Genomic DNA, 134,058 nt, shown 5'->3' with positions numbered 1-134,058 from the left:
ACTATCCTATAAAAACAAAAACGGTAAACAAGCTAATCAATATCTATGTGATAAGATCCACAGGTTAAAGTTGGAGAGAGTGTGCAGTGAAAATAAGAATGAAGAGAATGAGCTGAAACTCAGTGTGTGTTGAGTGTTGTGTTGTGTTGAAGCAGCATGTAGTCAGTGGTTTGGGGGCAACAACGATGCATTTTTGGAACAAGATGTTTTACTTAAGTTAACATACACTATATTTAAAGTTATAATCTCGAAGATTTTCATTTAGATAAATGTCAATGTTAAGTCACTATCTATAACCGAATGAGGTAACACAATGGTGATTGAGCCTATGGCCCACTGATTTGCAGTATACGGACTGGGTGTTGATGTCAGCTTTCGCGGAAAAAATCACAAGCGGCGTCCAGTTAGTGACACGTTTTCCATCACCCAGCAGTGGTTGGTCTGCCAGAGAGGGTAGGCGGAGCTTACGCAATGTAAACTGGCTGTTTTTCCGCTCTCTGCAAGTGTTGCGAGTAAACAGTAATCTACTATGGCTGAACAAACAAAGAAAAGATCGATGACTACAGATACAACAAATTCGACGCTCAGATGAAGACAAACAGTCTAAAAAGGAAAGCGACCGTCAGTGAGTAATGTCAAGAGTTACAACCGGAGCCAACACTGTTTAGATATCTGGGAAGTGTGCTCCCGCAATTACCGATTATCGCCATAGGTGCCGCCAAAGAGAACAAAACTGAGATCTTCGAGATTACAACTTTAAGCTAAATTGCTTTCAACCTGTGTGTGCATGCATACAGTATCCAATCAGAGAACAGATATCTACAGCACAGTGTTTCACTAAAACAACCTCAAAATGACTTCTTTTAACAGCTTCAGCACTTATGGTGAGTCTTACTACTATGTCAAAATATACACCAGGACTTAATGACTCAAGAGTTATTTGTCTTTATAAGAGGACAAACTACTTTATCTATCAGGTGACTTCATTTCACAAGTGGAACTCATCAAGATGATATGTATAAGAGATACTGTACTAATATACACACACAATTTGCTCCTTTATATTTACCAAAAGCTAAATAAATAGAAGTTAAAATAAACAAATACTTCTACCTTTTAAAATGACAATTAAACTAAAAAATGTTTCCGCAGAAACTAACACAAAACTACGCATCATAAAAAAAACTTCTGGCTAACTGAATTAAATTTAATGCAAAGAATATAACGTCATAATACTAAAAAATCAAGGTCAGTTTTACTCAGAAACACGTGCTAGGTGTCCTGGCCTGACTTCAACAACCATATTTCCTTTGGTTACCTTCTGAATACCAAGTAAGACATAAACATTTACGCCACTGTGCCTATTATTTTCCATATTTAGGGATCTGTGTGCTGCATACATGCTCATGTAAACTGTGACACAATAATATGTGATTTAACTTCTGGTGCAGGTTCCCCTAATTCCAACAATGATCAAATAAAGATTAAAACAAAATTCATTCACATTAAACTGTGGATTCTCAATCAATGACATTTCATTTAGCAGTGAGAATGACATGCTGTGAACGGGCCGCTCCTGCTTGCCTACGATGTTCCCTGTAACGTGAGAAACATCCAAACTGCTGTGCATTGACTGGGGCAGCCTGCCATTACACACTCAGGACTTGTATTGACTAAGAGCAGGCGCTGTTTGCCTTCGTACCTTCCATTGCGCATATCATGTTGCCTCATGTTCTTTATGAAGTGGATCTTCTTGAAGCTCTTTGGTCGGGGTGAACCTGATAGAGTTCGGCATCTGAAACGTAGAACAAACAGCAAACATCAGTACCTCAAAACAACAAAGAAACTGTCTCAGTGGGATACATTACACTATGTGGAATGTCACAGCTTTTAGAAACAGAATACTGCAGCATATGATGCGGTTGTGAACAGCATTTCTACCTTCGTAGGGGAGCATTTTCCTCAATGTCCTCTAATGTTTCAAGTGAAGAGCGCTGAGAGATGAGTCTCCGTCTGAGGAGAAGAAGTTTGAAGTTATAAAGAGACATCATCGCAACAAACACAGGACCAACTGCCTGTCTGCAAAACAGCTTTTAATGAGAGGTAACTCTGGCAAAATGATAACAATAAACCTTTTTGTTGCCCAAAACATGGCGCTGCAAAGCAATTTGATTTAAAGGCACAATGCTAAACGCTAATGCTCCAAAATGGAATAGGTGGACACATCCTGATCTGTTGGGCGCTGGTTTGGCTTAGCGGTTAAATAACCTTATACAGAAGCTACAGTCCTCAATGCGGCGGGTTCAACTCCTACCCTTGGCCTTTTGCCACGTGTCATCCCCCCACTCTCTCTTCCCCTGTTTCTGGCTCTATCCACTGTCCTCTCTTCAAATAAAGGCATTAAACGCCAAATAATAACCTTTTTTCCTCACAAAAGGTATCAGCGTTCAATCAGCATAAGGAATTTCAACCATGTGATACTCATGCTTCAGTATGATAACAAAACAACACCTTTTTTGTACCCTTAGTTTGTGAATAAAAGCATCTTTAACCCATTTTTGAAATGTAAAACTCTATATGTTCAAAAAGTTATTTTACTCAAAGAAAATATATTCCAAAATTAGGAAGGTCTCTTGATTTAGAAAAGAATCTGAGCCAGAGAATAGGACCATCAATTCATCGACGACTTTGACTCTACAGACACATTTATGTCAGATCTCAAAAAGTCTAACAGCTCAATCCCCAGCCCTTGAATAATGATTACTGCGGCCACTGAAGGCTGTGGAACAAAAGGTCAAACAATGGTTTAAATTATCACTTGCCTCTGTACGTTTGTTCTGCAGTTAATTTACAAAAACAAGTCTTATCCGGTCGAGTTACGATCTTCCATCAACACCACTGTTGGCCCGTGTGGTCAATCATCACTCCTCGACCTTGTGTAAATCACAGAGACTTTTCCAGAATCCGAGCTGCTAAGAGGATAACGATCTGGCTCGGCGAGCTCTTTGTGTAACACATTCTGTCACAGATGGCCTTTATTTCACACTTTAGCTGCACGACTCAACAAGCTAAGTCTGCTGGACCACTTTTATATGATCGCCTGCCAGTTTAGGAAACAAACCCACATGTGTTAGCTAAGTGTGCCTTAGCTGTTCCAAAATTAGGTTGTAATTGCATGTTTAGCACCACAATAACAACATAATCCATCTTATTAGTCAGCTTTATAAAGTAGCTGGATTTAGAGTAGTGGAAATGAACACAATGGAGGTCAAACAGCAAAAAAAAAGTAGACAAATTCTCTTGAATGGTCGATCTGTCGTCAAGTATGTAATAAATCTGCAGCAGCCATACTTCTTGGCAATAAGGGTCTGTTCACACCGTATATCATCTTGGACTAATTATTTTCCCAATTTTAAAATGTGTTTCAAAGTCATAGACGCTGCAGCATCACGACAAGCTGCTGACAGTTGACCTGACGCAGTCCCTCCTCACTGAGTGTTTGAACCAAAGGGGGAGGCAGAGGAGCGCCTGGTTGATAAACGACAGAGCATGAGGACAGATTAACAAAAGATGACTCTGTCCTTGAGGATCTCCCGGGACTTAAACTAACAAACGCTGAGTGAACACTGTATAACAGCGGAGACGGGGTGAGATAAGTGTTTACACGAGCAGCCAGACGGTTGAAGAAGTCGAGGGCCATTACGCTGGCCGGCCTCCTGCACTGTATATTATGAGCCTAATGATCATGAAGTGGAGGGAAGAACGTAAAACTCCTATAAAAAGACACGAAGAGTCATTTTTAAGTCACAATTATTTAAACAAAAAGCAGCTGATGTCATCAGTGGCTCTGCTAGTGGGAGCAGAAAGGATCATAATGAAGGGATGCGACCTCTGCCTGAAGGTCAGACGAGTGGGATCATGTGATTTATGGTCTCACATCATCCTTCTGCTGCTGTGACAACCCTGAAAGATGGATTGGCGGGATAAAGATCGGAGACTACAGGCCGTCTGAAAGGATGACTTGTAGTTCTCTTCTGTCTGATGGCGTACCACTTCATTCGTTCAGCTACATTATGTTAGGTTAAGCTTTTAAAACAATTTAGGAGATACGAAAATAAAGTCCAAAGTGTGATGCTTCAAATGATGAATTAAGAGTTGAAATGGGACACGGTCTTGAAAAAGTAAAAATATCCTCCTCTTAGTCTTTGATCCAAACTCGACTAAAATGAAGAGTTTTTATCTTAAGGCCTCACTTAAAGCAGCACTAATTAATATTTCTGCTTGAACAATGGATTAACCGCTAAAGAAGCTGCACTTAGTAACGAAGCCACACAGAATTATCCAGCACTTCTCCTTTGGTGTAAGCAGCACTTTAGATTCTTCCAGCTTTTTTTTCTCTTTGCTTTTACAGCCCACAACTTTATGGCCTCCCTGCATGCAGATTACAGCTGTTTTAAAGGCCAGAACAGACCCACTGTGGGCTATCAACCTCACCCTAAGCAGCAGAAACAAAGTTAGCATCTAGTTAGCAAACTCAAAAAGAGAATTTAGCACCTATAGAGCTGTATACTTTTATAAAATGAGGTTGTGGAGAACAAAATGGAGCCAAGAGAAGTGTGAAAGTTTGTGGCCAAAGACTGCACTCCCAAATGGACCTGTAGTGTTTTTCTCTCTCCTGGACGTGTAAACATGTTGGCTAACTGTTTGCTAACACTTTAGCCAGCCTATAGTAAGCGTGTGTTTTGTGTACAGCTTGTTGAGCTAGCCCCCAGCTGCCGAAAGAGTAACTTCTAATGCAGGTTTTTATGAATAGATTTTGCATTCTTCACGTCTTTCTTAATATATGACTCTTATGCTAATACTTGGGGGGGCTTTTATGCCTTTACAGAGATAGTGAGTAGCGTCGGCAACAGGGGAAGAGAGAGCGGGGGAGACACGTGGCAAAGGGCCGAGGGCGGGAGCCGAACCCGGGGCCGCCCCACCAGGGACGGCAGCCCCCGTTCATGGGTCGTGTGACTCAACCGCTGGGCCAAACCAGCGCCCCCAGAAGAGTTACTTTTTGCTGTAATAACTCCAATTGTCCCTCCTAACATAAAGCAATCTATTATTAGCGTGAATAGAAAAGGAATTAAGTCTATATTTCTTGTTTTGCCTAAAAATGCATGGTAAACTTAACCAAAGCAAATTTGAGCCAAAAATATATTATATTATGAAACTTTAATTCTGCAGAGATTGTCACACAGTGTTCCCCCAATCTGCGTCAAATGATAAATCATCTTTTATTGTAGCAAATTGTTTTCTTCCTGTATCAAATGAATTGTTACTGTTTATCAAAAATCCTTCACCAGTTGGCCAAAGGGCATGTTTCCAATTCATGAGCACATAAAAGAGCAGTGAGGACTTTGATCCTGGCTCTGTGGATGAACAGCAGCGGCAGGACGTGTTTTTAATGCAAAAGATGTTTTCCAGGCCGGTTCAGATCCTGGAAACAATAACACAAGCCAGGCCACTCATTCACCTCGGACACAACTTGAACAACTGGCGTAAGAACAGTCAGTTTTTACCCAGTTTGACATTAACGAGAAGCTTCAAAGAAGCCTCCGTATAAATCAGCTGAAAGGAGCAACAACAAGCACCCCTTAGTATCTCCGAAACAATTCCTGCTATTGTTGCCTCGAGTGATTTTGTTTAAATATGCGTCATAAAAAGCAACCCATGTTGCATTAAACCATCTCTCCTGCAAACACAAAACCATCCTCTTGCAATAAAAAATTTTGAGAATAAGCTATTGATAATCCTTCCCAGAGGTGCAATGCAATGGAGCTATAAAACTCAAGTGGACTGTTTAGATGTGGAGATTAAACCGTTTCACACGTACGCCCTGTTGGCAGCGTGCCACAGGACAAAGTCTTCCATTTTGCCTGAGTGTCGCTGACTGGAAATAAATGTAATGTCCCGGCCTTATGCACACAAATACAGGCCCGAAAAACAGAAATGTGATTATTCAGATTTTTTTAAAAAAAAACAGTCTAGCAGCATCTTGAAACATGCCGGGAGTACAAATGGGATGTTTCCGCAGATTTGAAAACTAAATGTGCAAAAGGGAAGTCACAGAAATAGAAATAAAATAGTCCTTTGTGTGCAACTGCAATACTACACACACTGTAAGTGGCAGTGTTAGCTCTTCAGGGTGCGAAACAGAACAAATCACAATGTGGAACTTTAACTCCAGGGTCCAACTTGTAATTGCATGAAGTGAAAACATACGCTTGTATTTTTCTTGAAGCGGGATTTTCAAGTCTTATGGGCTTTTCGGAGGGCTTGTTGACAGCTCCGACATTGAACGACTCTGTAGGGGAAAATGAGCCCTTCTTATATAATCCTGTGATTATGCCAACCATGACCTCAGCGAACAACAATCAACCTCCTAACCAGAAGTATGTGACCCAATCGCACAAAACTCCACAGGACCATTATGATGGCTTGTGCTGCTTGTTTTCCAGCCGCAGCCTCTGCTGCCTCGAGCTAAAAAAAAACATGAATAAAGAACATGATTTTGCACTCACTAAAGGTGACGCAAATGTTACTAAAAGAGGATGTGAGGAGATTTAACCTTCCAATATTTTAGGGGGAAACAGCATGAAATGAAAATAGCTCTGCACCTTAGGCAGACAAGGCCTGGTGGTAATAGGTTTGCTATATTTAAAGCGCAGCTCTTGGCATGCTGATTCATGATGGATGAAGTCTGAGGAGAGGAAGGAGAGCTGAATAAGAAATCATCCATCACTTTCATACATTAGATTTAGATGAGGAGATGGTCTAAAGCAGTTTTGGCTTCAGAGAGTCTCTTTTGGCGGCACATCAGAGGCTCTGCGACTTCCTGAATGGGAGCAGGACTGAGGGCCAAAAGTCTGAGGGGAGAGTGTGTCTCTGATGCCCCTGGGAGAGGAAGTGGAGGACAGAAAATACAGAGCCCAGAGCCAGGCTGCTTCTCAGAAAGCCTGGGCATCCTGCCTCTCCCAGCCAGGGACCTCTGGACACGTTTCCACCAGCTGCCCTCAGAAAACAAACCCGGCACTGTGCGGAGCGCTCGTCTGTCTGCGCGCCGGTGGAATATGGCCACGCTCCATCAACAGGTTGCTTACATCGCTGCATTAGAATTCATTTTGCATGGACGTCCTCCAAGCACATTCCCAAAGCAGGGTACAGTCAGGGTTTAACAACTTTATGCTGCATAAACTGACTAAGCAGCAGAATGGCTGAGTAGGAATGAGATGGCAGACATGAAACACTGTGGCAGGGATGGGTATTGAACCTCAAGCGCTTATACCTTTCCCAAACTGAGTTGGCAATGGAGCCTTTAAATGTCAAGTCCCTACCCTTCATTACTACCTATGATACCTGTTTGAGCGCAAATTAAAACAGTTTAAGAGCAAAGTTCCTTCTTGACCTTGAGGACACCAGTCTGCAGAGCCTTCTTACCTAGAGGTCCATTTAGTATTTGTTCTGGAGCTTTCAAGCACATCACTTAATCTTCCTCTGCTAACAGGTTAGCACGGCTGTCATGTAGGTTGTTTCACTTTTTAAGCACTTCTTCTAGTTCATGGATGCTTAAAAGTTGAAGCTCCAGAAGCAAATACTGGACCTTGCGGAGACACTGCTCTGGAAACTGCTGATTCCAAGGTCAATAACAAACTTACAAGCTAACAGAAGGCTATTTAAGTCAGAGTAAAGATTGATATTTACACATCTATAATTTTATTACAACTGGAAAAACACCATCTGTTGGGGGAGATCAAGTGATATGATCGATGACTCCAGAACGGCTACTAAATTGACATCATGCTGAGATTGTTTCTTTCGCTGGCTCTACTTGTCGAGCTCCAGTAAACTATAAGTTCTCTCTCTGAAAGCACACAGGGAATGTTTAATCATATTTATCGTGTATTGAGGGTTACATAACTTTAAAGCTCTTCTTTTACTTTCAAAAAAGTACAAATTAAGACTTTCGGAAGCTGTTAGTTTGGCAGTGAGCTCAGGAAGGGGAGGCTAAATGCTCACTGAGTGTTTCACTATGAAGAAGAGCTTCCTGAGGAGTCTGGCAGAGGCACCAGAGGGAGGAGAGGATTCTGGAACGAGAGGAGCTCTGAATGGAGAGCAGAGCGGGGAGGATCTGACAGCAGGTTCTGACAGCGAGAGGACCATGAGACGACTGTTACTGACAGCTTTCCTGCTGCGAGGTCAGACCCTCTGAACTGCCTACAACGTGGAGACGCAGTGGAAAAAAATAAAAGGCATCCACACGGAGCAGAGAGCCACTGTTGTATATGTGTATGAACAGGCGTGTAGAGTTACAGGATGTTTACATAGCAGGAGGCAGCAGGTGTGTGGCAGGTTTTGGAATGACATTCACTAAAAATAATTTGAGGTCTAGTAAATTTGACAAAGAGCGTGAGAGAATGTGTGCAAAGAAAAAACTAATGAGGTGTGCTGCTGGGTTCTCTCTCTGGGGGAACTAGGTTACAGCTCCACAGCTGCTGGCTCTGTGATCAGACTGATCTATCTGTCCCTGTGAGTCATGAGGCTACAAGCACCTGCACAGTCAAATATACAAACAGCTGAACTTTATCCTCCCGCTGTGTATTGTTGCGTCCGGGTGGAATTTGTTGCTAAGAACCGAAAGTACTTTTTCAAACAGCTGACTGTAAAAACCTGCAAAAACACTGTTAGTAGAGTTCATTCATTCAGGTCCCTGGTGTATGAGGTTGTGAGGAAACAGAAACATGAAAGCTTAACCCCATTACAGTTGCTCCTTTTTTTTGACACCTTAATAAAGTCATAACTGATTTGCCAAACTATCTACACAAAATGCAGAAGAGGGTCTGTCAGTGGACTTAGTGGAAGCTAATAATGGATTTGCAACAAGGCTTTTGAAAACAAATGAAAACTTGACAGTTGCTTGCAGGACTGATTTTACCAACATGCACAGGGACTGGCTGTTTCTGCATGCTTACAGTAGTAGACTTGTTAGTTGTCGTGGTTGAGCTTCTGTTTGCTTGCTATGATAACATCACTGTACAGTTTAACGACCTGACTGTGCACATCTTGCAAACAAGCGTGTACATCCAACACCCTCGTTACCCCAATCACTCTGTACTTCATGTTCCCAAACACCAGACAGTTCATCAAAATCATTGTTCACACCGTTACCTTGACCTCTGCAGCTCTATGGCAGAGTTGGCTATCTGTCCGCCCTCCAGGCTGTAGTTCTGGGAGGTTTGCCTGGAGTAGGGGGCAGGTAGGATTCCCTGAGTGTACGTCTGCAGCCTCCCTCTCGTCGAGGCTGGGACCGCGGAGAAAGGCGAGCTGAACGTCGAGGGCAGGAAAGCGTCTCCCTCCGCGTCTGTACCCGCCGGGGCAGCTGCGGGACCCGTTCCAAAACTGGCCCGACTGCTGGCGAGGAGAGCCTGGTTTGCAAAGGCGAGCGCCTGGGCGGCCGTGGTCGCAGCCGCCGCGGCCGCAGCAGCAGCAGCGGCTCCGGCAGCGCCAGCAGCCCCGTACGCAGTGCGCTCCGGAGAAACCAGGCTCTGTCTAGTCCTAGCCTCGAGCGAGTTCTCCTCCTCGGTTTGATTGTCTGCATCGTCTTGCACGGGTCGTCCATCCAGAGAAATGTTGCTGAGAAAAGACAACGCCGCCTGCCTCCTCCTCGGGTCTATGCGTTTCCGCGTATGCTCGATACTGGAGTGCTTGATCTGTAGCGTGGCTGTGGATGTGTTGCTGCTCGTGGCAGCCGCCATGGTCCACTTCCAGTGATCCGAGTCCCCGCAGCAGCGATCTTACCTTTGTGACATGAATACTGTGTGAATCGTGCTTGTGTTGGTGAATGGTAGTGGCCTGTCTTTTAAGTACATGCGTTTAACTGGGTGAAAACAGGGAGGTCACGTGTGTGCAGTATTGTGGCAGCACAGGGAAAATTTGGACCAATGGGCTGTGAGGAATACATGTGTGTTTTTTTCACCTTTTCCTGCCTGCTGAAGCCTACACTCAATTCTCTGACAGGGTCTGCCAAAATCACACAAAGTAGCCTCTAATCTCTGAAACAGTATAATCTTTACAACATCAGCCTGTGATGTTTTTATCCTTTTCCATTCATTTTCATAACTCACGCCTACAAGGAATGTTTAACTGTAAGAGCAGCTTTTCTGCATTACAAATTTCACATAAGCATGTCGAAAGAGCCGCTTGCTGCTTCCTCAATCCACACAAGGCGCAGTTGTATGCACAATGATCAATGGGCGCTGACAGACAGAATGGGGCCCTGTTTCTGTTTGTTTTGAGAAAATAGATCATTTTCTGAATCGTGCAAGTCAGCATCTCTGCAGCAATTGCGCCATCTGTCTGTTTGACATGCACCGCGTGTGCTGTTTTTGGCCATCATCCCATTAAATATGCCATCTAGTGGTTTTTGCGTGACAGATGCAGTAGCCTGTGCAGGGGCGTCACTGGTTAGTTTTTGATGGAGAGCTCAGGAGAGGCAAGGCTGGGGGATAATCAGGTATTCGCCATTTTTAATAAGGATGTATTGCTGTATTAGCTTGTCTATTTTCCTCAAATTTAAGATAAAACAGCCAATGCTGCTCATACTCCGAATCGATTACAGCTTTGTTTGAGAAGTTCTAACTGTAAGTAATAAAGGAAAGAGGATAAAAAGCATACAGTGTTTGTCACGTTTCAGGTGTTGAAATAAATTTAAGCCCCCACAGAAACCCATCCATTATCTATACTGCTTGTCCTGTTCAGGGTCACCAGTCAATCACAGGGCTGACACATTGAAACAAACAACCATTCACCCCCAGATTCACACCTACAGGCAATTTAGAACGTGCAAGTCCACACAGCAAGACCTCCTATGTCCGAACCGGGCATCGCACCAGGAGCCTTCTAGCTGTGAGGTGACTGCGCCACCGTGCAGCATCCTACAGTTATACTAAAAATATGGAAAAAGTAAAGGTAATACACATAATATAATATATAAAGAATATATAATTGTAAAATATATAAAGGTAATATAAAACAGAGAAATATGGAATAATTGATCTGCCTCATATTTGTACCATATACATAAAAACTAGTTTTATCACATTTTAAGTTTATGTAATGAGGTTCGAGAAATGTGAGTGACGATGACCCATGACCTTTGTTGTTGGTGGTCAGGGAAAGTCTGGTGGGAGCAATAAGTCCACTTGGCTTGGAATAAAATCCACTGACAGCAAGTTATTAACAGCAGACTGTCCAAAGAGGAAAAAAGAAATTGAAAGTATGAGGATGTGGTCCAATAGAAGGCAAAAAAACAACGAAACATTCAGGAAAGGAAAAGAATCAATGGGGAAAACAGGTCTGGATAGAAACATGAGGAGTACTGTTTTTGTAAGGACAAGTAAGGTCTTAGCTTTTTTTGGCAGTGGTGATTCTGTGCTGCTGATGCCGAAAGGAAGTCTGAGAGAAACAAAATTACTGTTGATGCTGCTAGAGGTTTTTGTTTATTGTGGGGATATCCACCGGAGAGGAGGTGCAGGGGCTGCTGAGAGAGGCCTTCGGGCCCTCTTGGAGTCTAGATTGAGTATGCTATACTCATTAGAGGAATATTTATTTATTTCTTTTTTTACTTTTTGTTTTCTTTTTTTTCCATTTTCATACAAAGTGGTCAGGAGTATTTAGTCTGGTTCAGTCCAGTAGGGGGCGCTAATCCAAGACTTCCCGGGCGCCTGTAAAACCAACGAAGAAGAACTCCAACTCCATTTTTCTAACTGTAAACAATGGCAACGCGCGAAAAAGGAAGTCTTGACCTCAAGTGCTTTGTCGCTAATCACTGTCCAAACCGGAATACCCTAAAGTTGTCCGTCGCTCGCAGACTGAGGAGGACGGTAAAGAAGGGGAGCTATCTAACCGAGCTGCATTAATGCCGTAAGTTACGTTACGAGCTGAAAGCTAGCTACGTCTGTCATGTGCGGTGTGTTTGGCTAATGTTATTTGGCTAGCTAGTAGGAGTTGTGCAGCTCAATCCAGCTCACAGCTGAAATATAGCATGAGTCAACAGATGCTTTAAGTGGTGATTATGATTTGGTGTTTTTTGTTGAGTGTTGTTTACTTTTTAATGTATTTATTCTCTGCAATAAGTAATTCATTATTACGGCTGTGGCTCAGTCGGTCATCTTTCAATCGGAAGGTCGGAGGTTCGATCCCCAGCTCCTTCAGGCTACATGTCGAAGTGTCCTTGGGCAAGACAGTGAACCTCAAATTGCTCCTGGTGGCATAGCAAACGGGTATGAATGTGACAACTGATTGACAGTTGGGCACGTTTAGGTAGCAGCCTCTGCCATCAGTGTATGAATGTGTGTGTGAATGGGTGAATGTGATATGTGGTGTAAAAAGCAGCTTTGAATGGTCGCAAAGACTAGAAAAGCGCTATATAAGTACAGTCCATTTACTTGTGCTTGTGTTACACATTAAGTATTGTGCATTTAATTTCTATAGCCTATCCGGTATCATTGAATGTCGTTTTTTCTGTAGTTATATTATTTGCAATTGGTTGGATTTGTCACAATACCTGAGTCTGATACAAGTACTCTATTCTATTATGTATAGTTCAGATTTTACTAACCAATGTAATTGTTTAATTTACCAATTAAAAATGAGCATACCAATACCGAGCGTAGTTGAGACATATATAGTAAGCCTAAAACATGATCATCAATCACTCAAAACCACATTTTATATATTGTGAAAAGAAATTCAACTCACATACAGGGGCATTTGTTCCTAAATAAATGTTGCAAGTGTCCTACGGAAATGAGAGAGATTTACATACAGAGGCAACTCTCCAAGCCACTACATCAGTCCTGTCTTTATCTACAGATTAGGTGTCACAAAAATAGACCTTGCATGTTAATTGAATCTTAAAGGAAATATAACAGTGCTTTGTTGACTTTCAACTACACCGCACTTCTTTACCACTAGAGGGCTCTGTTGGACCTCAAATATCTCCAATGCTGCATGTTTCCTGCATTCTGCAGTACACAAAAAAAAGCTCACTGTAACTGATGTAAATAAATCCCCTGGGAGTATATCAATCATGATATCAGTCTTAAGCGTATTCACACCCTGAAACGTCTGGTAGTGTTATTTATTTCTGAGATACTGTAATTGATACAGGTTGGAGGCGCTGATGAGATATGATTTAGAATATTTAATGGTTTCAATCGCTCAACCTCTCCAAGGTTATGGCAATGACATATACAGACAAGGCACGACATAGTTGTCTTCTATATATTCATATATATTCTGCCCTTTTATAACTTTTTGCACAGGGACATTTTCTCCATCATTCACAACTACAATGCTAAAGCCTATATGTACAATGTATCGACATTTAGCTTTTAGCTTAGGATAACAGCACCGTGCTGTGCAGATCTGGGCTCTGATGCCTTTCTGTATACAGCCTGGGCAACAATAAAGTGTAGGAACTGTAGGTTCTCTGGCCCCAGTTAATCTGAGCAACCCATCAGTCCCTGCAGCGCCGCAGCAGAGACTCCTGCCCTCGGTGAGAAACGCTGAGCTTCCTGTGTTTGTGTGAAGTTTCCTACTCATGAAGTACTTCAGCACCTCATTGTGAGGCTACATGCACATGACTCTGCTATTACTTCACAATGATTAAAGACAAGCAGGCCAACATGCATCATAAATTTTCCCTCACTGTCACATGACTGAAGTCTCTTAGTGGATTACCATTGCACAGTAGTGCAATGATCATGAGCGTAATAGTGAAAGTAGAGGTTTGAAAGAAAAATGGGATTAAGGTTAGAGGAGGGAAAGTCGAAGGAAGTAGACAAAAGTCATCGACAACAATAGGGTAATAAAATTTAGTCATCTGAGTATTTATTGTTTTATTAACATCATGGAATTAACCTGTTAATGGGGAGAAACTCCCTGTCAGTGACGTACAACTAGTGCGTCTGATAATCCGACCGACGCCTGGGAAAAGTTTCACCCATTTGTTCTTTATACCAATAACATTTTGAGCCGTTGCAGGGTAAAGCAATTAAAATGCCTGCCAAGCTATTTCAGGGGTGCTAATGTCACTGCTTGCCGTAGTTGGTCCTGCTGGGACACTCTCTTTACATGCTGTCACACACACACACACACACACACACACACACACACAGAAATACAGGGGTGAGAAAAGCGTGACAGCATCATCCGAAGAGTGCTTTAGCTCCTACTGCAACCAAACAAGAAATCTTTACCGTAACAAAACATTAGAAAGTTGTTCCTAATTAATTCACCAATAACAGTTGACCCACTCTAAATTTGGGGGAAACAAAGTGTCTGAATTCCCCCCATATTCCCTCAGTAAAGAATCAAATTTATCAACATTAGCAGCCGCGGTCAGATAAGGTGTGTGTTGATGAAGGATTAAGATAAGAGTGACTGCGTGAGGCCAGCCATGAGCTCTCGCACAGGGGCCGCTCGTCCTAATGGGACCGGGGTCTTATCAGAGGAATCAAAAGTGCTCCCTGAAGTTCACCTCAGTTTAATCACAGGCTTTTGGATGGCTCTTTTATAGCCTGTATGTGCATTCCTTGTAATACGTATGGTGACAAATAGATGAGGAAATGTGTATTTTTTTTCTTTCCAGGGAATTTTGATGAGTCAACAGTTCGAGTCTAATTATGAGGAAATAATCTGTACTGATCTTTCGATATAGACTTATTAGTCAAAAGTAACTTGAGAAGATTTCTACCACTCGAATGTCTGCTGAATAAATATATAATTAGAGACATCAGCAGGTTAGCCTAGCTTAGCACAATGACTGGAAACAGGGCAAAACAGACAAAATCCACTTCCAGCAACAAAAGTGTGTAAGTGTAAAAGCAACAGGTTTTTTGTGGAGTCTCATCGTCCAATCCCAAACTCGAATTGCACTGTCGATTAAACTATGTCTTTGATAGTTTAATAGTCTGTGTGTCGAAAGTGCCTGAATGTTAGTGCTCTGTGGTCAAGAGGGCAGAGCTGGTTGTGGTCGGGGCCCACGGTTAGAGGTGGAGGAGGGGTAGGCAGGGGTCTGCGGTTGTAGCCTGGGATGGATGACTCTGTTATAGGTCATGGAGTAAGAGCCCACCCGCGTGCCACAGCCCCCCAACATCAAACATGCCGTATTATGTTGATCTATGGAGATGGCCAGGTCCATCAAAGGATTTATCTCTTCACAAGATTAAAGGGGGCCGAGGCGTCTGCCAAACAAAGGCTAACTCAGAGGGTCAGCGCAGGTCCTGAACTGAGAGATTTACACTGAGACAACCTTCAGATGGTAGCAACAACGCAGAAAAATACATCTCAGCCTCTGTTACGTCTACCTGTAGTAAGTTCCGTTAGCCGTATAGCTGATACTGATATCATGATTCCCTGCCATGATTGATAAAGTAATAATTATGATTTTATTGTATGTAAATATTCAGAAGTATCATCTGACGCCATAAACACATTAGCACATACTTTCTGTCAGACCGTTAGGCAGGCTGGGTTAAAGTTATTCAAAACCTCCTTTATATTTCTGACATGTTCCTGGCATCTTTCAGGATTCCACAGTAATGACGAAATCACTTTTTGGGAACATTAGGTCAGTTATTTTTTCATGTTTCCCTTTTAAATAGCGAGATGGGTTCTATAGTTAATCTTGTATGTGAAAATCTGGACTGCTTTTGCACAGATTCATGTCACATCCAGTGACTTGTTCCTGTTGCTTTGACCTTTGCACTCCTTCCTATTAGTCACTTTGTAATGTTTTCAGTCAAGGAATGTAGGCCTGTTTCACTGCTGCAGTTATTGTAGGATGCTTTGGAAAATTTAACAGCCCAAACAAACATTAATGATCAGAATTGTATGTGGATTACAATGTGGATATTTATTATTATTAATGTGTCTCATTTGACTGTAAATAATCCTCCTTGTTTTTCTTTTGTTGTTGCCATGTGCACAAATGCAGACTTGGGGAAAAAAAAGGCCATAACGTTTCTTTTCCAAGAATTTCCTACTTTTGTTTTTCTTTTGGACGAGCGTGTTCCTTTTAAGAATATTAGCCTGTGTTTTTGGTAACATACTTTGCTGTTTTTGTTCTGTCTCGCAAAGAAAACACTCATTTATATTCATTTGGAATTGAGTGGGTGAGAGACATGAAGTGGACTGGTGGCGAGATACGATCGAGAGCTGTGACTGGGGAGACGTGGTCTCTCACACGTTTACTCGGAGGCTTTAAACGCCTTAAATCGCGGTACAACATTTGCAGGACCTTCACATACCTTGCAGTTCATTTCACATGGGAATATTTGTCTCACTTACAAAAATCTGTACCTCAGAGTGTCGGGTGATGGTAATGGAGGAGTGAGATGAAGGGAAGCAAAGACTTTTATTTGAATTCTAGTGCTCTTCTGAAGCAGTCGATCCATAAAAAGCAGAAGAGAAATATGACCTGAAATTTTTACACCTCATCATTAATAAAGCTACTACGCTGTTTTGATTGGCAGCCTGCTAGCCATTGTTTAGTTATAGATAACAGTGAGCATGATTAATGCAGCTGAGCTTTTTACTACGTGCATTATTGTAGAATTAAACATTAGAAAGCGGAATCAATTCCTGCAGGTGCTTTGAATGTGTTCATGCAACAAGCAAATATCAGTCTTTATTCTTTAAGTGTGTGTGTGTGGGTGTGTGTGTGTGTGTGTGTGCGCCTGTCTGTCTGTTGACCTATCTGAGTATGCACATTAGCACAGTGTTGCTACGTGCTGCACCACCAAGCCTCGTCCATAGTAGGAGGAGAGTACAGGGCAGGGTCAACACTGTGTGAGCCAGAAGAGACGCTGTGCCTGGCACCGCCACACACACTCTCACAAACACACACACACAAACACACACACCGTAGACAGGCAACCTTGGGAATCACAGCCAAAGCAGAACAGAATGTGCATTAAGGAGGCCGTCTGAACTCCCCTACTCTCCTGATTTCTCTCCCTGCACCCTCCATCCTGAATACATGGTGAAACTAAAAGAAAGCACTTAATCCACATCGCTTCCTTATTTATTTTACTTCCTATTTGCTTCACAGATTCATAGACTATCTGCCCAAGTGGCCCGAGTAGCACCGACTCTGTTTTACTGTGATGTTTGTTTCTTAACGTTTAAAGGTTGAAGAGCAGTGTGCTATAATCAAGCCCTCGCCCTGCTGCGCCCTTCCTCCTTCAGTCACTGTCAAATAGTTTAAGCGTTGGAGGTCACATGGCTAAACTTTGCCTTGTAAACACCCGTCGCATGGTTTTATCTTTGTGTTAAATGTCCTGCGCTAACAGTGCACCCAATGAGTAGCAGATGAGGGGAGTTGTGTGAGTTAGGTTTATAGGTGCGCATGTGTCAGGGTCGGCTGTGCTGTCATGTAGGACTTGGAAGATCTACTGCAGGTTGTGGGACTTCAGAATTTGTATGGGGGGAATTTCACCATTTTTAACAGCGCAAATGTGAAACGTTTTACCCTCAAAAGAAACTGACGCACCAACCATGGAAGAATCAAAGCTAAAAAGAGATCTGTTTTTCCGCTCTACACATGATTTGAAGGGTTAAAAAACACACAAACACAATTTTGGAGGAACATGATCATGCAGGTTTAAAGGACCAGTGTGTTGGATTTATTGGCCTCTGGCGGTGAGGTTGCAGATTGCAACCTACTGATAACTACTCCCATCACCCTCCCCTTCCAACGAGGAGGAAAACCTAAAGAACGAGAAACTTTAGTAAAGTGCAAATGGCCGTCTCTAGAGTCAGTGTTTGGTTTGTTCAGTTAATGTAGAAAAATGGCATTGCAACATGTTACAATCCATTGAAAGAACCGGCTTATTTTAACGTAATGGAAACACACCAACTATTATTTTGGGGGGATAATACACTTACCTATGAAGATTATATTGAATTTTTTCCACATGATTACCAAATGTTACAATACCTATGCCTACTTTCTTTTGTTGTGAAGCAATTAAAAATGTTAATAAAAGATTAGCCAGACTTTTTTACTGCAGAAAACAGTCATAGTAATATTATTTTGCAAATGGATTGGACATGACGTCCATCACAGTTCACACACTAACTTACTGCTCAACCTCTTGTAGATGTTAAAAAGTTATTTTGCACAGTAGTCAACAGTGCATGTCCCTCCGGCTGTCGTCTATCGCTTTGTAGTCTGATAATCTCCTGTCAATAATAAAGTTGTTCCACTGAGCGCCCCCTACAGGTTTGCAGCACATTGCATTGTGATGACTGGATTTGCAGCGTTTTTCTGTAACACGTTTTTTCTGGGGTTGTGTGTTTCTTAGTTTTGCATTATTTATGTTTTTGATGCAGGTTTGCTAATAATGCATTTCCTTCGGCTTTTTGTAGCACGTATTTATTATATTTTTTATTTGCAGCGCGCTTCAGTCATTGCATTTGTTATTGACTTTTGCATCATTTCTGAATTTGCAGCCTGTTTTTCCATTTGCTCTCGTCAGCCACTGTACTTGTTACATGTCAGACAACTCTTTCACAATATCTGTATCTATCTTGTCAACTATCCAAAAAAGCCAAACTTCCAAAATAATGAATAAATAACTGTGAAACCATGTGTCACTGACTGAAACTCCTGTCTCTACTGCAAGCTCACCACCTCGTCCCAACAGCTCGGGATTGTCCGCCACTTCCTCCTGTTATGGATCCCTGCTGCTGTTGATGAGAAAGGGTTGAGGGAGAGAAGAGAAAACACAAGCGGCAGATTTCAGGCATTCTACAACGCATTAGGTCATGAGAATTGGAACTCGTGCTGTGTAAATGATGAAATGGCTCACCAAAGGGACCGTGATCGAGGTCCACACTATTGGTCACCAAGAGGTCATCTCCAGCCGCGAGAGGAGAAGGAATGATAAATACGCTCGGCTCCGCTCAATTATTAAATTTCTGCGTTCTTGTTTTTTTTTCTTGCTCAACAGTAAATGAAGTTGTGCGTGAGGCCCGTTTGGGTTCGAACATGAGCTTTGTCTTCGTGTGGGAATTCGTATGTGACAGACGCGCAGAGAGCAACGAGGGCCAGAGAACAGAGAGGTCGCAGCCAGACATCAGAGCTATTTTTGTTTGTAGAAATTCAGAAGTGGTCCTGTTACCCTGGAGGCAGCTCGTGTTTTCCATATAGCTCAGCGACTTGGCAGGCCTCTTCAGGGGCAGTTTCACATTGAGCCCCCTCCCGTCCCTCCCTGCCTCTAGCTTCTCTCTCCCTCCTGCATCTCCCCCACCCTTCTCCCTTCCTCCCTCTATCCTCCCACCATCCTCCTCTCACCCCCAGCAGGAAAACGCTCGTGGCCCGCAATGGAGACAGCCTGACTGCGCAGGCGGCCCGGCAGATGCACTGGAGATAAGTTTGTGTGCGTAAGCTGGGCCGCGACCCTTGGCGGCAGGACATTGACCAGATCCTGTCAGTGAGAGGGCAAGAGCCGGCCTAGCACCTCTCCTGCTCATTTGCTTCTATCCCGCCCCCCCCCTCCCCATCCTACTGTCTCCCCGCCTGGCTTCCCCAGCAGCCTAGCGAGGGCCAGAGGGGAGGACAGGCCCCCTGGAGCCAAGACTTTCCTCTGGGATCCCAGACTCCAGCCCTTTTCTCCCCGACACCTCCTGTATGCACAGCAGAGGTGCCACAAACACACTTCCACACACAGTCAAAACTCCACCAAGCACACAATAGGTCCCCAAGATAACTTCCCCTGTCCCACGGAGAGATAATGGATAGTGGTGTGTGGCAGACTCTGCGACAGAGACGCCGAACTACTTATGAAAACACCATCCTTCATGCTACATCAGCACTTTTGGTTTCTTTTGTCTGTAAAATGTTTGGGAGGAAACACCTAGGCTGGAAATGTGAATGATTTGTCATGTTAAAGCGTAGCTGCTGGCACCAAGTGGTTACTATAGGAAAAGACTGAAAATCCTGTTGTATACAATCCCTGCTGGAGGAAAAACCCTGACTGGACAAAAAACTTAAACAGAGGGTCAGTGAAGCTTACAGGAGAGATGTGTTTGACTAAAAGACATTAGATCATAAAGCATAATACGACCAGGCTGATAATGTGCCCCAAAGATTGTTTCTATATACCGTACAGTGCATTGCCTCCCACATCCCAGAATGCCAAGCAGTACCTCTGACTTCCTGACTCCCTCTAAGTGCCTGGTCCTAAAGGACCAAGGGCAGAGATGAAAGAACTGGCACAACTTGAAATGTCATGGGGAAGTATCGACAATTTTGCTGCTTTGAAGTACAGATAATTGAGCTTTCACTAGTTTTTATCTCCTCCTGAGACTAAATTTAAACCAGTGAGCCAGACCAGCGTCATTCAGATCGTGCCCACAAACCAGCGGCCAGATCTCCGTAAATACAAATGTTGTATAGTACACTTCAGAGGCCTGTCCTGCATGTTTCAGCCTGATACAAATCACTTTAACTTCTGAGACAACTAATCATGTTACAAAGGATCCTACTAACAACCAATTTTATTGTACCTTTTTTATTTTAAAAAAGTCTGCTAGCACACAAAGTTGCTTGATTTGTCTTCATACAACTTCCATAGTTGCTAAGAAGCTGTTCAGTATAGACTTCCTAAAGCAATATATGCTACAGCTGCACTTCCATGCAATGATAAATCAACCTTAAAAAAAGAATGCACTTGATGTTCACAATGATGGTTTATACAACATCACTAAGCGTCATGGGACTGCCAATTTACTTTCATATCATAGACCTAAAGAATTAATTTTAAAACATATAAAATGCTCTGCTTGAAATAATAAATTGTGTCGCATATTTTTTCTGCACAATACATTTAATTAACTTGTAAAAGTCATCCTAAGGCATCTCCTCCTTCTCCTTCATTAAAAAATCCTGAATCTGCATAGTCCCCGCCCACTATGCAAATTTCCAACCGCCCCCTCCGTCTCTCTGATTTTTTTCTGCCAAATGAAGGCTCAACGTTTCTCCTTTCATACATTTACAGCCGAAACTAAACACGTCTCTCCCATTGTTTATTAGCTAGCTCGAAATTTAGTAATTTGTCATAGTAATGTTACCTAACATCAGTAGGCAGTAGTGAGTTTGCAAAAATTATGATGACAGTTACAGCTGGCTCGCGCATCGCCAAAGTGGTTGCCATAGGTTGCACATAATGATATGCATAGCATCACCCCGTCCGTTAAAGGGATTGGCTCCTTAGGTTTGTGACGTCTCAAACCTGCCAATATGAAAACGTGTTGTTCAGCCTGTCCTTGGTACACTGCAGTTTAAAAGCAGACAGGCCCAGCCATGGAGATGACTGCTTATGTCGTCCCTGATATGTCTTGTAGCCCATGAAAAACACCACATGGAGACGTTTACCAGGTTAAACACTGGATTTTCACTGGAGGAGGTCTTTCAGGAATGTACACTACTACTACTACTACTGCAAGGATTACGCCATGCATTAGATTATAATAAGTGTAAAGAATGCATCATTTGTAGCTAGGAGCAGACACTTGAATGTCGCATAGCATTTAGCTCAAAGCATCAATGTTCATCCCATGTACAGCCTCCCAGAGTCTCTGACATAGCTGTATGGAGTCTATGGCTTGTGTCATTAACAATTCATCAAATCACATGAGATATCTCTACCAGGGGTTAGTCCAAAGCTGTTGCTCCGTATCCACTTGATGTGTAAGGCAACTGTTTACTTCAGCAGATCGACTTTGTAAGTATGCAAGTTAGGTATGCAACTTTGAGATTCAATGGTAATGCAGGAGTACAAGAAAATGTACACCGTTTTTGTTTCCCATTTCAATCACTTACAATTTGCAGAGTCATTCATTTGTCCCGTCTGTTAAGGTGCTAGTGACTCAAAACAAAGTATCCCTGAGGTAACATAAATCCATACCTCCGTCTGCCCTGAATCATAAACTACCGCTACTCTTCATTTCTCACCATGTGAGCGACTCCTACGCAGAGCAATAAGGAGCTGAACCCAGCTACTCATAGCTGTGAGGTTAAACCTAGTTTGTCATCAGATTCCAGTGGGAGGGATGGATGAAGATGTTGTGCAAAGAGCAAACAGGCCGGTTCACAGGCAGGATCTGACTCCTACTGACACCTCTTCTAGGAAATCACATCAGCAATTCCCTTTGAAACCAGAGGTTTCATGTCTTTCGGCACTCTTACTCCTCTTGTAGCTAAGTTTTCCAGGGAAAAATTCTCATCAAAGCATCATCTCTCTCCACAAGAACCACATGTTCTTTGCTCTTTTTGATCAGTGGTAATATACAACAAATGAAGGACTATTGAGGGTGGACTCTACCTACACCCACAACACCCAAAATTATGTGTATTCTAATGACTCAGGCATGAGTGAAAAAAGAAATCAAGTTTTTCAAGGTTGATGTAATATGCATGTCATGTCAAAATCCAACAATGGTGTGGCCCAGACACGAGGGGTGGGTACAAAAAAGTTAAGTAATGTTGAGCCAAAGTTGCCTGTTTTATCCCATAAAGTTTGTCATCGTGAACACAGCCAGCATGATCTGGGATGTCTGATTACATTATCTTTTGGTCTTCACTTAACTTGTTTCACAATCTTTATGAAGTATTCCATGACATGAACAAGTAAGCAATTTCATTTAATCACACCTGTGGGTATCTTCTAACTTGGAGGGGAAGACAGCACTGTTCACCTGTGGGTGTCTTCTAACTTGGAGGGGAAAGACGGCACTGTTCACCTGTGGGTGTCTTCTAACTTGGAGGGGAAAGACGGCACTGTTCACCCGTGGTTGTCTTCTAACTTGGAGGGGGAAGACGGCACTGTTCACCCGTGGTTGTCTTCTAACTTGGAGGGGGAAGACGGCACTGTTCACCCGTGGTTGTCTTCTAACTTGGAGGGGAAAGACGGCACTGTTCACCCGTGGGTGTCTTCTAAATTGGAGGGGGAAGACGGCACTGTTCACCCGTGGGTGTCTTCTAACTTGGAGGGGGAAGACGGCACTGTTCACCCGTGGGTGTCTTCTAACTTGGAGGGGGAAGACGGCACTGTTCACCCGTGGGTGTCTTCTAACTTGGAGGGGGAAGACGGCACTGTTCACCCGTGGGTGTCTTCTAACTTGGAGGGGGAAGACAGCACTGTTCACCCGTGGGTGTCTTCTAAATTGGAGGGGGAAGACGGCACTGTTCACCCGTGGGTGTCTTCTAACTTGGAGGGGGAAGACGGCACTGTTCACCCGTGGGTGTCTTCTAACTTGGAGGGGGAAGACGGCACTGTTCACCAGTGGGTGTCTTCTAACTTGGTGGGGGAAGACGGCACTGTTCACCAGTGGGTGTCTTCTAACTTGGTGGGGGAAGACGGCACTGATCACAACTGAGTGTTGTTGCTGTCAGTTGGAACAGTTAAGTCAGTCCTTGGTACCATTTTTCGGGTAACTTCCCTAAATCTTGCTAGTTGTTAAAGACACTGTCATGTTTCTTCACTGTCCGGTGCAAAGTGACCTAATGCCTAAAATGTCTGCCTCCAGGCGTAGGATTGTCTAATCTAGTAGGACAAAAATGATGTGTTGGCTGATCTAAGAGTTAAAAATCTCCAAACAGTCAAAGGGGATTTCTGAGGCAGAAAAATGACACCAAACATGGCGTGCAGCAGCTTAAGTAAATTTTTTACATGACGCAAGTGAGTCATTCCTTTAACAAACACCACCATCACACACACTGCATGTCAACGACAAAGAGTTATTAGGTCAGAGAGGCACAATAAGAGTAGCACATGCACAAGCTAAAAAATATCCACGACTGTCGATCAGGTCTAAAAGAACAATGTGATGATGTGTCCAGCCACACTCCCTGCTCTGCTGCCCTGTGAACTTCCTGTTGCATTGCACCACATGTAAAAGGCAGTGATCCAGAGTAAATATTGTCATGACATGATTCACCCGCAAATTTTTAAGGACACTGGCGATGTTATGACTGAAAAGAATGGCTCTATCATCAGCCTGCTATTTGAGTTTATTTTCCATTTAATGTTAGGTCCTCAAACTTCAGATTATGCTTCATGTAGTCTTGTTCTGGAGAACGAAGGTTATTTTATTGTACGTAAAGAAAGAGTTCGTCTGAGTATTTCCACAGACCTTTGCATACCTTTCGGAGGGAAGTGTGGGAGTGTCATGAAATATGAAGCATTGGTATAGATTTAAAGGAAAATACCATCTAACTATCCTACATCAAAGCTAAGCATTTCTTAAACCATGTGGTTGTGTTTGAGATTTTGTATTGTCACAACTCAGGAAATGTAGGATTGAACCCAAATGCAGACAGCAACATCAGAACAAGAGCAAACTGAGAAAGGAATAAAGGAAGTGGACTGGTCTAAGCCGGGAGGTGAGAAGAAGGTGAGGAAATAGGAGGGGAATGTCAGGTAGTGGAAGAGCTGATTGCATACCAGGATCTGGAATGACAGAGGTAAGTCTGAGGGCCTCTTGTGGAAAGATACAGAATATGCTTTTCTTCGGATTTTGATGTTTTCAGAAGCTTTGACGTCGTAATGTCGGAACAACACAGGCAGCAATAAGAAGTTTTATTCTCTTGTTTGGTGCTAATCTCGGTCACTTATGTGGTAGCAACTTACAGTTACAATCCAACCATATCAGTAACTACAAACGAGCAAACGATTTATATGCAACACTTGAATTAATAACATATTTTTGAACCCTCATGTTTCAGAGTTATATGACGTCAAGTTTGTCAATTCAACAAGTCGTGTACCAAAAATTACTCCGACTTTCCGAGTTGTTTTTCTACTTGATGGGAACTTTCATGTGAAATTTCCCAGATGAAAACAAATTTTTTTCTGAATATTCCAACACCACATGTGAATGCAGGGATAGTGCTGAGAGGGCCTGGAGAAATCGTCACTGAAGAGAGGTTAAGAGAAGCAGAGAGTCAGTTGTCCATCACATTGAACATTGTATATTGTCAAACAATATAAAGCATATTCATTGGACCTCAACTTGCTTCAACATAGTTTACTTATGAATAATTTTGAAAGAAGAACTTACTTATGATGAAATGTTTTTGAAACGAGAATCAAGAAGAGCACTGATTGGCTTTAATCATCCTTATTCAGTCCCTTGAGCATCTATGGTCTGTGTTGTAGATCTCATCCCACTGACATTTTATCTGCTGCACTCTTTAGTTTGGTTTGTTTTCTGCTCTCACAAAAAATAATGTTTGTTTTTGTGAGAAACTGTTACGACGTAACTTATGTACTTCACTTTCAATTAGCATGTCAAAGACCATGTTCTTGAGGGAGTGTCTTGTTACAATTAACATTAAAATGGCACCATTCTTCAGCACGGCGCTCAGCGGTCCAGGGAATATGTTTTCTGTTCTTAGAAGCTTGTCTGTCAGCATGAGCAAATTCTTGCAACAAAGGAAAAGATTGAGTGAATATAATGAAAATGTTGGGTTTCTTCCCAGATTAGAAGATCAATTATGCTTAAGTTGTTTTTTCCTCAAATGCTTTTAGACTGAGTGAGTAACATTAGGATGACGGATGTGGCATATTTGTAGTGTTATGGCTGTGCTATGCTTAGTTTCAGTAGAATCAATCTTTAATTATTCATGTAAAAAGTAACCATAAACTTCTAATGTGCTCAGAACTGTTCTCAAAATATAAAACCAAAAAGATGTACAAATTAAATAATGTGTCTGTTGTGCATTTGTTGCACCCTGATTGGACAGTTTAGCTTCCTCTGATTTAATGTCAGTGGATAACGTGGAGGCGAGCTGATTGGCTGGGTAGCTGAGGTGTAAAGAAAAGGTCAAAATCCATGCTTTTAACTCGTGGCTCGTAGCTTTCAACTTCAGGTTCACACATGCACATTGGACATTTGTGTGTCTGTAACACAATATTTTTGCTTTTTGTTTTCACATGCACACAAAACATGAAAGACAAGTGCGGTGTGAACATTATTTTGCGAGCTCCAAATCTTTTTGACCGTTATTTCACTACATAGAAATCACAAAGTTTCTGACAATCTAATTGGTGATACTCGGGCAGAATTTAAGTTCAGGGAAGAGGAAATTATTCTTATGTTATTGAAGTTATTTCTAATAATACTTATTTCTAATAGCTAACGTTACCTAACAATAACAGTTTGCTAACTGCATTCCTCACTTTTTAAAGTATCATCTTGTGTTTCCTTTGAAGACAGGCAGCCAAACGAAACGCACAATTACCTTGAATAAATTGAACATGAATTGCATTTGAGCATAGTCGGACACTTCCAGAATAATGTAAGTGCACAACTCAACAAGATATAAAACATACCGTAGGTCTCGTTATCTTTAGAAGTTTTTATGTGGAAATGTGTTTTTTGCCCAGATAACCAATATTAAAATGAAGCAATGACTGCTAACCATGACAGTTAGTAATATAAAAAGTAGGCCTCTTCCGAGCCTAAAATATGCTTTATCTTGCCACTTATTTAACATCAAACTAGGAAATTCCAGGTCAAAAGTGAAAACAAGCAAAGAATAGACAGTCCTGGCAGTCACCTGCCTTTCATTCAAACTAGTCTACATCAAGAAAGTCGACTGACACCAACATCCGCTGACTAAACGTGGAGTAGGTAAAATATTGTTCTCTGCTGTTTACTTCACACACTGGCTGCCCTTTAATCTCTAATCCCTCTGTGAGCCCTCAGACAACACCGGCCAACGGGCCCATTGTATGGAATTCCACGTCGCTCTCTGAAGGTGTGTGATTAACCCCTACTGTACATTAGAGCAAACATGACATCAAAGGCCGCCACAGAGGGTGTCTGCAGGTGACAGGTCGGCGGGAGGTGAAGGGTCGGTCGCGGGCTGGTGGAGTCTGAGCAGGGACGGAGAAAACAATCAAAGCAGAAAAGCTGGTTGGCTGAATGGAAGAGTGGGGTGAGAGGTTTTACTATTCAATCCTCACTCCTTCAACTTTACTGAGTTTTAACTGTTGCCTTTTTAAACCAAATAGTCCCAATGTGCCTGATGAAAAATGACCCAACAAACCCTGCTGCTGCTCATGGTGTGATAAGGTGGACAAGACGTATTCATCAAGGATTGGCTGAGTAATCTGTGGGTCTAAAACAGGCAGTTATGTTAAGACGCTGTAACTTTTATGTCTCTCTAATACAGTATAACATATACACTTTATATGTAAAGTATATCCTGTATCAATACAAATTGCCTGTGGTGTTGAAAACACAAGAATGCACAGGCTTACATGACATATAACGTGTTTTTGTTCCAATAGCTCATTTCTTTTAGTCTTTTACCATAGACGGTATTAATAATGGACGTAGCCACTTTGACGTCATCCATAGGTTTGCCTGTAGTTTGTCATTCTGGCCATCAAATTGTTGCTTGTTTTTGAAGCCAGATTTGACCACATTTGGACGAGCATTGAATTCATAAACAACCTGTTGGAACAATAATCCTCACAGCCATTCTATACATATTCTAATGAGAAAAACTAGCAGCCTAGATTTCTCCAGTGAGGTGAAACCCAGCAGACAGCTAGCGCTTAGCTGTGACTCGAAGCAACTGCATCCCTAATTATTCATATCTTTAAAGGGATAGTTTGGATTTTTTGACACCAAGTTGTATGAAATACTTACTAGTAGTGTAGTGGATGCAAAGCTATTAGCGTACCCGTGGTCAGAGTTCTGACCGGTTCCAAACGTAGAATAAGTAGTTCCGGTGAGATGCTAGGGTCACGACCCAGACGTTTTACCCTACAAAAACAACACGCAGGCAATGGTGATCCATTTTCAGCACAAAATCATCGCCCTAGGATTTCATGTACTGCGCCGTTCTTTTGGCACTATTTTCTCTCTTGACAAATCCAGTACCACTACGCCTGCGGGAGGCTGGTTTCTCAGGTGATGTGATCCATCAGCTGTTTCCAAGAGAACACGCTAAAATTGGTAACTAGTGAGACAATGTTTACTGTCACAGAGGAAAATACATTTATGATTTTCCTGGCTGTAGTAATAAAAATATTCCACCGCATGAATTTCATCATTTTCCTGACACGGATCGTGCCCTCAGAGGCCTCGTTGGATCCTTTGTTAAAGGTAAATCTTCCTCATCACTTTCATAGTCCGACATGTTTACTTCAGCAATGACGGGAATCAGTCAGAATCAACGTGAAACGGCTACTAGGTCAGCTTACTTGAGAAACTGGCCTGCCGCAGGCGTAGTGATACTCGTTCAAGAGAGAAAATAGTCCCAAAAGAACAGCGCAGTACATGAAATCCTGGGGCGAGGATTTTGCATTGAAAATGGATCACCATTGCCTACGTGTTGTTTTTGTAGGGTAAAACTTCTTGGTCATGACCCTGGCATGTCACCGGAACTACTTATTCTATGTTTGGAACCAGTCAGAACTCTGACCACGGGACTCGGTGAGTACGCTACTAATAGCTTTGCATCCACCACATTACTAGCGAGCATTTCATACAACTTGGTGTCAAAAAACATGAACTATCCCTTTAAGCCTTAATATAATTCAAATGAGTGAGTTATACAAATGTTAACCCTCTATACAGTTGTCATGAATAATAATTAGCTATAGAGTCCTAAACCATTTTTTAATCCAGGATAAATTCTGCTTGGGCATTGGGTATTTTAATATATAATATATATAATGCTTTATTGTATTGCTTAGAGTATAAAGGACAGTCGAGCCTTGTTTCACCTTGGGACTGTTGGATCCATCCAACTTTAGCTTTTTAACTTTGGAGTTTTTGTTGAGTGCAATTTTAAAATAAGTGAAGGAAATTATGGCTCAAACTTTAGACAAAACATAAAACCCCAGTCGACATAAGAATGAATTATCTATGACTTTCTGAAATGGCAACAATGGCTGATTTGGCTTTGGGTGCTGTCTGTTAGTTTTTTGTCAGTGCAGTGTTAAAGTGCTGTCTGTGCTCCATGAAAACCCTGATATGTGGTTTAAAACCCCAGAAAAGCTAGAAAGCAGACCTTAAATTGAGGGGGTTTTTTGCCAAAATTTTTTGAATCCTTTCACAGATATGTTTTATTTATTGCATCATAAACTACAACTTATAACTCAAAAACTATAAAAATAAAGTTCATATTTTTAGCACATACATATGCATGTATTTGTACTATTCGTATATTCATTGTAGGGTGATCTATTAGCAGTAGTTGGCATCCATGTGAAGACAAGTTGTGATGTCACACACTATAAACAGAGTCATCACAAACACGCTCACACATCTTCCCACCAACAGAGAATTTAACAAGACCACACAAACTGTATTTACACCTTTCACTGCTTTACATAAACACTGCTGCTATTAATTGAGCTCACCCTGTTTGTATGTTACTCTGTCACTACTGTGAGTTTAGGAGAACAAAGATATTTCAGACCCCTCCTCCTCCTCCTCCTCCTCCTCCTCTCCTCCTCCTCCTCTCCTCCTGCACTAATTGAGTGATTCAGAACAGGGCTCAGACACGCCGCCCCTGCGACTCTATCTGCCTGGGATATTATCGGAGTGGCTGTCAGACGAGGGTCCAGAGCGGCTTGAGAGGAATGCAGCCTACAACTGTGGGCCAGCAACAGACCCTCTACTGCAACTGCAGACCTTCAGCCCCCACCGGCCCCCCCCAGCCCCCTTTTTTCCCCCAAACCACCTCAGGCCAATCAGTCAAGAGGACCCCAGGGCCCGTTTTTAAAAACAATCACTCTCTTTAAGTAGTCAAGAGGTGCCAGGGCTAATTATAAACAAACTATTGATGTTCTAGCAAAGGATTGTGCTGGACTGTGCCAGTGTGGTAAATGTTTGTGTGTGTGTGTGCGTGTGTGTGTACGGGTCACAAGAAGGTTCTGCTTGACAGAGCATTCAATTGGCCATTTAACAGACCTCACCCGAAGTGAACGCTCCATGAAGACGGCTACGGACTCCTAATGATAAGTGCGTCTCTGAAACAGATCGCAACTGTTCGGAAGAAATTCATTTTCCGAGTCCTGATTTTGGGACAATTTTGTGTTCAGTAAACAAAAAGTATTTTTTTGTATTATCTATTTATATTCACCAAGTCATTGAGAAAATAAATACATATTTCATATAAACCTTTTCAAAAGCCAGTTACAACTATCCCAAACGATGTAAATATTCCAAATATCAGTACAAATTTAGAGCTTAAACTATAAAATATAAAAAAAATTATTTAACGTGTTGACACAGGTTTTACAGACCTGGGAAGACCCACTTATAAATGCCGATTGTCTCTTTTCCCATTGCCAGTAAAGTATACTCCTGTCGGTCTCTTTTCTGCTGCATCGCCGTCTAACATCACAAACGCGCCTGAGACAAGGTTAGTAAACAGTGAAGATGTTGCAGTGGTTAGGTCTTTATTGTATCTATTACTCATTCAGTCTGTTTATCAAACTCTGCACCGACAAATTTGGAATGATGTTTGAGCGCTGCTCGGACGGAGACGGGCAGAATTTTTAGCTGAGGTGACGAGGACTCGCAGAAGTAACCGACGGAGCATAGCATCGCACCGGAAAGGGGGCGGAGATTAATGAGTCAACACAGGATGTGTGTTTCGATAAATGCCGATCGTAGCCGAGCCAATAATTACCCGGGTCTACTGCAAAGTCATTTGACCCGGGTCTGAATCCCAATTGTGACATTTCCCACTAAGCAAAAAAGCCGGGTGTTAGCAGGTTTTTTTTAAACCAGTGGGAAAGGGGCTTTAAAGCATGCCAGCTCCTTCAGCTGACACAATGATGCTTTAATCTAAATGCTAATGCTAGCACTGCAACATGCTCAAACATATGATAGATGGATGGATGGATGTTCTTTATTAATCCCAGAGGGGAAATTGCATTACACATGTTAGCATGTATCATGTGTACCATGTTCATCATCTTAGTTGAAGTACCAATCGCAGCTTCACTCTTTGGAGGCTGCTATGGCAACAAGCAGTGATAAGTTTTTTGTGTCTTCTTCAAATCTACTCATCTTGAAGTTTCATTGTCCGTAGTCTTTTTCCATTTGTTCAGCCACAGCGAACATTACCTTGCAACTCAGCAGAGACAGCAGAAAACTGTACACCACTTCTACCTATTTTCTCTGGCGGGACAATTTTTGCTGATTGTTGGATGCAGATTTTTTCCCTGGGAGTGTTGACACCCACTACGTTATACGGAAGAGTACAGCAACAGCTCAATTAGCATTGTGTTAACTCCTTTGGTCTGAGCACCGACTTACTAGACATTTATTCAACTGACAATCCTCAAGATTTTCCATGGCAGGAGTAATGCATTTGCTTATTAGAAACAAGCTCTAAGCACAGCTGAGGACTGAATTGGACGGATTAGACAAATAGAAATTTTAGACATGTTGCTGATGCTAGATAATGAGCTAAGGGATCGCTAAAGTTCTCTCAAAGGGGAACTAGAATGTCTACTATGGTAATCTTTCTAATAATGTGTAGACATGCAGAATTCATCCTCTTGGCGCCATGAATGTCTGAGCAAACTTTCAAGGCAATCCATCCAGTAGTTGTTCAGATATTTGCGTGTGTAACAGAGCGGTGTACAGACAAACCAGCGGACAGAGAGACAGACAGAGCCATGCCTCTAATGAGGCTAAAACAATGTAAAACCAGAAGATCAGCCGCAGGTCATTAACTTTATAGTGACACGCCGTGAATCTGGTTTCCCCGCTGAGTCCTGCTCACTTTAAATAATGTATTTAGGTCTAAATCATGCGATAAGGGTGCGAGCCGCTGGTCTGTGCTGTGTGACGGAGACAGAGTGACAGACGCTCCGCAGAGCCAAAGAGTTCCATCCTCCTCCGGTTAAAACAACAGCCTTTTCCTTTGAGCTATCTCACTATGACACATGGTCTGATCCAAGAGAGCTATATTTATTTTGGTTTGGACTACATTTCTTTCCTTCAAATAATGAATTAAGAAAACACAGGCCTGGCGTGGGGATGTGGAGATGTGTGGGAGAGAGCTGCACGCACTGTCTCACTGCAAACCGGAAAGGAATGGAGTTGGGTGCAAGGTATCAGAGGAAAGAAGGATCCCTCTCGTCCTTTCATCCTTTCATTTCTTGACCTAACGGCCTTTCTCTCTGCTGAAGTCATGTTCTCAGTCCTCCAGCCTAGAGAGCCGGCCAACACTTGGAAAAAGTGGGAGACGGAGAGTCGTGGAGTTTGAGGGAGTACGGGGATGTCTTAAGAGCGATCTAAAACACTTAACGGCAGAGAGAAAACAGCAACCGTGTGTCTTTTTACTAGCATATAAATTTGCATGGGCTTTTTTGTGCAGGATATCCGCGAGGGTTGGTAACAGGTCAGCCAAATAGATTTGGGAACGGCTCCCTCCCCTGCACAGCCACTACAGAACACCTTCTGCAGAAGGGTTAAATAAATGTTAGTGATGTGATAACCAGCCTGTTTATTGAGGGGCCTCCTGCAGGACAGCTCGTGAGCCTGCTTGGATTTCCTCAATGATGATGTCATGCCGCCAGTCCACCAAATCAGGCGTCCCTTTCTTTCCGTCTGTTCTGAGACATTACTTAAGAGAGAACTGTGCTGAACAAAAAACAATGTATAAGAGCATGCATGGAAGGGACACAATGTAAGGATTTAACTTGTAGGGCATTGCATCATTGCATTACTTTATATTAAGCTGTTGCAACTGAGGCCTGTGAGGTGTCCAGCTTTACAGAAATGCATTGTGACAGTCGATGTAGAGAAAGTGTAATTCAACACTCGACTAACTCTGAATTCAAGGCGAGGATCTCCTTAATCTTGCCAAATAAGTCACAAGTCAGCCGGCCTGTTTCCTCTGCGTTTAAATTAACAAATTACAAGTGTGTTTTCTTTTCCTTCAGACTCTGCAGAATGACAGGAATTCAGCCACTTGAGAACAATATGAAGCCAACAAGTTTTGGCTGTGATATAATTTTTTCCATGTCAACACTTGCACTACAAATGTCACCTCAGAGGTCCCCGAAGTTGGAAGATGCAGTTATTAAGAAACAAACAAAATTTCAACGCTTGACGCTTGATTCAAAAAGCTAGGCTAGTTTTTGATTTGGGGTTCAATCAATTCAAGTGAAGTGTGCCTAGGTCATGTGCCAGGTCATGTTTCATAGCAAACAAACAAGCACTATGCATGCAGTGGTACGTAGTAGAACATGTGTGTCAATGGCCCCTTTTTACACTGCCATTTCAAGGCGGGTCTTCTATGTAGAACGCACAGAAGTGGAACGGTGGGGTGAAGTAGTTCGGCCTCTGAGCCGGCATCGGAGGTAGTAACAGAGGCGAAACTGCGTCTCTTTAAACTGCAGAGACAGCAGGGTGGAAGAGTGCACTGTGTGCTTATTTGAAGCACATGCTGTGTGTGTGTTACACCTCACAAACGTTTTGCTTCCACAACACCGCCGGCTTAGCTGCGGCGGAGCTTCGTTGCGGTGCTGAGGCGGAACCGCAGTGTAAAAAGGGCTACTGTGTTGAACTTGGAGTGTTGCCTTTATTGCCACAGACACTTGTTACTTGTTGAAGTAAGGTAACATTTATTGGTAATGTTATGTCGTTTATTTGAACTGCTGAAGTTGAACGCTCATCATGCATCATTTTATACGAGTGAATCTTCAAGGTTTAAATCTTTTGTTGTACAGGCGAGAGAGACCTGATGAAGTAAGACGTTTGGATTGCAAATACTTGATGAGTCGTGAAGTGCAGGAGGAGGCCGCATTTGATACATTTTACATGATATTACTAGACAAGAAATGCATCTCAAGGGTTGTGTAAAGTGTCTTGATATGATGTCAGAGAAACAATTTTCTACTTTAGGTCCCAAAATAACGCAGATAACAGCTACATTAGGACAATTGTGTCAACTCCCATTTTGGTGTTGCATTTAACAGATTGTCCACCCTGTCAGTGGTTTTGTTTTCATTATGGGGGCGGCTGTGGCTCAGTCGGTTGTCTCTCAATCAGAAGGTTGGGGTTTCCATCCCTGACTGCTACAGGGATGATGATGCATCCTTGGGCAAGACACTGAACTCAACCCCAAACGACTCCCAAACGTGCACAGATCCTGACTGGAGATTGGCACAGCAGCATTTGCAATCAGTGTGTGAATGTGTGTGTGAAAGGGTGAATGTGACTTGTAGTGTAAAGTGCTGGGAGTGGTCAGAGTACAAGAAAAGCCCTATATAAGTACAGTCTATTTATTTTTGTTTATGTTTGTACTGGTTATTGAGAACATGCAGTGCACCCTTATTTTGCCCATACCTCAGTTTAGAAGCATAACTGAAAAGGTGTCTAAGAGAAGGGTTTATCTATCTGCATTGCTCTTTAGAGAAAAACACTCAAATTTCACTCCCCAGTTTGCTCTTTTCTAAAATTAGGCCAAACTCCAGGTTTTTCTAAAGAAAAACTCAACGTAAATTCCTCCTTTACGATGCCCTGCTTCTGCATCCTCATACGTCTTCACTTTCTCCTCCTTTTTCCTGTTTCCCAGTGAAAAACGGAGAGGGCGATGCCTGGAGGTGAGTTCCAGTTCAAAGTTGAAAAGGGCACCTCTGAAAAACTCTGGCAGGTGTTCAACAACTTTGCTGCATTTATGATAACAGTCGGGTTGACTTGGTGCTCTTGAACACTGGCTGTGGATTTAGTGTAACTGAAAAAAAAAGGGAGCGAGAGATATGAAGTGTGTCTGCTGTCAAGGTCAGTTTGTAAGTTTGTGTTCAGACTCTTTTACTCGGCCTACGAGACAAAAGCAAAAGCATACTGTGAAAAAACAGCACAATGTGTTCTCACAGACTGTTGAATTGTGCAGTGTAAGTGAAAGCTTGACCTCATAACTGCTTAGTGTTAATACTGCAGGAATTCACTGGAATTTTGTTTTCATAAATGAGGACAGGAAAGGGTAACAGTGGAGGCATAAATCAGGGATTTTTTTCCTCTCCCCTCAGAATAAGTGACCGTATGAGTGTAATAATAAACATCTCAGGCAGAGATTGATGTTGGATGGGCCTGACTGAGGGCACGTAGTAGCTAACCCGTGTGCAGGCTGTGCCCACCTCAGGCACCAACTCTCCTCACAATTCCCACATTATTCGGGGGCGAAGCAGGAAGAAATGACAGACATAATTTCCCTGCGATCAAACATTGTTGATCCGTACATTAACACGACCGATGCAATCTGCGCTGGGCGCAGAATAATTGAACGTGCTGAAATTGGGGACTATTTTGAGGTATTTCCTCTCTTTAGAGCAGCGGGGCAGATTGGCTTAATTAAGGAGGGAAAAACAGGAAGTTTTAAAGTCACATCTATAATTAATTGGTTGCCTCAGCCAAAGGGTCTGCCTGGTCAGGGGGGCATGAGGAAGCAGCTCTGTTGTTGCACTCAGTCACTGGGTTTACATAAAACTAAATACAGTCTGTGCTACGGTCTAAGCTTTTAAAAGGAAAACTACAGTTTATTACAACTCAGGTTTCAGTTTTGAAGCTTCGACCAACGGTTCTTTGAGTTAAACGTTACGTGAAAAGTGCTGACATCTTGGAATGCAGCAACATCGTTCCAGTCGGTCCAAAGGGGAAACAAACATGAGATCTTACAGGGTGTAAACAATCCCAGTTTTGCAAGAGCTACCACTGTTTTTGTTTTTACCTCCGACAAACGGAGCATCTGTAATGTCTGCGCACAGAAAAGCAGTGAGTGCACACAAGTTAAAATATGACAAATCAAAGTTGAATAAGGAAGTGAGGGTGTAACCTCTGTGGGGATTTTTAATGGGCTGCTTGAGCCTATAAGGGGAGTGTCTGACAGAAGTAAACAAAGCAAAGCTACTTTTCTTTAGCGTCATGGACTTGTCTACTTGTAGCGTAAGAAGTTGGCATTGCACTGCATACCCCTTATGAGTATTCAACACATGTAACTGTTTGTAAATCAGGTTTGTGAATGTGTTGGTCTGTTGCAAGCAAAATAATTCCATCAACCTACGACTGAAAACGGTACACAATAAAGAAGCAACATATTAAACAACATTGTCAAACCCACGACTTGCGCCACACTATATTAATGGTTCCATGGTTTCAGAGTAGCTTAGCAGTAATGCTAGCATGGCTACATGGCATTAGCTATGTGGTATGTAGCAATTCCAGAAACGTCTCCAGTAAGCTAATTTACAGTTTGTTTTGTCTTCTCATCCAAATACAAGTTTGAAGTTTGTTTACAACCTGAACCATCGTCTGACCTCTTGTGCGTCTGATGTTGCCCTTGTTTTTAGCAATGCTGCGGTGTTTGGAGATATTAACAACTGACATGTTTGAGGCTCAAAGTTGTGAAAGTTTTTCTTAGAAATGTATTCACTAAAAGAGGAATAAAAACCGTCTCTTGGAGAGGTGGTGCTTTCGTAATAAAAACTGTGTCTGGTGAGATTTTAATGAGCTGCTCTGTCTTCCCTTTGGGAGCCTGCCATGCGTCAGCTTGTTATTTATTTTAGATGCTCATTTGGTTATCAGGAGTTTTCTTAAGAGGTCTCAGCAGAGAGACACCCAATCAGCAGGCAGCAGAGGAGCCTCGCTGGGCTCTTCTGTCAGGCCGCTGCATCCTGCAATTTATCCCCCGTCTTCTCTGTGTGGCTGCGCTGCTATCTTGAGCTCTACATGTAAATTTATTACATTTCAAGACCTCAGTGAGCCAAGTGGTGTTTACACAAGCATACCTCTTTCCGAAGTCCAAAAGTCTGAGATGCTGCGTTGCATTCTGGGTAAGGAGAGGCTGGTAAGATCCCACCAAAATGTCATAGCCCTTAGTTGACCCAAATGACTATAGCTATGACTCCACGCTGGTTCTCTGGAAGCTCGGAGACTTTGAGCTGAACTACTGATACCAGTCAGGAAGGTTTCCTCCTGCCTCTGCATCCAAGTCAAACACAGACACACAAACAAACATACAACATGGAGCGTGGAAATCACCCATTTCTGACTCACTTCATTGTTTGCTCTGTCTAACACCAGACCTGAGCAATCGAGAAAGATTTATTCCTCCTTTTTTCACAAACTTTCACATTAATCTTGAAACTGTAACTGAACCCGGTTTGTCTCTTTGTCCTTTCAAAATCATGACTTCTGATCATACATCACCATGAGAGAATTTGTTCCCCCCGGTGAGACAATGATTAGCATATTGCTTGTTGACATATGTTTAATTGATTAAAAGAGGCCTGCTGTGATTTCACTGTGTTTTTGTTTGAAAGGGCCAGGGTTCTGACAGAAATACTCCGGGAAGTATTGCATTTGGCGGCAGGCTGTGGTTCCCATACACGAGAGCGCTGAACTTAATTCAAAACGCCTTGGACACGAGGCTGACTGTTGGGCTAGTAGGAGAGGAGAGATAGCTGTAACCTCGCACTGAACTCAGAAGAATCTCTGCGTACTCCTCGGATTGCAGCAGCAGAAAATACTTACACCAGTTGCATGATTTAGTGGGCGACTTTCAAAGCGCAGACCCCGTTAAGCAGAGGGCTTGGTAATGAAATAACGTTTCCATTAGAGAGGAACAGTTACCGGACGAAACTGGCATTGCCATGTGTAGTAATCAGGATGGATTTGGTAGTCAAATTGTGCCGGGCCCCCTCACATACTTTACATACTTACATTTTGTTGCTGCCAATACACACAACATGAAAAGACAAGTTCCTACTGGTCTGCGTTTGTCCATATGACTGTGTTATTATTTTTAGGTATCATTTTGTGCCACAAACTTCCCATAACATATCATTTTATGACCCACATTGTGCTCGAGTTTTATTATGGTTATAATGGTAATAAGAAAAACATTTTTATGACAGTAACATGAATCAGTTTTTGCAACTCCCTATCAACAGCTGATAAGCACAGCAGCAACACAGCATACCTTAGCAACTAGAGCTGCTATAAGGTTTTGTTCAGACTTTCATGGTCCCCAGAGGATGAACTTTACTTACTTTGGTGATCCCTGACGTTTCCTCTAAAGCCATCAAGCGGCAGTTACTTGTTGATTCTCGTTAAAGTGATAATCTCTAAGACGCGTTTTCCTGCCAGTGAGGGTGGGCGGAGCTAAGCGGCTGCTTTTCCGGTCTCTGCGAGTGTTGCGAGTAAACGGTAATCTACTATGGCTGAACAAACAAAGAAAAGATCGATGACTACAGATACAACTTCAAAAATAAGTGAAAAGAAAAAGAAACAAACTCGACGCTCAGATGAAGGCAAACAGTCTAAAAGGGAAAGCGACCGTCAGCGAGGAAAATCAAGAGTCACAACCGGAGCCAACCGTGGACGTCACACATGCGTTTTACCATTTATCACCGTGTGCCGCCAAAGAGAACGAAACTGAGATCTTCGAGATTACAACTTTAGATGACGACCAACCCAATAGTTGTTGAGATATTTAATGTTGTAGCTACACTCGTGTTCTCCAGAGGACAAATAAATAAATGATAAATAAATAAATAAATGAGGATAAATGGTAAACAGAAATTGTAAAGCTGTACTTTAGTGCTGTTAGAAAATGATAGCATGCCAAAACGCTAAATGCTTTGGAAAAGTTGTACACAAAATTGATTGTCCTCTAAAGGTAGAATATGTCCAACCTCTCTACTTATCCTTTATTTTTTTAATTAATTGTTGTAAATTGTTATCATCAAAAAGAAATGTGTTGACCTAATGAATAATGTCGACAACTCTCCTTAGATGTGACCTTGTGTTTGTGTGCGCCTAAGTGCAAGTTTGGCACAGCGCTCGCTGCAGAGAGTTCCCAGCAGTCCGCACCTTTGGGAGGAACAACAGATTGAACAAACACAACACTTGACCAGCTTTTTCACAGGCCGGCCAGACATGTAATCCAACATCTTTTTATTTGTCTTGAATGCATATCCAAGTAGGTCTGTATTTACTGTGCTTGCGCCGCCAGAGACGACAATATTCTTGTTATAAATATTCTTCCCATTAATCATGAATATTTCTCTCTTCGTTCGTAGATTAGACCACCACTCTAACAGACATGATTGTAGAATGTTTGTCACGGCGAGGCTCAGTTTTTGGTGCCGCAGTTTCAGATGAAAAGATTCCAATAAGTGGGAGTTAACGTTTGTTAAGGGGTCTATCGGGATCATTGGGGGAGGAAAAATTGGCAGTTGACAAACTTACATTAAGTATCCATAGTTATGGACGGTTTATTTTATGCAAATCTTCAAAGAATCCCTTATTTGAATAATAAACCGCCATCTCAAAACATTTTTCATTTTGACAGATGACTAACTGAGCGTTAAAAATCTATAATCTTTTGGCAGTAATGCAGTTCATGACAGCACACGTCACACCACCGTTAATATCCCTCCACTGGCTCCCAGTCGCCGCTCGCATCAAATTCAAAACCCTGTTGCTTGTTTACAAAACAGCAACACAAACCGCTCCTGCAAACCGGAACGCCCTCATCCAGGTCTACACTCCCTCCCGCCCACTACGCTCTGCCAATGAAAGGCGCCTGGTACTCCCATCACAACAGGGCCCTGAGTCGTTAGCTGGACTCTTCTCCTCAGTTGTCCCCCGGTGGTGGAATGAGCTACCAAACTCCATTCGAGTCCCTTTCACCTTTAAGAAGAAGCTAAAGACCCAGCTCTTTATGAACACCTCTGACCTTAATGATACTCATGATGATGATTAGGATGTTCATGATGATGATGACTATATTGACCTTGTTGATGATGATGATGATTAAATAAAAACACCCTATACACTGCCTGTCAGCACCTGTGTCGCACTTGAAGCTGTTTGTTGGCACTTACTGACTTTGTTCCCTCCTGTCTCGATCGTTGCTTGTGTTGTATTAAATCTCAGATGTCCATTACGTCGCTTTGGACAAAAGCGTCTGCTAAATAAAATTGTAACATGACAGCTTTTCAGCTTGATTTGTTATTTCCAGATAAGTGGCGCAGCTTGTGTTTCACTTGAAGGTTAAACGGTTGTGAAGGAACTTTCCCTTTTTTATCACAACAATGCTCTTTTTCCTTTTCTCTTTTCCTCCACTTTCAGTCTTCCATTTGCCCTATTCCTGATAACTTCCTGCATTCCTTACAACACACACACACACACACACACGCACGCGGACGTGTACACTTTACAGTCATGCCAAAGACATCCTTCCACCCTTTTGATTTTTACTCTTCACCAGAAGTGTCACTCATTCCAACACCCAGCCTTCCCTGAACACACTCCCACTGCTTCTGTAATAAATAACACTGACTAAACATAGTGATATGATGTCATCCCTGCTCTGCGTGACACTGTCATCTAGTTTTTAACAACAGCGTCCTTCATCATTACTTATTTTTGCCTCCAACTGGACCTTCCGTGCAACAAACTTCCTGTGAATGATGTCAGAGGGGTGGAGATGATTCTTTCCTATAGAGGTTGTGTTTGCTCAGTAGACAAAGCTTTAAATGAACAGTTTAGCTTTCTATGACTATTACAAGCTGGATAGAAAACAGAATAATAAATCGTTTAAAAACCAAACTCTCTTTCCAGTATAGATCTTTTGATTGAGCTCTAGAAAGTCTCCACAAACAGGACAGCTATCGTGTTTTTAAGTGTTTTTTTTCTCCCAGAATGTGCCCCCGTGTCTGTCGAGGAAACTCCAAAAGGGCTGAGTCAGAGATCCCATCTCTTCCGGAGGCAGGGCCAGCGATACTCTCCTTTGAAAGGCAACATGGAAAGATCAACGGGCATCTCCTGAGGGAGCTGCTGGGCCTTACTGTGCTGCTGCTGCCCCATGGCCAAACAGCCCTGAGGCCTGGAGTCTGCTGCTGCCGCTGCTGCTGCCGCTGCTGGGTTAGCCTGCACTGTTTACTTTGGGAGGACTTTCAACCCTGTGCAGCTATCAAGATCTCTGCTGTCTCCCTCTTTGTCCGTCTACAACAGCCATATTCCCCTTTTTTCCCTCTACCCAACTGTTGACCATTCATTATGCGCATTATCCCCATGCGCCTGAAAACTGCAATTCATTATCAACGATATCTTTCCTTCACTTTACAGATAATAACTGTGAGCTAGCCGTTAGCATCACTTTCCCTGAATGTGCTCCTCGGGGTGACCCTCAGCTCTTTTCGAACATCTATCCACATGAGAGAGCACGCAGGGAGGATCTCTGCGCCGTTGTGTTTATATGTCCTCCCTCGCAGCTCCATGGATACCAGTCAGACAGTGCCAAGGTAGGACCACCTCATAAATTCACAAACCCATAAATATTTGCTCGTGTTTTGAGTTCAACACTAGTTTGCATTTACATATCTAAAGGTGGGTTTGTAATTTATCTACATTGGGGCTCAAGGACTTAATCCCCGGTGGTCTCGGTGTACAAATTGCACTTTATATAACACGCAGCAGCAAGTGAACAAATGCTAAACAACCTGATTCCAGTTATACCCACACTGAAAAATACACCTTTCTAATGGCCACTGTTCGGCTGAAGCAAAGGGCAGCGGCAGTTTGTTTTTTCTTAGCAACACAAAGAAAAATAAGTCTTCTGGATGTGGCTTTTGTGCCGTGCGGCGCATTCCTCCACACTCAATAAACTCGGCTAAATCAATATGTCAAAGAGCAGACAGATAACGCTAAGCCCAGACATAAATCTTAACCATCTCTAAAATCTTTTCATGTGCTATTACTCACAGGCCATATTCGCTTAAGTACAGTAAACATTGTGACAGGTACTTTGAGCTGCTGGTTCAAGAGGACAGAGGAAAGTGGATCGGGCTTTGAGCCTTCAGGGGGCCGGTAGAAAAAGAAAAACTCTTAAGTAAAAAAGCTGTCAGGAAGAATAAAGGCTCGCTTTAATGAAACATAAGCAGAATGTTGAAGTAAGCCATCCAGAGAAATCTGGAGATCTGCAAGAAGACTGTTCAGTTTAGCTCAGATATCCAAATTATTCTTTCCCATGTAAACCCTTTCATTGCATTAGCAGGTTTTTATTTATTGTCTTCATGTGTTTCCCTCCCGATCATGAACACATCTGAGAAAATGAAGCCTTTTTTTCCAGGGAGAAACGAGGAGTTACAGCACGGCCGTGATTGCTTAACACAAAAGTATGCCTGAGTAATATTCAATTTAAGGGCATGGTTCCTCATGCGGCTTCAGAGCGCTGATTCTTTCTCGTAATATACAGAGTAATGAATTGATTTGCATCACCAGAGGAATTTATTGGACTGAGAATTTCTCATTAAAAACAAAACCAAACAATGCAAAATAAAAAAAAGATGCTAAAATAAACACGATGAGAACAAAATAAATAAGTCCAGTAGAATGAAAGATTTGCCTGTTTTAGATGGAGCACGTTGAGAAACAAAAAAAACTTACGGAAAATAAGAAGGAAAAATCCTCTTTACGCCAAGCTTCAATGTAACTCATCACATTTAATTTAGCTTTAAAACACCGCCATGATTGTTTTACTGCCTCCCACTACATCATCGCTAGAGGAAACAAACCTTAAAATGTTGACATTACATGTCACCCCTGCAGCTGTGAATTAAAAATGAAACCAACATGAGTTTTAATAAAAAAATATTGCATTGATATCTCAACTGTTTGCTTTTATTTTCCTTTTCAGTCATCACACCTCATCATGTAAATCTGTCCTGCCATTACACGTCTCTTAACCCTCCCGGGGATGAGTCAAAGTCATGTCTTTCTTCAGAGCTGAGCTCACTCACCGTGTTAGTCTAATTCTGGCTAAAAAACAAATAATGCAACAGTTTTAGTGTTTTGAAAGGTATGCAGTTTATAGTGAGTCAGGTAGTGCAGCACACTTGTAACGTAAGGTCGGTGGACTCGCTGCTATTCTGGGTGTGCTTTGTTCAAACAAGTTCAAACTGCTTTACGTGGGAGAGAGTTAATGTCGCTGTAGCTTTAAGAAGAGTACCATAATGCTTCAAGAATCAAACGTGTCTGATGTAGTTTTTGATTATGTCTTCAGTAAAAAAATTAAACAAAACCACTAGATGTCTTAGTCTTTTATACCCTGTTTAAACCAAGCTAGTTTCAGTCAAATACAGTAAGAGCTCTCAGTGGAAAACGTGCACATTCAACACTACTGTACTACAAAGATAAACTTATAAAGCAAAACAATTGAAAAGAAGACATCAGAATGGTTTAACTTCTACTCTATATTGATATCTTTATTAACAATCATAGCCATGTTCTCAACAATGGAAGATTTATAAATATTTTTTTTTCTTTTGATTCATAAAAGTTGTCTCGGCACTTGTGGCGTGATTCCAGTTGTGAAGAAAAGATCTAAATGTCCTTAAAGAACACGGCGCTTTGGGAAGCCGCGGGTATCCAAACATCAGCTTTTTCTTCAGAGAGGAAATCCGTTATTTACAAGATGGCTTTATTTATAAGATTTGGTTCTGTGCCATAGATGGGAGAGATACCGAGTGCATGGCAGGTCCAGAAACCATCCGAAGCAGGGCCACCTGATTGATCGTCTTCCCTTTTGTTTTTTTTATGGCAACAACAATCCCCACACCAGCCTGGAGTCCAATCCAAGCTATTCCTCGCTCGGGTCAAGCTCAATCTTCTTCTCCCCACTGTGTCCAAGCTCTTGAATCAGCTGCGAGGAAGGACACAAACATCGCCCTCCTGAATACTTCCACTCTACATAGCTTCCACGCAGAGGGGGCCACTGTTCGCAGTCCTCCCAGAGATTGAGATGTTCAGGCTAAGGCCATGGGGCACCAGGGTTCCCCCCTCACTGAAGCTACATCTGATCCCTGGGACAGAGCCACGCTGGTGTACAGGCCGTCCTGTCCCGCGTACTTCACCGCTGAGCTGGAGCCTGTTCCCTCTCCTGAGCTGGACAGCACAGACGAACTGACCTAAAACATCAGAAGGATCTATTATTAGTCTGATTGTGATTTAAAAGTAGACATTTCTTGTATTAAATAAACACTTTTCTCTATTTAAAGTGGGATTTATATGTGGTTTCTGGACTAAGATACCACTTGTACATCACCACATTCTGAGCAATGTAAAGCTCTGACAGTAATTTAATGGTGACACATTTGTTAGCAGCAGTCATCACCACAGAGCATCAGTCAGCGTGCATGTGATGAGTTTACTGGAACACCTGCTAAAGCAAACGCTGGAATGCTTTCACTGTTCAACCCAGAGGATTCATAAGGGCAGAGTTTGACATAAAACTCAGTCCAAGGATGGTATTTTGAAATTATTGATACCAATAATTGTAGTGCCACATTCTAGTTTACTTGATGCTCTGATGTAAATAAGACATTTTGATTTAATTTCAAAGTCTTACCCCTGACACCTGTCCAGATGGAGAGCTTGTTTTCGAGCAGTCTTCAGAATTAGATGAAGATGTGGATGTGGGAGTCATAGAGACAGAGTTGTTATTTCCTAAAAGCAAAGAAAAACAAATGTTTAGATTCTATTATAAGCAGCATTTTGATGCTAATAAAAACCTGGCTTATGTGCAGTAATTATCAGCGACTCACCAGAGGATCCCTTTGTTTTATTTAAAGTCTTCGGTTTCCTTTTCCTCGTCTGGATTCCCTCTTTCTTCATGGCGAGCGGCCGAGGTACCTGCACGTTTCAGATCATTTTTGTTGACAAATTAATATTTTGATCTTTGAGGCACTAATTAATAAAAGCACGAATTAAATTCGAAAGAAACGTGGAATAAAATCTTGACTTACCCCGTGTAATTTTGTGTAGAGCCCACACGCGTTACACACCGGCTCTCCCTCCGCGTTCCTGCGCCACAAAGTGGTCGTGCTGGTTTGACAGTTGGCGCAGGACAGGCCGATTCTCCTGGATGTCGACTGGGGACAAAAACGTAACATTTAATTCAACTAATACTCAAGTGGGGGAATTAAAAAAAAAGCATAATATTAAGGCGTCTTAAAAGACTTAAAGTCTATGTCTGCCACTTCAAGTAAGGGGGGGGGGGAGCTCACTAAAGTAAAAGCACACTCTACTAATTGAATTAGAGTTCGGCCATTCACACCCTTTTTCCTAACAATAATATGGGTCCTATTATGATCTCCATTTAACTGCCATTTACGCACGGCATTTTACAGGATGTCTGTGCTTGACATCAGATTTCCTTGTTAAAAACGGTGCGTAATGCGCGTAATGGCACCAGGAAAAGATTTGGCCTCATTGTGACATATTGAGCTTAAATTACCAAACAGAGGCTCCGAGCAGGCTGACAGATTAAGTGCCTGATTAATTTACAGAGCAAACATCTCCATGTGTGGGTATTTGAATCCAATTAAATCAGTGTCTTCAAGATCGTTTAAACCGAATTATGGGAAATTTACTTGTAGAACTAATCTTCCAATTTTGCGTTAACATAATGATGTCTTATAATTTAATATGATTGGTTAGCGTGTTAAATGATGGCACTGTTCTCAATATAAAAGCTACAACCCTCAAATAAAATGACAAAAGAATATGTTGTGTAATTTTCACAAAGCTTTCTGCCTATTTTACGTGATCACTCACAGATATAATAAGACCCGAATTATTAAAAACAGAGCTTATTAGAATAAAAGCTTGATGGATCTAATAAAAGTCTCTCTCTTGCACCATGAGTATCGCCGTCGATAACCTCCAGCCATTGTCTGAGATAATTAGGCAGGAAATTGAGCGGTGAAGTGCTCCCCTGGCTGCTTACCGTCCGTTTCTGTGGTTTAATTAATGGCCGGCTCAGCCCATTCATTTTGCTGTAAAGGCCGCAGGCGTTGCAGAGAAAGTGGCCCGTGCCGTCGCGCCTCCACAGCGGCGTGGAGATGGAGCCGCAGTTTACGCACTCTCTGCTCTCCCCCATGTCGTCCAGAATATCTGAAACTAAAACAAAGAGGACTTAAATCAGCATTACGCGCTGATTTTCATCTACAAACCCTTCACATAAAGGACTCATTTTCACAGATGTGTCAGGTGAAGAAAAATAAATCAGATCCACAGATTTCATTTGTTCAAATTATGGTGCAATTTAGAGGATACATGTTGAAATGACTTAAATTTAAATACTTATGAACCTTGCACACTTTTAATATAGTTACTTTTTAAATGTATCTCAATTCTTACGGCTGTATAGTTTTAAATCAGTTGTTGGCATGCGCACACAAATAGGCCTAAAGTAAAAACACGCTAATGACACCAAATTCAGCCCAATTTTAGATTTTAAACTAAATTTGGGTTGGTATTATTTTCTTTTTTTACTTTGATTTAACTTCCCAAGATGGATCATGTTCTGTTACAGAGACGCACTAGACCCTTCAGTAGGCTTTAATAAGGAAATTTATATGGAATTTAATCGTGACACCTCCACCTAATTTAAACTATCCCATCACTTTTCCTTCTCTGCTTTACATTCTTTTTCTTACCTCCGTTAGGCCCTCGGATCAGGGGCGCGCCTCTGCTCTGCAAGGTGTGCAGCATCGTGTTGTCGAAAGGTGCCCCGTTCCAGGGCGAGGGCAGTTGGGAGAGCTGCGGTGCGACGTAAGGAGAGTACGGGCTCGGGTAGGTTCCGCTGAGGGACCGAGAGAGGCCGTACTGGTCCCTGCTGCTCACATTCAGGGTGTTACTGTAGCCGGTGTCCCGGGGCGTCCCGTTGTTCATGGGCGGGCTCGGAGGGTAGTGGAACCGGCTGGAGGCGTGCGGACTCCCGGTGCTGTACGAGGGGCTCTCCGGGGTGGACTGTGACCACACAGAGTGGCTGGAGACAGCGTGGCTGGGCTGCGCGGAGCCGCCGGCCTGCAGGTAGGAGAGGCTGGGTATCATGGATCCCATGCGGGAGCTGGGCACGTACACGGGGGAGTTTGGGTTGGAGTGCATATAACCACCAGAGGAGGAATCGTATCCAGTCTGGCTCTGGGCCGCAGCGATGGCCAGTGTTTGGTACATGTCGCTCGGGTCCACCAGCAGGCTCCCCTTGTGCCCTGCGCCGGTGAGGACTAGTTTGCTGCCTTGGTCTAAATCCGTAAAGAGCGGGATGTCCTCGGCAGCGCTCAGGCTGTTGTTGTGGTGTCCGAAGTGAACGTAGGAGTGTAGAGATCTGCCGTCCGAGCGGCGGTGTCCCAGCGCATCAAGATCGCTCGGAGGAGTCCTCAGCTCGTCCGAGGCGTGGCCGTCCCTCCTGCTGTCACCCGTCAGGTAGGTCTGCTCAGCCGGCGAGCCTGGGCTGCTGGAAACTTCTCGCTTGACCATGGACCAGCTGTTTTCGCCCAGGTCCATCCAGGAGCACTTTCCATACACCGTAGGGGTTAATAAAAGATTGTCAGGGAGTAGTCAGCCCTGTAACAAATCGAGTTTTGAACCGTTAGGAGAGCAGGAAGAAGACACATTTTACGCAAGGTTTTACGCATGAGTTCCCGTAAACATCTGGGTAGAAACACTTTCTGGAGAAACGCAGATCCACCTTGGTTTCATCTTTAAAAGAGCAGTCTACATTTCCACAATAAAAGCCCCACAAACTTTGACTCTAACTTCTAAATCCTCTGCACGTTCACGGACCCTCATCTATAACTGCTTTAAAACACTACCAGTCCACAGTGGCTGCCATACTCCCATCAAGCGCTCTTAAAAGGCACTGGGTCCGTCCATGTCAAATCTCTGTCCTCCCACACACACAAGTAAACACACACACATAAGAGATAGGAAACAAAACGCAATATGTCTTCACAGCAAAAGAGATAACCGTTTGATAAGACCCCAAAACAGATAAGAGCGGAGAGGAAGGCTGGAGCGATAAAACAAAACCCCGAAATGATAAGTTCGGTCCTGTTCCAGATGTTTCAAGCAGCTGGATGAGGTTGAAGAGGCTAAAAACGGTTAAAATAGCAGACGAAAGACCATTTCTACAACATACCTGCTAGTTGTGTGCCATAGGTCGCACGCAAAGTTCCTAATAGTGGCTCGCGCTGCTTCTCCTGGCTGTACTGGGAAACGTTAGTGCGCTCTGACGACGTTTATGAGAGGAGGCGCCTCTGGGTGCTGCGGCTGCAGGAGACGGACCAATCATGAGGAGTGTGAGCCGCTGGAAGCACGATGGGGGTGCCAGCCTGAGGACTCCTCCAATCAATCACAGAAAGAGAGAGAGAGACTTGATCATGTCTGCAGGTTCTAATAATTTGCAAATGCAATCATGTCTCAGAGTTTTGAACAATAGTTTGTTTTGGACAGACAGACACGGAGCTCCACCTCCTTCCTTGTAATACCTGCTCAATAATAAAGTAACGTTTGACACTGAAAAAAAAATGTATTTGATTATCTAACTGTATTTTTTATGTTGTTGTTTTGCTCTTAAAGTAGTTTAGAATAATCTTCTGCTGCTGTTTACCATTCCTACATTTACTTTACTTGAGAGCTTACTTTTTATTTTACTTTGTCCTTCTAATTCACGACATTTCAGGGGCAAATATTGTAGTTTTTGCTGCAGTTTTTTTCTTGATGATGGTTGCTCATAAATGATACCAAATTAATTTCTGTTGGAACAAATGATAGCTCCAGGCGAAACAAATAAAACAACAAAAAGCTACTTCCACATTAATGGAATATTAACAAATTATCTATAATATTATATATAACCATATAACAATCAATGCATAATGAGTTGATACGATAATTACATTTATCGGATAATACTGCCCCACTTTTATTTTGAAATACACAACCTATAATATAATATTACCACATAAAAATCAAAGGCCCAGTTTGTGTGCATAATACTTTTACTATCGATATGATAATTACATTTATCAGATAATAATGCCCTACTTTTATTTTGAAATTTAGAGCCCGGTTTTTTTTTGTAATGTATTACGTTCACTTTGTTAATCTACTACATTAATCAAAAAGATCTGAATACGTCCTCCACCACTGGCTCAATTTCAGACATACAGTATATTAAATTATTTTGATTGATTACTGCAGACTAAACAATTCATAATTAACACCCACTTTAAAGTGCAATAATGATCTCAGAGTAGAGCCGTTTGATAATGTTAATCTAATAATATATATTTTCTCAATGGGAATTGTCAAACAAAAATAAATGTAGGAGTATTAATGTTATATTCTTTATGTCTGCTCCTATTTCAAAGTAAAAGTCTTGACTCAAGCTAGTGTCTTCCTCTTTGTTTATTCTCCATACTCACCGCGGTGATCAATAAATCTCCTCCTAATTAGTTTATTTAAGTGAGACGCTTTCATTCAGGAATAAATGGTTCAGCTTTGTACGAGCACAAACTCTCAGCACGTCTCTGCTGTCGCCGTGAACAGCTTCGCTTTGAACCCGATGATTCGTTCAGCCTCAATATACAAAGAGAGTGAGTGAAGTGATCAAAAGTCGCGAGGTGCCAATTGAATCATTCACTCATTTACAGCGCGTCTCCTCGTGCGTGGACAGAGCTAACAAACAGTTCATCACACTCTGCAGCGTTCAGCTGCTGTTTGTGTCTGTTTACTTTTGTCTGTATGGAGAATGTTCAGCACTAAACACACTGTAACATTTACTACAAGTACTATCACTACTTCTACTACTACAAGGCTAATTCTGCTACTACTAGCCTACTACTGCAAGCTACTAGAACGCAGAGTGAAATAGAGACTGGAAGGAGTGCTCCAACATTTATTATTGATATCAGTACAACTTACATCGTTACTACTGTTACTACTACTGCCACTGCCACTGTAGTAGGAGTATGCTGCAGCAACAAGGCCTAGTACCACAGTCTGCACTGTCACTCAAAGATTAACCTTTTTACCAGTAGCCTAATATTGCCAATATATTGCTAATATATATTGTAACTGTTACTACTACCACCATTACCATTACTTCAACGCAGACTGAACATTTCTGGGCTTGTTGACCCTAATTAAATAAAATGCACTATAGGCTATTAGGCCTACTACAAGACTATAATAACCTGTAGGCCTAATGGAAGCAGCAGAATTAGACTCACACCTTACTAATATATTAATAATATATTATGTTCCAAAATTTGTCCTTGTTTTACAACCACTACTTTTTCTACTAAAGCTGCTACTAGCTACATCTGCTCACATCATAATTAGGCTATTAGCCTACTTTTTATACCATTAAATGTATTACTACTGCTTCTTTTTTCACTAATGGTACTACCACTTGCCTACTATTAAAGTATTTCTGCTATCATTATTATTACTTTAATCGAGCTACTATTAAAACTGCTACTTAATAGGCGACCGCTGCTGCCATGCAGCTAACAAAATATTATTATGCTATTAGCAATTAGCCTACTTTTTAATTCCTGTTTTTTGGCATATGTGGAACTATGTCCATACACTTTATAGAGGGAATAAAAATAAAGATATTTCCGAGATAATTCTACCAGAGCTCATAGACTAAAGTTAGGCCGAGTGCTTTTATCATCCCTGCTGCAGCTAAAACGTAACATGGCTACAGTACAGTAAGCTAATTCAAAGTGTTGTAATTCTGCTGTTCTTAATGCGTGTGTTGCCTCTGTGTGTGTGTGTTTGTGTGCTGGTGGTTGAAACATTAGAAGACCCTGTAATTGAGCTTCAATTACTCTACATTATATTACAATTACAACACATATGAGTTAAGATTCGCAGACAAATATTTTTAAGCATTCAAACGCATGTTTGGCTAGCCTGTTGGTGTCATTGCTCCCGCTCGCGCTCAGAAACACGCTCATACGTGTCTGAACATCTGACATCTGTAACCGTTGAGGTTTTGGAGATGTGACTTTATCAGAGGGAGTAACCAAACTATTCCGCTACTGTCTCCCATCCCACCGTCTCTCTGAGCAGTTGTCAGGGAGGTGCGAGAACACAAAATCCTGTTGTTTTTTCTTCTCTTTTCTTTTCTCCCCCCCTCTCTTTCTTCCTCGCGGGCTGCGGAGCCTGGAGGTTGATGAATGAGGTGTTTTCGCAGTGATGTCAAAGTGTGCAGCTCTGACACGCGGAGCCTGAGAGGAGAAGTGGCAGGACGCCGCCCTGTCTCCACAGTTATCCACACACGGTCAAACACTGCGGGTCTGCGTGGACGTCAGCCACGGCGAACAGACACAGGCCTGTAATCTGATTATCTTTACCATACATTACGCTGGAAAACGCCGTTTTAAATATGTATAGGTTATAATTATAGGCTAACAGGGCTACAGTTACTGCTGCCAATATTATTAATAATAGAAATATTCCGACGAAATATTCGATCACATTACACGATCGATTAATAAAGGAAATTTAACTCTACAGTAAATAAGAGCTTTAAAGCAATACAAAAGTAATAGAATTAAAAGTCTAATAAAACGAATGTATGCTATTTATAACAGCCTAACAACAACAACAACAACAACAATAATGATAATAGATAATATAATTGCTGTTGTGATTAATAACAATAACAACGACAACAACAATAATGATAATTCAATTACAATAAACAATAAACCAATATAAATATCAATAATAATAATAATAATAATAATAATAATAATAATAATAATAGGCTAATAATTATATTTAATTTAAATTTCAAATCCTCTTTTTCTTGTTTTATGTTGTTGTTGTTGTTGTTGTTGTTGTTGTTGTTGTTGTTGTGTTTTTACCCAGAGCACCATGGCCTCAGTAGTTTTATCAGAACAGTGTTTGTTTCTTTCAGGAGGTGCTCGCTAATAGCCGACCCTCTCCAGGTGTCAGAGCCTTATGTACCGACCTGATAATGATTATCTCCAACACTCCAGCACTTGTTATAACCTGCTGCTGATTAGCCAATACTGCTGCGATATGCACGATGTAATGCAGATAACAGGGAGCAGGAATAACGCTGAGTTGAGAGATTTTCACTGAAAAACAAGGATCGTTATCATAATATTGCTCAGTCTGAATTATTGTCAATGATGGTGAGTCTGACGTGGTAATTACTAATTTCAAAAACAGGCCTGGAAAAAAGAAACAATGCAGTTTGATTTACTTTGTTCCAGGTTGGTAAAAGACATTGTTGACATGAGCACGCCCTGTGTAACAAGAACAAGTCTCTGATGTCTCGATTATGATCAATGAGAAACGACTGTTGAAGTGAATCATGCAGGAAATAAACGCAATTCATCATTTTTATCACCACTCAGCTGTGTTGGCGGATTCTCTTTCATCCTTGTATTAAAGACGATGCGGGGTTGAATGTAGAGCCATACAAACTGTAATAGGCTCTTAACTAATTAATCAATTAGGCCTAATGTTGTGGAAATATTTTTAATTTGAAAGGGGATCATTTGAATAGTAAGCTACGTGTAATTTCGGATATTCTATCAAAAATAAAATTCCCTTTCCGGCCGATTAATCGCTGCACGAAATTGATCACGTGTTCTGTCAGCTGATAATTCAACACCTCTAATTATCATGATTTTTTAATTGCATAAATATTTTCATACAGGCTGCTTCAAATTGTATTTAAAAGATATAAACACATCAGATCATAACTGATGTTTTATGCTGATATTTTAACCAAAAATATGGAGGCCTGTTTTTTTATTTTATAAACTTAAATTTAGGTTTATTAGGTGCGTTAAAAAAAACATTGATTCCCTAAAATATTATAAACTAATAGTATTTTTTGCTATATAGTTGGCATCATATTCAGTATTAAATAAAAACATTTTGAGATTTTAGTGGCTGACTCAAGATTCTGTATATTCAAGTGATTATGTATTTTTTTAATCTAAATTTTGCAATAAAATATCCCCTCATAAATAAATATATGAACAGATCATCCATCTACATTGGTGGACACAAAGAAACATGGGGATTGGGTTGTAAATATAATGTTCCTCTTAAACAAAACATTTTTTAAAACTCAAAAGTCTTTTAAAATAAATATATGATGATCAATCATTAATTATTATTTTATATAAATCATATCCAACATAACATCTAGAGCCATAAGCAGCCCCATCTTAAAAAGCAGCAGATTTCAACTGCACATTTGATGGTTTGTTTGTTCAGCTCAAATAAAACTGTTTAACCCTTATTCTGAAACTGATGAAAAGAAAAGCCTCACACACAGCCTCACACACAGCCTCACATACATCCCTCATACAGGATGAATTCAGTCTCAGTCACTTTCTGAAGGAACTGTCTGAATAATGTCAAATCAGCCTCAGCACCTGTGAAGCTGCTGCAGCCTTTAAAACACGCTGCACACATATTTGCTCTTATTTTATGAAGACACAGTTAAGTTTTATACCTGCACAGGTCTGCCTTCTACTGAACGGCAGCTCGCCCCGGGGGCCGCTGGTGCAAGGGCTGCTGGGAGGCCGTGAGCGTCAGCCTCTGCTGTTTGAAGAGGTAGATGATTAAACGGGCTGTGACAGGTGTAAAAGCAACCTTTGTCATTTTGGACGCGTACCGTCCTTGCTTCCTCGGCTCACCCACAACGGAACGCCCTGCTCACCTGCCTGCTTGTACTCAGCGTGTGTGTGTGTGTGTGTAAATCTGAATTTTGTGGCAGGAATTGGAGGCTGCTAACATCACGATCACTTCCTCTATCATGGGATAAATGAAAAATAAATCCCTGCTGATTTGAGAGGTGTAAGCTTGTTGTCAGTGTTGGATTTAAAAAAATACGAGTAAATTATAAGGACAAAAAGGCTGACAAAGATGATACACGCTCCCAGGGAACATATCTGTGACATGAAAAAAGATGGAGGCACATTTTTCTGTTGACATGTGTAATTATTTGTGGCTCCATAAACACGTCTTTATCACTTCCACAATGTCACATCAGCCTGACACATGCAGGCTCCAGGGTTCATTTGACCTATTGTCTTAACTGTGGCACCAATCATACATAAACTGTGGCCTGTTTTGCTGTATTATGAACTTCTCTTATCATTCATGCTGCTCTTCCCTTGAGAAGAAGCCTTGATTATCTGCGGGAATCCTCCGTCAAAGATAAAAATAAAAAGGTCACGTATTTTTCTTACAAACTACATTGAAATAAAGAACAGCACATTGCTCTGTAATATGAGGGATCGAGTGGATTAGTAGAACAAAGTCTTGCTGCATGTAATTATAATATTAATTTGCACATTTATCAGGTTGTGCTTAAACATAATGGATGTGGGATTAAGTAGATGTGAGAGGAAGGATCTCCTGCTGCATTGAGTTGTAGTTAATTAGTTTGGACTCTATGATCAGCAGCAAGCTGTCTGAAAAGACCAAAGTCTACTTTCTGTTCGATGGAAAGATAACAGGATGCTCCACTAATGCTTTTATGTTTGAGTACAGAAAATGTAATGCTATCAAAACTTAGTCATTTGAACTTCCATGAAAGTCCCGTTCTGACTAACATTCCTTTTTCTTAGGTACTTGACTCATAGCAGGAATCTCCCAGTGTGTTGGGGTCTTTGTCCAACGTTAAAAGAAAGACCCAGCAGTCAGATAAGCACATCCTTAAATTACCTATAAAACTGTGTTTAAAAGGCCATCAAAACAAGATGAGGCGGAGGTGTACAATTCAACACTCTTTTCCGCTGATTGCATTTACAATGTGTCACTACATTGGAAATTTGTTTTAAAAGAAGGAAAGTGACTAAAGGAACAATACTGCAGGTGTCGGCTGTGTAGAAAGTGAAAGAAAGATACACAAAACAAATGGGTTTGAGTCAGGCAGGATGTACACTTCACTTTCCTTTGTGTTTGAGCGTCAGTAGCCCCTTTTACACTGCCACTTTAAAGCTGGGTTATTACACCTCTGTTGAGCCTCGTCGTCTATGTAAAACGCACAGAGGCAGAATGGTGGGGCGTCGGAGGTGGTAACAGAGGCGTCACGGCGTCAATGAAAACGGCGGAACAGTGCCATGTGCGTGTATGTAAAGCACGTGCTGTTTGTGCACACCTTGCACACGTTTTTCTTCCACATCGCCAGAACGCTGTGTGAAAGCACTCACTGGGGCGACTTTACATTGGCGTTGCTTGGTCCGATGTAAAATGGCAAAGGGGGCGTAATGGCGGAGCTTCGTTACAGCGCTGTGGCGGGATTGCAATGTAAAAAGGGCTTTGAGTCATGAAGGAAACTTTCATACTTATTTTTTTACAAACAGCAGCTGAGCAGCAGTACTTCCAAATCTCTGGGTCGAGACCCCTCCGATGGGTCACAAGACAAATCAGAGGGGGTCACAAGATAATTAAAGAGTTTGACATTTTGCGCTCTTTCACTTTCATACCAGGAGTTAGATCAATACCGATCCAATTTTTTATGATCTAGTATATGAATCTGAAATGTATACGTAATAGCTTAGCACAAATATTGGAGTCAGGTGCTATTGCTAGCACGTAAAATGCTTACTGCTGTGCTTTGATGAGGTCATTTTTGTTACCTTTGGAGTAAACAAGGCAGCTGCTTCCTTCTGTTTCTGGTTTTTATGCTAAGCTAATCTAAGATGCTAGCTGTAGTTTCATATTTTGCTCTTTAACCCTTAGCAGGAAAGCATATTACATATATTACAAAGTTTTTTGACGTTTGTTTCTTTTAAATGGTTATTGTTTTAGTTCTTTTTGCCTATTGAACATTTTTCATATCCGATAAATTGAAAAGGGAAATTCAGCCTTCAATTTGACAACTTGAAGACGCTCTAATGATTTGAGATCAAAGCGTAATCGAGCGAGATAGTCGAGTTGCATCTACTCAAAGACGCCTGACCGCTCGTCTTTGTGTCTCTGGAAAACCCGGCCTCATCTCTTGTGTAGATTCAGAGGCTGTGTTATTGTTTCCACGCCAACGTCTCCATCCTGTGGAGCCAGCCCCTCTCTATGTGTTTTGTCTCAGGAGAGAAGGTCAGTCCTCGGGTACACTCTGTGACTTTCCCTGAATCAGCTGTTTGGAGCCCCAGCCTGAGAGAAAACAGCCTTGGGCAAATGTGACATCACTGATAGCAAAACGGAGACGATTCGGAGGTGAGTGGGTGGTGGTGCCGGAGGGGGGGGTACGGAGGTTTTGATACTTGGGCCTGGCATTGTATGGAGTATGGACGGAGCAGCTGGCAGACCTTGCAGGCCACTCATGCTTTCAAGGTCTCAGAGTCTCAGCTGCTTGTTAGAGAGATATGAGAGGAGTGTGTGGTGCCACTGAGACAATCACCAATTGTTTAAATCGAAAATGTGGAAGCAATAAAGGCGGCACGATGTGCAGGACAAGATAATACAGAAATCATTTTGGGGTGAGCTTAAAGAGCAAAAGCGAGCCCGAATGTGTACAATGCATTGAACTATACCTGAAATTAAGCCTTGTGCTGTGATTAACCACGACTTTACTATTTGCCCTGAGTAGACATGGCATCCTGTGACTTATAAGCATCCTGTGACTTATAAGCATCCAATTTGTCTGTTTGTTTTTGAAAGGGTTTTATACACGGGCTGGACCAAAGGCCTCTGGACATTATAACCAATCAGAGCAACAAAAAGTTTGACGTCGCGGCAGATGCTACGCTAGGTAGCTAGTTCCAATGACTTCTAGATCAAAATAATGCACAGAAATATGTCTATAATAAAAACAGTGGATAATAGTGGCAGATAATAGCAGCCTTAGCAGCCATCTTGGTTCTTTACAAAAATGATTCAATGGCATCTAAACCCGCCCCTTATTAGACGAATGATTGTGATTGGTCCGACCTGAATCTGGTCGGAATGAAATCTGTGAATGAGAGGAAGAGGGATGAGATGCATCTGTCGGATACAGGAGCTAGAAGATTTTGTCAGTTTGGTCCCCAGGATATAAATGTAATAACATAAATCTGATATGATGTGGTTAATTTTTAGAGACCACCTTCTTGGTAGAAAACTCAAAACTGTTCACAGTGGTGACAGCAGAAATCTCCGGGACAGAAACATTATCATCTAACCAGGGCTAATAACACCGAAACGGGGTAGAGGTAGAAGATAAGTTATGATAAGTTTGTCTTTTTATGTGAGTCAACAGCCTTCTAAATCAGTGGTTCTCAACCTGGGGGTCGCAACCCCACAGATAATTTCAGGGGGTCGTTAGATGGTTGTGTGTAAAAAATAAAATAACATATTTTATGGTGTGTGTGTTTGAGAGAGTCAAAGTTTTTGTGCCACAGTATCGGAGCTTAAACAAGCAGCTACAGCCAGTTCTGCTAGCTATCACATGGAACGACTAAAAGTGAAAGCAGTTCTTAAACTGAGGCCTGTAAGACCGTTAGGCTACATGCTCTGTTTATACATGATAATGGGACCAGTTACCGCATTAATATGAGAATGTATTTCCATCTATTATTGTTCTTTTAGGCCTAAAGCAGACATGTTGACTGCTGAAGTGTCGTTATTTCAATAAATCTGAAAACACTAATTAAGGCCAAAATTGAATTATTTGTTGTTGTGTCTGTGGGCAAAGCTGTGGGCAAAGCTGTGGGCATCTCGTGTGAGTTTGGTAGCTTTTTATGTGCTATACTACAGTAATTTTAATATTATGTTATATCATATCAGTATATTACAGTAATACATTCTCGGGCCGAATGACGGGGCTGGGGAGTTGGTGGGGGCGCGAACACCAACGTGATTATTCTAGGGGGTCGTGACTCGAGAAGGTTAAGGACCTCTGCTCTAAATGCATGCGGAAATGCTGAACAATGTTTCAAAGCAACTCTCTCTCCATGTAGGAAGCGTCCACGTTTGGCCTTGGCCTTCTGTAAGTACAGTTAAACTTTCTCTGCAGGGCAAAAATGTGTTCAAATGTGTCTATAGCTTTTCACTCTGAGGAACAAATAAGCCCTCTGAGATCTGATAAGATTTGAACTTCACTGAAAGGGGTCTGGAGCTCCATCATACATGGCCGACTCTGCCTGACACTTAGTCCTTCCATGACCGTACAACCTCGCCTCACCTCCGCCTCTCACACTTCAGACAAACACACACTAACCCAGCTCCCCTTCCGTACACATTAAACACACTCTCAGGCGAATTTGAAGGTTTCTGTCGCAGTCTCGTTCACTTGAGTCGGATGCCAACAATGAAACGGTGAGAGGTAGTTTCCATGGCTTTTGTTTGAGTGAAAAATATATGCATTCTCTATGCGCCAATGATGATTTTATCAGATCCTCGTCAAACACACCAATCGTGGCCTTCCTTTGTGCACTCTCTGACGGTGTGTACTGTACCGTTCGGAGCAGTGGCACGCTGTGTTTGCCCATGGTGTGAGTGTAATAATTCAGACTGGTTTGTGTCCACGTTGGCAGGAAACAATGTGTCACAGCCCACTCTACTTCACGCTAACAGATTGGTTTTTAATGCAGAACGTCCTTGTGTGAATACGACAGCAAATTTAAACACGAGCAGGGCAGTATCTAACAAACACATCCAGTCTCAGCTCTGACCGCCCACTGCTGGGTCTCCTATTTACAAAAAAAAAAAGGCCATATCAGGGTGATCTGCGGCACGTACTGCTAAATCCTTCATTGTGACTTGCACTGTAGGCCTCAACAAAAGAGGCCAAGAAAGACACGGCTGCTCTGAAAGACCATTGGCTCAGCTCTGGTTTCCGTTCAGAGTCAAAGTCACGTCCACATTGGAAGTTATTTCACAAGAATGCCGTTATCATAAGTAAAGCTGTATAACCATAATACAAATATATAGCCGAACACTCGCTGGAATTTTTTGGGCTGTTTAAAAAAAATCTGATTTGATTTGACTCCAAAACAGGACGAAAATAAATCGTCCTCTGAACTTCAAAAGAAGTCCTCGGCTTTGACCTCGGCCTCCTGACACAAAGACAAACCCTGGTCGGCGTGTCAGGTTTGTTTTGCTAGACGACGGTCAGCAGCTTATGTGCTTAAGCCCCGTGTTTACAGATCTGCTAGAAAGAAACAGTATAGCCTCAAGATGCTGCATCGAGACGGGCAGACATGGCTGAGGTCTGGGCTGGCTGAGATTATCCATGGCACATGATAAAACAGCACGATAACAGTGGTGAATCAAGGAGAGGATGGAGCGGTTGTATCTTCAGTGTGACTGTGAATTAAAAAACAATGGTCGACTTCCATTTGCTACAAGATATAGGAAACCCTTCTGTCAGAGATCTTTGTCTTTTAGATTCCTGCCTCCACAACATGACAGTGGAGGTAAATGTGGCGGCCATATTGGTTAAAAATGTGACATTTAACAGCAACATCTCTCTCGACAATAATAAGTCTTGATTTTGATGACACATTAGGAGAACATTTGGGGGGAAACCAAGCGTACAGCAACAAGAGACGGTCAATATCACATTCATGCCCAAGTATGGCGTTCGAGCTTGTGAGTTTAGCTTAGCACTAGGACTGAAAACAGCTCGTCTGGTTTACTCAGAGGTTAAAATCAAGCAGATAAATATCACAATCGCCAACAAAAACAACCATTATTTTTGTTTTTCATTCACTTTATTTAATTTCCTAATTCTTTCTCTGTCTCTTTTCCTCTTAACTGATCGAAATAATATCTTCACTCCCAGACTTCTCTTAAGATTCAGGACAACTTCTCAGGAACTTTTTTAGAGTTAGAAGAGAAGACCGAGTTAGCTTAAGAGCTCCACGAGGAGGTGATTAGCCTAGCTTAGTAAAAAGCTCCCTCCACAGTCCATAAACGTGTCTACAAACGCCTATAATCTTACTAATTAGCACGTTTTATCTTGTCTGATTACTCAGCGGTTTGGAGGGGTTATGGGAAATTGACCTTACAGCCTTTAACTTAGCGATAAACACATTCTCATTCGTACATTTCTGTTTTTGTAAAGGTTAAACAAAAAAGATACATCATTTGAAAGCGTTAGATATAATGATATGCATTATTAACGTTTTTTTTGGTTCTTGTGTTTTACATATCCATAGATTTGTTTAAACAACAGTGAATTAAAGCGAAATATGGATTCCCAACTATATGGCAGTTTATTAGCAGTTCATAACCAGTGACCAAGTCAATATTTTTTCCTTTTTATTAGTGAGATAATGTGACAAAAAAGACAACGCACAAACATACAAACAATAACAGTCACAGAAATAAGATAAGATAAGAAAAGATAGAACTTTATTAATGCCGAAGGAAATTATAGTGCCAGATAGCTCCAAAAAAATACAGCACAAAATTAGAGAAATACAAAAAACAACTCAAATATAAGTTAAAAATATCAAATATAAAGTGTTACAATAGATATTTACAGAAGCAGACAGGAAGTAATGGTGGCAGCTAAATTGACAGTTAAAGAATGTAATTGTACACAATAATTAAGAAAAGATTATATTGCTCCTGATACTGCAGCGATACTAATAAATAAGAGGACATATTGCACATGATTATGAATATAAATGTCATGAACACAAGTATAAAAGTGTCTCTTAAACTCTTAAATGCGTGGATCGTTTAAAAGTTTTAAAATCGACACATAACAAAATTATATTGCTGTATTTGACAACAGAATCACTGGTTGCTAACGAGATCCTTTATCTTGAGGCGTTGAGTTGGAAGCATTACAGTGTAACGTAGCACAAGCAGAGTTCTTATCGCAAAGTGTGCTCACTCTGCGGTACAACACCTTGACATTTCCTCACAGCACCATGTTTTTCTGTACATGTGCTGTATGAGTCATTAATCAATGTCCTCTACACCTTAGACTTTTGCCCCAGAGTAAAGTACCCGGAGCGCTACATGCCAAACACGACTCCTCTCAACTTTGTACAAGACACCTTTACGTCTTGACGTTTTATGGCAGAGAGGATAAAGGTCAGCGCGAAGGTCGCTGAAAAGATCCAGCGAGGGGAGAGGCCTGAATTGCGTGAACGAGCCTGCGTGGGAGAGAAGGAGGAAGCCGAGAGGGATGAATAGAGGGAGGGAGAGGAAGAAGAAGGAGAAAGAATTACGACTAGGAGGGAGGCTGCTTTCCGACACCACGCATGGTGAAGGCCTGTGTGTAAAAAGCCACGCCGTAGGAGCGTGCACGAACACAAATACACACCTTGCAGGATTCCTACCTGTGACTCAGGTCAGTGGGAGTCTCAAGAGCGAGAGGCGCTAATCAGTAACAGTGTTATATGGCTGTGTTAATAGTTAACGTGGCCCCTAGACGCTGTGCCCCTGGCCCAAGCACCTGTAGCCCCTTTTACAGGCATCATCCACAGAAAGAGCAAATAGTCTGAATGCTTGTTGGGCACATCGGCTTTACATGAAGCAGCTCATCTGACGGGCCTGCAGGTGTTAGGAGAAGAAAAGGAGAAAAGGAAGATCTTCTGCTGACAGAATAGGGTCAATTATTGGAGATCAGACTTTGTTATTAGCTCCATAAAGCCATGGCACGCTATGCACACCTGTACTGCCCAGTGTCTCTCCCTTCTTGCTGTTTTCTCTTCCAGCCTTCCTTCCAGGGTCATAGCAACAGGAGTGAGTGCTTTCTGTCTGCCCGACTCCCCCACATGGCCTTCTGACTTCACAACCACAAATTAATATAAGACAAACACCTTTGTCAAAATGCTCTAAAACAGCTTCTTCTTCCCATGGTCTCTCTCTCTGCACAAAGACATACATACATAAAAGCATTGGACTGGTATGAAGAAACGTCACGTAAACAGATGCCTCCCCTGGTTTTTGATAAATAGAGGCAGCATAAAATAAAGCTCAGGTCAGGTTAACCTCATTGTGACCTATGCGTTCTTTCTCCTGTACTGACCTCTCTCACCAGCTGGCCTGTTAGCCCATCCCTGCTGCCAGGCCAGCCTCACACACCCTAACAGTGTGCATACATTTACCTGCACATGGGTGCATCCAAAAAGCATTCGAGGCTCCGCTTATCTTCCTGCAATTGGTTTCAGATACATGTTCATTGAGTATTTCATGTTTAGGCAGAATTGATCACGTCCAAAGTCCAAGAGCTTGATGCGAACGTAATGGCAGTGACATTAAGAGCGCACTAAGGCAATGTTAATGCTTCAGGCGGATGGAGGTGTGTGTGTGCACAGTGCAAACAGACCCTTGTACCGAGGAGGCTAAGCTGGAGCACTCTGCAGTGTAAAAAAATCTGGGCTAATGTCTGTTTCTCTCACTAAATAGTTTTTTGATAAGGGAATATCTGCAGATAAGTGTTGTCACTATCCTATCTGAAAACCGGAAGCCAGTTTCGATAAATCTGCCCCGTAATCTAATTGGAGTCATGGGCAGTAGCTGCCACGGAGGGGGAGCTGTGTGCGGCACTGGCTCAGTCTTATTAAAGGAGAAGTTAAAGGACAATTAAAAACACTAACAGATATAGATATAACGTGTTTACATGAAACATATGACTGTTGCTGCTCACTCAGGATTGCTTTGGGTTTGTTGACATGGTAAAGTAATACTGATAGCCTTTGTGTGTTACCCAGAGACAGTGTATCTCTGTTACGGCTGCAGAGCCAACAAGTGAAACAAAATAGGAAACGTGTGTCACTTTCTGTGTCTCTGATAAAGCACACATTTTGGGACCTCAACATTTTTTTGGGCCTTTTGTGCCTTTATTTAGAGAGAGAGGACGGTGGATAGTGAAAACGGGAGGAGAGAGTGGGGATGACACGTGGCAAATCGAGGACTGTAGTCTCTGTATAAGGGACGCATGCTTTAATGGCTTAGCTAAACCAGCGCCTTGGGTCCTCAGATCTATCTAGAATCTAACATAGATTTCAATTAGAAAATTCTTTATGATAACCATCAACACAGATCATTTTTTAAATATAAAATAACTAAAATATTTAGGTTATGGTTTCTTTTTTTACAGTTGAGTAGAAGGCCACAAAAATACGTTTTTACAAAAGGCGTGGTTTGACAGGAAATAACGTCTGTACACTTTAAACGCTGAAATAAACACAGATACGAGATTTGGACGGTGAGGACTTTCACTTATCTAAATATTGAAAGTAAATCTCATGGGACATTTTATTTCTTTTTTTTTTCACTTGCCTTTTCAGTGCACCAAACATTCAAACCTCAGGGCCAGTATGGAACACTGTGTAATCCAAAGACTGGTAAGGTCTCTGAAACCCCAATGTTGTAAAAAAACAACACACACAAATTGATTCCATTATTTTTAATTGCTCTGAAAATGGACGCTGTAAAATTTTATGAGACCACATTTGCTTTCCTGATGCTGTTTGTGTATTAATACGCTGGTGAAAATAGTCCACAAAAAAGTGATTTATGTCGTCATTAGGAGATAATGAGTTTTGGGTTGAGGGCCGTACACAGACGGGTTACAGGGACGTCGGAAAGTACTGAAAGTCGGACCCGAGCATTGTTGGTTTTGGTCTTTTTAAGGAATTTGTTATTCCTCAGTCGTTTATACCAACTTGTCAAATGATTTCATAAGTCACCTTCAAGTAGATAACATTTAAAGGTGGCTAAAGGTGGTTAACACTGCACCTCAACCAGTGGGATGACGGCTGCCTCGGCTTGAATTTTGCTGATCCAGCAAACATTTAGACTTCTCCATATTTTATACACCAATGTGAGGTTAAAACCAAGGTTTGGCAGTTTTTGAAATCACTCCCTCGTTGCTGTGTTTTACAAATAAAAGTCCAGCAGGAGAGTGTTACATTTATGTTTTCAGGAAATCAAATCTGGATGAAAAACAATGTTTTCTCAAATGTTGTCAAATTTATATTTGACCTTTGTAGTTATAATTGACAGAAGTTTTCTTATATGGACCAACAAGGATGAATTGTTGGAGGTGCTTGATTCGGAGTCTGTGGCTGCTTTGTCATTTGTAAATCAATTTAAAACGTCTACAAATGCACAAATCCTTCTCTCAGCACAGAGGCCCTTCATCATTCTTCTTCCTCACTGTTCTCCAGATCTTTTTCTGTGACAACAATCTGACTCTCTGGGCTGGAGGCGAGCAGGGCCTCCTCCCCCCGCTGACCCGGGCTCCCAGGGGTTGGTGTTAAGTAAACTTTGTCAGCCACGCAACGATCTCCAGCAGAGAACTGTCTCTCTGCTCATCAGGAGACCTTCTCCATGACCCCCACCTCTCCGCCTTGGCATTCCTTTTCCACCCCACCCCACCTCCCCGACCCACCTCGTCCTCATGTCTCCTGCCCTCCCCCGTTAGCCCCGCCATCCGTCCGTCGCCTCGGGTCCTGCTCTCTGTCCCAGCAGCCCGTGCGGCCGGCTGGTGTCTCCTCCGCTGGAGACAGCCTATCAGGGGCCTCACGTCATCTGTCTCCAGGACCTGACTGACGGGTCGACCTCAGAGATTACCGGCTACTATCAGAGAAGGGGGGGGTTGTCTGTCCTCCCTAAGTGGATGCTCCTTTCTCTCACCATAACACTGGTTGGGAACTGGAACCTACTTCAGGCCTCTGAAACTCTAATGTGGCATTTTATCTGTCTGGGAGCAGCTCTGTTGATTCGCTACAAGGTCTGCTGGGACGGAGTAGCAGACAGTGACAGATATCAACTATCTTAGTCAGAGTGGACTCTGGAAGAGAGAAACCTCAAGCTTGTTGGTCTTTGCTGTAAACATTTAGCCTGTACCATCCAGGGTTTGTAAAAACAGCACAGAAAATTGGCCGCCTGCTATCACACTCCAGATGCTGCATTCCCAGGCTGTATGCTGAGACCTTCAACCCTAATTTTAGCCGGGCGTTTTTGTGCGAAAGTTTTCTGATGCAGGTTGAAAATATTTCATGACTCTATTTTATTGAGACACAAAGCAAAAACAACAAATCATTAGATTTAGAATATACTTTTATTTTTTTTTAAAGTTTTGATAGACTTCTTTTGTTTCTTACCAAAATGAGTAGATTTAGATCACTCTCATGTTTGTACGCTAAATATGAACCTACAGCTAGCCTAGCATAAAAACTGGAAGCCAGCTAGCTTGACTCCAAAAGAAACAAAACTTGCCTGCCTATAAAATCTGCCTATTTCTAGTTTTAATCTCTCCTTATGCTAATCACAAAGCTACAGCTATCTTAGCAAAAAAAGACTGGAAAGCTAGCTAGCTTGACTTGTCCATGGAAACAAAACATATCTGCCTATACATTTAAATGCATATATTGTTTTTACTCGCTCCTTTTGCTAATTACAAAGCTACAGCTATCTTACCAAAACTATTGGAAGCTAATAGCTTAACTTCCCAAGAGTTACAAAATCAGCCTACAAAAATCTGTCCCTTCACTAATTACAAAGCTACAGCTAGCTTAACAAAAAGATTGGAAGCTAGCTAGACTGACTGTCTCAAGGTAACCACATTTGCCAACCTATGTAATTTGTTCTGCCAATATCTTGTTTTAAATCTGTACAAAAGCAATAATTCAGAAGGACAAATTGGTGTATTGCTTTGTGTCAGGATATTTCTTTGGCACCATGAATTATCCAGCATGCTTTACACTAATCTATGATAAGCTAACCAGCTTCTTTCATGAAGTGAAGAATATTTCCTAAAATGTCCTAACAAGCATTTAATTTTCTCAGATTATGCACATCTGGTACACAATCCAGCCTTACTCCTGCCAATATGAGAAGATTCAGTTCAGTCTCATGTCTGTTCGGTAATTACAAACCTACAGCTAGCCCAGCATCAAGACTGTAAGCTAGCTAGTCTGACAAAACTAACTAGGACTAAATCTGCTTGTAATTTAATCTGCCTACATCTTGTTTTTAATCTGTCAAAACGCAAACATTTAATTGGACAACTTGCTGTGTTACTATATTTTGAATTAGGCCTGCTCTTTGGTACTATACAGTGTCCAATCTATATGCTAAAGTAAGCTTAGCGAAGCCACGACAACTGGCTACATGCTGTAGCTTCATGTTAACTGCTCATATATGAGAATAGCATTGAAAGCAAGTAAATAAGCATATTTCTTGTAACATTTTTCTTTTTTCAGTTTAATGGTACAACCTCCATGTTGAATTTTGTTTCTTGCTAATTATAGGAGCACTAGTGTAAAACCTAGCCTTGCTCTTTCAGCACTGACTGTCAAAAGCTTTTAAAAAAGGCCTTTCTCTCTGCCAGGTGGTGTGAAGCTGCCTCACTCTCAGGCCCTCGTCATTGCTCTCTGTCTAGAACATGGAGCCCTGGGATATTTGTGTACCGTGTATTGATTTGGAGGTACAACCCTTGGCTGTAAAACAAAGATAAAGAAGTTAGGCATTAACTATTTTTTCCAGGGGTCACTCTGAGCCTGTTTCACATAGCTGGAGCCCACCTGGAAAAAAAAAAACACCAAAATGCCTGGCTGTGTGATGGACTCTGGAGTATTGATTTTCCTCTCTGAACAAAAAAAGGCCTTTGCAGTCAGTATTTCCCTCTGAGCTCAGATAGGGCTGCTGCATTCCTGTCTACTCCCTCCAAGGTTACACTGCCTGCTCGGCGGAGGCGAGCACCTGTCAGATGTACGCTTGTTTTGTTACACAACGTGTCTTTGTAGCATTTGCTGCCTCCACAGAACCCCCTTTTTTCCAGTAATGAAAAGAACTAGCAGGAAACAATGATGGTAGCTCAGGGGAATCAGTAAACTCTGGCTTGGGGAGTTTCCTTGTTGTCTCTATCTAAGTTCACAGGGATTACAAACGGTTGAACTCTCTGCTCGGCTTAAATACTGATCCCAGAGCCAAGCTTGTTTGGAAATCGTCACCTGGCACCACGCAGGAGGACAGTGTCTTCAACACCACCATGTTTGCTTAGTTAAGAGTTAAATGTGATGAGGTTTGCACTTGTTGATTAAGTATGTCTACCCCATTGTTCTACATAGTTTTAGAGGTGAGAAATTCATCACATCTAAAGAGAGGCCTTGTTTTCTTGGGGTTAATTATTTGAAGAATGTACTTGTTACTCTGTTATAACAGGGTAACAGTGGTAGTTAGAAGTGTGTTATAAAAGAAATAAATGCAATGTATGTAAATGTTTAAAATGTTCTTTCTGTTTTGGTTTATCCGTCCTATCTCGAGATGTTTATTCATTTCTCGCCATTTTTACGTGACTGGAAATTACTGCTCTGTTTGTTTTAGTAATCTACCCTATAAAATTAATAGGTTGCAGCATTTTCTAACCTCCGTCAAGGAACGTTTTCAATCTCAGCATCAAAAGCACTTGACAGTTTACAGCCCAGGCAAAGGTTGCAGCTCCACAGTTTTATAGAATTATTAAGTAAGCAATTATGATAACCCACTGTTTTAAAGATAATAGGATGATAAGGTTCTGCCAAACTCACACTGTAGTTTGCCCTCACGCTGCTCTTCCTGAGGAGAAAATCAATACCTCTTTGCTCTAAGGCCGCTTTGTCTCCTCGTCATGAAGAGTGTTTAAATGCATTAAAAGCTCTGCATGATATAAAAAAATATATATATAATCGTAATTTTAAAAATACACCTTGTTTGTTTCTGCACATTGTAATGACCCCGCTTGGCTAGTGGCATTTTTTATCAAAGCTCATAAACCTTGAATGACTATATATTGATAAAGACTGTTTAAAGTGTCATTGGAACGATAACATTTGCACTGTAAATGCGGCACTCAGGCTCCAGCTTCAATCGTGCAGGGTGATAAGGACGGCACTGAGTGGAGTCACAAGCAACAGGTCAAAAGCCACAGAATATTTGGTTTGGGAATATTTAAAAGTAAGTTGCTGTGAACATAGCAGGATCAAACCTGTGGGCCTCTAAAACCAGACGGTATAAATTAAAAGTGATAAAAGTTTTGCTTCTAAAAACCCATATACATGTGTAAACATTTGCAACTTGTTAAATGTATTTAAACTTACAATAATTTAGCATTGCTTCAGGAAAAATGACAGCAACTTGCAACCATGCTCCTGATCTGTTACTACAAGCACATATTAGTATAAGAATATTGTAAGCACGTGTTTTCAGATCATGAAACAGAAAATTAGTGGAGTAAGTTTTATCTCTATGTATATGAGGTTTTATTATGTGTTGTTTGTGTTAACCTTCTCCCTCCAAACGCATAAATAACAACCACTGAGAGAGAGATGGACGAGTGGTTTGACACTTTGCCCTGATCAATATCAATAAAGCAATCAGCACGTCAGGGGCCTATATGTTTTGAGCAGGGATGTGTGGCAGAGGATAACTGACTTTATGGCTTTACTGTGGAGGTGGAGCCGCTGCGTTCAGGTACACCTAACCCACCCGCATAAACACACACACACACACGCAGGGTTATATCACGTTGGGAGACACGGAGTGACATAAAGTAATCCCCTGAAAGTTTAAAATATCTGTAACCACAACTTGTTTATACTAAATGTAACCATCGCTATATGATGATAAAAAGTTTTGCTTCTTCTTGCATGTATGAAACAAAACCGTTTATGACCTCAGTTTGACGAATGTCCCCAATTATCTGGCCTAAAGTAAAAAAAAAGTGCTCCCAGAAAGCGACAGACACAAACCTTCAGGCCCTTCCCTTCTTCTGTGGCCCCCAGAAGAGTCTGTCCAGACAGCCAGATTGCACTTTGCTCAGTCGGCCCGACCATAAACTGAGACAATAAATTCAACCGGACTTCTGAACTGGCTGACATGAGAGAGAAAGCGAGGCAGAGGACCTTCAGACAGCTAACGATCAATTCCTCCAGCATGGAAGGAAAGCCCAGGAGGCCAAAACAGATGCAAAGACGTATTTTGTCCCCTTTTGTTTACTATCAGCGAGGGCCGACCGAGAGCAGGAAGGGATTGATTTCTGCAGCTACAGAAACACAGACAGTGAAGACTGAATGTTTTGTAATAAAAAAGGTGTTGCAAATGGTAAAGATTCAAAGTCTTATACCAATAACTAACTTTCTTTATCCTCTTTTCTGTTGGTCAAAAATATGCTACACCTGAATTTACAATGAGAATTAATCAAATGTGTAAAATAAGAAAAAGATTAATTAAGGTAAATTTGCATTTTGGTGTTTTTCTTGTGAAAGAACCATCACTGCTCTGTATATTGTTCAACTTATTGAACAGCAAAGAACTATTAAATGTTATTGATGTCTTAGAACTAATAGAAGACATCCTCCAACATCAGAGGACCACTGCATAAATATGTTTCTCTCTGGTTCTACTTTTTGTAGGTTTGTGTTTGTGTAAAATTAACTTTTGTTTTATTGTAAACAACATTTCTCCCAACGTCCAAATAAAATATTCCCATTTAGGTCTTTAAGTCTATAAGTTTTTTACAGTATATATTCATATATATATTAATACTTTGTAATATACATTTGTATCCATAGGCCTGTATATAGTAGTTTTAGTTTTTAGTGTCTGTGTTGTCTAACCTGTCCTTGTTTTAAGTGTACTATGTCAATTTGCGTGTCTGTACATTAAGAGTTATGTCAGATTCCTTGTATGTGCACACAAACTTGGCCAATAAAACAGATTCTGATTTATTTGCAGAAAATAACGACTGGTTAAGATAACCAAAAGATGCAAAAAATATGTTTTTCAGAGCTCAAATAATGCAAGGTCCTAACCCTAACCCCAACAAGGTCATAATCACCGTTAAACAACAGAATGTTTGAAGTAGAAACTTAATATTTGGTGGAATAACTTTCATGCTCTCCACCAGTCTTTCACACTGCTGTTGGGTGACGTTAGGCCACTCCTGGAGCAAAAACTCAAGCAGCCCCTTTTTGTTCGTTGGCTTGTGAGCATCCATCTTCCTCTAGATCACACTCAGGAGGTTTTCAGTGGGGTTCAGATCTGGATTGTGCTGGCCATGACATGTAGAGAGAGATGCTGATTTAAGGAACATTTGGAGTGGTCTCCAGAGCTGCATATTTCTGTTTTGTTCGTCTTGTTGGTCCTTAAGTTTCTTCTATATAGATTTTGTTCTGTTCTTTAGAGTCACTGTTTATAATGCATCATGCTCACACACAATATCTATGCAACTCTTTTAAAGGGCCAGTTCGCCCACATGAGTCAACAATAATACCTGCTTATCCACTAACCTCTGGTGGTATGCAGCTATGTAGATTTTTTATGCTGGGATTTTGAAATATCCACCAAATTATTGAAGTGAATAAAATGAAATTTCTGATTAAAAGAGTGTCTTTAATTTGAACCTCTTTATTTTAAATAGGAAAATCTAAATTCACAAGTGCTAAGGGACTTAAAGGAGGCTTGGTTTTTATATCTTGATGCTGAGACCCTGTGTGATCTTAACTTCTTGTTCTAGGCTTGAGTTTTGCTCTGACAGCTTAATAACGTGTCCTTCATGCTATTTCAAGCAGAAAAGGTGCACAACTTGTTTTAAAAAATGTGAAGTTCAGGCTCTGTATCAAGACGTAATAAATCTAAGTTGTTGTTTTTTTTGTGCCGTCAGCCAAGGTGAGGATACACAGCTCTGTCTGAGCTCTGACACGACTAAAGAACAACCTCGGGATGGATGATGGTGTTTCTGGCGAGCTGTGACACTAAAACAGAGGGCATGCTGTAAATTTAGTTGATGTGTCCTCTGCAGTATAAAATAAGTGTATGTATGACTAGGAGGCCGTCAGTATGTAGTGATTGGATGTACTGCCACCTTGTGATGTGCTCTGAAAGCTGCATGTCAAACACACATCGTCAGAGCTTCATTTCACAGTAAAAACAGAGAGAATATTTTCATTTCTGTCAGGTCATAACTTCAGAACCAGCACCAAGGGCAAAGCCTGAGGGAGGGGTGCAGACTTCCCTCCCCCTGCAGCACGCCGGGTCCACAGGCAGATGGATGTCGCTGACTCCTCTCAGTGATCACAGCAGAGACTTTCAGCAGGGTCACAGTCATTTTCCTGATCGTGGTTGCCCGCTCTCCTCTCCAGGGGTTCAATTCATCTCTATCTGCTGCTCAGTGAAGCCTGCAGTGCCGGGCCACCATCACTCACACCCTGCTGGGGGGCGGGGGGTGGGGGGCTGCAGCCGGTGGATTAGCTGACCCCCCGGTGTGGGAGTAACAACCCCTGCAGTCCAGTCAGCAAACACTGCAGCCCTGTGAGGAGCGGAGAGCGGCAGGCGAGGCGGTCAGGGATCCTCCCCAGGATCAGGCCGTGAGCTGGGGGAGAGATAGCGGCGTCTCCAGCAGCCTGACTGCCGGTCAGCGGGGCGGGGCCGGTCTGCAGTCAGTCAGAGTGATTGACAAGTAGCCTGGTGCTGACATTCACCTCTGGATGTTTTTACTCAGCCTGCAGACTTTTAAACAGTCTAATGTTATGATTCTGACAGACACTACACGGCCAAAAGTATGTGGACATGCAATCTGTAGCACTTGCATGCAATTGTATCATCAATACAAATTGAATCTGCACTTTTTTGACAATCAATTTATGCAAATAATTCATTAATAAACATGTTTTTCTCGGTTTTATGTTGGATTTCTTGGTTTTATGTTTTATTTTATTTAAAAATGTAAAATTTAGACTGAAATAAAACTTGATTTTGCATTTTTTCTGTAATTTGTGACAACTCACAGTCAAGGAAATAATCAGCAGCTTAATCACTGATGAAAATAAGGCCTAGTTGTAGCCATATTTTTGGCTCATTGATACATCAAAAGCACTAAAACAGCGTTAATAACTTGTTCTTTGTTTAAGCAGACGGTGCCTATGGAGTTTACTGTGTTATGGTGCATCATTCTGCGAAGCAAAGCAGCTACTAACAAGACAGGCAATGCTAAATCTATCTTGTTCCCCATCTCACAATACACAAGGACATTTTGAACACTAAAATACACATATATACATTAATCAAAGTGTGTCAATCATCCTTAAAAACGCTTATAAAATGAGGCCCACACCTCATCTTACACTGTCCCTGTATATTGTGGCATAAAGATTTCCCTTAAGTGGAGCTAATGGGGCGAAACCACAACAAACAGCTGCATGAGAAATATGTGCTCACCACTGGAGCATCCACGTACGTGGGGCCGTACAGTGAATATATTCTCCATGCAAGAGTGACAAAGTGGCCTGCAGCAGCTGCCGCTCGCTCCCTGTCTAACACTGCAGCAGGTAAACCATGTAAGGCCCGCTGTTTTTAAGACAGGTACCTGGTTACAAAATGACAAAGCACCTCGGATTGACACCGGACTAAAAAACACCAACTGTGGAGGCCCGGTGCCAACGCACAGAGATCTGACGGGGTATAAAGAGATGTCAAAGCCTCCCCGTACAGTACAGCACAGAGAGCATGACAGCATGATGAATGTCTTGTTATGAGCGGCTGCATGTGAAGGAAGCCCAAAGATGTCCAGGTTATGAATGGATCAGCCAATGAGCTGGAACATAAACGGCCTTTGGTCATAATTTCTTAGTGCTTAGGTGAGATGTCCGACTGTCACAGCGCTCAGCGGAGAAGATGCATCACTGTTTGTGTCTCTATCATCCCTCCTCAGAGGGTTTTCTTTTTCACTCTCTCTCTTTGCTTCTGATTAGCATAGCTGTCCTATCACACACCGGTGCTGAGTCATTATTAGGTGTGAGCGTTTTCAATTACCTCACACCTCCCATCTCTGCCACCCTGTCTCCTCTGTGAGGCAGACGCTGCACAGCGGGGGAAAAGCAACAAAATGCTAATGTGCTGCTCAGAAGAAGCTAACTACATCTTGAAAAAAAAACAAGCGAATGAAGCGGAAAAAAGTTAGAAAAAACAGACGTGTGACGTCCCAGGGTTCATTGAGAACTTTATTTCAGCTATATGGTTTGTTTTAAAAGCACTTATTAGCAATACAGACTGAACGGTTTTCATGATACATGTCGTACTGCATATGTCAAACATTCATGCCAAAGAAAATACTACCGATACATTTCCAACAGGACAATTACAGGTATTGAAAATAAAAGTACAAAATAGGCTTTTTCATAACAACCAGAACAAGACGACTCTACCATAAAGCGTATTAGTGCTTCTAGCTTTTAGTGTTATCATGAGCAATGAATTAAAACTGTACTCAAACAAAAAAAAGTTGCTTTCAGTCGTAAAAGGGAAAAATAAAAAACGCTTGTATGCTGTTGCAAAATTCCCACAGAGCGGAGCAAGCGAGCCACCTTGCTGAGTCTCCACACTGCCTTTTAAAAGAGGTAAGGCGAGTTCTGTCTCTTTAAAAAAATCACTAGCTTTCCTCCCGAATCAAACACTGGTGAAAAGACACTTTCGACAGCAAAATGTCCTTTTTTTTTTCTTCTTCTGTTTCACAAATGAACAACGTGAGCCTGTCAGACCTATCTCAGAGAAAAAGATGCTTCTATGGGTGATTGCTAGAAAGCTCGGCCAACAGAAAGCAGAACAGAAAACATTAATATCAACATTAATATCAAAGAAGCAGAATGTTTGAGAGATTTTGAGGCTACATATTAGGAAGGCAGTGAAACCTATAAATCCTATTCTGTTTGGGCAGCAATACAAAATAATTTATTCTACATTTTTCATCTTCTAATAGATTGTACTCTCTAGCTCCATAAATGTTGATTTTGAGAAAAGGAAAATACACTTAAATTAAAAAAAGGTAATACAGAATAAAGAGCACCTTATCCCCATACGAGTTATTTCACAAGTAGATTTTTGGAAGCAAATGGCACAGAGTCATCAATGGTAAAATAGCAATGCTCATTGATTTGTACATTTTCTTTTGTCAGACAATACCACCAAGTCTCAACGGTTGAACATCAAGTCGTGACGAGATACTCTTGTTACACAAGTGTTTGCATCGTGTTGGTTTGTGTGGACGACAAACAGGAACGACGGGAGCTGACCACTGCACAGAAGCTGGATGAGTGTTTTGTCTTTTGTTCTTGAATCCCGACATGACGTCGCTGGAGTTCAGAGCTAAAAGAGTGTCGCGACACCGCCGCTGTTCTCGGTACGAGCTCAGTAAACAGAGTGCGGGTGTGGTTTGCTACCTGGCAGTTACTGCAGCTCCAATCCGTGTTTTATCACTGAGCTGAAGTGGACCTAAGCTGAAAACAGCGCATACCCTGACTCAGCTTTTCTAGTGCAAAAGCGCCAACGTCTGGTCTTAAAGTGAGAGGCTGGTCGGCGAACAGCGTGCCACGACAGCCAAACTGAACACAGACACGAAGCTAAAACACTCGCTGAACCTTTACGTGGTGCAAAAACAGTGACGTGTCACAAACTTGCCATACTGTCATGAAAAGTGAAGTACTTAAAAATCCACATCTGGAGCTTCCAATACCAAAACACGTGCATAAAGATTTACAAATACAATAAAAGTTGACTGCAGCTGGCACCGACTGCGACAGATGCGTGAGAACTTTACATGAAAGGTAACAGGTCGACCTCCGCATCACCTCCTCCGCACTTCTGAACTTGCTCGAACTTTGTTTGAGATAAAATCCAGAAATGGGGCTCTCGCCTGACGTAAATATTTAAGAAAAAGTCTTAAAAGCGACCGTAGACTCATCAGAGGAAAGAAGCGTCACAAGAAAGATTGACAGAGAAAGAAGAAAAAGAACGAGATGGCATTAAGAGAGAAAATATAGAAAAGGCGACGCCTGCGTGACAAGCATCTCTCTGCTGCGGTTAGGACACACGATGACAGAACAGCAAAAGTGATAAAAGTCAATTTATATTCTTTTGTAACAGATAATCCATCAGAACACAATCAAACCATCAAGAGAGCATTTGTTGTGTCCAGTAAGACGTGTGAGGATGCCCTCGGCTGGCTGACTCGGGTGCTGTGAGGATGATCGAGCAGCAGCAGCAGCAGCTGGTGTGATTGTGGCATTGCGGGCGTGGTCAGTGTGGGCTTTAAGAGAAGAGAAAGAGAGAGTCTGTGGGGAGAGGGGGGGGGGAGGGGGGTCTAGTAGAGGAGGATGCGGCGCTCGATGGCCTTGCGGCAGATGGGGCACTCGCTCATTCGGTCCCCGCACAGCTGGCAGGTTCCGTGGCCGCACATGAAGATCATGTTCTTCAGCCGGTCCAGACACACGGGACACATGGTCTGCAGGCAGACGAGGAGACGGAAGCACAGGTCAGGTTTGTTTTGAAAAGTCATTTTAACTTTTAATGGAAAACACACAGAGAATCACTAACTGAGCGAAGCCTGACGCATAAACTTTATGACACGACGTCCCTTTGATGAGCGACATTTTACAGCGCCGTTCATCAGATCTCAGTTTTACACTCGATTCCCTGGTAGTTCAGACACACCGGGCTTTGTCTACATACAGAACAGGATGTGTCCAGCTCAGCTTACATGATGGTAAAGATTATTGTTTAACTGCAGGGGAGGTTCAATCAGCTTCCATCAAAGACTTGGCACTTGATTCTACCAAAGCGGTTCAATTCTGTGTGTAGTGTTACACAGAATGGATTACCGTAAAATCCAGAATATAAGCGCAGTCTGTTTTTGGGGGGAGGAAAAAAAGGTTTTCTATATTTATTAAACTTTATTAAAAAGTTTATACAAGTTATTACAACACTATTTTAATTTATTGTCATTTGAAAAAAAAACACACACTCATTATTGCCTACCATCTGTTTTCACCATGTCGAGTTTGCAATCCTGCTAGCTACCAGTGCTGTCCTTAAGCTCAGGCTGTGGTAAGGTTGATTGTTGTGAGTGTGGCGGCTGCACTGGCGGTCATGACGGCACATGACCATGACAAAGCTTTAGCTAGATCATAGCGCATTTCTCTGGGTTAAACACCGTAACACAATAAAATACCTCTCTCTGCATTTTATACTGGTATATTGGCCACCCCTACATATAGGACGCAGCACAATTTTTAGAAGCAAAAATATATATTAATATTGTGTCTTATACAACGAATATTATGGTAAGTCTTTCAACACGACAAAATACAGTTTTTGGACTACAAGTTTTGGCCTGCTGATTGCTAATAATAGAGACCATATTGGAATTTTCAATCCTCTCTTCAATTTTGTATTCATTATTTTGGAAACGACAACAATACATAAATCCTTTGATAGTAGGTTGCAGCTCTAACTCCTGATGAATAGTTGTTTCCTGCTGTATAATGGGCTCCCCCAGCGTTATCGCCTGTTAAACTGTAACATTTATATTCGTCACTGATATACTGGACATCCACCATCTGTTTTTGCTCTCACCCGTCACACCCAGCCAAATTGGAGCGAGCAACCTGTAACTCAAAAGGCTGCTACATTTCATTTCCCTCTGTCACAGCTGTGTGGGGTTTTAACTAAAAAACTTACACCTGCCGACCTCTGCTGTGCAGGTTGTCGGGCTTACCTGTTCCTTTATGTCCTGAAGCTGCTGCTGTAGCTTCTGCACATCAGCGTTGACGTTGGTGTTGTCCTTGTCTCTCTGCAGGGCCGGGATGTTTCCGCTGGCTGTTTGGACACAACAGCACAGGTGTGTGATGAGGAGAAAAAAAGGGGGGATTCAGTTAGCAGCCTAGAGTCTAAAAAAAACTGATTAACAGTTTGCACCAGTGGCCTCATCAAACTTCACCTCCTCAGAATAAAACTCATGAAACAGAGAGCCAGCCTCTCCGACACTGTGAAACGAGCTGGGAGCTACATGATGTTTAAAACATCAGTTTTGTGCACAAGCATCAGAAAACACACGCGCTCTGGTTTTATTATGTTTGGCAGATCAAACCTTGGCTCTAGCAGACTTTGCTGGATCTGCATTCACTTATAAATGATGTAAAATTAGGAAATGCCTACTTTGTTATTATTTGTAATATAAACTGGCACGACAAACATCATACACTGCTACTGGCGTTGGAAGAGCCTCAGAATGCATGTGTGTAATGATACCAGAATGAGTGAGAACCAGTGTGATTCTTGGCTTATGCATGTACACTGTATCGTACTGTTTAAGGTGTGTGTGTGTGTGTGTGTGTGTGTGTCGCTGAAAGAGAAAGGGAGGGGGGTTTAAGGGGAGGGGAGAGGGGCCAGGGCAGCACTGTGGGAGCTCTTTAAAAAGGGGGTCTGATAAGGGGATCATAGAGGTCATACTTACACCAACTTAGAGCCAGATTGTTGGGCTGGAGAAGATCCTGCGATCCCCCTGCCATAGTGTTAGAGCTCCCTGCTGGGAATAACCAGTCACATTGTTATAGCAGGAGCGGGCCTCACCAGCTCAACTGTTGGCCTGAGGACCAGAGCTACAAACTACAGCCTCGGAGGGAGGTTCAGAGAGAGAAATTTGAAAAGGAAAGCTAGCAAGTTGGAAACAGTGATCAGGGAAAGAAAGGGAGGTTCTTTTATGTAGTATTGAAAGCTAAAATGCATAGCGGCGACTTGTTTTGAGCCATCAGCCAACGCTAAAGCATGAGTCTGTGCTCGCTCTGTTAGAACAATTTAAAAACAAACTGGAGAACTTTGAGTCAAAGTACAAAGTACAGATGAATCTGTGCACTAGATTTTGCTGTTATAACAGACATCAGCGTTACTGGGATGAAGGGAGAGGAGATAAACAATCAATGCTGCCCCTTGCATGAGTGTTTGCGTGTTCGGGTCTGCATTCACTTCTGCACGCTCGGCAACGACACGATAAGATTTGCATGCCGACAAGCTGACACGTGTGGAAAATGTAAAATTATTAATACAGGGATAAACATGAAGTTAGTGAACTTACAACAGTTTCCCTTTTAACTCAAAATAAAATGTGGAAGAGACAAGAGAAGTAACGACTTGTGAGAAACACCACTGAAACATGGGCGATAAAACACGGAGTTCCACTCGGAGACAAGAAGATGGAGTGTGAATGCAACAAAAAAATAGATATTTTCCCTTTTTGTTGAAAAAAAAAAATTCATATTTTGGGTTAAACTTAAGACATTTAGGGTTTCTGCCCGAATGAAAACAGTGTATCGTTCCAAAACAGTTCTGTGTCCTCTCTAAGGTAAGGTATAACAAGGTCGCGATCAGACAGAGTGCGTTTTGCAGGCTGTAAAACGTGAGGCGCACCACACTGCCTTTTCTGTTGAAGCCTACAGCTCGCTGCAACCACCGAATCCTTTGCTGTCATTAACCTGACCCTCATTTGTAAACTGACAGATCTGTTCCGATTTATTTTGGCTACCTACGATACTTAACTTTGCGTTCAATAGATTAGTTATAGTATCTGCATTAAAATAACGACAGGCAGAGGGCACCGGCTCTGGTTTGATGGAGGGTGAGATGTTGGTCCCAAATACATTAAACACAGTGAAACAGAGATCTCTTAGACAGAGGAGAGATCACAGCGAGTGCCGTGGTAAACTCGATGTCGTCACCCCAACAGAAGGCCTGCCCCTCCATTCATCCGGTTGGACAATGAGCAAAAACGCCAATGACGTCGGGCGCTTTTCTGCTTTCAGTTGAAGAGTTTTCAACTCGAGGCGCTCAGAGCGTTGCAACGCAAATGCTGCGCGCAAAAAGCTTCCCTCTCACGGAAAACAGCCGCCCCCGGCTTCTAAAACGCGCTCTGTCTGATGGGGACCTAATGCAGTTCTTTTCCGACACAGTGGGACAATTAGCATACTCTGACTAATGAATGAATTGATGTTATGCGAATGTGATTAGTGAAACATTTAGAGGCCACAGCAACATGATCAGAGTAATCAGGTTTTCTGTTTACTCTGACATTATTATATTATTCAGTGCAGGTCGGCGAAACTCATCTAGAAATGGCTTCTGAGGTCCTGCTCATAAAAAGATTATCATTTGAAACATTGTTGATTTTAGACGAGGCAGCCAAGCATTTAAAAAGCCACTGTCTATTCAGCCAATATCTTAAAAGAAGCTAGTACAAAGGACTCGATCAATATGGATGCAATGATTAAAACATGCCAGATCAAGTAGAGGGAAAGAGGTTGGAAAGTAAGAGTGAATTAATCAAACATCTGAATGATTTTCTAACATGTCTACTAGGATGAAAGAACAATGTATCAGTGATGCAAACAAAAGGAGGAAAATGCAGAAGCAAGGCGCCAATAAAGCCAAATATAAGAAGGGCTAAAGTGGAAACTAAACAAGGAAGAAAAGAGAAGGAAAAATAAAAGGGGAATTAAAAGGGAATGTGTGGAAGATTCACTCACTAAGGTCATCATCATCATCATCATCATCATCATCATCTGCGGCATCATCCTCCATACCTTTCCCTCCACAGCACAGAACGAAGGGGGTGCGGCGTTCCACCACAGCCCGGCACTGTACGCACTTCTTCATGAGGCTGGCACAGTCTGGTGACAACAAAGCGCACGACGATCAGACATGGACGCAATTACGCACTTTTTTTTATTCGCAAAATTAGAGCTGCAAATTTTAATGATACGATGTTGAAAAAGGTGCAACTTACTCTCACAAGCGCACATGTGGCCACAGGGCTGGAACAACACGGCTGCCTTTTTGTCAGAGCAGACTACGCACTCCTCGATCTGTGGACGCACAAAGCACAAGAGGGAATAAGAGTGTCTACCCGCTCTTCTTCATGTGCCTTTTCCTGGCTCATCTTTTTGTTACCTTGGTTCTCGACTGGACCTGATCCTTGCAGATGAGACACTTCTTGACGCGAGGCGAGCAGAGGGAGCAGGTGGCGATGTGTCCGCAGGGCCCGAAAAGAGTGTCTCTCTTCATGTCTGAGCACACCATACACTCCTCCAGCGACTCGATGTTGCTGTTCAGAGACGGGCTGCGGGTGCCCACCTGGCCGCTGCAATGTTGAGAATAAAACCACAGTGTGTGTGAGAGGAGAGGAGATTACAAACAGGGGGAGGCTGACGGAGGACAAAGAAAATAGGCGACGACAGAGAGAGACTAAAAAAAGGATCAGGAGGCGGAAAAGGCAAGAAGAGGAAACAAAGCCCGGTATGAAACATTTTTAGAAAAGAAAGGAAATCAATAACACTGTCTGATGATTTTCCTGAGATGGTGCTCTCTTCCTTTTTCTCTTTCTTGCAGGTGTTCTTACAGGCGCTGTGTGTGCATGAAAATACATCAAAGCACAAAACACCATACTGTAAGATCATCCTTTTATCCCTCTGTGTAAGACAGCTTTTCTGCTTCTTTAAAGACTCACAGAAGCATCGTGGTGTCAGTTTGATTGAAGGTTAAATGCTGTTTGGACGGACTAAATAAAATAAATACATAAATCAAGGTCTGCCTGACTATTTTGATACGAGCTGACAGCCAGATGAATGCTGAAGTTATCCAGACAAAACATAAGAAAATGACAGCTTGCTTTTAAGAGTGGATTCATGCCGGGCTCTGCAGAGTCACTGCCTGCTCTCACAATTAGCGCAGGTGATAAACTCTCCTTTAAAACAAAGATTTACTTTTTATATCCTCAGTTCTTAAAGATTAAAATTATCGCCAAATTAGGTAACACAATGGTGATTGAGTCTATGGCCCACTGATGAAAGCCTTTGCATTAGCAGTATTACAGACTGGGTGCTACTTTCACACAAGAGGCAAATCACAAGCAGCGCCCAGTTAGTGACGCGTTTTCCATCAGCCAGCAGTGGTTGGTCTGCCAGAGAGGGTAGGCGGAGCTAAGCGGCTGCTTTTCCGGTCTCCGCAGTGTCGCGAGTAAACAGTAATCTACTATGGCTGAACAAACAAAGAAAAGATCAATGACTACAGATACAACTTCAAAAATAAGTGAAAATCCAAAGAAAAAGAAACAAACTCGACGCTCAGATGAAGGAAAACAGTCTAAAAAGGAAAGCGACCGTCAGCGAGGAAAATCAAGAGTTACAACCGGAGCCAACCGTGGACGTCACACATGCGACACTGTCTGGATATCTGGGAAGTGTGCTCCTGCATTACCGTTTAGGTGCCGCCAAAGAGAACAAAACTGAAATCTTCGAGATTATAACTTTAATGTATTGACTGTTTTTGAGCAGAAATGAAAGTTAACATTTACGCACGAGGCACAGCAGCGTAACTCTTATATGGATCTTATGTTTATTGAAGTTACCATCAAAGAAAGGTCAGTCGTAAATGTTTATTTACTTATTGTTGCTGCTGGAAAACATGGCTATACTCTCCAGTGTGTGCATAGTGGACACCTGAACAGTGTATGGTGTCTGTGGGTATGATTGTCAATGCCACAGGTAGTTATGTTTGAGGATTGTAACAAATGTCCCTCTTAGTTGCGTGTGTGCGAGTGTGTGTGTTTCTGCGAGTATTAGAGAACATCAGAATGAGCGCACATGATGGAGAGCTTGTTATCGGTCCCGGGCAGTTAAAAAAAAAAGGTATTTAATTCTTGTCGGTTAATGAACGTTAACGGGGGTCGTTGCAATAGAGAAACTTTGTTAGAAATGGTAGATGACATGTAAGTTATACAACTGCGATAAGTTAGTCTTTTTGTGATGTTTGTTAAGAAGCATGTTGCTTCACCTGTACTCCCTCTACCTGTTCTCTCTCTTTACTTGTCCATGCTGGTGTTAGAGCTGCTGGCAGAGGTCTGAACCAAGCGTGGTAAAAGTAGGAGTTTGTTTTGTGAGAGGAATGACTTTCTGAATGTTAATCTGTACATGAATAACACTACTTGTGGCTGGTTTCATTTCCTGTATTTTTTATATCGTATATATAAAAAAAGATATCACAAAGGCACTGTGTTCCCATATCATGCAGCCCTAGTGGACGTAACATGTTAGTAATTAAAAAGATTTTTTTAAACCATTGGACAATCGAGATGTTACATTACATTTCTTTAACAGACGCTTTTGTCCAAAGTGACTGACACAGACAGACTACACTCGCTGTTTCCCTGTTTCCTGTCTTCAGGCTAAGCTATCCGTCTCCTGGCTCCAGCTTCATATTTAACAGACAGACATCAGAGTGGTATTGATCTTTCCATCTAACCTCTGGCAACAAAGCGAAAAGGTGTATTTCCCAAAATGTCAAACTATTCCTTTAAGGGCTTGCTTACCTGCTCTTCTCTTTGTGGCATTTGGCCAGAGCCTTGCAGAGGCTGGGGTCGGGACACAGGTCCAGAGGGGACTGGCCCTTCTTGTTACGAATGGTCAAGTCGGCTCCGTTGGCTGCCAGGAAGCAGGCGATGGATGCTGCGCTCTTCTTCTCTGCCCCCTGGGTGCCCAAGCCCATGATTAACTGCAGGAAGGCAGACAGACACACAAAAACAGAGGAATGATGGGCACGTCCGGCTTTTGAGTTTTGACACACAGGATTGTTTTCAGGTTGAATCCAGTGGAAAGAGTGTCCTGTCTCTACCGTACACACTGACACTCCATTATCGCTCAGAGTAAAGAGTCCTGATTTTAATATTATTCAGATGGCTGCAGAGTTTAATTCAGCTGAAGCATGTCAAAGTACTGTAAGATCACCACTAATTAGACAATCAAAGACATGCCTTCAGATGGCTGTCAGGCAGTGTAACCCCCGTCACCCCCACCCAAAATCTCATTAACTGTCCCGTCTCTCTCTCTTCCTCCTCCAGCTCATCACCTCCCTCAGCCTACCCCAACTCAGAGCCTCTCTCTCTCTTTTTCTGTCTTGCAATTTGGGCCTTCCATGTCTGATTGTCTTCAACCAGTAGCTTTTACATCTCGGCTGATGGAGCCATCGGGCCGGCTAATTCAATTCTCATCTTGAAGGGGATGGGGGGGGCGGGGGGGCTACGGGCCAACTGCACATATCTCAATTAGGCTCGCTGTCTGTCTGTTCTGCTCCTCTGCTAGGGGGGTACCAGGAAGGGCAGGAAGAGAGGAAGCAGAGGAGGAGAGGGGAACGAAGTAGGAGGGAGACAGAAGGTGACAGGTAAGGTAAGTCTCTAACAGCAGCGAGGCGCTGTAGCCTTAAACTCCTCCCTGTAGGGATTAGTGATGTGGTGTTAACATGAAGAGGGTTCAGGTCTGACATGCCCCTGCCGGCCTCTACAAAAGGACAAACTCATTCAGGCTGGTGGAGAGGCGGCAGTGAGCTGGTTGACTGCTCTGTGCTGGTGGTGGGTGGCTGTCTGCACACTGGGCTGTCCAGTGATACAGATGACGGGGGACTAAGGAGCTCTGAGCTTCCTGTCTAAATGTTATCTGTCAGAATGTTTCACACTGGTTCATATATCGATTCTTATACAGAAGTGTTGAAGACTTCTGCAATCACCCGAAATCATACACACACGACCTTTTGAGTTCACAGAATTGTCTATTTTTCCTACTTAGAGTGCTTGGTGTCTTTGGTAACTCGGGTATCTTTTCACAACCCAAATACATGCAGCTCATGTGATTTGGTGTCTGCAATGTGTGTGTTTTTTTATAGGTCCAATAAGTGTTATGATAGAGCCTGACCAATGTATCAGCTGCCAGTATTGTGGGGCCATTATTGGCTTACGTTAAAGTGGCAGTAAGCAACATGAACATCCCAATGTGAAAAACCTTTCGCCTCTCTGTATTACTCTGCTACTCCAAACATGCACGCGCATTTTGCAGCTGGTGTGTGCCGCGCAGCCGCTGTGCGTGAGTCTCTCTGCAGCACCGAGGCCGGGAGAGAGAGAGAGAGAGAGAGAGAGAGAGAGAGAGGGGAGAGATGCTGTTTATTCCAATCAGTACTTTAGTGCTGGCAAAATGTTCAAATACTACTAAAGTTATCATTATAGTCATGATTCTTGGTGTGGATCACCTTTTTACATACAGTAGGTGTTGGAGCTTAGTGCTACTGTTAGCTGTTACCGTAAGAGCCCCTCACACTCCCACTCGTCTGATCCCTCTTTTTATTCAGGGCTCTCTTTGTAGCTTTTTTCTCCTCGAAGCTCTTCCTTCTCTTTGCTTCTTTAGCAGTATATGCCGTTGTCGGCAAATTTACTGCAAGTTGCCAAAGCTCCTGACTGACACAACCTCTGCGTGCGCAAAAGTCACGCAGAAGCCGGATGACGCTAGTTTGTACAGAGTCGCTGTGATTGGCTAGTTACGTGGAAAGCTCATTCAGGCCTGACGAATTTTGAAACAAACTAAATACAAAGGGGCGGGCGCTCGCAGTCACAGATCAGCAATCAACATCATTTCAATTTAATGTTGTTGCAACGATCAAAATGTGTTGTTTTTACTAAATTCTTAAGAAATAATGTTTCCTACTGTACTGTAGCTTTAAATATAACTGGATCAGCACAATCCCCATAGAAGTAGTTTATTTTCAGTCCCGCTCAAAAATTATTATTTGCACCATATCAGGAATTGTCTCATTTTTCGCCTCTAAAGTTGTATCAGTATCTGTCTCACATATCCCATATAGGATGGGCTCCATAGGTTTCTATGACTATATGGTTACCACAAAGTTATTATAAGATTTCTATATCCACGTTAGCTTATATAAATGACTGTGTGTCCCCTCAACAATAAATACACACAGCCGTAGATAAGTTCTCGGTTTGTTGCTTTCTTGTTAAAAATTGCATCTCTTGGCTTCTCCCGCTGTTTCATGTTTTTAAATAAGAACACCTTAAAGCTGTGATGCCTACAAATACCTCAAGGAACCTTGACCCGGGTAAATGACTGTAATCTAAGAGGAACAGCGAGGTTAATAATAGATGTATATGTACTGTGTTCTTGGAGGGTTCCCAGGGCTCCACTTTGCTGACGTCCTGCATATCTTGGAGTTGTCGCAATTGGGACAGCGTGTGGTGACGCAGTGCCTCGTGAAGCGGTGTGTCCCCGTCCTTGTCCTGCACATCGAGCTTGGCCTCTGCACGCACCAGCAGCTGTTGAGAAAAACACACACACGGGCAGTGAAAAAGAAACTCTGAAAAACAACCATAAAACAACTTTAATTTTATGCAACAATGCAAATGGCAGAGTGCTGATTTATAAGGCTGCTGCTAACAATGAAGTGCCTCAGTGCTGTATTCCCCAATTATGGAGTGCATTTTTTCTTAAGTCCACAAGATGGCAACGTGGCAATCTCGATCCAACACTACGCCAAATGACTCCAACCAAGACACTGCCTTGGAGAGGTTTTTCCCTACACAGCATTAATCTGAAGAAGGACCTCAAACAACTGCAGGACATCCACCGGAGTAAATTAAATGTGGAGCTGCACTGATGCAACAGTACAGTACAGAATGAGGGGCTGATGGGGAGCTAACTGCAGCCAGGAGCTTCAGTTTGCAGGGGAAGCAAGAGGTAAGGATGAGAAATGATAGAGGTCATGACAAAAAAGAGTGTAAGAAAGAAGAGGGCACCACTAACCCGGACTATCTGCGTGTGTTGACGCTCCACTGCCAGATGTAAGGCCGTCTGCTGGTTGACGTTCTGGATGTCTAGGCTGGCGTTACCCTGAGAGGCGAGAAAAGCAGAGGAGTTAACACACAAACATATGTGCGTATATACAGCAGAAAGAATCACATACATTTCTGCTTGTACAAATGACACGAGACGAACAGAGGACAAAATAAGAATTTAATTAAAGGTAAAATAATTGTTCGGCACATGATAACACCCCCTCAAGATTGATGTGCCATGACTGAACCCTTCCTCCTTCAACCCCGCAGACTAACAAAGTATCACCTGGGGGGTTAAAAAAAAAGAAGCATCCTACAATAACCCTGCATGTGATTGTCATTTCCAATTGCGAACACATCAGCTGAGGAGATGTGGAGGGAAGATAAGCATTGTGATCAGGCAGTGTGTGAAATCCCCAAGTAATAAGACTGACTGGCTGGCTGGCAGAGAATCTGCAGTGCACCTTGTAGTGTGCTGCAATTTCTGAATAGAAAGCTGAGCCATCACTGCGAACCAGCCCATTGCAGGGAACTGGAAAAGGGCCGTCCCCCCGGTGAAAGGTAACCTGCACAATGAGCGCTCATGCGTTTGAATGTTGCAGCAACATTGCTGCCTTGCACCATATCCTAATTAACCCACTTCCCTCCTGGTCAGGTGACATTTGCCGTAAACTCCTGCACGTTTCAGTCTTCTGAGAGTTAAACCTGCAATCTCAAAAGGGAAAAGAGCACGCAGCTATGATTGCAAGAGGAGGAGGAGATGAGGGCCCAAAAGCACTAAAGGATACCCCTGGAGACCCTGTGAACCGTATGGATTCAATAAAAAAATGGCAGTTACAGCAGCTTCAACCGGTCTACAGCTTGCTGGCTGCAGGGAGTGCAGTGGAAGCTGCTCTTAATGGTCTCTAGTCAGCCAGGAGCAGAGGCAGAGCTGATGCAGCTATGCTTCAGGCTGCTGTGGGGCTCTTACAGAGTATAAATAACTGCATTTGTTGTCACTTTAGGTAATTAAGCATGCATTCAAATTCGTGTGTGTGTGTGAGCTCTGCTGTGTTGTTACCTGGTGCACCAGCAGCTCAGCCACCTCCACGTGGTTGTTGAGGGCAGCCAGGTGCAGTGCGGTGTAGCCGTCGTCCTTCTTCTCGTCTACGATCCAAGGCCTCGGCAGTTTGGACAGCAGCACACGCATGGCACTGCGCAGACAGCGAGAAAGGAGGAAGAGTGAGTGTTTGAGTGGACCGAGCTGGGAAGTTTTACAGAATAAAGGCCAGAGAAGGTTCAGACAGTACAGTCAATTTGATAGTTTATGATATAAACTGCCAAAATCAATCCATCTCTGACTGAATATCTCAGGCACTGTATAAAAGCTTATGGCCAGACACAAGCTGTTGTACGCAAACACATCACAGTGTCTGTACTGCTGATACACAGCAGATTCCAATACACTTTCTCTCTCTTTTTTACAGCAGAGCATATCCCATTTTCACACACAGGGACAAGAATACTAAATCAACTAAGGGAGGAGTTGCTTTCCCAAGCAGAGTGTTATTTACATCAAGCTTTGAGTGGTACAAGTGCACTGTGTTATTTTAGAGCACGCGTCCCCCTACCATCTCTTCAGTTCAAAAGGGAAGCCACACGTCCCTTGGTGATGCGCAAAAAAGCGCCTATCATTGGGAGGCAAAATGGTAATTACACGAGATTTAGCTGCTTTCACTCAGGTCTACTCCTGGGTAAGAATGAGACAGGGTGGGAAAATGGTGGGGGGAAAAAAAAAATCCATTGTTTGAACAGCGCTGTTTAACAGAGGTGGCCTGGTGTGGAGAAAGAGCGAGTCAGTTCTGTGCCACTGAAGGTCATTTAGAGGATGTGTGCCACAGAGAGACGTGGCTGCAAGTGTACAAGAGGAGGGCTAAGAAGGAGTCACAGTGTCACAGTGGGGATGAGGAGGGAGGCTGGCTGTCACTCCCTGCAGAGACACTGAAAGAAAGAGACGTCTGTTTGACGAGTAAAAGGAAGCGCCATAGGTTCCTGTTACTTACTAAATCCAAAGATCACTTGATTAGGTAGACTAAAGGTGTAATACAGATGTAATTATAAGAAGTAGATGTGATTTAACACCCTTCTTTTTACCAAGGCGACTATGTTTCACAGCACGACTGCTTAAGTTTAACGTTTGAACTCTTCCATTATCTCTTTGCCCCCAACCCCTTCCTCTCCTCTTCCTCTTCTTGCTTTAGTCCCTGGGCACACATCCAGGCATATGGTACATGAGACCGCTGAAATGAGCCTCTTCCTATACTAAGTGTTATGGCCAGTCGAGGAGATGTGATGGGAAACAAAGGCTGCAAACACATCTCTTCAATTTGCGCAAAATACTTGGAAACATGAAGCAAGACACTTAAAAGCTATACATCCCAGAAGGGTTCTTGTATCTTGTCCGTTAGCTGGGTACACAATGTACCTTCAATAAGCATTAAAGCGGCAACGCTGGAGGGAAACTTGTGACCTTGATTAACCCTGAATAATCATGCAGGGCATATCTTTGAACTGCGACAAAAGGAGGCAGCTGATTTTACTCTTACTTTGATATGGCTGAACGGCCCCATGGCGAGCACTGGAATATTTACGTACACAACAGTGAGGTAAATAGGCTCTAAAGCAGAACAGGGAGGAAATTGGCTCCAGTGCAGGGCAGGAAGGCCACCGCCCGCACAATCAATGAAAACTGTTAAAACTATTAAGAGAAAGAAAAGAAAGAAATGCAAACCAACGTGCTGGCAGGGTTTCAGACTACAGGTAATCAGGATGGCTGGTTCCCTGCGGGTTTTTGCTAAACCTACAGCTTGTCTCCATCCTTCTGGAGTAATGAAAGAGAGCATCATCAGCACACCCTCTTGAGGAAGCAGAGATGCAGGAGAAGGGGGGGGTGGGGGTGGGGGGTGGGTGCAGGCAGTCAGCACCTCTGCACGGACAGAGATCCGGCGCTGGTGTACTGCTGCAGTGATGAACAGCGCAGCACACTGATCCCAGGCTCCCTCGCTCTCTCTCTCTACCTCTCATCGCACAGAGGCTTACGCACACACACACACACACACACACACGCGCGCACCTGCATTGCTTGCAGCTATCTTCAACCACTTAATGCAGAGGAGCACTGCTTAAATGTGATAGCAACCGCACCCATTCTGCCTAATCTCTCATTCATAATGTGTCGCCTTTGTTACAAGGAATTATTTGCTTGCGTACTGTAGATTTACCATCTCAGGGGGGACTTTTGAGTAATTTCATCCCCAGCGTTCCCACTGGGAAGGAGTTGAGACTTAAACAAGCAAATTATTCAAGAAAAGACCTTGCCACATCAGATTCTCGCCCGAAGCTATAACATAAAACTTATTCCCGGTGGTTAAACGTAGCACTCTTTGAGCTTCCTTTCAAGCAAGACTGATAGACAACACAGGAATGCAGTTTTTTTTTTTTCCTTAACTACAACAATTCACACCAGAATCAAGGGCAATTGTTCCACATAAAGCCTTTGTTCCTTTTCTCCCTCCTATTGGTGCAATATAGAGGATTTGTGCTGTCAGGATTGGCTGGAAACATCTCCTATATGTAGAACAACCGGCCAATAAATGCACGCCTGCCACACTATAGGGGCAGACTGGCGCCTTCTACAGTCAGAAGCATGCACATGAGCGCTGGGCAGGTGTGTGCTTGTGCAGGGAGCCCCTCCAATAGAAGTCTTGATTGACAGGCTCCCTGCCACGCTGGGCGAAATGGGCAGACATTAATATTAATGCCCCATACTGGCACTGCTGCATTGCAGTTAAGCTATTTGCTGTAAAGGCAGAAAAAAAGAGAGTAAATTAAGAACGAAGGAATAAATCCTACTTCTTTTTTTTTTATCTCTTTGCTAAGTGATGTTAGCAGTGACTGAGGGGGGTGTGAGAGAAACTGTGCGCCGGCAGGTTTCAAGAGGAAGACTGAACACTGACTTGACCTGGGAGTTAACATTTAAACAACTCAGGATTTGAGAAGGAGACTGATATTTAGAGTGAAGTGAGGATCTCCTTATTACGGCTGAACCGGTGCTGTGGTCTGTTTAAATGCAGGAGGACGTGCAAGCTGAGGAGAGGGAAAGGTAGAGGAGAGAGGTAGAAGGGGAGACGTGATGGAACTGGGTCACCCTGTGAGAGATCTCCAGAGTCCCTCAGGAGAGCTGCACAGGGGCCTGTTGTCTTGGGCTGCAATTTGTCATTGACCAGGACGCTCTCTGACACCCTCGGCTCTGTGTGTATCGGCGTTTGTCATTGTATGTAAGACAGTGGAAGTGTGAGCGCTAAGTGTATGTGTGTGGGTGCAATTGTGTGTGTGTGTGTGTTTGAGTGTAGGGGTCGACAGGGCCCTTCTGCCGCCCTCGCCTAGCTGACAGCCATCTGTGTGGTGGTCAGTGGATGTTATTACAACAGGAAGTGAGAGTCGGGGGACAATAACTTGGGTAGGACAGGGCAAAAACGGGAACAGTCAACATCCAGCCTGAGATTAATGGCTGCGCACAAACATATGGTTACTCTGATGTAGGAGACGTGTTTGGCATACCCTTGTCCATTAACTAAGGCTTCAAGCTCCAAATTCTGCATCGGAAATAAGTCGCCAAAAGGTGCCACCTGCCTCAGGAAAATAAAATGCTTTACTAAACGGATATAAAGGAAAAATCTTTGTGCTTTTATGGTCAAACATACAAATCATATCTGAACCGGAGCTTTCAAGTGCTACTTGTTTTTATCTATATTTCTAACCGTCAAAGCCGATTCTTGACCTTGGGATACAGATTAAATATAAGGACCACTTACTCACTTTTCCAGAGCTGTGAACAGTATCACACAGCCTTTATCAGCAGATGGAGAGAAGATTTTAATCATTCCCTTTTTTTTTAAGGAGGAGCAACACAATTGTAACTTACATGCAAACATTGACAAAAAGTCTGAAAAAGCTCAGTGGGTTAAATTTTAAGAGCCATCTCCATCTCCATGACGACTTTCAGCCCAAGCAATTTCCAGAGGTGTAAAGAGTACTGAAATATTCTACTCAAGTAGAAGTACTGTTACTTGACTGAAATTGTATGCAAGTAAAGTACTTGTGTATAAAATGACTCATTTAAAAAGTAGCTCACTTAAAAAGTACTCAAAGTAAAAGTAACTTAGTTACTTTCCCACCCCGCAGATTTTAATAATAAACAAATGTATCAAAGGTTACCTTAAAGATGCATCCTATGCAAATTAAGTAAAATGAAATGTGACTATGTTTACATGTTTCAGTGTCAAAGTGATGAGAGATGGACCTTTTGTCAAAGAGTAAGATCCTTTGTTTAACCAGAAACAGCAGCTCTCTTCACAGCCACCAGACTCCGTTGACAAAAACAGTAATTTTACTATACTGCAGAATATGGGAGTTGCTGATGGTCTGCGGCTGCCTCGATAGCTTAGTTTGTGTGTGTTATTGTGTGGTGTTTTAAACGGTTAGTTCAGTTCCAAACTAACGTGTCTTACGACGCGTAACGGGGCAGCGGTAGACCAGCGAGGTAAAATTTGTGTTTTCGTTTATGGAGTCTGGTAGCAATGGAGAGAGTCAGTCTGTGTCAAAGGTGGTGTTTCCTCCGAACTCTCTTCTGTACCATTCATGGTTCACTAACATTATGTGTTGGGTAGTTGCAGCTCTACTTGTTTGCTTCAACCGGCACTGTTGTTTTATCGCGATGCGTGACACTTTAATCTGAATAGCCTGTTTTTGATGAGATGCATTTGATTGGTGTCCAAGTCAGTTTTTCTTTCTAGCTCGCAATATCTGTAGACACATATCTTTTATGTATCCTCTTTAAAACATGACTTTGAAAAATTCTCAGGCCTGTAGCTGAAACAGTTTTGTCTAAAATGTTATTAGTTAAACTGCCTTCACGATCTAAGCTGATAACATTGTTCCATGATGTTTGTGTGCATCTTTCTTCCTCAGTACAGTTCTTCCCCCCCCCGAGGCAGAGTCCTTACTGGAACAGCCTTTCAAGATGAGACGACTTCAGACGATACATGAGGTGTCAGCTCAGAGGGGACAGGATCAATACTTTCAGGTCCTTTGAAATAGTGAACTCTGTTCCCAACAAATCATTCACAAATGCAACACCTTAACTCCAAATGGAACCCCCCTTTGCCGCTCTCCACTCGGGGCGGGGAGGCGCTCTTCATCATGTTTGAGAGATTTGAGCGCCCTCGGTCAGTGACAGCTGGGAGGGTAAGAGTCGTAAAACTGCTGAGGGAAAATTGGCTTAGATATTGCGTATTTTTGAAAATACGTATGTAAAAATCAAATAACTTCAACACAAAAAAGGGCAAATCTGTTAAAAAAATACAGATTCCTCTGCTGTCATTCAACACAACAGATATTGGACATGGCAAATAATTCAAGCACCCTATAATCCCCGCGCAAATATACAACGGCTTGAACTTCAGAGCATCCCTTCACCTCTAGGAGCAATTAGTTAGCAGTTCACTTTGCCAGTGCGGTCCTATCAGCTGCCGGCCGTCCTGCTGTGGACAGAGTAAATAAACACAGGTAGCGTCCAGGCCAGCAGTGCAGCAGAGAGCTGAGGACAAGAACCTCACTGGCTCCGCTCGATAAAAAAGGCTTTCATTACCATGCCGTGAAGAGAATAATTTCCCCTACAATGTGACCTTCCCCTGCCTGCCTGTACCTGAGGCCCCTGAGTGAGCAGGCTTTTATTAAGGACTATTTGCATAAACCGGGAAGGGGGAAGACGGGTAAAGGGGTGCATTTCTATGATGTTTTGGTTATCACTATAGCTATTGCCTGTGCCTTGAAGGTTGTTTAGGAGACGCCAGGTGCATTTCAAACATCTCAGGTACATTTGTCTGTCCATTTGGGAAGAAGGTGGGGGCCTATAAAGGCTTAGCTTTAATTAGCCTTAAATCACCTGGTATTATGGGGCGCCCTGATTCATAGCAATTTATGAAGAAGGAGGCAGCAAGACAGTCAGAGAAGCCCAATGGCGCGTTAATGTCCCATTGGTTCGGGATGACCCAATTATTTTCCCGTGCTACTCTTCCTTTGCACTTTATTCTCCTCAGCACCTTGAAAAAGCCTCATTCTCATTTCTGCACCAGCCATAATAGTCATAATATACATCCCCTTTCTAAAAAAGCAGAGAATGACATCAAAGATAAAGCAAGGACATGCAGATTATATTACAGTAAAGAGACAGCTATATCACACATACTACATGGAACGACTGCTCAATGGCGCCTCAAAAACAATCAGGTAATTACTGGACATCAGTTTCCGCACAGACTTGGGAACACATTCATTTTTAGCCTTTCGCTAATGCAAATAAGAGGACAGCTGAATAAATATTAATACAACTGAATTGAAATTAACCTGCTGTGTAAAAATGACTCACAAGTAGTTGACCTCTGACTGACACGAGGGAGTGATAGTACTTTGACAATGTGCAAATAACAGACTTGAAAGGTGATGAAGCCAAGTGACAGGATTTGGTAATTACATTCTGAATGGTTGACGTGACGTACGACAAAAAAAAGAAAATTGTAGATCACTTATCACCCAAAGACACAAACAGACCAGCGTACGCTGTCAGCTGAGCGTTCCACCCTCACCGGCCTCTGTTTCATTACAGTCATCTACCTCAAACAAGCTTCTCAAAGAGCAGAGAAAATCATTGCTGACCCCATCGCCCTGCTCACTCCCTTTTCTACAACAGCCTTGTGGAACACGTTACAGATCACTGCTCATTCAAGTGATTCATACAGAGCTTAAACTGACTGACAGAAATTAAATTAATAGTGTTTTATATGTACAATATGTAAAACTTTGACATATACAGTATATTATCAATATATGTCCAATAGGGGTGGGAATCGCAGGGTAACTCGAGATGCGATACGTGGCCCACGATAACAATAACATCATGATACAGCGATTCTGCGATAATGAATATATTGCAAGACAATCATATAACGACACATTATATATGATTAACTTCAGCCAATTACTTTCCGTTTACGTTACTCTCATTCATGTTAAAACTGCCACCACGAGCAGTCATGATTGCAGGGAAACCTGTTTACAGCCTATCGATATTTGACCCTCTGCTAAGCCCCTCCCTTGACCGGCCACTGTTCAATCCTACATTAGCAACCGTAACTAGGCGCGGGAGGCCTGTGAAGCTTCCAGAACGAGGAGAAATGCCGAAACGATGCGCATATGGAATTTTTTCCGAGGCTAAAAACTCAAAGAGGGGCGATTTCAGACATGGATTATATATCGTGGACAGTCAGCTGGTCTCCGCTTGTGATCCTGTCTGGCCTTCGCTACCACCACGGATGATATCGGCACAGCCTTTATTTTACCACCCCATGGTTTGTGCCATTGTTGAGGCAAACTTGTACAGGATTTTGTTGGGCTTTCCTGTTGTGCCTTCCAGTGTTTGGATCGAGCCCACGATATGCGAGCAACATCCTGAAGCTATTTAAACAAAATGAAAAAGTGGGATAATTTAGTTTTGCTAGCAATGGGCTAAAACATATTCCATAATTAAAGTTAAAAGTCATAACTAAACATTAGCTTAAAATAGAACAATTTATTGACTTACCCTGCTGTGCAAGAACATTGTTGTTCCTGTATATGATTGTCCTGAACATGAATTGTCAATTCGTGGGGTGCCTGATGCTTGCATTAGGACCGGTGAGCTTTCGCCTCAATTTTTATGTCCTCTTGATTCTCAACACTCCGCTGACAAACTCTCACATATTCTGGATGTAGCTTTAAAATGCGGATTGTCGCCCTTTCTGTCGACTTCTCTCTGATATTTGGGAACTATTTTTTTTTTTAGACATTTGCTCTTATTTCACTTGGAACATGTCTCATTGCTTTAGTTAAAAACACCATAAAATGTACATGCTGGTGCGAAAGCTTGACAGGCGTAGCAACAGTAAGCAAGGGGGGCGGGACTTAGTGAAGGGTCAATTGTCTTGCATGAGTCAGGATGACGATATACTGCCATATATATATATATATATATATTGTCCCACCCCAAATGTTCAATGCTGTTTTGGTTATTTTATGAGTACGCACTGTTTGTTTTGATTGGTATGGCGTGTGTGCTCATCCAAAGTGTCTGCAGTGAGAGATTAATATGCTGTACTAAAAGTGAATGGCCCCTGTAACTGTTAATACGATGATGAGAAGCCAAACCAAGGCTTCAGAACATCGCTTAGGAAACCCAAAGGTAATATAACTCATGCTTCATCAGTTTGTTTCTACAATCAAAGTTGCAGAGATACAACTGATCAACATTTTGTGCAGCTCCTTCACAGCGAAAGCTTTACAGCAGAGAGAAATAAATGGAGCTTTTACTGGGAAGCAGATGCATGAAGTGGTTTATCAAAAGTACTGCGAGCAGGATGGTCGATGTTACAAACTGCAGCACATATTCGTAGGCTCTTTGTTTTTGGTTTAGGTGGACTTTAGCGAAAGTTTCTTGGCCAAATCTCAACTTTTTTAAGGTACCCTCATAGCCTGGAGCTTAACTTTAATATGTACATATTTTCCAACTAGCTTGGTCATCAGCAGTCTTGGTATTGAGTCACCATGTCTTTGTTCTTTTAGCAAGTTCTTAACCAACCAACAGCATCCAAATTCCCTCTTATCGATGAAGTCAATGTTGCTATTTTGTTTTAGTTGCCATCAACCAATATCAGACCGACTTCTGTTGGAATTTACTTCAACTTCCTCCACACGGAGGTGCAAAGCGGTAAATAGAACCGATGGGATTGACTCCGGGTTTTGCAGAGCGGTGGAGGACTCAGCCGTGCTGAAGGTCCTTCGATCGACAGCCACTCTGCAGAATGCCACACTGTCACCGAACTGGCAGACAGTCTGAGAGGCTGCCATGATCTACAGTCTCCCTGCAAATCTACCACTTTAAATCACCCCTCGCTCGCCGGCATGCCTCCCACCTCTCTGCCCTTACAAACACATCGCACTCACCCTCACACTCCCTATGAAACGCTCCTCTCTGTATGTTGTGACCTGTGAGGGTCCCTTTACACGCAGCGAGCCGGCTGTAACAGCACTGCCCCTTAAACACAACAGACAAACGATGATAACACACCATCAAATTCTCTTCCACGGTAATTGGCAGAACAGATCCAAAGTGACACAAACAGGCTGCCATACTGCAGCTGATGAGTCTGACTTTTTCAGCAGTTACACTTCTAGGCGCTCATGCAGAGGGAGACGCTGGGGCTGAAAGAGCGATTTGGTAATTAAAATCTATTGTTTGCAGTGGGAAATAATAGGGATCAAAGGGTCTTGTATCAGCTCCTGCCTCCCCTAAGCACGGAGACAACGGGCCATATGCCCCAGAGCAGCACAGAAAATGTCTAACAGCCAACTTGTTAATGGATGTTATATGAATGTATACGTTAAACAGAAAAATGAATGTATTCAACACAGATTCATGATTCTACAGATAGACTGCAATTAAGGCTTTCTCCAACTATTTCAGCTCCCTGCTGTATCCCAAAAATGTACCTCATGCTTTTTTAAACAAAAAAACGTCTGCATTGTCGATTCTTCTTCAGTATTCTCTTCATGTTTGAACGCGACCGTCCACACACCCAAAAGCACAAGCACACCAAAGACACAAACAAACACAAATCCTTATCCCCTTGACCTGTCATACTGCATTTACATGGAGCCACTGACTTCAGTGTCCGGACAGGTTACCTAGGTAACCTGGTCTGCATTATTCAACAGCTTAGCTGGGTTTAGAAGTGAACATCGGCCTGAATGTGTCCCTCAGAGTACATTAGGGTTACTAATACCTCTTAGATGGGATACGGAGCAAAGGTTCTGCCTACATTTGACCATACGGCTCAAACGGGTTAACATAATTCTAAAGCTGTTTTAAAGCTGCACATCTAATATTGTTAAAATGGGCTACTCAGTGTTTTCACAGTGAAATGCTAAAAGATTTTACATGATCTACGGCCAAGGATTCCCTAAATCCTTCCCTAACCCCCCAATAACTAACTGTTATATTTATAATACTTATAAATAACTAAAATGCTGATTATTTTCAAGATTAATCATGAATCTATTAGTCTATAAAAAGTAAAAAAAAAATATATTTTTTAATTTTTTAAATCGCTTTCTTTGCCCAACCATCAACCAAAACCCAAAGATCTGTATTTACTGTCATAAATGACAAAGAAAAGCAGCAAATTCCCACATTTAAGAAGCTGGAAACAGCAAATGTTTGACATTTCTGCCTAAAAAAATCATTGAATAATCGGTTATCAAAATAGCAACTTATCAAAATGACTTATAATCAACTTACGATCAAGTAATAGATAAATCTATTAATCGTTACAGCTAAATTTGTCCCCACTAGGGCTGGGTTTAAAAAAAAAGATTTTTCCGATTCGAATCGATTCTCATTTGAATGACCCGATATCGATTCATAAATCCCGAGATCGATCTTTAAAAATATGTGTAGAAACGTGTCTGATCATTCACGTTTCTTAGCGCTCCTGAACGCAGCACGACATGCCCGGGCTGGTTTACTACACCGACTACGGAAACATCAGTGATCGCAGACAGACTGTGTTTAACGTGTGTGCGTCCATGAACATGTAAGTTAGTTTTGCACTGATGTTTATCTATGGTGGTATCTATCTATCTAAGACTAAAAATCTGAAACTGGACAAAAAGTTAATTACCTGTCTAATTCATAAAATTGTTATATTGTGTTGACTGCTGTGTGTTGGTCATGTCAAATAAAAAGGGGTCTTTGGGGTCAATTCTTATTGTAAACATGTTGATAATGCACCAGGTTAGAGGTGCATTGATATTGTCACTGAAATACCCCTAACAAAAATCAAATCGGAATCGAATCAAATAGAGAAATCTCAGCCCTAATTTAGACTTCAAACATAAAGCTTTATCAATTTCTGATCCATTATCTACTTGCGTAAATATAAAAAATACTATCAGGATTATACTGCGCACTGATACTCAGTGTTAAAGGTCTTAGGTTTGGATCCCAGAAGCATGAGACATCTCTATTTCAAATCAACTTTTACATTATGTATAAACATTTCACACATCAATATTATTTTGATATAAAGCCACGATCTGTGAAGTCCAAAATAGGAAAATGAATAACAATATTCAATCACGCAAGGTGACCAGCTAATAAAAGCTGTACTACGTTTTCTGGAGCTTTGTGTTGTGTGAAATCATATTTACTGCTCTGCACAGTTTACACTGATGTTTTACACGAGCTCAGTCAGCTAAGAAAACGCAGCACGCATCTCAGTGTTTCATTAAAACACACATGCCGTCAGTGATGTAAGAGGACCATCAAACGCTAAAATAAATGATTTTACTTATTCCAATACATCACGTAAATAGATAAAGTACATTTGTTTTTAAATGGGGAGTAAAAATATTAAAGGTGTCTGACAGCTGTGCTGTGGAAGTATATCACCTTGCTCTGTCATATTTACTACCTGCATTGCTGAGGCACTTAAAGTGCCACAAATAAATCCTGCTCTTTCTAGGTTTGGCTGGTGGGAGAGAAACCATAGCATCAGTGCTTATAGTGGCGTCACAATGCACAGCTTTTCTCTTTGCATGCTATAGTCACTTTCCCAAAAGCTCTTTATGTCCTTGAGTCCCTTCAGTAAGGGATGTACCCCTCCCTCTCCCTCCCTCCATCCCTCCCTTGATCCCTCGGTTTCCTCTCTTCCCCCTCCATCCATCCATCCTCTCCTCCCTCTGCTACCCCCACCCCTCCCTCTCCCAACATGTGCTATAGCAACATAGCAGCCAGGACTCAATGTTTCAGCATGCCACAGGACAGACAGAGCATTACAGCATGGCTGAGCTTATCTATTGGCTCGTAGCCACTGTTGGCCCAGCCCTAGGAGGAAGTGTAGGCGTTCTGATTGGTCACAGGGGGATTGGGGCTTGTATCAGCTTGTCCTCTGGCTGATCTGTTGGACTGGTCCCAGCTCAGACAGAGGTGGACACTGGGAGGGCTTCTAGGATTGGAGGACTTTTTCTATTAAGTCACAGGGCATGCTGCAGCAAACTGGTACCCGACTCGCTGAATGGACCAGCGACTGCGCTCTCCATCCTTAATGGGTGTACACTCTTCAGTGAGTAATTCAACTAGAACAAGCTACAGCAACATAATGCAGGGTCTAATTGAACCACTGAAGATAATAACAGATGATACAAGGGAGACATATATAATTACAAGTAATAAATCAGCGGGATCAGACTGATTTCTCCAGACTACATAGAGTATGTTACGATAATTGTCCAACATAAGGATATGGGCTCCCATTGTGGGCTACAAGAACCCACTAAGTGCAGTTCATCTGGATTCCAAAGGTTACTTTGACGTATCTCTGCGATGAGTTATCTTTTAATGAATTACAGAAGGGAACCTGTGTATACCCTTTCCCCTGACCAAGTTTATCGCCTCCACCATCCTGTTATCAGGAGTTATCATATATTGCTCTGTAAACACGGGGATATAATACACGCGGCAGATAAACACACAAACGCTAAAAGCCCATTCACAATGGATAAGAGACATCCCTCCTCAATTTTGACCCTGTAATATCCTCATATTCCAGCTTCCTGTTTAGCGTAAATGTGCCGTGTGTATCTGCGTCACCTCTCTTGTATTTTATCAATTGGCTGGTGTATCACGCTGCCCTCGCCTGCGCTAACTTGTGGACAAACTTTCAATCATAAAAGACTCATTCAGGCAAACACAACAATACAACCCTACAAGCATTACAGTAGAAGCACTGTACTGTGGGTGTGTTTGTGTGTGCCCCTGAGAAAATGGTCTTGCGCACGCACGCACCCCTGCAGTGCATAGGTATTTGTGCAGTTTGTGAGTCACTTAGCGGGAACATGTGGCGCCAGTACGGCACGGTAAAAGATCAGAGGCAGGAGGAGGCAGAGGAGCTTCCCCTGCAGTGAGGCTGGAGGGAACAATGGGCTGCTGGATCAGAGAGCCTGACTGCCACTGGCTTCCCCCTCCAGCACCCAGGTAGGCTGGCCCATTCATAAATCACTTTTATTCCTCCAAGCGCTCAACAGCCTCACCTCTTCAAATGATGCACTGTGTAAAGGGATGAGGAGGAAGCGAGGGAGGGGGGGGCGGAAGAAGTGGCGTGGGGGGGGGAGGGAGAGGAGAAGAACTGACGAGACAGACGGAGTGGAGGAAGAGAGGCAAGCTGATGGAGATTTAGTCAAAAAGCACAAACTGGACTCATTAGAAAAAGCTCTAATCCCTCTATGATGTTGACTGGTGGGCAGGCACACAGACAGGGGGAATTAAGACGAGCTGAAAGAGCGACAAGCATAGCTCGAAGAAAAAAAAAACAGCTTCATCACCATGTGAAGCTAACCAGAATTCCCAGTAGTAAACTGTTCTATCTGAGAGGAGGCCCGCCTATTATATCAGCATATACAACAGAGTTCTCATCAGCCTGTCTGTGCGGTATAGTTTTATCACTCTCAATCACACTGGAAGCTATCACGCTTTCTACGATTGATCAAAAGAAAGACAAAGTGAAGACAAATCTCTACAAATTGATCTTAATTATGTACAAATAAAAAACAACATAATTGATTGGATTCATCCCCTCAAGTCAATATTAAGTAGAGGCACCTCTCTGCTTTCTACAGCCATTCTTCTGTGCCTAACAGCCCGACTCTGTTCTGATGCCTGATATCCGCCAGAAACATGGCACTTTAAAGCCCTGCCGCAAATTCTTCATCACAAGCCTCGCTCGGCCTGCAGCAGAGAGTCATCCTCACAGCATGGTGCTGCCACCAACACGCTTCACGATGCGCCTTGTCTGTCAGTTCCACTTGCACCAAACCTCACATTTGCTTGTTGATTAACCAGCACAGGGCCGTCTAGATAGACGTATGATTCACATCGCTTGGCAAGTATTGATTAAAAAATGCTTAATCCCTCGGTGACTTTGTGAAACATCTAAAAACAACTTTCTTCGCCCACTGATGATTTAGAAAACAATCAGAGAAACCATTTGGAGGGTGAAGACTCGTGCAATTAATTATGTTTCCTATTTGTCGTCATTTAGATCAATTTGTAGAATTCATTTGGTTCGCCCCTTTTCCGTCAACCCATGCGAGTAATCCCAATGACATCTAGTCACAGTTCTTAAATAACAACAGAGCAACGATTAGCTTCTAATATTAAAGTTTCCATACATCTTCTGAACAAAATAAAGCATAATTAAAACATGCAAATGGTGAAAGCCCCCTTAATCGCTTCCTATTTTATGTATTTGAATGGACATACGCGGCACGCGTCTGGAAGAACAAACCCGTCCCACCCCTTCATCCAGTGAAAGAAAGCACATCCATTAGTCGACCCTTTTCTTATTGATCGATTAACTGCTCAGCTAAACATTCAGCCCCTCGCTATTCATCATGGAGAGAAGATGTAAGCCGGGCCGCTGAGTTTCAGGGGCAGATGGGATGTCGGGATGTAATTGAGATTAAACTGGTGGGTTGGGTGGCTGAAACAGGCAGGGTGGAGACCCACTGAAGGGATACACAAAACACACAAGGGCCTTAGGAAATAGTTATTGGCAACAAATACCCTTAAAGGAGCAATTGGCCCCGGGAAAAAAGCCACTGTCCGTCAAAGCTGCTGTTCTCTGTAATCGATAGGAGCAATAATATTTGAAATTGGCGCCATAGCTGTGGAGAAAGTTCTGCAAACAGCTCGTGGTTTCGCCCATTCTACATTCCTACAACACCCAGCATGCATTGCGTCCCTCCCTCTGAAAGGAACGGCCCAGCAAGAGACGCTGGAGTGAAATACTACCGTTTTCCAGTCAAGGGCATTGATCGCTGCAGGTCATGGCTCAGAGCGGATCCAAAATAAGATGAGAATATACCATCGGAGGCGGGCGTCCTACATTGAGGAAGTGTAGTGACGCGCCAGATGACGCGTTTTACAAATACTGCAGAAGAGATAAAATACATAAATATGATGGGGAACTGTTTGAAATGTGGATTAACAGATTCACTGATTCATTCATTTTGGGAAAGTAATAAAATGAATAAAGTTTGGTTTGAAATAGAGCATCTATTATCTATCTATTTGTATTTTCCATGCAACTTCCCAGGATGGTGAGCGGTATCCACAGAGCTGGGTTATTCTTTCTTTTTAATCAATCATATTTAGGAAACCTCTTTTAAAACACTGGGAATCTACACCTTCTCCTTTATTAAAACACTGGAGTGAAGAAATGGTTTATAGCCACTAAAAAGAACAAAGTGACTCAATTTGAGAAGGTATGGGGAAAAATAATACATGCTCTTAGTTTATAAAAACAGGTCTAAATTAGCCTGTTTTTGCTTTGCTGTTCTGTATTTCCTTTCCTGTACTTCTTTTGGTTTTTAAGATGGATAGAGACAGTTGTCACAAAGGGGATTTTAACTGAAGATGCATGAACTGGATGATTTGTTATTTAACCCTTCAGTTGACATATTTTATTATGACGGCTGAGGTTGAGCTTGTGGGTGTGTTTTATTCATTTAATTTGTTTTCCCTGTCTTTCCTGTCTCATCAGGGGGATTGTGTGCATCTTTGGTGTTGATAATATGAAAAAGGATGATAAAAATATTATTTAAAAAAAGGATGATGCGTTTTACGTAGTCTGGCGGAGCTTTGCAGGGCCCATTGGAGAAGCGGATAGTGTCCTCCAAAGGCACAGAGCGAAATTAATTTTTTTTTCTACCATTATTGCATTAGCTCCCCATGGTAGCATGATAGGACTGAGGGTGAAAATCGGCGAACTGGCCCTTTAACAGACTGCGTATAAAATTATGTATGAGTATATTTTAAAAAGTGTGTGTACATCAAGTCTGAATTAACGCGCAGTTCATGAAAAATTCTACTAGCTGGAAAATAACTGCGGGTTCAATTTGAAGTGGTGTGCAAACAGTGTCTGCAGAGTAATAACAGGTGGACATTCATAGTTGCCATTTATGTAGCCGAGATCCTGCACTTTGATTGGCCGTGTAAGGTCAAGTTTTGAGCAGACACATTAGCTTGGAATCCATTCTACCTCGCAAATGGTCAATTCTTGTAAGAGCCGTAAAGATAATGTAATCGAAAAGCTATAAATTGCAGTGACAATACATTAATTAAATTGCACACTTAAATCTATGCAGAATTATCTCCACCATGAAAAAGGCCGGAGATATAAGTGAGAGTGAGGGCGGAATGACTGGGAGCTCGTTAAAAGGCTTATCAAATCAGGGAGCAGAGAATTGCGTGACATTTTTCTGGCTCATGAAAATACACTTTGACAAATGTTCACGCTGCGTTTAGGGGTGTTTGTGAGCTTTCACAATCTCATTCATTACAAGCGAAATGCCACAGGCTGGTTTCCATATGATCACCTAAATGAGCAGATTTGTGTGCAAAAACATTGGCTTACACCTCCTGGGGCAGTCCGCGGTTTTAAGATGCACGTGGGGTACGCGAGAGGACTTGTGCTGTCATTGAGGTATAAGAGGAGTGAAGAGGAGGGAGTGGAAAAAGAGGAGGGCGCAGAGGACGTTGCTTCTGTACAGTATAGATGTGCCCCGTGATGAAACCAACTAATTAAACAGATTCTTCAGTGGCCGCGCCTCGGGAAAGCTTGAAAAAGACACTTGAAAATTAATGAGAGCTCAAAAAGGAGGGAGAAAGAAGACCAAACTTTTCGCCGCCTCTGAGGTGAGGCTGCCACTTGTCTGCCTGCATTGCCAAAAGCAGCATAAATAAATAAATAAATGGGAAAACAAAATAATACTTCCTGCTGTCTAACACTCTCCTCACTTCCCTGCACTACACGCTCACCCTTACGCTCTCCACCATTTGTGGAATATGCAGTTATTCTAAGTATAGAGGTGAGCAGACGGAAGCTCGACCATAAGCAGAGTGTTGCAGCTCTATTTAAAAAGAAGAATGATAGAGACTGGGGGGGGGGGGGGTCAAAAGGACACACAGAGTGAGGGGGTGGTATCAGAGAAGGCGTTGGTGGTGAAGGATGTAAAGCAGGGGAGGAGGAGGAGGAGGAGGAGGAAGGGGGAGAATCAAGAATACACAAGTGGAAGCACGGGAGACCACTTTATTTGGAGCTACTAAAAATAGCGTGGCAAATGGTAGCAGGGGCTAGCCGGCCTAACGCTCCTCTCTCCTTCCAGGCCAGTGGAATCGATAGGCAGGGAGCAGAGAGAGAGAGAGGGGAGGCTTCCCGGAGCCCGGAGCCAACAGTTGCTGAGGGGGGGATATGGAAGAGAGGCCAGGGGGGTGAGGTGAGGAGAGGAGCGGAGTGGAGTGGAGCGGAGCTGGAACTATTTTTTGCACTGCTTGACTAAATATGGTCAGGGAGGTGGTGAGACAAGACACATGAGCAGCCCGGCAACAGGGGCCGAGGCGTGTTTCGAATGCTTGGCTTCCCACAAAGTGCTAACCGCTTAGCTTAGCCCTCCACACTGTGGGGCAGGAAGACTGACCCCTTGTCTCTAATTTGCTGCCACTGTGTTCTTCCTCTGCTCTCTGCCCTGAAAACTGCAGCAGCATCTCCTCTTGATCTTATCCGAGGAAAAAGGTGGCCCTTTGCGATGCGCTATCGTGAATGCATAAGCTGCTGTTGAAGATTCGCAAGGGCAAAAAAGTAGAAACACCAAAAATACCAAAAACATATTGCGATATCCTCTGTCTCCGCTCTCTGACAGTGGTAATCAAATTTGCATGGATCGCAAGGGACTATTAAAAGTACAGCTGTCTTCTACTGCAGAGGCACGTCTGTCTTAAATACCTCCATCACAATTCTGCTCTCAAACATTCAGTAAACTCCCTCTTCCAAGCTGCTGTATAAAGTTCCACTGAATAATAAAAGCGCATTTTAGGAGCAGGATAAAGCTCTGGGGCTGCGTGTGTGTGTGTGTCGATGGAATAAGAAAAAGGCAGGGTGGGAGGACGGTTGGTACACTTTCAGCCTCCTGCACCGACCAGGGCATCCTCCCAGCTCTCTCCCTCAGAATGCACATGATGGAGAGGAGAGTGCTGCAGATTTTTTTTCACCCCTCCTTCCTTCCCTCTTCCCTCTCTGCCTTCCCCCTTTTTCCTTTTTTCCCCCCTCCTCCAAACGGCAGCTCTTCAAGTCAGCTCTACGTCTTCCTCTTCTAAAGGTATGACTTGTGATTGTGTGGGAATGTGTGTGCATATTGTGCGCGTGTGTGTGTGTGTGTGCGCCCGCTTTCTCTCCTTTCCCCCCCTCCTCCCCTCCCTGACTCTGGCACTCAACCCGCCCACCACCACCCCTCCTCCCCCCAATCATAGAAGCTGATTCAGCGAGTCAGGCGTGCACCCGGCACACACGATGGCTGCAGCAGCTGGAGCGCTCTCTAGGTCATTATGGCTCTCTTCACTACGGGAAGAGGAGGAGAGGAGGGGACGAGAGGAGGAGCAGCTCAGATAACAAACTGATCTGACAGGTAATATATGCTCTTCCTTCGCTTTCCGACGGAGTTTACCCCTGACGGGCCTTGACATCCTCCGTCCCATCTCTTCCCTTTTCTCTTCTTCGGATGCGATCAGTTATTAACCGCATGGTTTGCCTGTGAGTCGCGTAGTCGGAAGGGGGAGTGGACTGTTCTGCAGCAGCAGCAGCACTGGGACAGAACTTAACCAGAGAGCACCTTTGAGCTTTTTTTCTCTCCTACTCTTGTTCCTCTTCTCTTAAAAGAAGGGAAGAAATAAAGGCTTTATAAAAAGAAAAAAAGTATGGAGAGGAAGAGGATGCAGGAGGAGGTGGAACAGGGATAAGGGAGGCTGGGGAGTTGCTATGGCCCACATGGATTTTAGCCCTCTTTTTTTGCACTCTCTTCACTCTATCTCTCTCATCTTGTTCTTTCTCCCTCCCTCCCTCTCTTGTCTTGCTCTCTCTCTCTCTCTCTCTCTCTCTCCCTCTTGTGTTCCTGGCACTGGCCGGACATGCTGCAGCAGCAGAGCTCTTTGGCTCATTAGGCTTCATGGTTGCAGCCCTGCCGCTATCTAATGACGGACTCGTTAACTCAGACCTGCACTGGTGTGGAGAGACATTCCCTTACGCACAATTCGCCCTCTGCGTCCGACACCTTCCAAGATGATTTTGTCACCATGACTAAGGATGCTATAATTGGACTTTTAATGTGTTATTTTTGTCTTTTTTTAAATATCTTTTTGGTGGTCTCAACCAGCCACTTTTCAGTGTAACTGAGGGGCGGGGGAGGTCACTGCCAGTCTTAATTGATGGGAGGTAAGTTTGAGAACACGTCGCACTTTTAAGCCCAAGGTTGGCTGATTGGGGCGGAAGGATGGAAAGCGGCGACCAGAGGGATGACGAAGCATCAGAATAATAAACAGCGGGCAGGTCGGGAGTTTGAACAAGGGGGGAAAAGCGGATTGACAGCACACAGCTGTGAGAAGTGTATTAACACAGATGTGGGGGGAGGGAGGAGGTGAGGATGGGCGGGAGGGGATATTGGGCCGCAATGGTTGGCTGAGTAGATGTGTGTCACCGGCTGAACCCGTAGCACTTAGGGTAGTAACCCAGTTTCTTCCCTCTCTCTCTCTCTGTACCGGACTGCTATAGGCTAGGCAGGGCATGCAGGGCACACAGTACTGCAGTGTTTAGCCCAAACCTGAACAGACACAACAACCAAGCGGGCTAATTCGCTGGTGTACGATCCCAAACCTCCATCCCGCTGTGTGTAGGAAGGAATTTCACCCCCTCTCTCTCCCATTTGCTCACCCTCTCGGGTGGCTGTGACATTTCCTAAACAGGACGTCACACCTTTAGGACTCTGCTCGTCCACAAACTGTCACCTCCAGTTCAACCTACGCTCATTGCTATTCGAGAGCCTTCCACTGCGAAAAACATTGCACCACTTTCCCCATTTATTCAGTTCTCTGCCAGCAAGTCTCCAAACTCTAAGCTCTGGTCTCCCCTAATCCAGTTGTTCTTTTTACACCCTTTGCCTCAGCACCGAGCCCGCTGGTTAGCTTAGCGCGGTTTGAGGCAGTGTCAACTTGTGGAATGTGTTGGTCTGGGGCAAAGATTCATTAGAGACTTGCTGAACAATTCTCGCCACCATGCAAATGGTTATTGATCTGTTCCACCCCCCTCTGCAATACAACAGCTGCATCCACGGCAAACAGACAGGCGAGGTGTGATCATAAAAAGGAAGCGAGAAAAGACGACCATAAAAACATTGATCCAGATAGAGAACAAGGTACAGAGAGAAAGGGGGGGGGGGGGACTGGTGGTAGTGGTGGGTGGGGGTTATAGCCAGGACCAATCCACAAGTGCTGAGTGGGCATTAGCGCCTTCATGTGACCTATGGCCTGCCTCTGCGCCTAAAGCCCAAATCCTGCTCACAATAGCTTCCTGTTCCACTTGGATCACCCTCGTTTTCAAACATCAGCAAGCGCACCGGCTAGCCACTGGGGACGTTGCTGACACAAGAGAGACGAGGGACAGGCAAAAGAGGAGTACGTATTGGTACAAGTGAGAGGTAGGAAGGGAGAAAGGATATATAAAGCGGGGGTGGGTGGGGTGGGGTGGGGGGGGGGGGTGAAATAAGAGATGGCGGTGAGGGAGAGGACCGAAACAGAAATGGGAGGAGAGAAGTGAACGTTTAGTGTGTCAGCGGGGCCGTTCAGCTTATAGGTGCACCCCTGCTCCTAGGACACGGCAAATGATCATCATACAAGGCAAGGTGCACACAGCGGCACCTCAGACTGTGGACTTTTCATCCAGAAGAAAACTCTTCCCTTCTCTGCGGCTGTTTTTTGTCTAACCCCTTAATCTTCCTCAACATTTTTTCCTGGAAAGAGAAAAAGACCACCTCCTAACTGCACAAAAAAACAGGAGCTGTATTCCTCCCCCCCTGATCCTCCTGGTTTCTCCCAGTTGTCTGGAGGACAGCGGGGGTCACTGGGACAGTCGACTATGGTATGGACTGCAAAACTTCTGTTATGTTCAGGGGCGGGGGGACTGGCTGTTCAGCCTTACATGGCAACCAAGCGAAAGCCTTGAGTGTTGAACTGAATTTACACTCAAAGTCACCTTACGGTGCAGACTACCATACTTGGGAGAGAGAACGGTGAGGAAAAATATCTGCTCATAACTTCCTGACCTTGGCGAAAGGTGAGAACATTTCGTACCTAAGATTACCTCCTTGGTGTACATACTTCTTTATGTACCCATATGAACATATGATAGCTATGGAATGTAAAGAAGTATGTATTCTAGGTGAGGTGTGAGTCCTCGCTCTGGAAGAATGATGTTAAACAGCAGTGTGAGATGATTTGTTTGTGCTTTGCAGATTGCTAATATGACTGTGATCATGGTGTGAGAGAAAAAAAGCAGGCAAAGTATAGAGAAAGGGGGAGAGGGAGAGAGAGAGAGAGAGGGGGAGAGAGAGTATGAATGTGAGTGGTAGGGCTCATACATTAGCTATACTGTCTCTGGGCAGTCTCACTGCAGCAATAACCGCTGTAGGGAACTTACTGCTTTCTCAAACTGGCTGACTTGGCCAATAAAAACCTCTCATCCAAGATGTACCACCAATTCATTAGACAATTACGTAAGTTAGCATAAAATGATAGCAGTCCTGTTTTGTGTTTGCGCTTTCGGCGGTGCGTTTAGGGCGCTACTTTAGCCACCTATGGCGAACAGCCGCCATACGAGCAGGGCCTCTTTTCATTATTATGTGATTTTACTGCATTACAGCGCTTCAAATTCAGTCAGCTGCAACTTAGCACCAACTTTAGCAAGCAGAGAGTGGTAAGCTGGAGCTGCTCCTGACCATTAATACCATAATCTTTTGCAGTGCTCCCACATGGCTCAAGGGGAAAAGCAAGCCAGGTGAATTAGACCAAAACTCTGCCATTGTTTCTTTTTTTTTTACATGCAACTGAAAGAGCAGGACAGGAGTTGCTGAGGAGGCAGAATGAAGAGGTTGCTGCTGCTGCTGCTGCTGCTGCTGCCACGAGCCGCCTCTATCCTATTGCCGTATCGTATGGCTTCCGTGTTAACAATCTTGTGTGTTTAACTATGACTGCCCTCCCTTTATGCCGCTGCCCTTATCCGCACCCCCAGCCCACATCAACCCCGGCTGCCCCGTGCTCCCCTCCCTTCCCCCTGATTCCTGCTCTCATTGTTCACGTTTGCTATGCTTGCCAAATGCTTTGCTGGGCCGCATGGCAGTCAGATTAGACCATCAAAAAGTGACAATGCAGGATCAGAGTCAACTCTGGCCTGTCAGCTGATTCCAATTGTTGACTGCTTCAAACAAAAAAAAAAAAAAGGCAACAGAATATGGAGAGAGGCACAGAGAGAAATGAAGCGGGGGGGGGGGGGGGGGGAGGCGGGGGGCAGTTTGCATGGCGAGCTATTCATATCAAGTGCTAGTCACCTATTCTGACCCCCTCTCTGGCCTGTGCTTGGATCAGAGACAATGCTTGTACCGGTTTTAGTTCAGGTCCGCTCCTGTTTAAACCCCACTCATGTAGCTCCACGGCTAAAATTAAGGCGATCTTTTTTCCACTGCATTTAGCTTTAGCTCAAAAAACCATGTGACAGAAATAATAAAGTAAATATAGAATCAACTACTAATACAAGCAGATAACCTATATTAGTAGACGCATAGCGGCTCAACAAACCGAAAATAAATTCAAACCAATACACTTCTAACATTAAACCTTCTGTGATGTATAAAACTATTAAACTAAAACAGCACCTGCTTATACAAAATGCTCTTTAACCAAATGAGATTTACTTTCCTAAATGACAGAGTTGGTCGAGGCTGCAGGCTCGGCTGCCTACAAAAAAAAAAAATCTCCCGCAGTGGAGCAATGACAAAGTGTACATACGCCACGGTGGTGTGGCAGCTTTATTCTAATGAAATACAAGACACTTCATTCTGAGGCTGATTAATATGCCGAGTGGAAGACTGACTGTTTCTCTTGATTTAAATAAATATCTGAGCGCAGGTGACACGACTGATACCAGCACTCTCCATCTCTTTACCTGGGATGATTAGAAGATATTTTAGTCTGAAATAAACAAATCATTCAGACATTTGTTTCATTGTTTTGAAATCTCCGATAAAGTTGGATTGAATGTATGCATGATTAAAAAATCATCTACTTAAATAATCAAGACTTTTCTTAAAAGACAAATTCAGACATTAAACGAATGATTTGGTGACTTTTAAAAGCCTCTGGCATTAAATCTTTTTATAATAATTTAAACAGAGGAAATAGCAAAACTATAGACACCTCCGTCCTGTTTCAAAAGCTTAAAATCTTTTTCTTATTTGAGTTGATCTGAATGAATCTGCAGTTCGGCTCCACTTCTCTCAGCTTGATATTCATAGCCCATGCGTATGATATTCTGTCCGTCCAGCTCTCTTTTCTGTCAAGACATCAGAGGCGTGAAGGAGTGCACGGCTTGCACTGCATGTTTCTCCCAGGCCCTCAATAGCATTGACCCGGTGTCTGAGTGACAAACACAGCAGATGCTGACATTATCAAATGCTCAGTGCCTGTCGTCCCCCCTTTGCTTTTGCCCTGTTATGGCCCTCAGACGAGGTGAGCAGCCCGGCCACCTGACTCTGAGTGACAGAGAGACTGTGTGTGTGTGTGTGCAAGCATGAATGTGCATGTGTATGTTACAAATAGACCTGCCTCTGGTGTGCCATATCAAGCTGGCCCTATGTTGACCTCCATCCTGTCTACAAGCAGCACTGTATATCACTCAGCTGTCGCAGGCCACTCTGAGAAGCTCATATGTAGCCTGGCAGGAAAAAGTCAATGATCATAACCGGCGACTAAAAATGAGAGCTTAAAATGTCACTTAACTTTTGGAGGGTGGCACATACGCTTGAGATGATAAATGATTAGTCATACAAATAAGAAATGCTGCAGCAGTGAGGGTGAAAAGAAATATAGATGTAACAAATAAAATGCATGTTCTTTGATGTTGCTCAAATTTACACAAAAACATTTTTTCAATTTCTCAATGCAGGTGCTCCTGTGATCATTTTTGTATCAAGCTAACAGATGGAGTTTTAGTGTAAAAAGTAGCAGTGCTGTACTACCGCAGAGCCCTGAGAAGACATGAAATAATCTGCCCTCAGTCACTGTTCAAACACTTCTCTCCTCACTACAAATCAGTCTCTAGGACTTAAATGACTGGTTTAAATTAATGTTGTGACTTGACACCCCAGAGTGCTGCTGTAGGAACATGAGTGAGAGAGCTTGTGTATGTGGTTATGCCTCTGCGTTTGTCTGTTGGCCGTCTCGGTGACCGCAGCGGCAGAGTACTTGCAGCAGGGCCCATCTGTCAGAGCCTGTAATTGCTTCATGACTCCAGGACATTTGACTCAAGTGCACTGCCACAGATTATTATTATCCTTTTCTCAGGGAACAATTTCTCTCACTCTCGGGGAGGGGGGCAACATAAAACTTAAAAAGATAGGGAGGAGGATAAATAGGCTGCCCGGGAGGCAGCAAAGGAGAAAGTTAGGTAAGGTTGATCAACTGTACCTATTTGTTATTGCTGTGCTGGTAAATGGGGTGTACTGTGCTATATGTGTGTCTTGCAGAGTGGGTGAAGGTGAACAGGCGAGAGGAAAACCGCACTATAATGTTCATTTGAAATAGTTGTGGACACGCTGCGATCAGCCACAGCTCAGGTTTTAATAAGATGTCTAAATGCAACATGGCCTTTCTCTGCTCCGCAGTTTCCTCGTCCGTCCCTCAAACAGTGATTCCACAATGCTTTGCTAAAGCTGGTAAAATGGAACCAAATCACCTCTTGAATGGATTTGGTCCCCTTCAACCAGCTGTAGCTATGCTTTGATGACTACAGGAGCTCCCTTCTGCTTTGATGCCTTCAACACAATCACTGTAATGACAGCCGGCCCCTTCTTGATGGTGACTGGCTCGTGGCTTTCTTCTACCAACAACATCTGGAGTGTACAGTAATTATCATGTTCAATGTCTCATTTGTGACTAATAAAGAAAGCGGTCCAAGCTTCAAAACTTTGCTATCGTCCACTTTCCTGACTCTGTTGCCTCTCTGCCTTGAATGGAATTGATATTCCGACCACACTATCAATGGCTGGTTCAAAAATAGCAGGGGAGGGCAGACATGCAGCGTGGGCTATTTCAGAAACACAGCACTCACATGCCTGCGCGAGAATGTGCGGCTGTCTCGCAAAGACACCTCCTTAACTGACTGACACTGGATGCTAACAGTCAATTACACTGTGGGTGGGAGCAGGCAAAAGGAAAAAAGGAGACAGTTAATGCAGCTCTGCAGGGGGACAACGCACTCTAAAGAGATCTAACAAAAATACTAAAAGAAGAGCAGAGGAAATAAAAAAAAGGAGGCAGGATAAAGTTGTCAAGAGACCCGGGCTATACACACAAACACACAAAACTCTGCGGCCTCCGTCCCCTGAAGCCTTCTGCAGTGATGTTGAACAAGCTCAACGTACAAATCACAAGAGTGGACTGCTCGCAAACAGTAACAGTCTTACATGTCGGCTTGCTGTTACTGCAGAACAGACAGGGATATCAGAACTCCCTTCACACTGCGCCTCACGCCCAGCCGCCTTGAATTCTCCTTTTTTTCTATTTCTATTTACTTAGCAGGGACAATGGACAATCGCTGAGTGTCCCAGAAGTTGTTAAGATAGCTTTTGTCTTCCTAATATGGCAGTAGCTTCAAATAGACCTGTTCTTAAACTTAAAATAGACACAGGAACACTTCTGAAATACTTGTCCCAAAATCTAATTTGTCTAATTTCTTTAACTGATTTAAAGATGTGGATAAAGCACATCCATTTTCTATTTATAATTATTGACTTGCAATACCTGCATTCATATTGTTTTCTCAATATTCTACTTGTTGTATTTATTATTATAAATTTCAGTCAGCAAATTTCTTGTATGTACAGTAAAATTTGGTGAATAAGACGCACAAAGTGGGCTGCGACCAATATACCCGTATAAAATGCAGAGCTATTTTATTGTGTTACGGTATTTTACCCAGAGGATGGCGCTATAATCTAGCTAAAGCTTCGTCACGCACATGTGCAGTCATGATCGCCAGCGCAGCCGCCGTCCTCACAACAATCAACGTTACCATAGCTCAACTAGGGCACCGGTAGCTAGCAGGATCGCAAACACGGAAACAGATGATAGGCTATAATTAATGTGTGTTTGAATGTGTTTAAAATATAAACATATTGAAATATTTTTTAAATAACTTGTGTTCATATTTTTATAAATAAATAGTGATAGAAAACCTATTTATCCCCCAAAAACAGACGCCGTCTTATTTTCCGGTGCGACTTATATCCTGTATTTTACGGTTAATAACCACATGACAATAAAACCTTATTCTGATTATTAAAAATGGCAATATAGTCTCTTAAATTTGGGTGTTCTTTTGCAATGGCTTGATTGGTCTGGTCTGAAATGAGGAAAAAGGCTTAAAAAACTGTAATTCAATCAACGACAGCCATGATTAACACAAATATAGCAGCAACCTCCTTTAAATGCAAACATTTGACCTGTTTTGCAGTTTATTTTTCCATCTAACTGTGATCCCTGTTGCAATAATACCCGTATGGTGCTGCCTATTAGTATTTATTTAGAGTAATTGTCTGCATTTTGGGGCACAGTGTGAATGATTGCATGATGAAGCCCTCCATCTGCCTAAGTGAGGTGATTATGGGGTTTACCTGTATGTTGCCATATTAACAGAAAAGCTCGTATGAAAAAGGGAAGAGGGCAAATATTACAAGGAGGTGACACGTAAAAGGGTACAGACCGCTGCCGCAGGGCTTGTTTGGGGCCCTTTTATGAGTCATGGGCTATTAATCGTATTGTTTACAGTATTGTAGCAGCTACTGGCTGCAAGCAGCCCGAGGGAAAGACACAGAGACGAACCAGGCTCCCCTCGCAGGCTGGGGCTGCGGTAAACATATACGCAGAGAACACACAACGCGGACGTCCGACAAAACCCTTCCCCGAGCACGTTACCGCGGGTTATAAGAGCACTTTCAATTTACTAGCAATTGTAAACCTTAACAACAAGGTCTAATTTATGAGGAAAAGCCTTCACACTCTGTAGCCGTGTGTGTGTACGTGTGTGTGAGTAATGAACGAGGTGAAATATAGTAAAACTCCCCAGTTCCCGCTGCACCCCTGATGCTAGAGTTGATTTGTCTCTGTATTTGGGACTCCAAGTTGAAAGAATCATCTGTCACCCACAGGGTGCTTCCTGTGAGTCTCCCTCAATCTTCTTTCCACCGCTGGAAGACCCAACCAGCGACATAACACAAATAACACACAAACACACACACCGGGATCTCTGTCACACTTTCTATTTGGATTCAAAAGCTAGAAAAGAGAAACTGAACACAAAGCAGAAACAATATTTACAGATTTTGTGTTGAAATTGTTTTGACGAGGAATTAGAGATAAGAGGTGTTTAACTTTCTGTGCCGCTGCTCAATCTAAACACGACAGGCGGGAGCCGACCTGCTATCAGGAAAAATAACAACATAAACTAGAAGGGCTTCATATAATCCTTCATCCAAGGTCCTTCTGATCAACTTCCAACTCGAAGCACTTGTTCATGACAGTCATCAAAGGTACTTTTGAGAAATATGATGTTATGGTCGGAATTCCTCGAAGCACTCAATCGAAACAGCCGCCCCTCGACTAAAAACACAGCAGACAAGGTACTTTCACTTCAACCGAGGGAGAGATTTTCGAGGGCTTTAGGACTCGTGGACTGTCTCCCCGATATTGCAGGAGCTCGAGTGTGAAATAAAAGTAAATGGGCAGGCTGGAGAAGGCGACATATATCTTCGTTTCTCTGAAGGCAAGGGGACAGAGTGCGGACGGGAGCAAGCAACACACACACACGCACACACACACACGCGCAGCACAACAAGAGCCCTGATATAGAAAATACTGTACTGTGCACTTTTCGCCACTTAATCAATGAGTCGTACAGCAGAACAGCTCTCTGCTCCTTTATATTCTGAAACCAGGTTTACATACACATTACACACACTGCATTAGAATATCTGTGATGCAAGCAGTTTTCTGACAGTGTGTGACCTTTCCTTAATAAGTCGCCTGTTATTCAGCAAAGTTTAAACGCTGTAAAATAAAAAGACAAAACTGTAGCCTTGTAATCTTTTTCTTTTAGTCGGAGTATAAATGCAGCTCAGACTGCCGACCATATGGTACGATTCTGTGTGTTCTCTATGTGTGAGCTTTATCCTTTTAAGCTCTTTATTGTGTATAATTTAAAAGACATTTTACATGTAGAGGGATCAGAAAGAACATCTATATAATTAGATTTAATTATAGAAGCACAGATATTATCAGCTCTGGAACAGTGTGCCAAAGGGGAGGGCAGTCTGGCTCTGTATCTTTTGGAATTTAAATGGATAGAAAAAACTTTTTGTGGACTTGCTTTCACTTAAACTAAGTTTAGTTTTTTTAATTTATACGTTGTCTTTATTAAAGTTCATGTTCCAAAATGTTTTTAAATTGTTCCCAATGAGGACAGAGCTGGAGAAAAAGCGTCTTTTTTTCAGAGCGCTCCGCCTTTTTTGTGCAGCCAAAATCTTTTCAGAAAAGCGCTGGTGTGGTCATCGTCGCATTTTTCAGGCAACCAATCAGACGGGGCGGCACTCATCACCCTGGTTACCACCAAACATGGAGGAACACCTTTTTTTTTTGGCCGTTTCTGTCTACCTGGAGCTGTACATATGACAAACAAACAGTATCACCGCACCAGTGCTTCAACTGAGCGCTCCCCAGCACCCTGCCAGCGCTTTTGTAGACTATGTGGACATTGTTAAGAACTGTCTTCAAAATATAATAATTGTTATTTCTACTTATGTCGTGTTTAATCAATTGCTAATGGAGATTACTTTGACAACTGCCTGGATAAGCATTGTAATGTGTGTTTGTATAATTATTTTTTTAATGTCCAAGTCAATCAGCAGATCAACTGATCCGTCTACCACACAGGAAACAGGTGCTGGCGTTAAACAATCTATTCTGCAGATTGCCAGAGGTGGAGGGCTGATTCTGGCCACGCTCGTGGCAGGTGGCAGGTGTTCTGCAGCACTCTGACCTCAATTCCATTTGTCCTCATGCCAAAGGAATGAATGCTAGTGAAGGGGAATGACATTTAGCCTGTGATAACCACGCTCATGCGCAAACATACACATCCAACAAAAGAGCTCAGCGCAGGAAAGCAGCTGTTAACTTCTCTAGAAATCACTCAAGTCTATAACACTGACTCTGAAACGTCAATGTCCATCAAAACAAGACACACTGGATGATCAACCTGATGCAGATAAACGTCTTTCTGAGCCATCTTTATTACGCTCATGGTTGAGCGACAGGAATAAAAACTGCCAGAGAGTGGAGCAGCAACCTGCCGGAAATAGCTGCGACCAAGGACAAGGCGCATTGCTGCTGCTGCTGCTGCTGCTGCACAGGCCAGACGCTTCAGGGCAGCGCTTTCAGGCCAGCCACAGCACACGGTGATGGACAACAATAACAGTAAAAAGAAACAACAAACCCACTTCAAGGGCTATTAGCTACAATAATAAAAAGTAAACGCAAGACAGATGCTTTCAAGGCCTCAAAGGTAGTGTAGAGTTAACATGAGACCATAGCATCTGTTGGGGAGATGGATGAAGCCTACAGGCCTGCTTCAAACTTCAATCAATGTCAAACTAAATTGAGATCCCAAAGTAAATTTTATAGTAAGATAAAATGTAACCACTGAGGAGGTGCGATTAAACTCCTTTCAGTCTGAATGGCTGTAAACTACTTTCAGTGTATTTAAGTGGAATCTGTGGAGGAATTTCAACTGGAACATTTACCGTAAAATTTGGTGTATAAGACACAATTTTAATACTTTTTTTCATCTAAAAAGTGAGCTGTGTCCTTTATACCGGTGCGACCAATATACCAGTATAAAATGCACAGAGAGGTATGTTATTGTGTGTATACGGTATTTAACCCAGACGATGGCACTATAATCTAGCTAAAGTTGTCAGTTGTTAAGTGGTGACGTCACATTAGCATTAAACTATCCGAGCCGCTACAACGTCTGCTATTTACAATATGCCACAGCGCTGTTTTGTGTTTTTCTCGCTGTTTTAAGTGCGGAAAACAAACATGATTGTTGCTAACGCTTCGTCACGGACATGCACCGTCATTATCGCCATTGCAGCCACCATCCTCACAACAATCAAGGTTACCGTAGGCTGCCAGCTACCGCTAGCAACAGCACCGGTAGCTAGCTCGACATGGCGAAAACAGATGGTAGGCTGTATTTTGTGTTTATAATGAAAATAAATTGAAATAGTGTTAATAAAACCCTTTCCCCTCTGGGTTACTCCAAAAAACAGACTGCGTCTTATATTCCAGTGTGACTTATATTTTGGATTTTATGGTATTTTAGATCAGAAAACACTGCAAAAGTGAAATATACCTCTTGTTAAAAGGTACTAAAAATATGATACATATTATTTGAATATTTTCCTTAGAACTGGTTCAACATTGCAATAATAATCCCTAATTGAAAAAGTGTCTTTACAGCAAATATAATAATCTATAATATAAAGGTGCCATGCTTTTATAGTCGGCTAATGCCACAAGAGGTTAACTTTAATCCAATATTTGTATTCATGTAAATGATTGGACCAAGTCTCCTACTTAAGACCTGTAGGTGGTGAGCGCAAATCTGTCATTCCAATGGAGGATGATTAAGCAATGGATTAGTAGTCACAGATTAAAATTCTGCCATGGCCTGTGTCGTCTGGCTGCTGAGACACAAAGTCTGGCTGTTGTAGTTTTGACCAATCATTTTAAAGGTTTAATAAGGCTTTAACGTATTATTTATCAGAAATATTCAATAATTTAAAAGAAAATTCAATAAATAAGAGTAATGAGATTCAGCAGGTCTCTATTAAATCTAAATTTTCCTCAAAGCATTTAGCAGATCAGATCCTGATGATACAGTCTCCACAGACTCCACTTAAACGTTCCCTTGTCTCACAGACATCAAATAGGTGTGACAGCTCGTGTAAGCAGGACGGTGTCTCATACCTGGGGTTTCCTCGCAGGGCGGCGTGATGCAAAGCATTGAAGCCGTTATTGTTGGTAATGGTGACATCAGCACCAGCCTCCAGCAGCACTGACAGCATGTCATCTCTCTTCTTGCTTATGGCATCGTGCAGGGGCGTGTCCCCCTCTGAATCCTAAAAGGGAGACCTTGTGTTATTCTCTGTCTTATCCTTCAAACCCTGCCTCAAATGATTTGTCCAGTAATCCAACATTTTGGTGCAAAAAAATCAGTGTCATATCTCTGTTTTTTTATGTACTTAAATCTGTGTAACTTTTCTGAAACATCACAAATTGTGTTTAAAAGCATTTAACAATATGTAAATAAGCCATGGTGATACCTGGAGGCTGGGGTGGCAGCCAAAGTCCAGCAGCGTTTTGACCACCTGCAGATGTCCCTTGTTAACAGCTATGTGTAATGGAGTCTGCCTTCGCTTGTTCCTGGCGTTCAAGTCAGCACCGCCCCTCTGCAGCACCTCAATGACAGAGCCCTCATCACCGAAGGCTGCGTGGTGCACTGCCCGGTCTCCATCTTTGTCCTGAGGACAGTGACACACCCGCATAATGACTCAGTGTTATGTGAATGAGTGGATTTCAACACTTTTCAACATTATGAAACGCACTTAAATTGGCTTGATTAAATTAGTGATAAGTAAGACTATGAGGGTGAGAGAGGAAAATTGCGTTTAATTATACAGACCTCGGCTTCCAGGTCCACGTTGTGTTTGAGCAGCAGCTTAAGGACGTCTACGTGACCATTCTGACTGGCTGCCTGCATCGCAGTGTGTCCAGCACACTGCCCGTTCACCTGTAAACACATCAAGAGGCAAAGTGAGAATATGGCTGCGTGTCAACGTCATTTTTCATGATAAGATGTGCATCTAATGAATTAGTTTTTCACCTGAGGGGCTAAGAGATTAGTAAGGGTGTGTTTAAGCATTTGCATGTGTGTACGTGCATGAACGGCTGGGTGTGCATGTTTCATCACCAACTGCGGCACTGCAAAAACTAAGAGCATGAATATTAATGTGGAGTCCTTTGGGAGTCTCGAGACGTCTCTTGTCCTGGCTGGCGGATCACTTGGCCAAGCTCAGTGTGCTCAGCTTTAAGCAAATAATTCCACTGAAAGGCAGTAGGGCATCTGGCCAGCCTTCACCACTGACTAACACACACACAAACGCACACTCATTGACTCTCTCTAGCTCTCTGAGTGACGACAGTATTGCAGACTTGACATAGCCGGTCCTCATCACCTATGCAGAGCACAGGCCTTTGTCCTGTGGCGAACGGGTCTTTCCCTGGCCTGTAGCCTGTGTCAGAACACAATGTGCTGCCGTATGGGGTTTGTAGATCTCAGCTCGATTCTAAGAGTGAATCGGGTCTGTGCTGCAGTGCACACCAATGCTCCCCGGTGTCTCCTCTGGGCCTGGCCTTAATGCTTTTCAGATTGAGAGAGGTGCGGGAGTGGGAGGATCTCAGAGCTCCATCCTAGGAGACTCTCAGCCTCTTCAATATACTGAGAGCAGAGCAGCCAGGAGCATCCCTCCTCCAATTATCAATGTTCTCGGATCATTTCTATGTATTCTGTGGCAAAATTACATTCATTGAAAATCCATCACTATATCTTGAAGCTTTCTCATACTAAAATAATGTATTTTCAGCACTTACATCCACGTCAGGTCTCTTGAGGATGTCCTCCACCTTGGCCAGGTCTCCATTGGCTGCTGCTTTAACCAGCTCCTCATTAATATCTCCGGATTCTTGTGTCTCAAATAGTTTCTTCAGCAACTGAGACAGGCGTTCTGGGCATACAGAGGGACAGAAGATTATTGCGTGTAGATGCCAGAGAACAGGGAGCGGAGAGGACAAACAACTTAGACGACACTGTCTTTATGACTGTAGTGCATGTTCATACACACCTCCAGAAGCGTTGCTGACAGCAGAGCCAGAGGGGGCAATCTTGGTGACGGCGGCGGGATTGTACGTCCAAGAGGTTCCACAAACCTCGACCTTCAGGTCACTGTCAGAGTAGATCTGCTGCACACGGCCCACCTTGCCTAGGGTCTGTTGATAAATGTTGGGACAAACTCATTAGTGTATGGAGGGCTGTTTTTTGGAGCTGTGTAGCAGAGCCTGTAAGTGGCAGAGCAAAGATGGAGAGAGATTGTGGGAAACAGCAAAAAAATGAGAGGGTGGAGGAAAGGATAAATTGGAAACAATACCAGCTCAACAAAACAATTGTTCTACACTGAGCAGAAACAAAGCTTGTTGCAAAAATGAAAAACTGACTACAATATAAAACTAAATATTACAGATAAAAGCTGTGTTCTCATTATTCGGAGCACATTTATTTGCACACAAAAGAAGATGGATATAAAAGAAAGAGACCCTTCTACCCGCTGGGCTATTTTTCATCTAAACAGGCAATACAGAGAGGACAGAGGAAAATGCTTTCCAATTTTGAATCATATCATCTCGGTCCCGGGTATATGAGAAAGAGGCACTTTGAGTGTGTCGAGCAGGGTCCGGGGCTGTCCTGGAGGATGCCATCAATAATGGGGACTGCTGCAGTAGGAGCAGCAACGGGCGGCAAACAGCCGTGGTTAGTGATCAAAGCTGCAACCCATCTCAGGGTTTTAAGGCTCATTAGCTGCTGAGGGGGGCCAGTTTGGCAGGGACAAGTGGCATATTGGAGTAGACTGGCGTTACATAACCTGAGGCGTGCTGGGTGGCAATGAATAAACTATGTAATAAGGGAAGAATAAAAATCGTGTTGAGACTGAAAAAATAAAAGAAGAAAAAGCAACAGTAGCACAGCCAAAGACAGACGTCGCATGTCTGCATGTTGGAACTGCTGCCACGTCTTTAAAGGAACAATATGTCATATATTTACTGGAATTTAACATAAAATGGCCCTGATGTGTCATCAGAGATTAAGGAATTGAAATACTGGCTTCTCCGACAACAATGCTACAGCCAGTATATTCTCCTCCTGGACGTGTGGTGTGTGTTTTGGCCTGTGCGATCCCGCCGACTTCCCATTTCGTCACCCCGGGTTGCCAGATATGAAACAAACTGGCCCGCAGGACTCAATGCTTGTCATTGTCAAAGCGCACGTCTTGTGCTTGAGTAGGTTCAGCGTCCTCAACCTGGCAACCCGCGTGAGCTTCGTGTTGTACTAGAAGCGTAGCTCTGTTTGGGAATAGCTGAGTGCGTGAGTGTGGGTGGTGGAGCAAGTGAGAGAGACAGGAAGTGAGTGTGTGTGCATGAGTTAACGGGGATCTGAGCGGATCAGTGGAGAGTGTTATCGCTAACTGAAAATATGACTGTACGCTAAGGCTGTGTGTGTAATAAAGCCACGTACTCCTCAAGACTGAAGCCGCGCTCCCGTGTCTTGCTTCCTGCTCGCTGCTGTGTGTGTAAAGTGATGGGAGTTAGCCCCGAAGCTAGCGGCAGCTTCGGCCCTGGAGCAGACCGATAAGTCTCCCCTGTGCTTTCCAACCAACGTTGGAACGCTGAAGCGGGAAAGACTAACATTCGAATCTGAGGAGGAGGGAGCGAGGGGAGACAATGCTCCCCATTTTGTATTTGAACTGCAGTACCCTTTTTAGACGCTAGCTGTCAATGTCACATATTGTTTCTTTAAAGAAAATTAGGGACTGGAAGTTACACACGAATTGTATCTGTGATGAAATTTGAAATTACAAAAATTATTATATTAATATTTTTGAATTTTTTTTAAACTATACACTGAAGTGTAGTTTTGTTTTTTGGTGCTTTTGGACACGTACAACTTTATAGCTACGGTCCTGTGGACAGTTTCATTTTACAAAGTAAGCACACACTAGTACACAGACACATTTCTATAATTATTCTAAATACATGATATGAAAATTAAACATAAAACTTCATGAAATAGGGCAACTGAACATGTTCACGTTAGCATGAAATTTGAATTCACTGTAAAATAAGGAAGCCCTGTAAAGTGTCAACATATTTCTGTCTCTTACAGGCAGCATGGCCTCAGCCCACTCCCCGTGGCCTCTTTGTAGTAGTTTGATGCGGTCGATGTCGTAACAAATCTGGACCAGGTCTCCCACCAGGAACTGGGAACTGCCTCCCTCTGCTCCGGCTGCTACTTCACCGCTGCGCACTACATTGGCCTTTGTCAGCACTGCTGGGTTGAACGTCCATCTGAGGATACAGAAATTAATGCTTTCAATAACTCTGACTAATTCTAGTGTAAATTCTGAGCATTAACATGGTATAGATGAGGTTTTGCTACCTATGATTTAGTAATAAAAAAATGAAAATAAAGAAATAACATTGTTACAAAAAAGTGCCACTACGAGCGGTGATATAACTTTTTTAATAGGAAAGCAGACTGAAATAAGCTGTTAAAATTAATAGGTATGTTTAATTTTTCAGTAGCTACAATTTTCATTACAAATTGACCACATATTTTTTAGGCTCTCTCCTCTCAAGTTACACAAATCATAATTTGATTTTACGTTAAGATGTACCAAGAATTTTTCAGGTTAATTTGGCCTGGGCCGAGGTGAAGAGGGTTACATAAAACTTAATGCAAGAGAAACTATGCTGAAGAGATGGTGCAGTTTCATTGGTAGCCCATAATTCTGAGCAAGTCCATCTGGGGGCTCACCTGTTCCCACTGGGGTACTGAACGACAATATCGTGATCTTCGTCGATGCCGCACACTGTGCCTGTGGTGGTGAGCGTCTCAAACATGCCGTCAGTCCACCCGCCGTGGCCGTGTTGGAGGGACTGAACAATCTCGAGGTCTAAGTCGATGTTGACCAGGTCCCCAATCTGGAGGCCGCCAGGATTTCTGTTGCCATTCTGCTCACCTGGGAGTGAGAAGTAAAGTGTGTCAAAAATGTATTTTGATTTTAAAAGAAATATAAGGGGGGGACTTCTGCTGCAGTGTTGTATATACTTCTACTTGTAATACTGTAACTGCATGACCTGAGTCTGTACCTGGTGTGGCAGTCGGGTGACTAGGTAGTGCTGCCATCTAGTGGCCAAAGGGAACTAACCGCAAGTAAAACTCCCCTAATGCCCTTGAATTCACTGCACCAGAACGATAGGTGAGAGAATTGGTGCAATAATGACGGTGGACACAGATGACTGGCTTACTTACCTAAAACGGGACAGTGGTCTCTGTAAAAAGAGCCTCCTTTGGCATCCTGGACACATTTCAGATCCGACTGCGAGAGACAAGAGGGAAGCGGTTAGATAATTACCAAGGGTAATTTCATTAGTGGAGAAGAACAATGATCATGAATTATAAAACTGAGAGCGTACACACTTCAAGCTGTAGTGTCAGTGTAGTTTCCTTCGATATCTGCGCCCTAAGGGTACGGCAGGACAATGAAACACTACATTGCTACAGAGAGAGAGCTTCATATAATTTGTGATGACTCAGATGCGCAGCCACTGTGGCAGAGTTAGAGGGCAGTGATGATCGCGAGGCAGAGCAAACATTCCTCTGAACTGATGGAGCACTTAAGTCCTGACTACAACAAGTCCCAACAAATTAATAACTCAAGTTTATGCCTCTGTATTCAGCCAACAGAACACTTTTGATCTTATATTTCTCAGTGCACAGAGCAGACATTAGAAAGCAGGGAAAGGTGTTGTCGTCGCATGCTGCATTTGAAACACTGATCTGCAGTCTCTTTGTGTTTGTTTGCAGGATTTGATCACCGTCTTAATAAAAAACAAAGCCAAAATAAAGCTGTCAAGATAGGTGGTCTAATCCATGATTTACTTAATCCAAAGGCAGATGCCATCTACATTCCTATTAGCCTCTTAGAATAACAAAGGACAAATCTGTTATGAAACCGAGAAACCCGATTGGCTTCTTTCATAAAAAGGCAAGGGCGGACTCCACCAATGAGCGGCATGCTTTTTCATTTGAGACGCGTGTGTAGCTGCGCCTGCAGAGACCCCAAGAGAGTGTCCCCCTCCTCTACAGTTGACCTCCATGTTCACTCTCTCCCCCTAAAAAGCAGCAAGAACAGCTTGCCTTTATCATGCAGATACCTTCCCCTTCCAGCTGCCTGTACAATGGTGCCTTACTCATGCTGGCTGCGTGGCTCTCACAAAGGCCTGGCAGCCAAAGAAAGAGCCTCAGCCCTGCGGTCAAACACAAAAGCCACCTGACAGCTGATCTTTTGTGAGTCTCAGTGTGTGTTTGTGTGTGAGTGAGTGACTAAGCGTGAGGGTCAGGCTGGAAGTTTGCTCACCATCCCCTCAAAGCCAACTCTGTACAGGTTCTTGGCCCCATTGTCCCAGAGTACGTAGGCAGCGCTGTGAGGGCTGGCGGCACTCCAGTCCTGGATCTCTGTCACCTGTGGAGGAGAAGGAGGGACGAGATGAGGAAGGCGGAAAAAGACACATTGGAAGCAGATTCTTATTATACTCTTGTGTGAAAAGGTTTTGATTATAATGATGGAAAAGATGAAACCTTTATGATCGCTGCAGGGAAATTATCTTTTTAAGTTGAAGGTCAGAGTGAAGGTTGAACAACAGACCATCAACCCTGGAGCAGAGTAAGTATTTAGTGCTAAGTTCAAAGACAAGGAGTCGGCTAAAAACAACGTGTTAAACTTGGACTCTAAAGTAGTGACAGACACTCGCTGTGTTTTGACTTAAAGGAAAATTGAATTCCAGACTGAGGAACATCAGGAAAAGATTAATCAAGCACAAGTTTGATCAGATTTTATTCCTAGGACGGCAATTAAATTTCTTTTTAATTTCCCCCTCGATTGCAATCTAACAGTCAATACTAAAACTTTCATTTTACTTTCCTTAACCAGTTGGGAATAGTTGCGAAATGTAAAAGAATTTTTTAATTAAGGCTTTTAAACCAACGCTGTGTTTCATTGCAGAGAGGAAACAAGACCAAAGAAAGGCCGGCATAGTTCAGCCTGACCACAGCAGAAGCCTGTGGGAGAGCGAACCACTTTTAACTTTCTGGCCTTTAATGCAACCACAGGTTTCCCAATCCACTGCTTACTTATTACATGGAAAGAAGATGCAATTGTTTTTCTGCTAATGAGTTGTTAACCAGAATCAGAATCTGGGGATCCAAATACGGATTGCTTTATCGTATCTTTATCCTACACGTTAATGAATATGATTGTTTTCATCATTTAGCTTTATGGAGACATCTTCAGGGGCTGGATGGAAACCCTGGTTGTGGTTATATAGTGCTTAGTCCAGCAATAAAACATTGATCATTATGCCATTTCAAATGATATCTTGCACAGAACCCCCTTTTACACTGCCAGGTGAAAGCGGGATTATTACCCCTCTGTGACGTTATGTCTTCTACGTAAAATGGACAGAGATGGAATGGTGGGGCGAAGTGGTTCCGCCTCTGAGGTAGTAACAGAGGCGTAGTGGAGGCGAAATGGCGTCTGTGTAAACAGCACAGAACAGCGTTGTGTGTGTGTATTTGAAGCATGCGCTGTTTGTTTACACCTGGCGCACGTTTTACTTCCGCAACGCCGGTTGCTTAGTCCAGTGTAAATGGCAAAGGATGCATGACAGCGGAGCTTCCTTACGGCGCTGAGGCGGAACCGCCGTGTGACAAGGGCTATAGATTGTGACACTCAGTTTTGACAGTTTCCACAGAACATTGTCGTAGTAAATGCACATTCAAATCATAAGGGATACCCCATGTTTAAATAAAGTCACATAAAGAGCAACCCAATAAACACATTTTTAAACAGACTCTTTTAGTTCTTACTGTTTGTTCGTTTGTAGCGAGAACTGGCCTGTAACACAATGACTATTAAGTGTAATACGCATAAACATGCAGTGAGCTACAATAGGGGACTTACAAATCAATTCAAATTTGAAGTTAAGTTCGAGGTTTTCACATGAGACTAGCCGCGCAACGTTTCCATCACATTGAGGAGTGTCAAGAGAAGAGCTGCATTGGAGTAAATGAATTCTTTAATTAAAAGCTGTGCCTTAAGTAAATACAGAAATCAGATCGTTAAATTATTTCCAGGCCCCTTACAGAGGTAATTGATAAATGGGCCTTAGGAGGTAATATTCATGCTAAACTAATGGAACATCTAAGCTGCAGGACATGCAATAGCAGTTTTCTGGAGAGCATATTGCTTACAGCATCATAAAACAGTAATGAGATATGCCATTAAATAACACAGCAAAATGAAGTCTTAAATTGCCTGGAGGGACTCTTAAATTGAATACTCTGGGGTCTGGACCGGAGTCAAAATACAAGCACTTTACAGCACATTTACAGCATAAATCTAAATAGACTGTGCTAAACAAATGCAACCTCATCAGACGTTGCATTACTTTCTAATGATGTATTTAAGCCAGGAATAACCTGCAGCAAGGAAGGAAGTGTATAGGCTCTGTGAAGATATATAGGAATCAGCCGAATGAAAACAGGGGATAAAGGTTTCCCAGGGAACTTTTGTACTACTTTTTAATACATTCACAGATTACACTTTGATCTTTATCCAACACTCTGTGCACCTTTTATTCTTTTATCCTTTATGCAAATTATGTACAGAATCTGGATTATTGGGTATAGCTGCTCAGATCTAACAACAGGGCCGATTTAATGTTATTTACTTTTGGAAATATATGCTGAATCTTTACTTTTCTGTGTTTTAAGTAGTAAACTAGGCAGCATTGTCACTCAGTTGTCCACTCCAGCATCAGGTGGCTGATATCAGTGTATTATTGACTCAGTGAAATGAGACATGAAATTGATTTAGGTTATCGGCGTATGCATCACAATGGCTTACAGGTGAGTGATATTATATTTCTACACTTAAAGTCTGCAGAACAGTGACATAGCCGTCTTTATCATTTCAGAACTGCAGTACCTTCCCATACAGCATAATGCTGCACACCTAACTAGGCACCACAGGACAGGACTGCTTCTGTTCCCAGTTGCCTATAGTACAGCATGTTCATGCGTCTAACATGTTGAGTCAGGCTGTGCCCTTCCTGTTTTGACTGAGGCTCCCGCAAACTTCAAATCAACTCATATCCTGGGATGCATGTTTGTTTTTTCCTCCCTAAGTTCGTTAAGGGCAACGGATCTGTGATTTCTCCTTTCATGCAGCCCTCTTAGAGACGCTCCCTTCACTGGCACATGTTGCTGTGATAGCCTCTGGCAGGCTCATAAAGTCTGTCTTACCTCCAGAGTTTTATTATCCATTTAATTTTGCAGCTTGGCAGTAAAAAGATGAGACAAGATTGCCGCTATTTTTCAAACTATATTTTTAAGCTGTTTTGTTCAATCAGCAGAAAAAGTTGAAAGGCGTCTGCACAGTTAAACATCACTTTCTCTTGTTCTTCTAACCATCAAGCGCCTTTTACTTTATATATCACCTTAATACCTTGTCCACTGCAGACAACAAACTGATTGGTCTTTAAATGTTCAAATATTTCTCACTATATGAGAAACAGTAAAAACAGTGAACATCTTTCGAGCGCTGGCTTCAGTCTGCACCTTATTGGCTGCTTACGGTTGAGCACTTCCTGAACTCTGTATTGTTGCGTTTTACAAGTCAAAACTGTTGGCTTCTGCAGCAAAATAAGGTGCAAAGTAGAGTCATAGGCTGGTGACCTACCTTTCCTCTCCTTCCGTTGCCTCCATCTTGGTCTTCCCACTGCCAGTCCACTCCTCTTACCACCCGGCCACCAGTGAAGATCCCTCTGGCTGTGATTTTCTTTGACTTACGACGAGACTCCAAAAGTACTCTAGGTAAAAACAGAAAGAAATTATTAGCGTTTGGGCCGAACTTTGTCACTCATATGACAGTGTCAGAATATTCAACAGGAGGTGTTTACAGGTGGTCTGTCAACATGGATCAATTCCCTGTTTTGTCTTTACAAGCAAACATGCGTTTTAGAGGGGATGCTAGTACCTAGGTTATGCCTGCTAAGCTGCCCTTTCCCGTGTGCCTACTGCACTAGATTCATGGTGTATATTACTTTCAACAAATGGCCCCAGAAGACACATCTTATTGTGAGAACTGAGCCATAACAGCTTAAAGTCTTTTGTTTCACCATACCGTCCCTCAGAATCATAGCTGTCACCAGAGTGGGCAACTGGAAAAACAAATCAACCACAAACATTTGTCCTCGTGAAGAACAACAGGTCACTTCTGACTTATATCTTCAGTTCTTTGAAATCACAAATGTAACTCGGTGTGCCATTGAACGGCAGGTGTCATGTTGTAACATTACGAATAACAATGTTTTTTGTGATAGCCCCTCATTCACACCTTACTGACAACTCCTCTCCTTTTCATCCACACCCAGCAACCAAGGCACTGCAAACATAATAGACATGCCTGTGTTTAAGCAGTCTAGTACACATTTTTCACATTTTGATATAAATATAATGACGCAAGCTGCAGGCCGAAATCCAGCTTAGCTGCAAGCTTAAAAAATGAAAAATGTAATAGCCAATTAAACATCCTGCAGAGCTCTAACCATCCAACAACCATGTGAGCCTTGGTGGTAGACACGGCAGCTGGACAGTGTAGGTCTAACCAATACAAACAGCTTAGGGCCTCTAACCACTCCCTCTCCGGCAGTTAGTGACAGAATCTAATGTGGTGTAACAAAACACCCCACCTCGCTGTCGGAGCAGTGTGAATTGGGGAGACCTCCAGAACCTATTGTTCATTATGCAATGTCTGTCTCGGGGGAAATGAAGTCGTACTCAGTTGAAAAGGCTGCCAGCTGTTGGGCCATGTGTTCATTTACTAAACTATTGTGTTTGGCTGCAATAGGCCTGAAATGGATGGAGCATCATCACAGCACTGACAGTCTGCGTAATAACACGGTCAAACGCAAGTTGTGGAATTTAGTGAGTGTGCACAACCACTAACGTTTCCAAATAACACATTTAATGACTCAAATGAAATCAATGATTGATTTCATCGCACATTTTTCCTACAACAAATGAGCTACATGAATCTCCATGTTGCACATCTCTGAATACACAGTGTAAAGCTGCTCTCAGCAATATGACTTGATCTTGTCTGGACATGACTTAATTGGTAACAATGCTTATACCTTATACAAACCACGCCTCAAACATTGTTTCCACTAGAAACTTTCAGTAATTTTTTACTGACCTGAGGGTAGATATACGTCAATTACGCTTACTCTTAGATATTTACTACACACACAAACACACACAGACACACACAGACACACATCACCTCATGGAGTATTAATTGTTTAGTGCACAGATACCTTTTGTTAGATTGCCACTGATTGCACTAACTTCTACACAAACTTTAAATATTCTAACTTAAACGACCCTTTTGCCAATTGCCGATTTCGATACCGATATATTATTACGCGTTTTTTTCCACCTAATTACAGAGAACATCAGGTCTCCCCTGTAGTAGAATTGATATCACACCTCCTCTTATTGTAGTGGCCCGCTGGCAGATGCAAAAATAACATAAAACAGTGCATTTTTAATGTGTACATTCACTGGGCAAGATAAGAAAACTACTTAAACTTAACTGTAATAGTCATGCAAATTTTACCTATTGCACAGAACAAATACATAAAATGAAATCAACGTTGCTGTCCATTTTGGAAACTCTGGAAAAACTGCCATACCGCAGACATCTTGCACCCTTCTTCATGCTTGACAGAAGAGGCGTGGTGCAGGCAGTGCGTGCGCACACTCACGCCAAGTTAATGTCGTAGCATTAGGTCAAGCCTTTTTAGGGAATCATCAAGCATTTAGGCATAATTAAAGCATCGTTTTATCGGCTGTAAATATTGAAAAAAAAAAAGACATATCTGCCGATGTCGATATGTCATTTTCAAGTCAAATCTGCAGATACCGATAACGTGCTAATAATACCGTGCATTCCTATCCATTACGGATAAACTTTTATTAAGTAAACTTTCGATAATGCTTCTCCTAAGGACACCTTACAGTAAACCTACCACTGTCTTAACAGCAAAACACATTCACTCTTATGCCTTTACTGTGAGATGCATGAGGGAAGTGTGTGTTTACATGAATGATAGTTTTGTAAAACAACGTGAGCTTCCAGCAGCAAACAAAGGGCAAAAGAATAAACAATGGGGTTCCCACTGTGGCAGAGTGACTACAGGCAAATATTGATAAATAAAGCAATAATAAGCGTGGTTGTTGTAGCATTCTGCTGCAACTGAAAGACAATAACAGCCCATAGGTGTCTAGTGAAGTTGTTATACTTGATAAGTAACTTTAAGAACACTTATTACTCCTTCATAATTCATTTGTATCTAACAGGTCTTTTATTGCAGTGAATGTTTACACTTTGTCTGGTCATCATATGAAATTACAATGTTTTCATTCAATCAATCTGCTCTGTATGTTTCATAAGCATGCAGCTTTCCGAGGATATAAAACAAGAACAAAAAAAAATCTGCTCCAAAAAAATACATAAACAGGAAGCACTGCATTAATGTAATTTTTAAAAACGTCAGACTGAACCTTAAAACGAGGCTGAGTTGTTGCCTGGCAACAACTGAGGGCTGGGTGCATAGAGATAGACTCTGTCTGCTTGTGAGGAAGCGTGCACAAAAGACTTCTCAAATGTCACACACAAGTAAGGCAACATGAAGCCAATCTAAGGGAGTGAAAGGGTACAGCAACCAATCACAATGAAGAGCAGGTAATACCCGGCTATTGTGCCTAAGTTATCAATAGAGGGTGCAAGATAAAGCACAATAATGGTAAATGTTGCTGGGTTAACTAACCTCTCACTGCCTGGGGTGGTGATCCTGTAGAACCTGTGTCTCAGGTGATGCTTGTCTCCATGGTAACAGGTTGTGCAGAGGTCATAATTGGTGCACTCAGCACATTTCCAGCGAATACCGATGATAGGCTGTTGGCGGCAAGTGTCACACATGGTTCCATCATGCTTGATGCCTGAGGGGGGCAGTTTTGTCAGGGTTAATTTATTGTGTGTTGTTTATATGTTTTACACATCATTAATAAAATGGTAGAACTTTTTAGCACTTGTAATTTGTTGATATTCACCATAAATTATGCAACTTGTTGATATTCACCATAAATTGTAGAACGACGTAATGTAGTTCCCTTCTCCTGTGCATATTAGAACAGCTAGACTTATTCTGGCCTTAAGGACTCTTACTACCCTCTTTACCAGATGCAGTGATAAGAACTACTGTCAATGCTGAAAAGTGCAACTGTACTGGAATGTAATGCTGTGACAAGTAAAAAGAGATGAAGCTAAACGAGGCTTAAGCCTGAGCACGAAAATTAATAACCCCTCTCAATGTGCATTTTGGAGTCACATGGCATGATGATATAATCTTTACTGTGAACGTGCATATCTTGTATTTCTCCCACAGCTTTTTTTATGGCATATCTGGCACTGACTGTGTGTGACTCTGTTCAGACATGATGTATTCAGATACTCATTTGATTCTGCACAAATGGGAGTAGTCAAGCATATGATGTCTGCATGCAAAACATTTGACACAAAACTAATTTGCTCCTTCCGCCATATATCTAAAAGTTTCTTCAATCTAACTATGTTAATAATAAAGACTTTGCGTAACTTCCATAGCTGTTAATATAATGGTTTTTATTACAGCAACAAGTAATTCTCATTGTCTGCCATTGTCTTGCTTTTTTTGTTTATATTTTTGTTTTGTTTGTTGTTGTTTTTTCTGTTTGTTTTGTTCTTTCACTAAAATTTTCAATTTTGTCATGTCATTAGTATTCCTAATTTTTGTACCCATGTGTCATGTGGGGAGGGGGGGGGGGGGGGGATTTGAGAATGGAGGGGCAAAAAACACCCCCCAAAAAAGCATGTATGTATGTACGTACAGGCTTATTCTTATCTGTGGTATTTAATTTAACCTACATTTTTTAAAATAAAACATTTGATCAAAAAAAAAAAATTCTCATTGTCTGGATGTCTGATCAATATAGTTCATGCACTCACCAAAGCTCCTAAATTAAGACCAATAAAAGGACAAATACTTTGTGTGCATGTTAAGACAAGTATCCGGCCAACAGAACCACCTGATGTAAAGTTACCTGTTGGAGCGCTGTCTAATATCCTCACGTCGTAGGCTCCAGAACAACGGTAGTTCGCAGCCGTCCCATTATCCCAGACAACAACCACCTCTTCTGGACTTTCAAAACTCCTGACGGTGCCAACATGTCCCTCTCCTCCATCCTGCTTCCCCCACTTCCAGTCAGGTCCGCGGACCACTCTCGCTCCCACTCCCTCCATCATCGCTCGGTTGTTCCTGCCGGTGGTCATTTTTGAACCGAGCTCGATATTCTACAAGAATACTTACAAGTTAGCGAGCTAGCAGCTGTGCTAGCCAACGACGGTTAGCACTGGTGGACAGTTTCCAAATGCAAGTCCGTGCAGGAAAGAGACTCGAACAATCCAAAAAGCTAGCCTGCTAGCTGAGTTAGCTTCCTAAGGAGGCTGGTGGATCCTTACAAAAACTATCCCCACAAGCTAACGTTGCAACCCAGAGCCTCCTCACTGTTGCCTCTGTGAATGGAAAACTAATTATCCCCGAAGCTTGTAAGTAGCCACATTGCTAGCGTAGCCAAATCTCAGCACTCTGCAAGCTTGCTGTCCCTCTCCTCCACTCCACACACAAGAATGCCACCTCTTCAACTTAGCAAGCTAACGAGCCGAGTTGCTAGCTATCGCAATGCTAGCAAGATAAACCTCTCCCGGCTAGCAAGTCCTTATCGTGGAGGTAAATGTAGTCCCTTTGGAGGTTGCTTGTCCTTGTTGTTGTTATCTGAGGTGCTGAAAATCAATCCAAGATGTTCCCTTTGTCAGCCAGAGATGGTTCCCTGGAGTCAACTCAGAATAAACGCGTCGCCATTATTGTCAATCATCGTTCAGACCTCTCTCAGACGAGCAACAACTAGCTACGGAGGTGAACGACAAAACCCGAAGATTCGAGGCTTGGAAAACAAGCACGAGTCCGGCCCAAGGCGCGCCTGCGCATCTGCACCATGTAAGACCATTCACATCTTAGTTAAGGATGGAAAACTTGTAGGTAGTACTGTAGATATACTGGATATATATTTTTTATTTTTTTATATGATCTTATCAGGGCATTTGCGTCAGAATCAGAACAACAAAAAATGCACAGAAGTCCACAGATCAGTTAAATTAACATAATTTAAAATCTGTGGTTATGCCTGAACATACATTAAACTTGCTTTTGTTGAACTAAAGGGGATATTTTTACAATTACTTCCACAGAACATGTACATATAGTCTGTCTAAATGTAGGAAAATATAGTAAATAAAGAGATAATTATTTAATTATCTTATAAATATGACTGAGCATACTCTACATACATACGTACATACAAATAAACACATCCACACAAAGGACTAAATACATGGTATAATGTCTGCAGTGTGTACTGCTTTGAATTTATTTTGGTATCATTATGACTGACTAAACTGATCACAAATCCTCGTAATTAAATATGAGCCAACCCACTGGAAGAACTACCAGCTGCGTGGATATATGTCAAAGGCCCCAAGATGGTATTAGTATATAGATTTCTCATTTAAAGACAATGTTATGAAGTATACTGAATATAGTTATAAATATTAGATGTTGTATTTGTGTAAAATATTTATTTATTGATCATAGTTAACAACTGGCAAAGTTGGAGTCTGTAATTCCAATGCGTTCCACTTACAGACAGGATACAGAAGAAATTAGACTATTAAATCTTCATTAATAAATGTCACCAAAATAAAGAGGATGAGATATAAGACCACTTTTAGATTCAAAATCAGTATGGACTTAAAATGTGAGTAAATTATAATAACCATTACCTCTTTTACCGCTTTGAGAAGATAGTGTTGTGTGGTCCCCGTATTCCTCTTTGTGCATCGTTTTAACATGAAGCAGAAATTTTCAGGCTCTTCAAGGCCTTGAACAGATATAAACTCAGGGCACAAACATCAGTCAAAATTAAAATGTGCTTTTGTGGTGAATGCAGTGTTAACAAACACATTTTCAGATAATTGAATTACCTCAAACTAATTGCCACTTAGTGAAGTTGAAGTCTTTGGCCCCATGTGGGTCTGTGCCCTCTGGGGAAGTTGCCTGTTTTTCATGGTTGGTAATCCAGTCCAGGGGACATACTACGCAGTTTTTCCATGCTTATTTTTAGAAGTTCAATGTGTTCAATGGTGCACAAGCTGTCTTTGTA

General features: G+C 42.6%; 3 protein-coding genes across 5 annotated transcripts in view; all 3 read right to left on the bottom strand.

The window, feature by feature from the left end:
• The window catches only part of cables1 (Cdk5 and Abl enzyme substrate 1), a 23,015-nt gene extending 13,129 nt beyond the window's left edge, over positions 1-9,886 (bottom strand). The window contains exons 1-4 of the mRNA XM_069684693.1: positions 9,211-9,886; positions 1,942-2,013; positions 1,703-1,795; positions 1-6 (exon numbers count right to left, since the gene is read on the bottom strand). The exon at positions 1-6 is cut by the window's left edge and continues 72 nt beyond it. Coding sequence (XP_069540794.1) covers positions 1-6; positions 1,703-1,795; positions 1,942-2,013; positions 9,211-9,797 — 758 coding nt within the window. The 5' untranslated portion in view covers positions 9,798-9,886. The remainder of the gene's footprint in view (positions 7-1,702; positions 1,796-1,941; positions 2,014-9,210) is intronic.
• A 32,595-nt stretch (positions 9,887-42,481) lies between these two features.
• On the bottom strand, positions 42,482-48,162 carry gata6 (GATA binding protein 6). The gene is made up of 7 exons (XM_069684696.1): positions 48,092-48,162; positions 46,608-47,517; positions 45,896-46,068; positions 44,913-45,038; positions 44,712-44,799; positions 44,516-44,613; positions 42,482-44,075 (listed from the first exon to the last, which is right to left on the bottom strand). Exons 2-7 carry the CDS (start codon positions 47,455-47,457, stop codon positions 43,914-43,916), a joined length of 1,497 nt encoding a protein of 498 aa, XP_069540797.1. The 5' UTR covers positions 47,458-47,517; positions 48,092-48,162; the 3' UTR covers positions 42,482-43,913.
• Positions 48,163-72,872: 24,710 nt separating this feature from the next.
• mib1 (MIB E3 ubiquitin protein ligase 1) lies at positions 72,873-132,717 on the bottom strand. 3 transcript variants are annotated; one of them, XM_069684514.1, is made up of 22 exons: positions 131,884-132,717; positions 130,572-130,743; positions 127,418-127,547; positions 124,037-124,141; positions 122,929-122,995; positions 122,431-122,635; positions 121,778-121,961; positions 119,687-119,831; positions 119,436-119,569; positions 118,468-118,575; positions 118,109-118,306; positions 117,753-117,904; positions 86,442-86,574; positions 85,350-85,436; positions 84,704-84,862; positions 82,082-82,263; positions 79,666-79,855; positions 79,502-79,580; positions 79,242-79,385; positions 77,180-77,251; positions 76,442-76,542; positions 72,873-75,169 (listed from the first exon to the last, which is right to left on the bottom strand). In XM_069684514.1, exons 1-22 carry the CDS (start codon positions 132,110-132,112, stop codon positions 75,029-75,031), a joined length of 3,117 nt encoding a protein of 1,038 aa, XP_069540615.1. In that variant the 5' UTR covers positions 132,113-132,717; the 3' UTR covers positions 72,873-75,028. The 3 variants fall into 3 exon arrangements, with proteins under 3 accessions (XP_069540615.1, XP_069540616.1, XP_069540617.1); XM_069684515.1 differs by having other exon boundaries at positions 77,180-77,248; XM_069684516.1 differs by lacking the exon at positions 77,180-77,251.
• Between the last annotated feature and the right edge of the window lie 1,341 nt (positions 132,718-134,058).

The sequence above is a fragment of the Semicossyphus pulcher genome, unplaced genomic scaffold (genome assembly GCF_022749685.1).
Source record: "Semicossyphus pulcher isolate SPU_LCO1_2020_fin unplaced genomic scaffold, fSemPul1.0.p SCAF_7, whole genome shotgun sequence".
Classification (NCBI taxonomy): Eukaryota; Metazoa; Chordata; class Actinopteri; order Labriformes; family Labridae; genus Semicossyphus; species Semicossyphus pulcher.
Note: the sequence above shows the minus strand (reverse complement) of the source record. Positions and strands in the feature narration are given on the sequence as shown.

What these genes read in the sequence shown, in the direction of transcription:
- mib1 (XM_069684514.1), bottom strand. Translation starts at nt 132,112, where the DNA reads ATGACCACCGGCAGGAACAACCGAGCGATGATGGAGGGAGTGGGAGCG. An exon ending in TCAAGAGACCTGACGTGGAT is followed by an intron (nt 118,576 to 119,435) that starts GTAAGTGCTGAA and finishes ATGTGTTTACAG; the next exon opens with GTGAACGGGCAGTGTGCTGG. An exon ending in TGCCACAAAGAGAAGAGCAG is followed by an intron (nt 79,856 to 82,081) that starts GTAAGCAAGCCC and finishes TCAACATTGCAG; the next exon opens with CGGCCAGGTGGGCACCCGCA.
- gata6 (XM_069684696.1), bottom strand. Translation starts at nt 47,457, where the DNA reads ATGGACCTGGGCGAAAACAGCTGGTCCATGGTCAAGCGAGAAGTTTCC. An exon ending in GATCCGAGGGCCTAACGGAG is followed by an intron (nt 46,069 to 46,607) that starts GTAAGAAAAAGA and finishes TCTTTGTTTTAG; the next exon opens with TTTCAGATATTCTGGACGAC. An exon ending in TAAAACAAAGGGATCCTCTG is followed by an intron (nt 44,614 to 44,711) that starts GTGAGTCGCTGA and finishes CTTTGCTTTTAG; the next exon opens with GAAATAACAACTCTGTCTCT.